The sequence below is a fragment of the Callospermophilus lateralis genome (assembly GCF_048772815.1).
Source record: "Callospermophilus lateralis isolate mCalLat2 chromosome 11 unlocalized genomic scaffold, mCalLat2.hap1 SUPER_11_unloc_3, whole genome shotgun sequence".
NCBI lineage: Eukaryota > Metazoa > Chordata > Mammalia > Rodentia > Sciuridae > Callospermophilus > Callospermophilus lateralis.
The window spans coordinates 3,460,295-3,604,473 of NW_027510155.1; the positions used below are offsets into that span (position 1 = coordinate 3,460,295).

General features: G+C 35.1%; 2 pseudogenes; one reads left to right on the forward strand and one right to left on the reverse strand.

The window, feature by feature from the left end:
- Positions 1-15,785: 15,785 nt before the first annotated feature.
- Positions 15,786-67,244, reverse strand: LOC143385826 (zinc finger protein 280D-like; annotated as a pseudogene).
- Positions 35,226-35,501, forward strand: LOC143385835 (ran guanine nucleotide release factor pseudogene; annotated as a pseudogene).
- Positions 67,245-144,179: the final 76,935 nt, after the last annotated feature.

The window sequence follows — 144,179 nt, forward strand, 5'->3', positions numbered from 1 at the left end:
AAAGTCAGTCACACTGAGGCCCTTAATTTTACACCTATAGTTGCCCCTATGTTAAAACATCTGGTCCACTCATGGGGAAATCTATGGTGCCACTGATAGGAGTCATAATTAAATGGAAGTTCAAAACCTGGAGAGATATTTTCTTATCTGGTTGTCTGATTGTTTCTTGGGGATAATCTAGGCTAAATGTGTGTCTAAAAGATGATGTTTCATTTTAACATCTGGTATCTAAATGAGTTTGAAGCATTGCACAATCTTGCAGTTAAAAGTTAGGGTTAGGTAATTGTTTAGTTTGATTTCAGATAATTCATACTTAGGATAGAAAATTAAAAGAACTCTACTTCCAAGTTGGCAAGTAACTCCCAATCATTCAGTTTTATTTTTTCATCAATTTTGAACTGGGTAGCCTGAAAAGATTTCACTAGGTGTACCAGTGCATTAATTTGGGCAAGGATAGTAAATTATGATTTGGTATCTGTTCCCCTTAGTGTGTAAGATTCAGGAAAAGAAAATGTTGGATTGGGACGTTGGTCTGGCTTATTAAAATAACATTGAGTAGCAACAGTCTTGGAAATTTTTAAAGCTTAATTTTAGATATACATGGTAGTGTGTAGTTCTCTTTTAAAATTTTTTCAGGTGATTTAATGTAACTTAGTACTACTTTAGAAACTTCAGAACAAAGAAAGTGGCTTAATGATCCTGAAGGGATCTCTTCTGATGGTAGCTTTATATTATTAAGTAAGATCCTATTTTCAGTTTTGTGTGAGCAAGTTTTTCTAGTGTAGGAAAATGTAAAGGTATGAAATTTTATAAATTGTATCTTAAACTTGTATCATAATTTTCAACATCCAAACCTGAAAATTGTGACTTATGGTTAAAATGCCTTAGGCATGAGGTTTGTGCTCAGAATTCCAGTTTTCCCAGACCTCAGCCAGGACTTAAGCTGATATGCAAATAGAAGAAGCCTGGAGCACTCAGTAGGAGACAGATCTGAGGCCCAAGAAGAAAAAATAGTAAAAGTGTCTTTTTATGGGAACTCAAACTAGATTAAACCAAAGAGTAATTACAGGCCGGTCAATTTTTTCTAGGACTTTTGCTTTTTTCTTAGATTCTGTATTTTTTTTGAGCTCATGATTTTGATCCTACAGACAAGTTAATGTTTTTCTGATAAGTTCTATTTTTGATCAACTATGGAGTTTTTAAACATTGCAATGAGATTTCACCTGAGAAAGCAACAAGGCTTTTACTATTGTGTTGTGTTACACTTGTGTTACGTGTTGTATGTCAGTATGTCTGTATGTGTGTATGTATGTTCATATATCATGCAGTGATATAACAATTGACAGATGAGGAGTGCTCATGAAAATTTTAAAAATGGATCCAAATATCTTTGATTCACGTGATTCAAATGGCTCAATTTAAATTAGGTAAACAGATGAAAGTAAAGATGTCTTTAAAATTAAGCTTATTATAAGTTTTTCTAGGTGTTCAAAAATAAAACCTAACAAAATGTTGATGTGTATAAAATAATCTGATTAAATTCAAAATTTACAAGTATTGTTTCAAAATGTGAACAGAAGGAGGTTAACAGATAAAAAGAAACTAGAAGGTTCTAGGTATGGATTTCATAGAGGGAAAATGTGTTTCTGGATAAGAGTCTATATGATTAAGTAATTAAAAGAGTTTAAGTAAATGATAAAAAGAAGGTCTGTGTAAGTTGCTTACAAATATAAGTTTTTGAGCAAATAATCTTAAAGAAATTAAACAGCTGGTTAAACAAGTGCTATTGTTTTAGAGAATTGTGCTATGTTATCTCTTTAAAAGCTAAACTTGGTTAATATAAAAACATCAATGTAATTGGTGCTATTAATGTGTTCACATCTTCCAGGTATACAAGTCTGATAGGTAGAAGCTTTAGAAAGAGCATTATATCAAGCTGTGTTCTAAAGTTGTATGGTAATTTTAGGCTTAAAAGAAAGACATGTTGGAGATATAATTAAATCATTTGTGTTCTATAACTGGGCTTCAATAAGATATGTACAGTTCTATGTTACCTTTTTACACTGAGATACAACAAGTGTATTTTTAAGTTAATGAGGGCTTAATCTATGTAAAGGTTTTATTGTAAAACACAACAGTACTTTGCTACTTTTCTACAAAAGATTAGAAGCTTTCAGCCTTTCTTTAATTCATGTTTTAGATGTGATATTATGTTATGTTTGCTCAAGTTCACAACAATTTATGTAGGCTTTGTAAAATGATGTCTAAAAAAGCAAAGATCAGTTTCAGAACTATAGTATTTAAGATCTATGAAGAGCCCCACCTTACTTGAGATAAGGCTCTATGCATGTGAAAGTGACTATGAAAAAAATAGGCTAGATTTCAGTACATTTAAAGTTGTGCCCAAAAGTTGTTTTTTGTCAAGATTACTAGGATCTCAAACAGGGAATATAATGTATAACTCTGCCAAACTTCAAGGTAGCTATTACATGAACTAAATATGTTTTTACCCTAGTTAATTTTGTTTTGTAGTTTGCTTTTAGATGGTCTAAAGATTACCTGTTTTGCAGAGGTACTGCTTTAAGAACTCACAACCTGGGTTAATGTAAGATAAGGAGTTATCACCTACAGGATAGAGAGATAGACATTAAAGCCCAGTGCTCTTAATATAAGGCTGTTAAAACTTATTTGCTGGATGTTTAAGATTAAGTTTTAAAATTAAAAATTTGGCTCTTGCCCTCTGAGTCAGTCTGAGTCAGGGGATAGGGGACTTTTCCAAAGAGCTTTGCAACTCTAGGCCACATAACCTCCTGATCAGGGAGATTAATGAGACCAGTGGAGTACAGAAAGCCAATCAGTGCATTTGCTGTGAAGAGGAGGGTCATCAGAAAAGGGAGACATGCCTGATGCTTCCGAGGGAAGCCACATGGTCAAGCAAGGCCTGGACCCATCCTAGCGCAAATGGCACTAGCAGATCTGAGAAGCTGCTGTAAAGTTCCCGAGGACTCCCAAGGAAACTCAGCTGACTGTTAACAATAGATAGAAACAAAAGTCAGTTTGACTTGCTTCATCTTAAACACTTAGCAAAGACAGTCAAAGCCAAAACACAGCTATTCCTGGGCATTTTAAATAAAATAATAGTTAAATGTAACTTCCATAAATAAGTAAACTGGAGGCTTCAAAAGAGATTCTCAGACAGGAATGCCTGATAACTATCAAAAGGAACTGCCAGAGTAGTTTTTAGTTCAAGGCCTTTGTTTGCTAGTATGGTTATCCAGCCCTAAGTTACAGAATTAAAGATTTCTCTATTAGACACAGAGGTCATACTAGTAAAAGGATTTTGCAAGTCAGATGACATTAAGTTATTAAACTGTATCTTAAGGAAAAGGACATCTGTAACCCTAAAAGTTAAATGTTGTGTTTACATCCCTGACAATTCTGGCAATGTGACAAATTTCCTTAAAGATTTACATGCTCAGATAGAAGCCATGTCCTCAGCAACTTTGTCATGGAAACAATATCTTGGCTCCTGGTACTTGGTACTTCCTGGTGGAAAACATTGTTAGTCTTTGTCTTTGCCATCATACTCATTGGCATATTCCTGTGCTATGGGATTTATTGCTGCATCAATCTGGTTCCAGTACTAATGAATTCTTGTTTCTCTTATAGACCACCCATAGACCACCCATCACTCAAATGGCCCTCCAGCCTATTACTTCTCAATCAGACTTCTATCATGGACCACTCGATAGCCCCGATTTTTAAAGGGGGACTCCAAACTGCTTGCCCCACACCGTCCCTTTTCAGCCTGAAGAAGCCAGAGAGATTTTCTTCGCCCCCCTTCCTTACAGCAGTAAGGAGTTCCCAAATTAGAGGGGGGAATGAAGCCAGATTTAAAGTTAGGTAGTCAGTGTAGTCAGGTAAATCGGGTCTAATATCGAGTGAAATCTAAAATGGAGGCCATGCTGGGAATGACTCAGGGAAAACGCAGGACGACTCATGGAATGTTAATGAAGTCCTGGAAAGGCCCTAGGCCAAAGTCCACCTCAAAGAAATGTTAATGGAGCCCAGGAAACAGCCCCAACAGACTTGGAGATAGCCCATCCCAAAAGGTGATAATTAAGCCCACCTGTGTCCCACCCCTCGGGCCTCCAACCTACATTCCATCACTGAAAGAACTATAAAAAGGGGAAAGAACAGCCCTTCCACGGATTCCACCTCTTGGGTCCCCTTCTTCCTCCGGGAGAAGTCTTTTCTGCTGTCCTTTAATAAACTTCTGATTTCTATTCTGACCTTGCCTCGGCGTGCTTCTTTGGTGTTATTCTTCAACATTGGGGAAGCAAGAACTCGTCACCGGTCAACAGCGGTTTCACTGATTTGCCAGCAAATGTGGAACTGGCATTTATTTCCAAGTGGGACAGGTGAGGACTCCCTGGGACAGGGAAAACTCACCCAGGGATTCTACCATAGTGTTTTTTAAAATGATGAATTGGCAAAAGAGGGGACGCTCATCATTTGGAGAGTTTTGTGCAACCCTGAATGTCCCTGTAGCCCAGTGATGGAAGGCCTTAGGGTTGCCTATGTCAGATGAGAAGGTACTCAAAAGTGGGGTACAGGAGGATGCCTCAAGGTGGGGGAACAGGAACCACTGAGCTTAACATTCTTGGGGCCCAAGAAAGGAGTCAAGAATGAATGCTGTAATCTGCTGGAGTCAGTGGTTCTGCCAACAACAGAGAAGTCACCGTAGCAACGGGTACCACTGGGTCACTCTGTACTTAGCCAGCCCCACCTGACGAGGTTGACAGTTGAAAACACTGTCAGGCATAGACCTAGGAAATGAATCTCTGAGTGCTCTGCGGGGTGGAGTGGGGGTTGGGGGGCTGATGGTCTGGAGAGAAGGGGACAGGATCCTCAGCTGAATAGGGCACACACTCTATAGCAGTGCAGGAAGGGAAAGAAAGCTAGAAAGAGTGGCCGAGGAAAATTGCCAATGAAGAAAAATCCACAGAAAGGCGGAAACAATGGCTTTAGACATTGTACCAAAGCTAGATGTTCATGCCCTTTGAATTTTTAACAGTGGTGATGCAGAGAGCTGGAAGCTGGTTAGAAAGGAACCAAAGAGGCCTCGAGGGAAGGCAGCCCCCTGGCCCAGGCACGCCTGCCCAGGAAGTAGCACCTGGGAGCTGCCGGAGAGGAGGACCCTGCTTCCCTTTGTTTTTAGCCATGTTTTTGACGTCATTTCCATAATGTGGCTGAGCCCTGGAAGAGCACATTCCCCCACTGCTTCTCAGAACTCAGGCCTGCCAGTCTGCTCTTTCAGGCATGTGGGGAGCCTGTGGCAACTCAAGCCAGTCTCTCTGTTCTTCCCAGGTCCCTCAGATAAAAGCCTGGTTAACAACTTCCACATCAGGTCAGTGCACCTGGAGTGACAGTGCACCTGGAGTGACAGTGCACCGGTAGGTGGGGTTGAGACAGCAGAAGTGTTCTTAGTGGGAGCATTTGGCTTGGAGCTCAGATGTGCTGACTTTGGTTCATATTCCTGTACAAGAAAACACACATACACACACACACACACACACACACACACACACACTTACAGACACACAGCAATAATGAAAATAAGAGAACTGAATATTCAAATCACAAAGTTAAAAAGGAGCAAATATAAATTTAAAGAAGTAAATATAAAAGCATGTGAGAAGAATAAAACAAAAATCATAAAACTAATAAGGAAATTCAGGAGCTGCTTCTTGGAAAGAAAAAGGAAAAAAAGAAGATAACCTAATCAAGAAGAAAAAGGTGTGTGTGGGTGCAGCAGATGACATAGATATTCAATATGGAAAACTAATAAGAAAATTTTTAGAATGAAAATTAAATTATTATAAAAGCTTATTTTGTTCAACTCGATGTAAATGAATTTGAAAACCTACTAAAATGCATGAATTTCTAGAAAAACATAAAGTCACAGAAATGATCTGAGATAAGAAAGGGAATCTAATTAGATCAATTATCATAAAAGAAATTAAGAGGGTTGTCAAAGACTGACTCAAACACAAAGCACTAAGCTCAAGTGGTTGTGTAGGTGAAATCTACCAGTTAATGTGTCAAGGCCAAGTTTATCATTGTCAATCAGTGAGGCCCAAGGAGCAGCTGCTGGGAGCCATCAGTCAAGGAAATATGACAATTTCCTTGCCAGCATACCCCCATGTTTCTTTAGTGGAAGGACTCATGGAAATAGGACATTTTGCAGCGACATTGCATGTAAGGTGACCTTGCTCAAGGACCAGGGCGTATCAGTGTTTAGGGTGTTCCCAGTTTAGCATAATAGGAGATTAGGGCGTTCCCCGTTTAGAATAGGGCATATCCTGCTGCCTGAGATCCTCTTGAGTTCTTAGGGTCAAACAGTATATTTGGAAGATAGAAGCCCATGAGGTGTGGATTTGGGCAGAGAACGTGGATTTCCCCAGAACGTGTTTGTAGACGGCTGGTGTGAGTTCGGGAATAAAGAATTGCTGTTTGAATCTACGAGCTGTGTGGAGGCTCGTGATTTGTGCCCAGCCAGAGACTGCGGCATCTGATGGCCCGTACGGGAAACGCCTGAAGTTTGGGGGTAAGTGAAATTGCTCGCCCCTGAGGGGAGGTGAGAGAATGAATGACCATTTCAAAAAACAATGTGTTCTTCTTTTGATTTATTTTGTTTTTCTTTCAAGCTGCTTATCCCTAGAAATTTCTCAGGCAAACTGGAAAAAATGGTTGACTGAAGGTTTGAAGTTTGTCGGCCCTGAGGAAGAGAAAATTGATACAAAGATTTTTTATTCCGTTTTTGTTTCATTCAGTTTTGGTTTTGTTTTGTGTTATCTTATTGGGTTGCATTATTTTTATAGTAGATTAAAACAAACTGAAAAGATGTTAAGTAAATTGTTAGAGGTTCAGAACATGGAGAAAGACATTTTAGATCAAGCAAAAGAGAAGGTCTCTCGAGATAGACAGAGGAAGAAAATTTAAAGGAAAAGGGATTATTAGGAAAAAGGCCACAACAGGAGGCTGTTACTAACTTCATTTTATCACAAGAGGGCGTAATTCAACCAACAGCCCCACCGATAGAGACAGCTGAGTGGCCCTCAAACCCCGTAGTTGATAAATGGGATCCTGAGACAGGACCTCAAAGTTTAGCATGCCCTGTACTTGAACAGGTAGGAGGGCAGCGAATTCACTGTGCTTTAGATTTTAAAACAGTGAAGCAGTTAAAGGAGGCTGTAACAACCTATGGTCCCCAAGCTCCCTTCACGGTAAGCATGGTCGAGTCCATTACTAACTTGGACATGACGCCAGCAGATTGGGCTAGCATGTGTAAATCTGTGCTAAATGGAGGACAATATTTGTCATGGAAGGTTGCCAATGAGGAATTTTGCGCAGAGACAGCTAGGCGAAATGCAGCAGCCAGTTACCCTCAAAGAAATCTAGAAATGTTGTTAGGGAAAGGACCTTATGAGGGTCAGTGGCAACAAACTGAATATGATCCTGCTATATATGCACAAATTGCTGCAGATGCAATTAGGGCAGGGAAGACTTTACAAGGACATGAAGATTTACAAGGTCAGCTATCTAAGGTAATACAGAGAGCTAATGAACCTTACGCTGACTTTGTAGATAGGCTAATTCAAACGGCTGCCAAATTTTTGGGGATACAGAACAAGCAATGCCATTAATAAAACAACTGGCTTATGACCAAGCAAATCGTTGCTGCAGAGAGGTTATTAGACCATGGAGACATGAAGATTTAAACATATATATTAAATTATGTAGAGATATTAATGAACAAGGGCAAATCTTGGCAGCTGCAGTACAACAGGCTTTAGATGCCAGGCCAAAAACATGTTATGATTGTGAACAAACAGGACATTTCTAAAGGAGTTGCCCCATAGGAGGAGGGTTTAACAAAACTAGGTATCAAAGAAATAGAATACTGGGTATTTGCCCACGATGCCATAGAGGGAGACATTGGGCTACTGAATGCCGTTCTCAAACTACCATAGAGGGTACTCCCTTATCAAAAAATGGACAAGGACCAGGTATTTACCCACAATATCATGGAGAAAGGCATCGACTCCATTGCCAAAAAACGGACAAGGGGGCCCAATGCTCCAGGGCCCACAACCACAAATATACAGGGCAGTGGAGGAACCCAACAACACCATCAGGGTAGTGCCCAGGACACATTGTCCATTAAATCCCTCATCAGACAAACCCGAGGGAGTGCAAGGTTGGACATCTGCGCCTCTGCCAGAGCACTACTAACTCCAGAGATGGAAGTTCAAAACATTCCCACAGGAATAAAAGGACCTCTTCCCCAAGGGACAGTAGGCTTATTATTGGGATGTAGTTCATCTACATTAAAAGGACTTATGATAAGTCCTGGGGTAATTGATCGCGATTATGTAGGTGAAATAAAAATTATAGCTAGTTCTCCAAGAGGTATATCAGTAATTTCACCTGGAGATAGAATAGCACAGTTGTTAATAATACCCAGCCTACATAATAAATTTCTTAGTCATAGTGTAAAAAGAGGTTCCAGGGGATTAGGCTCCACAGGTGTAGATTGGGCTATGCTGTCTTTAAATTTGTATTCTCGCCCAATGTTAAAACTAAATATTCAAGGACATGACTTTAATGGGCTACTGGACACAGGTGCTGACCTTAGCATCATATCTAGTCAAGAATGGCCAAAACATTGGCCATTACAACAAGGCACTCAAATGCTTTGATGCCTAGGAGTGGTGACTAATCCCCATAGAAGTGCAATGGTATTAGTTTGGAAGGATCCTGAGGGATGTGAAGGAACTATACAGCCATATGTATTGAATCATCTTCCTATAAATTTATGGGGACGAGATGTCCTAGATCAATTAGGTTTGACATTAACAAATAACATCAATCCTAATGTGCCCACTACTAGGGCTAGACAAGATTTTAGGAAAGGAAAAAGATTAGGAAAACAAGAACAAGATATAGCAGCACCAATTCAAATAAATCAAGGAACAGACAGACATGGGTTGGATTTTCAGAAAGGGCCACTGAGACAATAAAAATTACTTGGAAATCAGAAAGACCAGTGTGGGTTCCTCAGTGGCCCCTGACTAAAGAAAAGATACAAGTAGCCCATGATCTGGTCAAACAACAATTAGCGGAAGGACATATACAACCTTCCATATCTCCCCATAATACTCCCATTTTTGTCATCAAAAAGAAATCTGGTAAATGGAGATTATTGCAAGATTTAAGAGCCATTAATAATGAGATGGTTATTATGGGACCTGCTCAATCAGGGATTCCTCAATTGTCTGCTTTGCCAAAAAGCTGGTATGTTTTAGCCATAGATATTAAAGATTGTTTTTTTTCAATTCCAATTCATCCCGAGGATAGTCCACGTTTTGCGTTTACTATCCCTGCATTAAATCATGAAGGTCCTGATCAGAGATATGAATGGAAAGTACTCCCTCAAGGGATGGCTAACAGTCCAACTATGTGTCAAATATATGTTAACAAAGCAATCCAGCCACTTAGAAATCAAAATCCTGAACTACAAATATTTAACTATATGGATGATGTATTATTGGCACATAAAGATAAAAACATATTGCTGGAATGTTATGCCACACTTACAAACTTATTAAAAAATTATAATCTAGAGATAGCAATAGATAAAGTACAATTAAGTTTTCTAATTAATTATTTAGGAGTTCTATTATCCTCAACCATGGTCCGTCCACCAAAAATTCAAATATGAGTAGATCAACTCAAATCACTTAACGACTTTCAAAAGTTATTAGGAGACATAAATTGGATAAGGCCTTCTCTAGGCATACCAACAGGAGAGTTAGGACCTTTATTTGATATTCTAAAAGGTCCATCAGATCCAAACTCACCTCGCATGTTAACTCCTAAAGCAAGAAAGGCATTGAAAATTATTGAAACATATATGGAAAATATACATTTGGATAAAATTGATATAAGTTTGCCTTTATTATTTATTGTACTACCAACAAAAAATATTCCTACAGGAGTATTTTGGCAAGAAGGTCCATTATTGTGGATACATTTATCTTATTCTCCTAACACTATTCTTACTAGGTATCCTGAGGCTGTAGGACAATTAATACTCAAAGGAATAAAAACAGCGAAGGGAGTGTTTGGAATTTCTCCCAATAAAATTATTACTCCATATACTATGGATCAAATTGATGAGTTAGCTAATGAGTTAAATACTTGGGCAATAATCATGTGTAAATCTAATGTTTCATTTGATAATCACTTACCATCTAATCCTTTGTTGTCTTTTTGGTCTAAGCATCCTGTAGTTTTTCCAAAAATGACAAGAAAAACCCATATCATGAATGCTCAAATATATTCACTGATGGGTCAAATAATGGTACAGAAGCAGTAGTTACCCCTGATCAAATTTTTACATTTTTAGTACCCAAACAATCAGCTCAAAAGGTAGAGCTTAATGCAGTTTTACAAGCCTTTTTGATGTTTAAAGATTCTATATTTAATTTATTTTCTGATAGTCAGTATGTAGTTAATGCTATAGTATCTCTTGAAGATGCTGGTAGGATTTCCCCTTCTTCTACTGTTTTCTCTTTGTTTTCCACTATACAAAGTCTAATCTGGGAGAGAAAAGATCCATTCTTTATAGGACATATTAGGGCACATACAGGATTGCCTGGAGCCCTTAGTTTGGGCAATGATTTAGCAGATAATACTACACATGACATACATATTTTCTCTACACTAGAAGAAGCTACAAATTTTCATAAAAGATTCCATGTTAATGCTAATACTTTACAAAAGCATTTTAAAATAACTAAGGAACAAGCCAGACATATAATAAAACAATGTCAAAATTGCGTGATCTTTTTATCACAAGTTAATCTCGGAGTCAATCCTAGAGGACTGATACCTAACCATATTTGGCAGGTGGACGTCACACACTTGCCAGAATTTGGAAAATTAAAATATTTACATGTTACAGTTGATACCTCTTCCGGATTTTTGATGGGCTCCCTTCATGCCGGAGAAAAAACTAAAGATGTTATATCTCATTGCTTACAAAATTTTGCCACTGTGTGCATTCCTAAACAGTTAAAAACTGATAATGGTCCTGGTTATACTTCTACCTCATTTAAATAATTTTGCTCATCATTTGGTATTACTCATATAACAGGAATCCCATACAATCCACAGGGACAAAGCATAGTTGAAAGAGCTCATCAAACTATTAAAACATACTTATTAAAGCAAAAAGAGGGAATTGGAAAGGGGTATATATCCCCCAAAGATAAACTTAAAATAACACTTTTTACTCTAAACTTTTTAATTAATTTAACATTTGATCTGATATTCCATTTTGCTTTTGATTCCTAATGACACATACTTTTTTCCCTAAGCATATACTTAGATGATCAATACCTCACCATTATGTAAAAAGGAAATGCTCAAAGAGTTAAAAAACAAGCTAAATTTTTCATTTATTATACATTTAAAACAATTCTAAATTTTTATTAACAAACTAATTTTGCTACAATCTGAATTATCATTAGAAATCAACTTTTTGAAAATAACTTTTTAATAATCTTAACATGCTGGTATAGAGGAAGCGGAACAGAATTCAATTGATCTAGAAAGTACACACTATTTCAGCTAAATATTACTGTTTACCATCTGTAAATTAACATCTAGACAGTTCTTTGTAATTGTTAGCAGAGGTTTAAGAAAAAAAGCAGAACTCATAACTTAATGCTTCCTCTAATCACAGAACAAAAAACCACTAATCAAACATTTTAGCCAATAAGGAAAGCTTTCTGTACTAGAAAACCAGAAGTAGTTTAGCACACTGTATCTGAAAGTCACAGACAACTGTATCACCATCACCTGAGAGTTTATTTAGAAAAAGAAAATCTTAGGCTCTTCACAAACCTGCTGAATTAATCTCTGGCAGTGGGATCCAGGAAACTGCCTTAACAAGTTTTTCAGTGGTTCTTACATAAGTTAAAGTTTGAAAAGCAGTAGCCAACAAACTAGGTAAATGCCTACTCACATCAGTGAAGCCTGTATGTAAAGGAACAAAAATGTTCTGGCTAAATATAATCCCTAGAAAACAGCCTCAGAAGATTTCAAATATCATTTCTTCAAGCTAGGGTAACTATTATTTGGAGATTTATGAATTTAAGATATTATCACAAAAATACAGTTTTTAGAGAGATCAGGGGGTTGGGAAGCCCTGAAATTGTGTGCAAAAAAATATATATATAAATAATTGTTTCCTTAGAGGAATGAGTCCAAGACTGGGAGGCATGTTTACTGGGGATTGAACCCCAGCATGCTCTACCAGTGAAATATACCTCCAGCCCTTTTTATTTTTAGACTAGGTCTCTCATAAATTGATGAGCTGGCCTCCAACTTGGAATCCTCTAGCCTCAACCTCCTAAGTCACTGGGATTACAGGTATGTACCACCAGGTTCAGTTCAAAATAAGTTATTTTTTTAATGACATTTTAAAGTTTTTTCTCTTCAAATAAGTGTACTGTTTTTATTTATTCTTTGATAAGGAGAGAGAAAAATTATATTTTAGGGTCTTTTTGATGGCTTCCACATCTATCTATAACTTGAACCAAATATCTACAAATGTTCCTAATTAAATTTTTAGTTGTCTGAATTCAGTTATGATTTAGAGTTCCCTATCTTTGGGGAAAAAAAAGCATTTATACTGCCTCTTTGACTCATCTGTATTTACTACATAACTTCTACAACTGCAATTTTATGTAATGTAAGAATGAAAAAGTGAATCACAACTCACAAATAAAAAGGAGGAAAAAGCTACCTTTCTTCCCTATTTCCACAAAGTTGATAGAAATACAGAAACACACCTAAGAAAACAGAAAAGGCTAAGACTTTTATTCAATACAGTACAAATACAGTGTTAAGACATAGGTCTAAAAAACCTGCTACCCAACTGCATGACTATAATTACCAAAAGCTCATTGAATTGTTCTTCACAAATAGGTAAATTTTATTGGGTATAAATTATACCTCAAGGAAATTGAAGACAAAATCCCTCTTTGACCATATTTTCCTTAATAATCTTGATTCCATGTAAGAAACAACTTAACTTTCTGAGAAACACAAAAGGAATGACTTCCTTAACATCCAAAAATATTGATGGTATACCTACTATTTAAGACACTAAACTGTAGAATGATGATATAATAACTAGAATGGTAAGTTGCCTGCCCTAGAATTCATGGTTGAGTGAAAGAGAAGAAGATGGTTTGACACAGAATAAATGCTAATAAATAAATGTGGAATGAATATATATTCATAAATTAATGCAAGAAAAAAATCAACAGTGACACAGAACTCTGTGTACAGGAACAAATCATTACAACAGCTTTCTTTTTACTTGGAAATGTTTAACATCTTTCTTCAAAGCCTAAGAGAAATGTCATTTATAGAAAGTCTTCTCTACTTCTTATTTAAAGAATTTATTCTTACCTTCTCTGTGCTCTCATAGTCATCTGCTTATCACATTAACCTAGGTAAACATATTTCTCCTACTAATTAGCAAAAATTAACAGCAAGGACTTGACCCCCCAATACTACCTGCCTATCACACTTTCTAGAAAACTGTATGGTTTCATATGCCTCCCACAGCTCATGTGTGAGCAATGCAAGAAAGTTTAGAGATGACTCAATTAGGTTATGAGAGCCTTAACATAATCAGTGCATTGATCCTAGATAGGGATTAACTGGGTGGTAACTGTAGGCAGGTAGGGTGTGACTGGAGGCTCGTCTTTGGATATATATTTTGTGATCATGAGAGTGCTCTGCCTCTCCTTCCTGATGCCATGTTTCCAGTTACTTTCCTCCACCATTTGCTTCCACCATGATATTCTGCCTCATCTCAGGCCCAGGCCCATGGAGTCAACATCTACAGATGGAGACCACTAAAACTATGAGCTTCAAAATAAACTTTTCCTTCTCTAATTGTTCTTGTCAGGTCTTTTGACTAAAACACAAACTGTACCTTCCTAGTATGTAATAATCAGTATTTGTGAAAATGAATCTGGGTGATATAAATTCTATTAAAAAGAGATATTAGTAATGTCCATTAACTTAATTCTCTTACATGTAGAAGAAAAAGTTGTCTCATATATTTTTTTGAGGAATAACAGTAATATTATATAGTAGTTAATTTTCACTTTCTCAGGTGATTTCGATTACCACTTACAAGCTATTAGCAAAGTACAATAATTTAAATAACTGACCCCAATAATACTATTTTTAAAAAATAATTTATAATTATGAAGTTAATGCTCTGTTTCCTTCAAAGAGTCTGACTTTAAAGATGTTTCAACAGCTTCAAGATTTTTTAATCTCTTCTTTGAGATTACGTTTGGGGTCTCTTCTAATTATAAATAATGATTATCATTTATAGTTTATAAAGTAGTAAGTGATATGATAAATACAAAGACCACTTCTCAAGGAGATTCTACATACACAAACAAAATGAAAGGCAGATCAGATGAATGGTACACAATTCAAAATAATTGACCAGACATTTGAAAGATGAACTGGGAGGGAAGGACAGGGTGTCATGGGGACTAATAAAGAATAAGAAAAAAACTACTATATAAAATAAGTATGGGAAGAAAAATACTTTAGAAAAGATTAGCCAACTTATGAGGATCAGAGTCTCTCTTTATAGAAGACTGGGCAGGTATGAGACCAGAAAGAAAAAGACTATTTGAAAGGCTACAGAGTTGGTATGGTATAGGGTAAAAACTGAATGTACACATCTTTTGGAGAAATGAAGCTTCCCCTCATAAAAACTTCAAACCTAGATCAAGTATCTGCAGTAAGTAGAAATAAGGGTGTGCTACTCAGTGAGAAGGCAAAGGGAAATGACAGTATCAATGAAGGAAAAACAAAACAAAAAAAAAGAGAAAGGAGCTAACAATGAATAAGGAGCAAATGTGATGACAATGAAATGCAGGTTTGGGTGGTTTGGAAAAGGGTAAGAAGAATGTCTTGAGCCAACTGCAAATGGTTGGAGATATAATGGATTTGGAAGTTCTTCAGGACAGGAAGGAAACCTATGATAAATGGAAGAAGGAAGGCCAGATGAACCTTAGTTTAAGAAACACAAAATACTTTCCAATTTTATCCTTTAGAAATTAAGGGCAAAATAAAAGACAACCTTAGGTAGCTTTGTGTTTTGAACAGAATAAGAGATTAGCATTCTACCCAGAAGTATACTAGGGGAAAAGATTATGGGGCCTGGTTTAGAGCAATAGGAGTATCAGATACTGCAGTGGTTGGGAGGCAGTCTCAGGAAGCCATGATGCACAGTGAATCCAAAGAACTTCTTGAGATTCAGAAACTTGGAACAGTAAATTATTTCTAGCTGGAGCTAAACATTCACACAAAATGGTGACCTGAAAGAGATGGAACTTAAAAAGTTGGGATGGTAGTAATGTGAATCTGAGACAGATAATAATATTTGGATTTTGTTGTTGTTGTTGTTGTTGTTGTTGTTGTTGTTCTATTGAGATGCCACTGGGTCTAGGGTAAAAGCATCTACAAAATAATTAGAAACACAGATTTGGATCTTAGAAAAACAAAAGATTGAAATTCTAAGATTTCAAGTTGAAAGCTGAAAGTACAGGTGCTAAAATTACTAAGAAAGGGACTATAAACAGTTGGAGACAGGCAATGAAAGAGAGGTGTTACCTAAAAAGAAGAAAAATGGTATTAACCACTTAATAGAGACTAAAGAGAAACGTTTCAAAAGTGAGTGGCAACAAAGTTAAAAATAAAGTTAAGGAGTAAAGAATGAAAAAAGAGGAAAAGTGTGGTGATAAGTACATGACACAATAATCTTTAAAGGGGCAGTGTTAGTTGATAGGTAGGGATGATACTCAAAAGGATAAAGAAATGAGTCACAATTAAGCTGGCAACAAACATTTTGAAAAATGTTGATGGAAAAAGGCAGACAAGAAATAAAGAAAATATGCAGGCAGGACACAGCTCCCTCATCCTAAAATTAAAGAAACAAAACCTTGAAAGTGTTTATAAGCAGAAGACCAATAGTGAGATAGGGATGAAGATACAAGTTAACTGAATTAGGTTATGATGAATTGAAGGAGATAAAACATAGAACTGGCTATGGAGAAATGGGACAAGCTTAATTTCTTAGATTAATATCTGGATGAAGAAAAATATTTGGAGTTGAAAAGAGCTAGTTTTAGGAAAAATAAAAAAGATGACCTTCAATTGAGCAATTAATAAGTTGGTTTAACAACTGAAAGATGAAAATAAAATCTTTAGGGTACTGAAAAAGGATTAAACAAACACTGTAGGTAAAAATAAGGAGGTCTTTAAAAAGAAAAATAAAGAGATAGGTCTTAATCAAAGTTAAAGATTATAAAGTCAGAATGAATAAATAAACTCTTGTATTCTAGAATTGAGCATACATAAAGATGGAAAGGGGAAGAGGCTGAAATCTTAAACTGTCTTTTATGCTAGGTGAGCATGAATAAAAATGTAGAAGACAAAGAAAAGAACAGGATTTGAAACAGAGGACCACGATGACTACAAAGTTAGATGAATGCTGCTAGACTGGCAAAAAGAGTCAAAACTCTGAACATCATGGAGTAATAAGAATTCAGAAGGAATGAAGAGTATATAGGATGAGACTAAAAATGAAGAGGACCCAAAACTTAAAAGCTGATGTGAAGTGCTGGCACTAAAGAAGCCAAAACACCAGGAGGTAGGCCAATCATCAAGGCAGAAAAACTGAGAGAGAAGGGCTAAAGTTGCCATGAAAGGTAGGAGAATTCTGGAAAAACAGTATCTGATAATGATAAGAAAGTAAAACAGAGGTTATGTCATGATCTCCAAGAAACTCAGTTGTACATTAATTCAAATATTTATTTAAATGGAACAAACTCACTATGAATAAGCAGTATACCACATTTATAATGGAATAACTATTTTTAAAGATAAAAATCCACCCTGATAGAATAAAATATTCTCCTATTAAAGAAATACAAATGAAAATAATGTGGGTTCTGAAGGGGTTTCTTAGCATAGTGTAATGATAGGTACTCAAACAACATAAATTAAATGAATTAATGAAAAAGAATTCCAACAGTGGCATCATAACCAGAATAGTCTCTCCTTTTCACTGAACAAATGTATGTATAGATGGCCTGACAGATGAAGGACCATAGAAAGAAAACCAGATTCAATGAATTTCCTAACATCACTGAAAATCCTCCAATAATGTTAGCTATTAATTAAAAAGCTACAGCTACTAGTTGAATATAAGGTTAATAGTTTCAACTATCAATAAATTTAGGTACAGCTATTCCTCTATGAGCAGAAGCAGTAATCACTGGATTTCATCACAAAACTACAGCTTCTCTCAAAGTGACTAATTTGAAGAGGATATTCCTAATGAGGACATTTATTTGTATGCTAAATAAGCTTAAAACACTTAAAGTTTTATTTGACAATCACCATTTTTAAATACCTATAGGGAAAAATAAAAAACAGAATAATTATTTCCCCAACAAACCTATCCTAATTTTATTAGTTTAATTAACCATTCTTACAATTTAAGACCAGTAATTACTTGAGTTACTATGTTGGAAAATAACATCAGATAGTATCTTAGAAGTTCCTTACTGCTAGGTCCTTTTGGCTCTTTGAGGAGAAAAACTAGTTTCTAATAGGGATAACTTTGCTTCAAAACAAAAACTTCCTGTACTATAATTTTAGTTGTCAATTTACAGGTTTAACTCTTCTTACCTCATCATATGATTTACATTGGCTTTACTACAGCTAGTATTGTATCTGCAAAAGCTACAGTGGACATATGTAGGAAAATGGTTTGCAAAATCTTTTATTTCAGAACAGCACTCAATGCACTTGTGAATGCCCCAATGACACCTTATGGAGACACAAAGAAAATGGTATAAATATATTTTAAAACAAAAGTAATAAGTAAGAGCCATATTACTATTCTAATTAACTAAAGTATAATGTTTTTATACTTAAATTTAAATTGGTATTGTATATTAGGAATAAAACATCACCTTAAGGTGATTGAGGAATGCAGTATTAACTTTGATTTTTTAATTGCTATTAGCCAATATGCTTTGTTTCTTTTGCATATTAGAGATTTTTGGTTTGTATTTAGATTTACTTCCATTAGGCTTATTTCCATCAGGTTTATTTGCATTGTATTTGGTTGTATTAGGTTTACTTGTATTCGATTTTGTGGGATTTTTAGCAGTTATATTTTTAGTCCTTGGAGGTGAGAGCTGAAGGGTAGAAGTGCTTGCATTAATTGAAGGTGTAGGTGAAGATCCTGACAGAAGAGGTCCAACTGAAGAATGCAGAATATATTTACTTCAAAAAAATCACTATATTACTATTAAAATATCACTGTACAAAAACCATTTAAACATCAAGTATTTTGAAAGAGTACACATAAACTACAATTGTATTTAGTCTTATTTACTCCAAATGTTCAAAACAATTAAATAAAGTTAAATTTGATATTTATTCACTTAATGTAAAATCAGTTATGTGTAAACACAGTTATTAATGAGTAATTAGGAGTTAATAAAAATTGTATGACTATCAAAAGAGCACATTCCATAGCTATTTTTATGCTGTGACATAATTTTTAAAAAATTCATATATAGGTCTAAGTTTCACAAAGCTTGAAAAATAACTCTAGAAAGGCCTACTGATATCACCCTTTCATAACTACAAAACAAATAGATCTATAGTAAATGTGACCTCTCCTTTACGGGCTCATTATCCTGGATTTATACTTATTAAATGTTATAAGAAAGAGTTAAGTCAACTTTTTGCACTGTGTGAAGAATTTAATATTGAGACTTCTCTTAAAGGGAACTAACACAAAATTTATCATTTAGTGTTCAAAATAGAAAATATTCAATTATATCTGTTAGTTGACAATGGAAAGGTCAATTGCCTACCAACATTCTCATTGATCACTTGACTATACTCTCCTTATGCATGTAAGGAACAGACTATGATGAAGTCCTATGAAACATGTGCTTAGGTATTATACAAAATCACTAGGTCAGGAATCAAAAGAACTGAGGTTGAATCTCACATTATTCCTTCCAAGCCATGTAATCTTGAGTAAATAAGATATCCTCTTTAAACTTCTTCATATCTAAAATACAGGGCACTATTTGCCTTTTCTACTCACTGAATGATTGTATGGATTAAATAATACAATGTATGAAAAGTACACTGAAAGCCTCATTCTAAGATGTCGTTACAACATTTAGTATCATTATCATTATTATTATTATTATTATTAAGGGGAAAAATGAGAGAGGACTGCACTGCTTACATTAGTGTTCTGCATGTCTAGTTCCAGCATGAAATGAATGGTTTGCAGGGAAGAATGTTGGATAGCTTCTCTTGCTCTAAGTCTTCAGAGCATGGCTTTATATTATTTCATTTAATTCAAGTACCAGACATACCCACATTCAAATGTAAGTACCCAAAGCCAAATATAAATGTTTTGGGGGTTATTTCACTTTGGATTATCCATGCCTCTGTTTCCCTCCACTGAAGCAAATATTCAAGAGCTGACGGTATGTAAAGAAGTTAGAAAAAACAGATGTATGTAAGGCAAAAAGGGAAAAGCAAATTACAATCATCAGTATGCAGTCAGACATGTGTTTGCTCACTTAAAATACAATGCTGTCCAGTAGCAATACTTGCTTCTCTGAGAGTAGACTAAATGATAACAATTTCAACAAACATCTGAGAACCTATTGCTTTCAAGGCACTATGCCAGACACTGGGGATACAAAGATAAATAAAATAAGATTCCTGATATCAAGTCTTTTAGAGTTTAGCTGCTAAAACTGACATAGTTCAAAAATAGCCTATATAATATTGAAACAACCCTCTGACCCAAGGAACAGTTAAACTAGGTACACTTTTAATGAAGGAATGCCATTTCAACATAGTACCCGCCACTGAACTCAATGGTTAAAGCTTTCCTTTCTAAGCATAAAAACAATGAAATCTAAAATTAGTCAATAAAAATCTGAAGTCATTTTTAAAAAGTCATATTTAATAGATAAAACCAGGTTAGAGCTAGTTTTTATTATACAAAATGTTAAAATATAACATATTTGAACTCACTTTTGTTCCAGGAGGCAATCCTTCTAGTTGTTTAGGTTTTATAAATGTTCGATAATGCTGTGTCTTATGATCCATTTTCTCCTTGCATGTTAAAAATTGCAGTCTACATTTTGTACAATGATGTATTCCTTTTTTCTATTGAGAAACAGAAAAAAGAAAAAATAACTTTTATAACCACAAAATTCTGTGACCTGGAACTACTCTAACTTAATTTTAATGAAAGTTTATAATTTCTTATCATAGATAGTATTTTTTAAAACTTATATTACTATCAAATGTATTTGTTACTATATAGAGTCAAACATAAAAGTTCTATTAACAGGTTCAAATCGAAGTTACACCAAATGTATGAAAGCTTTTAATTATAAACTTAAATTATTTAAAAACATGATACTATGAAAATGAGCTAAACATGTTTTAATTTTAGAAAATGTCAAAATCATTTTAAAATTTTGCTATTTTCAATCATTTGACAAGTTGGTAAAGTAAATTATACCCTCTAAACTCAAGTAAATCTAACTAGATATTTCAAAGGTTAAGTTACAAAAATGGTTATATAAAGCAATGTTGTCCAATAAAACTTCCTGCAATAGCGAAATGCTCTAGAGCTTTGCTGTTCAACATGATAATTACTAGCCATATAATGGTTGCTGAGCACTTGAAATGTGGCAAATGAAAGTGAGGAGCTAAATATTTTAAATTTTATTTAATTAATTTACACAGGTAATTGTGGCCAGTGGCTACTACACTGGACAACATAGTTACGGAGGCATAAAATATAAATGATCATAACCTATGTTTCAGTTGAAAACTCCCTGAGTTCCTCCTAATATCCTAGTCCTATCACATTCTACAGATGGGAAATAGAACCCAAGAGAAATCTAAGTCCCTCTCCCATAGCTAGATTATAACAATGCTAGACTCCCTGATCCAGTGTTCTTCCTACTGTATAATATCAACTGAAACCTTTACACATTTATTCTCAATAATATAAAAAATATATTTCATATACATATGCTTATAGTATATAGAAATTTAGAATAACACATGCAAAATATCTTCTTCAAAGCTGTATCTCTGCCAGATACATCACTATTTCCCTTTAAATACAACCAACAACTCTTCATAAAATTTAAGGTAATACTTCTCTGAGGTAATATACAGAGAAGTATCTAGCAAAGTTACTAGCACACAGCAAACATTTCATTAAAAAAAAGCCAGAAATAGAAATAAAATATCACATATTCAGCTGGGTGTAATGCTCAATCCTGTATTCCCAGAATTTGGAAGGCTAAGGCAAGAGGATTTCAAGTTTGAGACCAGCCTCAGCTACTTAGCAAGACCCTGTCTCAAAAAATGAAAAGGGCTGGGGATATATCTCAGTGGTGAAGTATACTTGGGTTCAATTCCCAGTACCCTCCCCCCGCAAAAATCATATGTTCTCACTCATACATTCAAGATAAAAAAGTTGATCTCATGGGAAGTATATAAAGTGGTCACTAGAGGCTAGGAAGGGTGCAGGGATAGGGATGAGGGAGATCAGACACTGGAAAACAAAACACTTTGATAGGAAGAATAAGTTCTAGTGTCCAACAGCACGGCAGGGTGACTATGTTTATAATAATTTACATATTATTATAAAGAGCTAGAAGAGAGTTATGTGAATGTTCCCAACACAAATGATAAAAATGTTTGAGGGAAATGCTATTTACCTTAATTTGAACTTATACATTGTAAACATGTATTGAATTATAACTCTATTTCCAATAAATATGTACAATTGTTATATGTCAATTAAAATTTTAAAAAAATAGAAAATAGTTCTTCACAATGTCCAAAGCAATATGTAAGAACAACATGTTAGAATAATTTTAGCTGTATCTTAAGACTAGCAGTGTAGTGCACTATCTTATATCATAGATATAAGCAACTTAACAGAAATTCACTTATAAAGTATTCAAAGAGAGGAGGAAAAAAGAGAGAAAAACTTGGCCAAGAAACAGATACCAGAACAACAGTACAGAACAAAAGTTAACTAGAATTCATTTCCCAGAACTCTTTACTAGAATCACTTACTAGGTTACCTCATCCAGCTTCATGATTTTTAAATACCACCTACCCAAATGCTTATTTGGCAATATTACTTGACATCTTATATGCTTCTCAAGTCAACATGGACAAAACTAAACTCTAGGTTTCCTATATCTCTCTCCTACCATCCTAAATCTGTTCCTTGCTCAGTTTTCTCCATAGCTTAGAATATTAAAACTCTATTCTTATTAATGCTTAAGACAAAAAACTCAGTGTCCCCTCCTCCCCCACCTCTCTCTTTAACACATTAATAAAACCTGCCAACTTCACTTTCAAGACTACTGATAACATTCCTATTTGTCATTACCTCCAACCACTACTATCATACTGGGGCAAGTCACCCAGACTATGGTTTAAAAAACAAAAACAAACAAAAAAAAACTTCTATCTTCCTTTCATGTCTTTTTCTGCCCTGTGATCTATTCTCTCCATGGTTGTTGGTAATTCTTGAAATATGCTAGGTCTCTCACTTAAAACCTTCCAGGAACTTTCCAAAGTCCTGACTCTGGGTCCACACAAATTGGCCTGCATTCTATTGCTACAACCTTATCTCCTACAATTCATCCTTCTGTTAGTTAACTCTGCTCCAGCTTCAATGGCCTCCTTGCCAATCTTATTAGTAACTCTGGTTTATACTCACTTCATTGCCTACATAATGTTACCTCTCCCACATGGCTTACTCCTTAATTTCCTTTGAAGAGGCCCTTTAATGCCCATGCTGTATATAAAAGAGCAAACCCTCCTCCCCAGTTCTTGGCACTCCTTATTTTCCACATTTATTTCCTACCCACAATACTTATCACCAGCATATACAAACACACATTCACATAAATTTATTATCTTTCTCCATTACAGTACCAATTCCTAAATCACACTGCTATATAATACCTAAAACAGTTCCTGACATACAGTAAGGCATCCTAAATAAATATTTGTTGGATGACTAAATTGTGAAGCAGAAAGCAAGAGACTAATGCAGAAAAATACATGAGCGGCAGGTACAATTTAACTAGTTCAAATGACTGCTACTTCATTCAATGCACATTTATCCAAAATCCTGAGACAGAAAACATCAATCTATAATTCCCTGAGTTGGACTCAAGTCTTATACATCTCTGATGTTGTGTACATATGCATTTTAATGTGCTAAGGGTGATGAAGATACAGTATCAAAGTTTTTAATAACAACAATGTTCAATCAAAGATATAATGATCTATTCAGAGTATAGAAAAATAACTGTACTGAATTTTTTGAGAGTCTTGAGGGATTTAAGGGTAATTCTTACTATATGTAATTTCTACCTTTAGATCTAATGCCAATGTAAAATCAACTCTGTGACAGCAGTAAAAACTAGTGCTCTAAAGTCATGTTCTGTCTTTGCCTTTTATGAGACAATGCAACATTAGGCAAGTTACTTTCACTAAAACCCTGTTTCCTCATTTATAAAACATATATAGGTTGTGAGGATTAAGTACCCTGATACCATATGGTGATTACTATATGTTAACTGCTTATTGTTCTATCTAATAAGCTTTTTTAATATATCAGAAATTCTTAAATTATTTCATAAAAGTCATATAAACTGGGTTGTTTGCGCTAAAATTACTCAAGACATAACAATATAATCTTTTAAAGAAACAATTACAAGTGAGGTTTTCAACATAATAAAATGAGACACAGAATCAACAATTTTTATTACCTGATATTGTACTGTCATCTGTTAAAAGTTTATAATTCTACTCAGTGAAGGTTTCCCAGTCTTTCATAAATAAGTATACAAATTATAAATACATTGGAGGATGCCTGATGATCCTTCTTTCTTACTAATAGATTGCCCTATCTTTACTGCTGGCTATCTACTTCCCAGGCACACCCAAACAAAAATTTTAAAAGTTAGGAACCCATGGCAAGTCAAGATGGCTCCAGGCATGAAGGTTTGATTTTAAATAACATAGCCTAGGCTGGTGACACAACTTAGTAGCACATGCTCAGCATGTGCAAAGTCCTGCATTCAATGCCCTACACCACAAAAAATAAATAGAATACATTGTACACCCCACACACTGGCTCCACACATCTTATCATTATTTTCATGTCTATAACTCAATGTAGAGCTTAGTAAAGCATCTGGGGAAAGTTACATTAAAATGCCTCAAAATAAAATAGTTTATACCTTACTCTCCCTTTTAAAATTAAAGGCTAAAGATGAAATACAGAATATGAAGGACAATGTTTCCCAAACTCTTTATCAAGAAATGTTAATAGGTATGTTCAAATAAAGAGTTCAGTGGTCAAATAAGTTTGGGAAATGATACATACTATATCTTTTGCTTGGAGATTTACCATGTCCATTAGCATATTAAAAGCTCTGAGAAGTCCTGTTTTAAAAAACAGACAAAGAAAACTGTTTAATTTTTTAAATCCAGGCATTTACCAAATTGATTTACCAGTGACAATACTGGGAGAACCCCTATTAACACCTGTTGGAATACTGTTGGGGGACCATCAAATAAAAGATCTTTCCAGAACTTCTTAAAGATGAGTGGTATCCCAGTCACAACACCAGTGATCCCAAATTCATTTGGAAATGCTACTTTTATCGTCTTTCCCAATTAAAAATTACTACCTGATTTCATGATTATCTAAAAACTGCATCTCATAGCAAGGTGAGTACCAATGGTGAATAAATTGGTGTGGCAGTTTAATTTATAATACGTAAATGCTTAATGAGTTGGAAAAACTTGATTATATGATCAGGTGCAATAAATCCATTAGGTTCTGATTTTGACAAAAACACTGTTGTATCAACATTTTTAGCATAAACAGGGATAATTTAAGTGCTTCAGGAAAAAAAACACAATAAGCATAACATCAGAATTCCAAGCACTAATGCTGAGTTCCAAAAATTACACAGCAGAACTGGCAGAAGTAATCCAGGAAAGAAGTTAGGATCTAAACACAGTTCTCTGGCAGAATTCATACATCAATCCATCAACAGCTTCCTTTGCCTTGTAGCTGTAAAGGATGAACCTAGGTCAATGACAACACATTTTCTCATAATAACAGAGCTTTGGAAAGTGGAAATAAAGTTTGAAAAGGAATAGGAAAAGAAGGTTATGTATCCACAGTCTTTTTTTTTTTCTCAGTTCAAACTCCTTCTTGAAAACTCCTTCAAAATCATTTCCAGATCTACTCTTAGGACCTAACTATCTGCCACTTGCTTTTTTCACTCACCTTCTCTCTTGTTTTTTTCCCCTTCAATCATTGGTTGCCTATTTCTAATCATTTTTCACAATTTTATTTATGGTCTTTATTTATGGTCTACACCATCACTGGAAAGGAGGTAAGGAAAGAACTGGAAGTTTCACAAATAATTCAACATAAATTATAAATTTAATTGGGTTATTTGGAACAACTCTGCTTCATTTGCAGAATAAAACTAATCAGTGTTTCAAGACTTAACCTGTTTTTCATTAAGATAATATGAACAAACAGGAATTAGAAAATCTCACCTCATGTTTCATATAATGATGCATATAGGGTGTTGCGATTTTAATAACTTTCAGGCAAAAAGGACACAACAATTTCTTAGTGTTTTCATGGGATGTTCTAAAGTGAGTTTCCACATCAGAAAATGATGATGATCTATAATTGCAAACCTAGAAATAGAAAGAAGGTTTTGTTTGATTCAAAAATTTATAACTGATGTGGAATTACAAAGCAAATTATGGATTATTTGTTTAGAAGAACACTGTGTAGTACTACTCTTGCTGATTCCTATACACCCAAAAATTCCACTAACAGAAGCACCAAAAAAAAACCCAGAAATTATCTTTCAAAATTAAAGAATTCTTCTCAAAACATAACTAGGTGGTGTGCTTTTTAGCAGATCATTCATCAATCACTGCCTTGACTGAAATTTTCGAGTTTTGGCACCTCCTGTCCTATAAAGTGCTTTTTCTGCTACAAAAACAGCACTCTTCTTTAGACTGTAAATGGACCCCACACTATGGTGGTGACAATCAATCTTTTATTTTTTTGTCTTCCTATTCCTTCAAATTCTGGAAAAATACTGGTCACAAAACATTAGCTAGGGTTCTTTATAACTAACAGCATTTCAAATTTCCCTTGTATACACTTACATTCTTCCCTATATGGTAAGACATGTCCATCTGTATGTCTAGCTGGGCTCTTCTTTGACTACCACAGATGTAAGCAAGCAACAGTCTGTGGGCCAAATGCAGCTCACTGCCTACCCCTCATATAATGAATGAGTTATGCCTTCCACTAATAAATTATTTATAAGAGGGACTTTAATTTTGGTAACCAATTTACCTAAATGATTAAAGAATAAAACACTGATATATTTTATGACACATGAAAGTTTTATGGAATCAAATTTCAATGTCTATATATAAAATTTTATTGGAACATGCCCTTGTACTACTATGGCAGAGTTGCTTGTTTCCAACAATGACAGTAAACCATCAAAACCTGAAATATTTCCTGAAAAAAATGTATTGACCTCTGGGTTAATGGGCTTAAATCTTGTAGTTAAAACACAAACACACCACTTAAAAGAACACAATAAAAATGTGTATGTACCTGGCAGATATATGGCATTTCACCGGGTTTATGATTATCCTTCATATGTTGTAAAAGAACATGTTCTGTTTCAAATGATAATTCACAGATTTTACAAATGGCTAAAAGTGAGAGGGGGGAAAAGGTATTACATTTTAAGATATAAAAAATTATTTTACAAATTTATATAAATAGTGGTAGTAACAGCAGCAGCAGCAGAAGTGATCAATCATATAGTTTGTTAACTGGTTGCCAAGCACATTTCTAAACACTTCACCTAAATTAACTCACTTGATTCCTATAACAGCATATGAGGAAGGCATTTCTATTATCCTCATTTTTCAAGAGTTTATATCTCAATTCTTATAGCTATAACAAAAGAAGAATCTGGTATTTAAACTCAAGCTACTTAGCTTCAAAATCTGATTTTAACTACAACCGTAGTTACTTAAAGTTTAAATGAAGAACACTGATTTCACATTTGATATATAGGATTTGAGGCTTCTGAATCCCCAATATGTAATGCCCAGATTATGTCAAGGCAATTACTATAATGAATTACTTGCCAGAGGGACTTTAATTTTAGTAACGAATTTTATTACAAAATTTCCAAAAGTTAAAACTTAATTTTTCCATTTTGCCCCCAAATTCCAGAGTTTAATTCTTATTTTTCTTACAGAGTTACTCAGGTTTTCTCAGAGTTTCTATCTTCAAATTCAATAATATTCAACATTTAAATGAAACTGCAACTTACTAGAAAATTCATGGGGCGTATGTGTACTTTCAATGTGACACTGCAGCTGAAATGGTGTGGGAAACTGACGGTAGCAGTGCTGGCAGGTGGAGTGGTTTTCCCAGCTTTCACTGCTCTGCTTCTCAAGTTCCAAATGATGTTTCATGTGGTTCATAAACCTATAAATGATTGTCAACAGGTGCAAAAATTCAGATTTTAAAACAAAATCTCACCAATAAGTCTCTGAGTCTTAATCTTAAAAATACCAAGTATTACTCAAAATCCAAAATGTCTTAAAAGTCCTCTAGAAAAGAGTATATTTTAAATATTGCCTTTTCAGTGAATTTTTTCAATTTATTTCAAAATATCAAAATATCACTCATTTTCTAACTCAATCATTACTTCAGATTATTTTTAAAAATTTAAGGTAAAAGAGCAGGCTTGTTTTTTATACCTTAAATACTATTTTTAGTTTAAAATAAAACACTGAAAGAAAGGAAACCCTACCACCAAAAGCAGCTAGAGTCATGAGAGAAATCTTTTAAGACTGTGAACACATATAATAGATTCCAGCTGCTTAAAAGACAAATTACTGGTATTTTTACTTGTGTCTTGGTTTCTAAATGTATGTAATAGCAATTTTAATGCCTACAATTACAAGAACTTTTTTTTTAAATGATACTGGCTTACTGTTAGCACATACTGTTTATTTTAACTTGCAGACTGTGCCCTTTATAAGAAAGGTCCATTTTTCAGTTTTACATTCTGTTATCTCAGCTTCCCTAAAAGGCTCCTTATGAAAAGGAACTATGACTTTCAACAGCAGAGAGTGTAGTATAAATGAGAATACTTATTTTGAAGATATTACTGAAGCTTTTTGCTGATTTTGAAAATAAAAGTTACTCAATCAAAACAACAATTTTTGGACTGGTCAGCTATTTACAATTACTCATTTTGAAGCCCTATAAGAAATAATCTTGCAACTATTAACATTGATGATAACGTCATGAATCTGGATAACTATCATCAAGAAGGTTATAACATATGTCTCTTTTTTTACACCTCTACCACACTACTCTTTACAGCAAGTTATGATACACCTTAAAATATCTTTCTTCTTTGGTTTTAACACAAGCTCTACAACACCTACCAAAAAGTCCTAGTCTTGGTTAAGTATTTACATATGCAAAGCCAATATCTTTTAGCTCAAAATCATTAGCACTAAGTATATTTATATAAAGAATCCTTTAATCAGCTAGTTATTTTTCTCAATTATTAAATAAGCCCAATCTGGAGTTCATATTTTTCAAATGAACAGATGGAAATGGGAGAAACTAAAAGGGCAAATTTCTTGGAATCATGTTCACAGAATGAAATATACCTGTTTTCATTGATAAGTAAGGGGTAAAATACTAATATCACAGTATGATAATAACAGAACAGAGTAGAAATCTTGACCTGTACGTTTCTTACCATCCTTGAAAAATAATTTGCCTTCCCAGCTTTACTGGAAAAATTAAAAGCAATGTTATATAATACACTTAATTTTGGTTATGAGGTACTTTACTTTAAGGTTACATTTATCAGATAACCAATATATTTTAAATGCTTAATCACTGGATGTTATCAAACGGAGCATGCTGAAAATTTCTAAATATTCTGATAATATAGACCTATGTCTCCTGAAATAATTCCTGAAAAAAGGAATTTCCCATTTTCATGTTTGATATGAAATGGAAATGGCTAATCTTAAAAGCAAAAAAAAAACTTGTTGCTCAAATAATTTGTAATATGATATGTGTCATATTTAATTTTCACAAGGAGCTTAAATAAGTGAATCACACTTCCATGCTTATCATTGCATCTATTTTTTTTAAATATATGTATTTTTAGTTGTAGTTGGACACAATACATTTTATTTATTTATTTATTTATTTATTTATTTTTATGTGGTGCTGAGGACAGAACCCAGGGCCTCACAGGTGCTAGGCAAGCGCTCTACCACTGAGCCACAACCTCAGCCCTCATTGCATCTATTAACATGATTTCTGACATATTTTACTATTAAAATGGTAAAAATATGTAAATAGGTGGTAGAGTTCTATTATAGTACTGTTTCAGTGTTATATGTCAAAGCACAACTTCCCCTGTGTTAAAGAATGGGGACCACTAGCTCTTGATGGCAGTTAACAGTGTCACAAAGGAGGTAAAACAATGAGAAAATTCATATGATATAAGATATGGGAAAGAACTTGGAAAAAGTTCTACCATAAAGCAACCATTAATGATTATTATAGGAGTATATCAGAGAAGACAAGAAAACAAATAAATGCTGGGCCCAGACATGAAAGTACGTGCTTAAAAATGCTACAGGTGATAGTTATAAAGAGTAAATGGAATATACACATATACATGTATGTTTGTATACACAAACACACACATATCTTGTCTAAGTACACTGATATCTGCAACTTACTTTGAAATTAATTTAAAAGTCAGATAGTCTGAAGGAAGAAAAATATTATAAAGCAAGTACAGTAAAATATTAAGAATAAAAGTTGTAAGTGTAGAAGTGTCCAATAAGACTTAAATTTTTGATGAGTATTTGAAAATTTTTATAATGAAATGGTAGAAAGTAACCTTATATACTATAAATGTCATGCCATATAATCAATGAAAAATACCATTCAATATATCTTGTTATTTTGTTCTTGTTACTCACTTACATAAGATATCTTTATAGTATGTCATGTAACGCAAAAATTTCAAAGTAAGTTTCTAAAATTTAAAACATTTATGTACACCTCTTCAAAATTTCATTGAGAATGAAATCTCTAATTGTTAAAGGTGTCAAATTATAAAATCAAAGCAGACACATCTCCTAGAAATGGTATATCTTTAAAACACATTTTTTTTGGCTGGGCTTAGTGGCACATGCCTATCATCCCAGGGGCTTGGGAGGCTGAAGCAGGAGGATCTCGAGTTCAGAGCCAGGCTCAGCAAAAGTGAAGTGTTAAGCAACACAGTGAGACACTATCTCTAAATAAAATACAAAATAGGGCTGGGGATGTGGCTCAGTGGTTGAGTGTCCCTGAATTCAATCCCTAGTAACCCCATCCCCCAAAATAGATCACTTTTCCCACTAGGTAAATGTTCTTAATATGAATTGAAAGCTTTGAGCATTAAGATTAGCATAAAGAAGTTCAAAACTGGACACTTTTGAAGTGCTTTCTCTTATAACTGAAGAAAAATAAAATGTAAACTACCTAAAAGGTTCACTGCTAAAACAAAATGAACTTATTTTTTTTCTTTTAAGTTAAAATAAACTTTGTACATCTTAAGAAATGTGAAAGAAATACAAATAAGTAGATCCTGGTGTCAAATTCTAAAATACAAGAAATGACAAAAGCTTTTCAACAATGAACAAACAAACAAAAAGTCTGCCTTTGCCTAAAGTAGAAAGTATTAGAATTCTTTATCTAGAATAGCATAGTAAAATGTAACCTAAAGATACAACATTTATATTTGTAGCATTTCAATTTTCAAATAGAAATAAAAATAAATATTTACATACCTAATATTATTTTTTAGAATTTTCAAGCAACTGAAGCATTTAAAGGTTGTGTGAGTCTTCTGTTTTTCCTGGACATCTCCTTCATGTTTTCCATAATAAAAGTCATTAACTAACATGATCAATTTTCCTTTCTCTGAATCAATAGTCTTATTTGTATTTGCTGTATTTGAAAATTCTGTTTTAGCCAGTCCCAAAAATTTATTTATCATTTCTGGACAACAATACTGAAAGAGAAAAAAATTATAAGCCTTATTTAAAAAAAAAAAAAGCAAAAATTATTCTGTGGTTACAAGTAAGGTCAGGCTATGTAAAACTCTGCTTGGTAAGACATCTGGAAAAATAGTCACCAAAAATTTGTGGTGCACATACATATTCAAAAACACTCAAATGACAAACACTTATTGTCTTAATAAACAAAAAAAATTCAAAAAGAAATGAAAACCCTTAAAGAGAACTTGGCTATAGATGTAATAAGCATTCCTTTGCAATTTATCTGTTCAGGTGTAACTATTTAATAATAATTTGTTGCTCGGTCCAAAATTATTCATTTCACATCTATTTTGAGAGTACAGAAAGAAATATTTCATATGCCTTGATGTATATTTTTAATTAACAAGTAACACAAAAAAAAATTTGTAAAACCTTAATGGAACTAGACTTTGACCCAACTAACCTGCTATTTCTTAGACTCAAGGTACTAGAAAAGGTATGGAATGCAAAGGTATATAAGACTAATCTTCCTTCTTAAAAAAAAAAAAGAAAGAAAAGAAAAAAAAATCCACTTTTTTACATTAGGTATAAAAGAAAAGTGTTTTTACACCTTAAAACCTAGAATGCTAAATATCTGAAGAGGAAACTTACCTCTTCAGGAGTAAAAATCACAATGTCACATAAAATGATTTTAATATGGAATTTGTTCATATGTGAGCTTTTCTTTTTCTTTTTCAACAAGATAGAACAAATTCTATCTTTTATTTATTTATTGCACATAACATTCAGTTGTATAGTTTTTACTTAAAGGGCAAGCTCAGGAAGATGTGCATTATAATATTTGTTAAAATGCTAATTCCTGGGCCTCACTTCAGAACAACAAAGCTACAATGTCCAGAGATAGGGCCTAGAAGTTTATATATTATCTAATTTTTTTTGATAGTTGTAGATGGACAGCATGCCTTTATTTTATGTTTATTTTTATGTGGTGCTAAGGATCGAACCAAGTGCCTCATACATGCTACGCAAGAGATCTGCCACTGAGCTAGAGCCCCAGCCCTAGAAGTTATATTTTTTAACAAGTGGTAATTCTTTTACAACTTAAGTGTTTTCTATATGTGTTATGTGTTAAACTGGCATCAACATAAGAAAATTTTAAACTCTTAATACACCTATTTCATTTCTAAGATAACAACATCCACTTCTACCACATGTAAAATGTTAGACAACTGGTGGAACACTCTGTATTACAAGGGACAGTGGGCCTTTCTGGTCCAAGACAGACTTATAACATTTCTTTCAAGATTGCATTTTACTTATTTTGTTTTACTTATCAATTTATAAATCTGAAAAGAAAAAACATACACACACACACACACACACAAAATCTAAAATAGATACAAAGAAAAAAAACACTAAGTAAAATGAGCCACAAATAACTGGTATAACTAACCTATGTTAAGGAGTTGAGGTTTCACCCATATGAAAAATTAGGACAAATAGATTAGTTCTCTAATACAACATGAATCTCTGTAGTTTTCCATTCAGAATAAATTATAATTGAAATAGAAATACAACATAAAAAGGGAGGTAAGAAAGATTTTGCTATTTATGTTCCTATATTCTTCTTGCAATATCACATAATATCTGAGAGCTCAAACTTAGGAAATTCAGACTATTTCTAAGGAGTTTTACAAGACTAAGTTCCTTCTTTTAAAAAAATGCTACTTTCTACTTTAAGGATAAATGAAGAAAAACATGGTAAGGAATAAAACAACTAGCATTATTGGAAAAATTACTCAAAATGTGTATCCTCTTACTACTACTAATATATATCACTGGCACCATTTTGACAAACAAAACTCTTCACTTATTTGAAGGATTCCTTGGAGGAAGATCTCAAACAATGAGAAGTTATAATGCACAAAAATAAATAATAGAGAAAAGTCTTCCTAATAAGAAATGCAGATTATTTTGTGTCCCAAACACAAGATCTGGCTTTTAGTAGAAGTTATTCTGAGTCATATTTAGCACCTGATTATTTTCTGAAATCTACAAAATAGTTTATGAGAGAGTATGTTGCAAGGTTTATATTCTCCAGAAATGTCTAATATGAAATTAAAGTTGACCTAGAGTAATAAATTACTATATATATATTTATATGTATATACATATAAAACATATAATCAATTACTTGCTGTTCTTTTTTTTTCTTTTACAGAAAAGACAGGATCAGATTTTTAAAAATTAACATACAAATCTTGTTCACAGTAACTTTAAAAAATTGTTTTTAAATTGTAGTTGGAAACTATACCTTTATTTTATTTATTTTTATGTGGTGCTGAGGATCGAACCCAGCGCTTCACACGTGATATATGAGTGCTGTACAGTGAGCCACAACCCCAGCCCTCACAGTAACTTTTTTTAAGCAATATTTAAGATCCCTATGAAAAACAGCTGAATAATAAACTGCTGACAACCAAACGTGGACAATGGCTATAGTGAATGAGGGAGAAGGGAAGGAGCAAAATAGCCTACAGGAGAGAAAAAAAAAGACAGGCAAGAAAGAAACTTAAGAAATGAGCACTAACGACTGTGAACTATGGTCCAAAACCAACTGGTTATCTTTTGTTCAGCTCCCGAACCCTTTTAGTTCTCACCCTTTACTACAACCTTTCACACAGCCTTTATTTTCCTGGGCTGGCTAGTCTACAAATATTAAATGCCTTTAATGCTATTCTCATCTTTACATTTCCCAATACATAGGTCATCTTCCATCGCTTTGTTAGTGCCCTAAAAATTTAGGTAGAATTTTCAGAGCAAAGGATATGGAATGCAATTTTTAAATATTAAAATAGGACTTCTCATACAAACATCCTACATAAGTCAACATTTCCCCACTTATAGGAATTCATCCAAAAGCCACCAACAACCAAATTCCACAAACCCGATTTTCACTGAAACTTAGATCCAGAGAAAATCCAGAGACCACAATATACAAAAGCACTACCCAAAGCATCCAAGAAATAAAGCATGTAGTCAGAAGGACATCAAAGACAAAAGAATCCAAAAGATTTTAGAAAGTGTCAGTAAAGGGAGTTGGGAATATAGCTCAGTGCTACTGCACTTGCCTAGCATATGCAAAGCCCTAAGTTTGATCCACAGCACCATAAAAGAAAACAAACAAACAAACAAACAAAAAAGCACCACCACCAGCAACAACAACAGAAAAACAGAAATATGACAATTTAAATATATATCCTGAAAGAGGTGACATGATAGGCATATCCTGAAGTGCAAGGATAGATAGATAGATGATAGATAGATAGATAGATAGATAGATAGATAGATAGATAGATAGATAGATTGATAGATAGGCAGGCACGCAAACGCAGATATAGAAGCTGGTCAAGAGCATGGCAGAAGAAGTAACCCAGACCTACTTTGGAAAAGGAAAGCTGAAAAGGCAGTGCTATAGAAAGAAGCAGACACACACACTGCATTTGCAGGAAGTCTTCTGCCAAGCAAAGAATTATATAACCCAACTAACAGGCTGTGAGACTATACTAGAAATCTAGGCTCTCATCTAAACAAAAATACTTTCAGATAAAAGGAGGCTAATAACAGGAATATATACAATTCTAGCAAAACATCAGGAAAATGTTATTCTGGAGCAGATGTAAGAAGAGACAGCAAAGCTGAGGAGATGTGTCCCCATATGGGTTGCTTTTAAATCTCTCTAGAGCCTATACTCTAGTCCCAGGCCCATGGAGCCCACAAGAAACTATCCACTGTTTGAGGGTACCTTCTTCTCCATTCTACCCCCTGAGGCCATTGATGTAAGTGACCTCTGAACAGTCTCACACAACCAAGAAGTTTTCTGCCATTCAGTGACCAACCAAAGCCTGTTGGGGCAACATTTGGAGCTCCAGGCCCAGGTTTGGGGTAAAGCAGCCACACAATTAACGAAGAATATAACACTGCACCAGGTCTTTCTGTGGCTGCCCTAGCACAAGACTGGTCTCTTGCTCAACTTCAATTAGGACCCTCACCAACAACAGGTCATCTCTTAGACCTGGAAATCTGTCATCTCTACCATGAAGACTGGATGAATTTAAACAATTGTTGACCAGTCTGACACTTCATGATCCTAACATCTCTGGTCCCAGTAAGAATGCTAAAGCACTGCATGATGTTGCTGAAAACTTAAAGACTGGGTTCTGAGAAGGGGAAAAAAAGAGGCTGAATACCTAGGTTTCCTCTTCCTCTTCCCTGTGCACGAACACAAAACATGCCCTTTCTACAGAAATAAACTTGCTTTAGAATCCCACCTCACCCCCAGAGAGAGATTAAGAAGTAGTACATCAAGGGAAAAAGGAGAGGGAAAAATGAATAACAGAGAGGTAAGATAAATTAGAGACAAGGATAGTAGTAAACAGATACTGCAAAATAAAAGAAGGGAAAGAGAGGCCAGTAATGAGAAAAGCAAGGTTTAAAAAAAGAGAGATTAAGATTAGAGAGAAAATGACAGATATAGCATGCAAAGGAAAATTCATTTTGGACATACAACTTATGGAATAAATATTTTAAAATATAATTCAGGAAAACTGTGCTAAAACAAAGGAAGACACAAATATAAAGGCAAAAGAATACAATGTACACTAGAGAAGACTAACTCAAACTTTCTATAGTAAGTTATGTCACTATAAAATTATTAATCTTAAAAATATTAGTCTAATATAGATAGATAGATAGATAGATAGATAGATAGATAGATAGATAGATAGATAGACTGGGATGTAGCTCAGAGGTAAAGTGCCCCTAAATCCCCAGTATCAAAAAAAAAGAAAAAGAAAAAGAAACTTATTACTTTCTAGATGAGACCCTCTGCAATTTAGTGAGACCTTGTTGCAAAAAAAAAAAAAAAAAAAAAAGAACTGGAATGTAGTTCAGTGGTAAAGAGCCCCTGAGATCGATTCCCAGTACCGAAACACAAAGTAACAAAAAACAAACAACAACAAACACTGAACACTAGAATCAAAAACAAAACACTTTTTTGAACATTTTAAAATGTTAAGGATACATTCATGATACAGTTATGAAAGCTAGATTCTTCTGTATCACAAATATCTGCTAAGTAATGAAAGATATGGATTGAGATGTGATTATATATCTAGGACAGAATAAGTGAAGATAAGGATATGTAAAAAGTTTTATCAGTGGATACTAAACTACAGTTAGATAGGAATACAAGTTCTGGTATGCTATTATTATATAGTAGGGTGTCTATAGATAACAATAATGCACTGTACACTTTAAAAAGCCAGAAAAAGGGAGTGGGGATTATGAATCAGTGATAGAGTGCTCACCTGGTGCGGGTGAGGCACTGGGTTCAATCCTCAGCACCAGATAAAAATAAATGAATAAAAATAAAGACATTGTGTCCACCTACAGCTAAATTTTTTTCTAAAAAAAAAGCCAGAAAATTTAAAAATTTCACCATAAAGAATTGATAAGTGTTTGCAGCGTAAAACATTAAACAATGGACACATATGAAAACATCATACCCCATTAATACGTAAAATTTTATGCTTTATGTACCAGTCAAAATTAATGTAAATAAAGACTAAAATTATAATGAATACTCTGGAAAAGTTTATATGACAAGCAAATAATTTACTTATTATTTTTAGTGTACCTCACTATCTATAGTATATCTTACTATATCATACAAGTATTTTCAAATTTCTACCTAATAGTAAAGAAAACAACCTACAGACATTTTTGCTAAAGAAAAAAAAAAGTATTCATCAGCACTTGGGCTTTACTATAAGAGGTATGGTTAAAATACCAATTAACTAATGATACAATGAGAAAAATGTCTAACTTTAAGAAATTCCTAAAGAATAAATGAAATAATGTATTTATTTAAAGCTTAGTTTTATGTTTGACACATGGAATCAAATAAATTATTATAGGATATTTTAATATTTTTCCATTGGGAAAAAACATTAACTGTGATATAATGAACTTTGATTTATCAAAAACTTCTATTTAAGTTTTTTTTAAATTATTGATCTAAAAATTACATTATTTTATGGAAATTATATTAAATTTTAACTGAAATATAAAAACATAAAAGCTAAAAAGTAAAAAAAGTCCCCAGTTTTCTATTTTTTAATTTTTATGATCAACACATTATATTTATACATTTTTGAAACAATGTGATTTTTTCATTTTTATGATGCAATTGTGTGAACACAATCAAAATCCTCTTCTAATATGAGATATAGAATGCATTACTGTTAATTATACTCACCCTATTATGCCATAGAACATAAGAATTTGCTGTGCCTATCAAACTATAACACTGTACCTGGTGACCAACCAATTTCTATTCTCTTCCCCCTCTACTTGTCCCCATCTCTGATGACATCTAGTCTATTTGATTTCTATGAGATCAACTTTTTAAAACTGCCCACTGAGTGAGATCATGTAGTATTTGTCTTTCTGTGCCTGAAAGTCTCCAGTTTTAAACATTTCCTTCCTAGATTTGTGACTATGCTTTGAGACTTCATTATTATAAACACATATATTATTCAATTGCATTCAATTTAGTTATATAGTATTTCTTACACATTGTCCCATTTTATCTATCATAGAGATACCCTCCTTTCATAAAATGTTACAGTGTTCCATTACATAAATCTTTTAATATTTTGGTTATTTCCAGTACAAGTAATCACAAATAATGCTATAACATGTAAAAGTCACAGTTGGAAGAAGGTTGTCAATCTCTCCAGGCCCAGAAGTGTGTATGTTTTGCATGTTGAACTGATTCTATTTTGTATACAGACTGTATGCAAAGTAGAGGGGAAATAAGAACATTCATGTCTACTTCTATATGTGGAAAGAAAATCAGGAAGGATATAAAACTGGCAACCAGGTCATAAGAGTCTGAGGTAAAGATTCTTCCCATACACACCTTCCTATTTTTAATTTTTAATAATGTGACTTTGTTACCTAGTAAAAATAAATAAATAAATAAATAAATAAATAAATAAATAAATGTGGCTAAGAGAATATAGTAGCAAGAGATCTTCCAAAAATGGTAGATTAGAGGCATTATACACTTGCCTGCATCTCCTTGAAACCAAATTAAAATAACTGTAACATAGTTGCTCACTGAGATGAATGACTATGAGAAAATACCAGGTTTCAACTGTGGATAGAGACTTGGAGAAGCCCAAATAAAATGGACTGTGGAAGACAGAATGAAACAAAATGCACCAGTGCCAATCCCAGGGAAGTATGCCCCAGAGGTAGAGAAGAAACAGAGTCCCAACAAACATGACTGGCACAGGATCCAGCCTCCTGCAGAAATATAGGCTAAGCAAACAACAGTACAGTTTGCGTGTTGAATTGGCTCTGTAGAAGACCCCTGTACTTCTTTGCATATTCTCAGTTTTATAATTTGGGGCCATCTTAGAAAAGGTCCTATTGTCTGAGGTTACTTACTGCTTTAGCAATCAGCATATGCAATAACAGAAGGTGCTTCTCATTAAACCTGGCAGTTTGCCAGACGCAGCTCTCAGAGTCCGGGGAATGAGCAGTCACATGTAGCCAGGACTGGAAACACCAGAAAAATGGACTGTGGATTATGCAGAACTCACCAACATCCCTTCCACCACAGATCTTTGAGACTCTATATCCTCTCTCCATCCTTGGGGGGCCATACAGGAACACTCCACAGAGCTAGTATTAGCTCTACCCTCCAAGTGCTAAGCTCTGAAGAGAAGATTTGGGGAGTTCCACATTCTGACATGCCATGATGTCAGCATCAGCTCTGCTCTAGAAGTGCATAACACAAATAGCTCCAGAGAGAATTTGTTTCTAGGGAACTCTGTGTTCCACACTAGCTCATTCTGATGTACAAAGCAGCTGAGAGGTATTCCAACTGAATCAAGCCACAAATTACTACCATCAGTCAACTGACTAGTACCATAAAAGAAAGGAGTAAGCCCCAGTCTTTTCTCTGTCCAAGCAGCACACAGACTAAAGACAAAGAAATTCTCTGATCAGCACAGTCAAAAAGTTTCTATCCTTCCTGCTCTCTTGGGCACCTGAGGGAAAAGAAAATTTTCATTTTTTTTATTCATAGTTTTACTTTTTTTTTAAACTCAAGGGTACTTTCAAAACTGCATTACATCCTCAGCCCTTTTCATTTTTTTCAGACAGGTTCTCTTCAATACTGGCTTTGAACCTGTGATCCTCCTGCCTCAACTTCCTGAATAACTAGGATTACAGGCATATACCACCACACCTGGCTTAAGTTTTTGTTGTTGTTGTTATTTTTATGTGCTGTTTTGTGGTTATTTCCCTATTCCCTCTTATTTTTTTGATATTGGGGACTGAATTCGGGGACACTCGATCCCTTGGCCACATTCCCAGCCCTTGTTTGTGTTTTATTTAGAGACAAGGTCTTACTGAGTTACTTAGTGCCTTGCTAAATTGCTGAAGCTGGCTTTGAACTCTTGGTCCTCCTACCTCTGCCTCCCAAGTCACTGGTATTACAGGCATGTGCCACCATGCCTGTATTTTTCTCCTCTTTTTAATATGAAATATTTTTCTTCTCTTCCCTTCTCCCTTTTCTATTTTACTTTTCTCCAACTATATTTTATCCCTTTGATTAATTCTATTTTTATTATTTAACTGTTTGTTATTTAATATTATTTTTCTTCTTTCTTTTCATTTGTTGTGGTATTACTGTTTTTAGTTTTTGGATTTTACTTTATTTATCTATCTCATTTTTCTTTCTTCTTTGTTCCTCTTCTTTTTTTTTTGCAGTGATTGAGATTGAGTCTGATTGTGTTGAACACATCAGCTGGGTGCTCTGCCACTGAGCTACACTCCCAACCCAACTGAGGGGAATTATGCCTTGCTTGGGCCACACTTAAACCTTGGCAGATACTTCAACTTAGAGAATAGGAGGAATAAAAGCCCACAGACTATAACCTGTCCCCAGGCAAGCATGGCAAGGTAGGTGAATCTGAAGTCCCTCTTGGGAACCCTCACTACTATAACAAGAACAGAAGAAATAGCATAACTGTTATAGGCACCATACTTATGGTGCCTATATATGGGGCCTCAATATCTGTCATTCCCATACCCTATCAGACAGCATATTGCTGATAGGGTTGGAGGTGAGTGTGACAGTGGAGGGAGCTGTAACTGGCTATTGTTTCTCCCCATGAAACAACTAGAGATGCCCTGAATGTCTAAACAAAAGATAAAGGCTCCAGGACATCACCACAATTGGAACAGCCAGTAGCAGAACTGCTTCCAAGTTAACAGCCAAGTTAACAAAGCCCAGGGAAACCCCCAACAAGTACCTGATAGGGGCTTCGATTCCCACTATAGGAGTAATCACAGAGGGTACACTCTATATCTATTGCTGTCTATAGCAAAATTGCCTGAAATACCAGACAGACTACCCTCTTGCAAGTCGTATAAAGAAAATAAATCACTTAGGCTCTGACATATATTGTGTAAAAATCTTTAACCACAGCCAAAGAAGCCACAGGAAAGTACACAAGGAAGTACAAATTGAATTAAATTCAATACTAAATAGAAACCCAGTGACCCAGGGCTCACCAAGAAATAGTGGAAAAGAGTGAAAGATATCCATCCCAGTGGATGAGCAAATCTCAACATACAAACACAAGAAATATGAAAGCACAAGGCAGTAGAATAGCTCCTGAGGTTTATAAATCTCTAATAAATCTCTAATCCAAAGATATAAAAGTAGATGAACTACTTGACAGAGAAATTAAAAGAATATTTTTTTAAAAAAAAACAGTTCAATGAATTCCAAGAGGATATAAGAGCTGAATGAATTAAGGAAACCAATGCAGGATATGAATGAGAAATCTGATAGACAGGGATTTTGAAACCGAACCAACCAGAATTCTTGCAAATGAAAAGCTCAATAAGTCAGATTTTTAAAAACTCACTTGAAAGCCCCACCAAAACATTAGATAGACCAAAAGAAAGAATAACAAGACTTAAAGAAAAAGTTGAGGAGTTACCAGATTCAGAAACTAATTTTAAAAAGTCAGTAAAAATGAACATAATATACAAGATCTCTAGGATACCATTAAAGAACCAAACACAGGTATGATCAGAAAAGATGAGGGAGAAGAGCTACAGATTGAAGGCATAGAAAGTCTATTCAGCAAAATGTCAGAAGATAGCTTCCCAAATACTGGAAAAGACATGGATATCCAGGTCAAAGAGAAATAAAGAGCCCCAAGTAGCCAAGCGCCATGGTGCTTGCCTGTAATCCCAGCAACTTGGGAGGCTGAGATAGGAGGATCATGAGTTCAAAGCCAGACTCAGCAACTGCCAAGGCACTAAGCAACTCAGTGAGACCCTATCTCTAATAAAATACAAAATTGGGCTGGGGGTGTGGCTCAGTGGTTGAGTGACTCTGAGTTCAATCCCTCGTATCAAAAAAAAAAAAAAAAACAAAATAAAACAAAAAAACCCAAGTAGACATAACAAAAAGAAAAAAGAAAAGAAATAAAAAAGCTTACCCACAACATATTATATTTAAACTCCCAAAAGTACCTAAAAAAATATTTATAAAGCTGCAAAAAAGAAGGGTCAAGTCATATTTTAAGACAAAGACATCAGAGTAACAGTGGATTTCTCAGAAGAAACTCAAAAAGGCCAGAAGGGCAAGGAATGATGTATTTCAAGGCCTAAAAAAAATAAATGTCAAACTCAATTACCATACCTAGCAAAGTTTCCCAAATCAAAGGAAAAATAAAGAACTTTCATGATAAGCATACATTAAAGGAATTCCTGACCACTAAATCAGCATTATAGAATATACATAAGGGAATTCTACACAGAAGTGAGGAAGAAAGACTAACACAAAAATAATGACACAGGAAAAAATAAATTTCATTAGACGAGATTAGAACAGCTAATAAGAAAAAAAAAAAGGAGAGAACCAAACAGTATTAATAAAATCATCAAATCTCTAAGATGAATAAAAGAGCAAGACACAACATAGAACATTCAAAACAACTAGGAAAAAAACTTCAGCCTGGGCTGGGGATGTGGCTCAAGCGGTAGTGTGCTCGCCTAGCATGCGTGCGGTCCGGGTTCGATCCTCAGCACCACATATAAAGATGTTGTGTCTGCCAAAAACTAAAAAATAAATATTAAAAAATCTCTCTCTCTCTCTCTCTCTCTCTCTCTCTCTCTCTCTCTCTCCTCTCTCTATAAAAAAAAAAAACTTCAGCCAGGCATGGTGGCACATGCCTGTAATCCCAGCACCTGGGCAGCCTGAGGCAGGAGGGTTGTGTGTTCAAAGTCAGGTTTAGCAACTTACCAAGACCCTAAGCAACTCAGTGAGACTCTGTCTCTAATAAAATACAAAACAGGGCTTGGGATATGACTCAGTGGTTGAGTGCCCCTGAGTTCAATCTGCCGCAGCCTGGCTGGCTGGGCAAAATAACCGGGGGGATGACGAATAACTTGTGTACGTTGATGCAGCAGGAATGGGAGCCATTTATTGTAGGACAACCGAGGTATTTATACATTTTACACAGCTTATCTAATTAGCATAAAATAGATACAGCAGTCAACCAATAAGGAATCTCCACACTTCATGGCTTGCTTTTGTTACTTCACAAACCACTCCCTCTGGCATTTGGCCAGGCGCTTTCCAGACTTGTTTACAGACTCTAACATTTCTCTGGCAAAATAACAGGTGCCAATCTGACTTGTTTACAGACCTCAACATTTCCCCCTTTTGTTTAATTTAGATAAGAACCATAGTGATTTTTACAGAAACACCATAAATAACCTGCTAGAAACAGAAAGGGAGGATACAAAATGTTACAATACCAAGCTAATTGATGGCTCCATGCAAGAAGCCCTTGGAAAAATTATACCAGCAATGACACCATTAGCAAAGATACCGAGTTACAATTTGTTGTAGATTACAGTTTGTTATCTCAGTCCAGGTAAAGCAGTGTCTCAATAGATTAACTCACAGTCCAGGTAAATCACAGTCTAGGTAAGTTCTGCAGGCAGCTAGCTTAAGTTGTAGCAGCAGAAACAGCAACAGCTCCGAAGTCTCCTCAGGTTCTCAGCCGAAGTTTTGTCTGGTTCTCAGCAACACTGAAAATTCTTTCACCTTTGTTTCCATGGGCACTTGAACGAAGGCAGGAACTCCGGATGGCTAAAGAAAATCCTGTAGCATTTCACTAAGAAAACAACCTTTTGAACAATTTAGTACATTATTTCAAGGTTTTTTACATTTGAAATAAGCCTTAATAGTACTCATTACTCATCAGCTTCCAGGTGTGGGAGAACCATTGTAGTTACTGGCCTTGGAAATGATCAAACTTCAGGGACACCAGTGTCTTCTGCCAGCTGTAGCATCTCAGGCAGCCCCAGATGGCCCTGGGGAGAGACCCAGACTCAAACTGCTTCCGGGCACAGGGAGCAAAAGCCTGCAAGACTGTGCCTCCAGGTCAGGTCTAGATTTGGGCTGGCAGTGGCGATCCGCTCCCCTGGGCAGGGGGGCAGGGAAGAGCCGGCAACTGTCGCTTGGAAAATTCTTGCTGTGCCATGATCGGCTTGGGCAGGTGGTAGTCGCCTTGTCGATTCACGCACCCTCCGGTAACGAAAAGTATTTAGTAATAGCCTTTTGCTGCAACTTGTTTCCTGATAATCCTTCTTCTTCTGAACTTTCTTTTTCTTTCTGACTAGAGTTTCTGGGCTTTTATCAACACATGCCCTAACTATTCTTGGTTCCACTGGGGTGCCTTTTTCTCATATCAATTTACTTCTCACCCCTTCCATATTTTCATCACAAAGACAATACAACATTTCAAGACAAAACAAGACACAAACATACTGCATCAATCTTCTCCATTTTCTTGAAATGGCCATTTTTCCTCTCGCCCTATCTGCCTAGGGACAAGCAGATTGCTCCCGTCCTATCTATGGACGGGCAGCTTTTTTCGTCACTTACCCCCGAGTGTCCCGGGGCTCCCCGTAATGGGCCACCATCTGCCGCAAGCCGGCTGCAGCAGAATATCCGGGGGGTGACGAATAACTTGTGTACATTGATAACTTGTGTACGTTGATGCAGCAGGAATGGGAGTCATTTATTGTAGGACAACCGAGGTATTTATACATTTTACACAGCTTATCTAATTAGCATAACATAGATACAGCAGTCAACCAATAAGGAATCTCCACACTTCATGGCTTGCTTTTGTTACTTCACAAACCACTCCCTCTGGCATTTGGCCAGGCGCCATCCAGACTTGTTTACAGACTCTAACATTTCTCTGGCAAAATAACAGGTGCCAATCTGACTTGTTTACAGACCTTAGCATCAATCTTTGGAACAAATAAAATAATTTTAAAAATTACAGAATAACAAGAAAAAAAGTGCACACGCACCTTTGAATAAGAATTCTCAACATGAGTGGTCTTAATTCTTCAATTAAAAGGTGCAGATTAGCTCATTAGATTAAAAAAGAAGACCAAATAATATACATCCTAAAAAACTCACTGGCAAAAACATACACAAACTGAAAGTGAAAGGATGGAAAATGATACTGTAAGCAAACCAAATCCAAAAGCAAGCAGCAATAGCTATACTCATAGATGACAAAACAGAAAAAACAAAGGATGTCATTACATATTGATAAAGGAAATAATTCATCAAGACACATTAACAATTACAAACATATATGCACCAAACATAAGAGCACCAATTTTATAAAACACCACAGGACACAAAGGGAGAGATGACCCTAATAATGAGTAACTGCAGTAGCCACTTTCACCATACAGACCAAATAAAATCAACCAAAAAAACATCAGGGGTGAATTATACCATAGTTCAAATAACTTAACAGACATATACATCTAAGGGCTGCAAAACGTGTATTCTTTTCATCAGTGCATGAAACTTTTTACAAAATAGATCATATTTCTGACCATAAAGCAAGAGTTAACTAATTCAGAAAAACTGAAATGATTACTTGTATCTTATTGTATCATGATGGAATGAAACCAGAAATTTGTAACAAGAAAAACTGCAGTAATTATATCAAAACATTGAGGCTAAAAATACACTGGTGAACAAACAGTAGGTTATGGAAAAAATCAGGAAGGAAATTTAAAAATTCCAAGAATCAAATAAAAATGAAAACATAATATAGTATAACCTGTGGGATACAGTGAAAACAGTACATTGGGGGAAGTTTATAGATATGAATGGCTATATTGAGGGAGGTAGGGGGAGCAGATCCCAAATAATAACCTAAGATAAATCTCAAGGTCTTTGAAAAACAAGAATAAACTAAGGGGCCAGGTGCAGAGGCTCACACCTATAACCCCAGTGGCTTGGGAGGCTGAGGCAGGAGCATCACAAGTTCAAAGCCAGCCTCAGCAACAGTGAGACCCTGTCTCTAAAGATAATACAAAACAGGGCTAGGGATGCGGCTCAGTGGTTGAGTGCCCATGAGTTCAATCCCTGGTACCAAAAAAAGAAAAGAAAAAATCAATAAAACAAAGAGCTGTTTCTTTGAAAAGAAAAATGAAATTGAAAAACTTTTACCAAATTTAACCAAAAGAAAGAGAAAACCCAAATTAACAAAAATAGAGATGAAAAAGGTATACTACAAAAGACAACATTCATAAGATCCTTCAGGAAAATCTGGGAAAACTACATACCAAAAAAAATGGAATATCTAGAAGAAATGGAGGAGATTCTGGACACATATTTTAAAAATCCAAATAGATCAGTAATGAGCAATGTGACTGAAGCAGGAGAAAAGTCTCCAAACAAGGAAAAGCCCATGCCTAGACAGATTCAATGCTGAAATTTACCAGATTTTAAAGAACAGCAATGCTTCTTAAGCTATTTAGAAAAAAAAAGGAAAAAAAATGTTTCCAAACTCAGCTTACCAAGCTAGAATTACCCTGCAACCAAGACCTGATAATGACACAACAAAAAAGAGAAAACTATAGACTGATATCCTTGATAAACATAAATGCAAATAAATGCAAAATCCTCAATAAAATACAAATTCAATGGCACATTAAAAAGCTTGTCCACAAGTTGGCTTCATGAAAGGGATGCAAGGATGGTTTAACACACACAATTGAATAAATGTAATATAGCACATTAATACAAAAATAAATAGAGGATAAAAAACATGATCTCAAAAAACCTTTGATAAAATTCAGTAAAGCTTCATGATAAAATGCTCTGAATAAACTATATATAACACAATCATACTTTAACATAAAAAAGGATATATATAACACACCCATAGCCAACATCATACTGAATACAGAAAAATTGAAAGTGTCCCTTCTAAACTCAGCAACAAGGACCTGGAGTTGTGGCTCAGCAGTAGAACGCTCACGTAGTGCATGCGGGGCACTGGGTTTGATCCTCAGCACCACGTAAAAATGAATAAATAAAATAGAGGTATTGTGTTCAGCTACAACTAAAAAATAAACACTAAAATAAATAAATAAATAAACTCAGCAATAAGACAAGTATATCTGTTCTCACCAATCTTTTTTTTAATTGAATATGACAGTGGAATGCATTACAATTTTTTTATAAATATGACAGTGGAATGCATTACAATTCATATTACACATATAGAGTACACTTTTTCATACCTCTGGTTATATATAAAGTGTATTGACACCAATTGGTGCCTTCATACATGTTCCACCACACTTATTCAATATAGTAGTACTTAAAAACTTAGCCAGGCCAATCAGGCAACAGAAAGAAATAAAAGGGATAAAGATAGGATAGGAGGAAGTCAATGTATCCCTTGATTACAGACACAATTCTATACTCAGAAAATCCTAGACTACACCAAAATACTCTTAGAACTGACAAATTCAGCAGAGTTGTAAGATTTTACAAAATGCACACAAAAAAATTAGTAGCTTTTCTAGACACCAATAACAAACTCACTGAGAAAGAAATCAAAAAGCAATCCTATTCACAGTAGTCTCAGAAAACAAAAACTAAAATACCTAGGAATAAATAAAACCAGAACTGTGAAAGACTTCTATAATAAAAATGACCCCAAAGAGGTATAAACATAAAGAACTTGAGGGAAAAAGAAAAAACTAATGGAACATGGGAAGGCTTCCCATGTTCATATTAGGAGAATATAATTTAAATGGCTATACCACCAAAAGTGATCTACATGTACCATGCAATCCCTATGAAAATATCAATGACATTATTCATAGAACTTGAAAAAAATCCTAAAATTTGTATGGAATCATAAAAGACCTAGAATAGTCAAAGCAATCCTCAGCAGAATGCACAATGTAGGAGCCATCACAATATCTGACTTAAAAATACACTACACAGCTATAGTAACAAAGATATCTACTGACGTAAAAACAAACATGAAGGCTATGAATAGAATAGAAAAACAAGAATAAAGCCACAAATCTAGAGCGAACAGATTCTTGACAAAGGTGTCAAAAATATATCAGAAAAAAGAAACCTTTTCAAACTGGATAGAAAACTGGAAATTCACTTATAAAAGACTGAAAATACCAGACCTTATCTTACATCCTGAACAAAAATAAAGTCAAGATGGATGGATCAAAGATTTTAATGTAAGACCTGAAACTCTGAAACTACTAGAAGAAAACATTGGGGAAAAATTTCAAGATACTGATACAAGCAATCGTTGATTGCCTGAATAGGACTTCAATAACTCAGGGAACAAAAGCAAGAACTGACAAATGGGATGATATCAAACTAAAATGCTTTTGCAGTGCAAGCGAACAACAGAATGAAAAGACAGCCTATAGAATGGGAGAAAACCTTGCCAACTACTCATCTAACAAATTATTAATATCCAGGACATATAAAGAACTCAAAAAACTTAACAACAAAAGAACAAGTAAAGTAATCTAAATTTTAGAATGGGCAAATTATCTACACAGACACTTCTCTAAAGAAATACAAATGGCCATAAATACATGAAAAAATATTCAATATCTTCATCCATCAGGGAACTACAAATCAAAACTACATTGAGATTCTATCTTACCCCAGAATGCTATTATCAAAAAAAATCCAAAAATGCTTGCAAAGACATGGGAAAAAAAAAACCTCTTACACTCTTGTGGGAATATAACAGTACATACAGACACTATTAAAATGGGTATGAAGGTTCCTCAAAATATTTTTAAAAAATTAAAAATGGAACTATCATATGATTCAAGTTTATCAATTCTGGGTATATTATTATGATCCAAAGGAAATTAAGTCAGAATACAAGAGATACCTACATATCCATTTTTACTACAGTACTATTCACAATAGCCAAGCTATGGAATTAGACTAGTTGCTGATCGACATTTGAGTGGGATAAAGAAAATACAGTATATATTTTTCAGCCATAAAAATGAATGAAATCACGTCATGTGCAGAAAAAAAGATGAAATTGGAGGACACCATATTAAGCAAAATAATTAAGAGACAGAACAAGCATTATAGTTTTTTCTCATATGTGGAAACTTAAAAAATAGCTAAGATGCAGCACAGTGGTAGAGCCTAGCATGCACAAAGCCCTGGGTCCAGTCAATTCTCCAGTGCTGCCCAAAATACATAAAGATAACCTGGAAATAGGAAAGACATTCTTAAGGAAAAGAAAAGGGACAAAAGGTAGGGGTCGGAAAGGAAGGACAAGAGAGGGTAGGAGAGTGGATGGATATGATCAAAGCACAATATATATACACGCATTGAAACATCACAGTGAAACTTCTTAATTTGTACAATAAGGACATATTAATAATTATAAATTTAAAAATTAAAAAAAATTTCAGAAGAATAACTACAAGGTTAAAGTCTGATCAGTTGCGGGGAGGACTGAATGTAGTCTTTTTTTTTGTCCTCTCCACCTATGATGCAAAACATAAAAAACATCAGGTGTCTCACCAAAACATTATAAAGAAGAGGAAATTGAAAATACTCACAGGGGAATCATTTCATATAGAACCTAAGCACTAAATTGAAGTGATTAGAGGCTACACTACACTACTACTAGAGCTGGAAGTGGTATAGATCAAATATAGTCTGTACATTAATAAAGAGCCTGTATTTAAAAATTTAAAAGGATCCCTTGCTTTTTTCTTTCTTTCTTTTTTGTAAAATGCGACAAAAAGTTGTGTACTGTTGAAAGAGTGAGCAAGAACTTTTCCTTACTTCTTTGCCACAGAACCCTTCTTTTTCTTATATAATCTAAAAAATTCCTTAAAATCTGAATTTCAGAGTCTCCTACAATAATAAAAAACTCAAACTAGTTCAAGAGAATTATATAAACTATGCTCTGAACTGTGTGTTAAAACAATTATTTCATATGAAACACTTCACCATTTGAAGTTTATGTCTATTAAAAATTAAAATGTAAAAACTCAGATTTTCATATGTAATGTGACATGTACATGTTGGCGATTATGAAAATAAGGTAACAAAATATCTAAGTTATTAAAAAATTAAACAAATGTTTTCTAAATTTGAAAAACAATGTGACCAATAAAATATTGATTTTTTAAAATAAAATAAGAATAAGCATCCATTATAAATATATGAACTTAATTTCTTAAATCTGATGATTAAGGAATGCCAGTCTTACATAATTACTATGAAAGCAGATTTTTATCTAAGCTAAATAGAAATTCCATTATGAGAAGATTTCTGATCTAAATATTGAGATAGACCATAGTGACTGTAAATCTCAAAAAATTCCTTTTTGAGAGGGGGAGTCTCACTATGTTGCCCAAATGGCCTTGAACTTGTAATCCTCTATCCTCATCTTCCAAAGTAGTTGCAAATATAATCATGTGCCACCATGCCTGGCTTCAACCTTTATAAAAATTAAATTCTGAAAGTTTTACCTTCATGTGATTTTTCAAAGGATCCAAAAGATTGAAATGAATATTGCACTTGGAACAAGCTCTTGGAAAAGGTGTTCCATTTTTAGATTGATTTGATGAGGTATTTGCACCTAAAATAAATTCAGAACATTTATGATTCAAAACTCATCACTTTTGAACATTAAATAATCACTGATAGTTTCAAAATTTATAATAATTTCTAAAATTTATGTATAAATACTATAGTAATTTTTATAGTATAGAATGTAAGATCTCATATTTACCTTTTGATGGCATAGCCTGGGAAGATGTCAGTGAAGGAGATTTAACTGAAGGGAATTCAGCTGGAGAATTTGTTCCAGAAACACCCTCACAGGGCTTAGGCTTTTTTGGATTAACACTGTTTACTTCAGAAGCAGAAGGACGTTTTGATAAAAATGAACTTTCATTCACACCTACAATGATTTAAACAGTGGAAAAAATATTTTAGAACACCTAGAATACTACTCATAACTAAGTACAAATACTTTGGAGTTAATTTACAGATAATATAATTAATTATCATATCACACAAATAACAAGAAAAATTAAGTGATCCAAACTCAGGGCATATACAGAAATAGTATAAACATTTATTATAAACTCCAAGAATTAAGATAATTTGTAAAATAACCTTTCTATGCAAGAAATTCTAAATGTGGCTTCAAACAGAAATATATAAACTGCTATTATAAAAGAAGCCAGACAAAAAATTTTAAAGCAGAAAACACTGAAACAAGTTCCCAGAAATAAATTACTTTTGGATACTTAAATGTGATAGAATTTGTTAAAAAAAAGAAAGAAAATCTGACAATAACTTTTATTTGTTCCAAAAATTGATACCCTCATATGCTTTTTTATTTAGCAATTTAAAATGTCTACTGCAATGTTAGCTCTTTTCTCACCTAACAAACTTAAGAGTGGTCTACTGACAGCTTTAGGTGATTTTAACCACTTATTGCCATGTACAAAGTGGAAACAAATAAGTTTGAATAATAGTTTACTCATTCATATGAAAGGGCACATAATACAGGGAGTTAGTATAAGGATTTTCATACTATGTTCCCCAGAATTTAATGGGGTCATTTTAGGGAATATATTGGGCCATGTCTGACAAAAAAACACTTTTCCATTTTATTTATTAGATATTAACATAAAAATTTGTTTGTACAGGGATTTCATTAAAAAAAAAACCTCTTCCATTTAAAAACCATTACCTTAAGGATAAAGAATTTAGATCTATTTAGAGCATTACTAAGAAAAATGGGGATATTTAGACTATAACCAAGCCAGGCAAAGTCCTTTTAGAAAATAATACACAATGGGCTTTGTAAAAATGGATTTTAAAACTGTACATCATATTTTAATAATGCCAACTATACACTAAAAGTAGAAGCAGTGAATAAACTACAAACATTCTAGGCTTTTAAGTCAGACAAGATAAGTTCAAATCCAGACTACGTCAGTCTCTAGCTATGCACTCTTAAGCTTATTTAATTAATTTCTCTGAGTTTAAGCTTCCTTTTTTGTAAAATAAGTTATAATGCCTTATTTTACAGAGCTATTTAAGAAAAAGATAATATACTTAAAATATCCCAAGAAAATATTTGGTACATAAAAAGCACTCAGTAGAAAGTGAAAGGTACTATCATTACTAACTAAATATTTTCCATCTTTATTTTAGAGGGGAAAAATTATTCCAACAGATATAATAGTAAAAACAAATATGCCATAAAAATAAAAAGTATTATAGTAGTTAGCTTCTCTGTTCCATCGTTTGAGATAACATAAAAATCATCTCCCACTAATGAAGCACTCTATTACAAACTGCAGGTCCATAAGAAAGATTCCATGAGATCCCTTTAGCATTCTTCTGAGACGTTTAGGTTACCCGAAAAACCACTAGGTGCTAGCATTTCAAATGAATCAGTTGATTTTACAACAGGCTAAATAGTAGAAATAGATTGCTTTAATGGAAGAATTTAACAGAAAAAATCTCAATGTTAAAAAAAGTCACTTGCATTTGATTGAACTTCTGATTCTTTAGCTTACCTTCGTTCTATTAGGCTGTGCTATTCCCTACTTTTAAGAAATTCTATCTCTGCCAGTATAAATCCTATACTCACTCAAGATCAAACTCAAATTCAATCTTCTCTGAACCCTCATAATTTCTACAGTGTGTTACTGAACATCATAGTTCATATAATTATTCATATTTATCATACATAACTGCTGTAATGTCATTTAAACCTTATAAATGCATTTTTAAATTTACTTATCTTATTTGGCCATCAGAAAAGCCCTGAATAGAATGGCAATCATCAAGAATACAGGCAACAATAAATGTTGATGAGGATGTGGGGAAAAAGGTATACTCATATATTTTTGGTGGGACTGAAAATTGGTACAACCACGATGGAAAGCAGTATGGAGATTCTTCAGAAAACTTGAAAGGGAACCACCATTTGACCCAGTTATCCCACTCCTCAGTTTATACCCAAAGGACTTAAAATCTGCATATTAGAGTAATGCAGCCATGTCAATGTTTATAGAAGCTCAATTCACAATAGCTAAAATATGGAACTAATCTAGGTGTTCTTCAATAGATGAATGGGTAAAGAAAATGTGAGATATATATATATATATATATATATATATATATATATATATATATATATATATATATATATCATGCTAAGAGAAATAAGCCAACCCCGAAAAATCAAAGGCCAAATGCTTTCTCCAATACCTGGATGCTAATTCACAATAAGATGGGAGGCACTAGAGAAGAATAGCATTACCTTAAATTAGGTAGAGGGAAGTGAAGGGAGGGGAGAGGAGGGAAGGTGATGTGGGAATAGGAAGGATCATAGAATGAAACAGACATTATTACTTTATGTATATGTGATTGCATGAGCTATATGTTTCTATAACATTTACACTAAGAAAAATGAGAAATTATATCCCACTATGTATATCAAAGTGCATAAATGCATTCTCCTGTCATGTATAGCTAATTAAAACAAATTTTAAAATAAAAAAAAGCCTGGAATAAACTATATTAAAAATTAAAATAAAGGGCTGGGGTTGTGGCTCAGTGGTAGACTGCTCACCTAGCATGCGTGAGGCATTGGGTTCAATCCTCAGCACTACATAAAAATAAAATAGATACTGTGTGTACACCTACAACTAAAAAAATAAATATTTTTTTAAAAAAAATTTAAGTGAAATCTCCAAATGGCTGATTCAGGTATGGTGAATGAATGCATAATATAAGAATAATAAGTACCTCTACTTTGAATAATATCAGAAAACAAAAGTGGAAAGAGGTTAACTGACTAAAAATTCTCCAGATTAGAGGTTCAAACTTACTTCTTTCAAATTACCTTATTTACTGCTCAGACTAAAGTTTCATTCTTTATATCAGAAAACCTGGCTAGAGAATAGGTGTCATAATCCTTACTTTTAAGAAGTTTCAAGAACTCATATCTTCTATGAATAAAAGTCCATGCGTTTTGTAAAACCAGATTTAGCACAAATACATTCCCATTTCTCTTTGGGTCTTACCTACTTTATTAACTAGAAGTTTACTAGGTATGTACTGACACCAAGAGAAGTGAGTATCAAATATTGCTGAAAAGAAAAACAGTGGTGTACATCTAAAATCATAATGACTCATGAGGCTGAGGTAAGAGGATTGAAAGTTTGAGGGCAACTCAACAACAGCTAGTCTCAAGTAAAAATATTTTTTATAAAGTTCAAGCTTAGTGGTAGAATGCTTGCTTAGCACATGTAATGCCCTAGATTCAAATCCTCTATACCACACACACAAAAAAGGAAAAACATTAAGCATTATTACTATGGAAAAAGAATGGACAGAAGTTGAGTTTGGTAGATTCTTCACACTGATCTGTTTAGTAAACAACCTAAAAACTCCAAAAAAAAATCATATACATCTCTACCTCATCAAATATTTGAAACACATAAAAATTGCCAGTATATAAAGATTAAGTACTTTGATTACAGAAAATTTTCAATAAGACAAAATTCATACTATACAAATGCATTTTGATTAATGAAGAATTTTGTTGTACCCTCAATGAATTTAAAATCTTCTTCAATAGGTAAATTTCATTACTTCTTCAAATAGCATTTATTGAGTACTTACTATGTACAAATCATTTATTTAATGTGGTTACTTTACACTAACACTTTAAAATCATGTTTTACTATCATATTGAGACCATTTATTGAACTAGAGTGACACTAACCTAATGAAGAAATCAATAATAACAAACACTTTTTCCCCTAACTGGTCATAGAAACTAATTTTTAAAATAGAATATTTAGGGCATATGAGGACCTCTCTAATTCATATAAATTACTTTAAGGTGTTAAGTTTGGCTCCAAGTGAGAATGAGTTCAAAGAAGTTTAGCCAAGATTTTATATAAAGTTACCCAAAAAGGCATTCAAAAACTATTAGCACAACTCCATGTTACAATATATGAAAGACTTCACAAGAGGATATGAGCTTCAAAATAGAAAGTTAATTCCATAAGCAAATTCATCAAGTTTTTCTTTTATAACTTTTTGGAAAAAGTACTAATACCAACCTACTATAGAAAGTGTTGGTCCCCCTTGGTAATGTGATAATCCTGTCTCCTGGGTCAAGTCAAATAGTAATTCTGAAGAATTATTAGATACAACTTGTGATGAGCTCATTATGTAATCCTGGTAAAATATTTCAGAGAAAGAATATTACATTTATTCATTATAGTTATAATTATTTTTCATAAAATTTATAAATGCAAATTAATTATATGCCAATATTCTAAGAATAACCTTTGATGCCTCAATTATTAATAAGCTTAAAAACACAAAGATGATTTCTAATTTGCCAAAATTATAATTTACTAAAACTTTGAAAGCAAGCTAATAGAGCTGGTCTATTCCTGACTAGCCAATTAATTTGAAGGAAAAATTATAGTCCAACATTTTCAAGATAAAAGAAAAGTAAATCCACTTTACATTAATAACAGTGATACACTCTGAGAGGGATTCTAAAAATGCTGTATCACCATCAAAAAGCAAATAATAGAACTTGGCAAAATCTTGGACTAAACAAGGAGACAAGTATAAAACATATTAACAAGGTTATAAAAATTAAAAGTTCTTGTGCCTCTAAAAAATTCTGCATCCTGGTGTCTGAGGTGTGGCTCAGCGGTAAAGCACTTGCCTTCCACATGTGAGGCACTGGGTTCGAGCCTCAGCACCACATAAAAGTAAATAAATAAAATAAAGATACTGCATCCATGTACAACTAAAAAATATTTTTTTTAAATCCTGCTTTCAAAATATCAATACAAACAAACAGAAATATTAAGGATGAATATATCAGACAATATGAATTTTGGAACCATGTTTCTTGGAGAATGTTATAGATCAGAAAAGACTGGTCCCCTCACTCTTCCTATCATCCCACAGAAAGCTGTGGTAGGCCAACCTCTCCTTTTATAAGGCAAATATAAAAGCAACCTGGCCAGTAGGCTGAATAAGTAAGAATGCCAACCAGACAGGGAATAGAATAGAAGTTATTTACAGAAGTGATCTGGGTCAGCAGCCCTGCTCCTAGAGACCAGAGCCTCCAAGGAAATTTCAGCCCTTCCATGAGGAGAAAGGGTGGTTCAAACTAGTAGGAAGATCTCAAGAAAAGAGAAGTGAAAAGTATGAGATGAACTATGCTGTGGTCAAATATACAGTAATAGATACATTTATATGAAAATATACACATATATTTATTATAAATAATTATGAAAATTGTGGTCAATAAATTTAGGAATATTCAAATAGCATTGTATATTAAGAATACTGACACATACACAAAACACATACCACAATATTATGCTCCAATGCCATTTTCATAAAAAACAATCATTGTTGAGAGTAAGCCAGACCACTCTACATGTTGTAATATATAGCAAGCAAGTTTTAAGATTAACAATGCTTAAAAATCAAACTGGAAAAAAAGACAGCTACTTTTAGAAAAAAAAAATGGGCAAAGGACATAAACTGAGATAATTCAAACTAAAATGCAATGGCCAATATATTCAAAATACCTTTTTTTCCAACATACTAGTCAAAGAAATGCAAATAATAGTGTTTACTGTATTGGCACTCTTCAATACTGCAAAATATATAATTAGCGGCTACTCTTAAGAGTATCAAGATCAAAAAAAGAATTAATAACTGCAGAAAACATAAGACTAAGAATAAACTACAAGGTGAGATCATGAATAGGATCCTGGAAAGAAAAGGAACATTAATGGAAAAACTGGTGAAATTCTAATAAGGTCTGAGGTTTAGTTCATATTAATTGCCTGTGGAAAAAAGTTAACATTGGGGGAAAATGGGTAAGAGAAATATAGGAACTGTTTGAATTATTTTTTTCTTGTAAGACTAATGATAGAACTGTTATTATATCAATAACTGTCTTATTGATATGTGGTTCCCTTAAGCAGTGGGAGGGAGGGGAAGAAAGGGAGCAAGGGAGTAGGAATGATGTGGAATGAGTTAGATATCATTACCCTAAGTATATGTATGAAGACATGAATGGTGTGAAAATACTTTGTGCACAATCAGTGACTTGAAAAATTGTGCTCTATATGTGTAATATAAAATCAACTGCATTCTGCCATTGTGTATAACAAATTAGAATAAATAAATAATTTAATTAAAAAGACTAATGATAGTTTGAATTAAGTTAAAGTTTAAAAATGATGACTGGGGATGTGGCTCAAGCGGTAGCGCGCTCGCCTGGCATGCATGGGGCGCTAGGTTCGATCCCCAACACGACATAAAAATAAAAAATAAAAATATTATATTCACCTAAAAACTAAAAATATAAATATTTTTTTTAAAAAATGATGAAACATTCACTACTGGCAAAGTAGAGATTATATTTTGGTATAATCTGCATAAAAATGTTAGCAGTAGTTACAAAAGCCTTTAAAATAAGGTTCACATGATTAAATTATTCTACATTCAAGGATTCATGATAAGGAAATGAAAGTGTAATGGAAAATTATTTATAATAGCAGAAACATTAAAACCTATATATCCAATAATAGAGGAGTGGTAAAATAAATTGATGGATAATCATGCAGTTATTAACATCAAGATTTTGAGAAATAAGCAATGATATGATCCAAGTAGAATGTTCAGTAAAAAGTGAAATACATATTGACATATACAACATGATGCGGATATATTCTTCTCTCTTTTCTAAACTTTCCTCACAAAATACATATTATTTTATAACAAAATTTGAAGTATTTTGTTTATAAATTGAGGGATGATCAAGTTTAAGAATTTTGATTTGTTCTAACTTTGTTACTAACTTTCCAATTGACACAGGACTGTTAAGAAGTTATAGAAATAAGTTATTACTGTAACACAAATAACATCTAGAATTTAGTACCAAAAAGGCAGATATGGATATTTGAGCCTTAAAATGTAGTTTAAAAAATCAATAATGCCATACTGAACTATAACTAAGCAAAATTTTACTTCAATTTAAATATTTTTTTCTAAATATATGCACTTTAAGAATTGAAAATTTCATTTTCTAAAATAGTTCTTTTAACATAAGTATAATAAAGTTAATGCTGTTAAACACTTTTCTAGAAGAAAACTCTGGTTAATTATCACAATTTCAGAGAGCAGGCAATCCACTAATCAACAATAACTAATTAAAATAATTCTCCAATTGAGAATTTTTGATGTATTATAAAAACAGTCCAGAAAAATGTCATATACAATAATAAGAGTAGAACAAGCACTTTACTGGCATTCAGAAGATTTGCATTTTTATTTAACTATGTAACCTTGGGCAATTCACTTCTGAACTTCAAGTTATTCATCTTCCGACAAATAACGGCCACAATTATGTTTATATGTAATTGCTCGTCATAGTAAATATATCAAGTAGTCATCACAAAAGAACTAATAAAGCCCTTCCTGGTTGAGGAAGGTTCCCAATACAGCACCATTTGTTTTGGATGGAGCCGAAATTAGAATCCTGGTCTGACCCTTAAGCAGTATCATACTAACTTTATAAGTAATAATATATTCCATCCCTGCCTACCTGAAAGAGATGATGAAATACAAAGACAGTTCATGGAAAAAGTAAACATACACACATATAAAACATGACATAAAATAGGAAACTATTAATCAATTTATTAAAACCAATGGCTTCCAAAATACAGGGAGAAAATTCCTTAAATAGGACTCTCAATTCATTCTAGAATACACCTCTATCATTCTTAACTTTACGGAGATCTCTGGGAGTTCTTAAAAATCTATTATTTCCAGGCCCCACCCAGACCAACTGGCAAAACTGTTATTGGTGTATTTGTTTTTTTTTTTTAAAGAACCCAAGAATTGGGAACCACCAATTGAAGTACTTTGACTTTAAAACTAGGCCTACAAAAACACAACAGTCCAAGTCAAAAAAATCTCTAGTTTTTAACTTTGTAACATCAAAGATACCACCTGGCTTTGTTATTTTTTCCCCCAAGTTATGTTTGAAATATTTTTACTTATAAACTTCATTAAATAATTGAGTTTTTGCTTTCTCTTTTTCCCCCTAAATGCCAAACAGCTATGACAATCATGAGAACACCATTAAGTTAATTTGATTCTAACTAACAGCAAATAATTTTTACATTCTGGGTAGCCTTCCACCTCACTTCAAGAAATAGTAGGATGCTGTCAAGATCAGAGTGGCAGATGTTAAGTTTTCCAAAATTCTAATTTTTACTTGAAAGCTCAAATTATACCATAATCAAGAAATACTACTCTCAGTCATTTTCCTTGAGATGGCAGGTACACTGTGTTCAATTTTGAGGAAGTGATTGCCAACTACCCAAAATTAAAGAACCATGCCTGGCAGATATATACTAAAGTGGTCACCACATTCCAACCTCCTGTTAATTATATCCTGTGTGATTCCCTCCCTTTTTGTTGGACCTCTGACTTGCTTCTAACCAGTAGAATACAGCAAAAGTAGGGATAAACATGATTTTCTATTTGTAATTACATTACTTCAGACTCTAATGACATTTTGCTAAGGATTCTCTCTTAATACCTTTGAGAAAGCAAGTAGCCAACCTGGGAAGACCCATCTGACAAAGAATGAACCAAAAAACAGTCAGATACTGAGACTCAGTTTGACAACCTGTAAGGAAATGAATGCTACAAACAACCATGTGAACTTGAAGCAGATACTTCCCCCACAAAGCTTCAGATAAGACTGCAACTTCAGGAACCACATACTGAAAGCGGCCTTGTGAGACCCTAAAGCAGAGGAGCCAGCTAAACCATCATCTGACCCACAGTAATAATACATAAGACTGTGAGATAATGCATGTGTTGTTTTAAGTACATACATGTGTGATAATGTTGATACAAAAAAATAAATAAATAATACACCATGGTTTATCAGTCATTGTTTCAAGTAAAAATGGTATTCTATTTTTTGTTGTAATTAATCTTGGAATTTTATTCCTTTACAATTGCCAAAAAATAAAGATAAACAATAAAAACAGCACAATAAGGAAGTCTCGAGTCATACAATGTACACAAATGGGCATATATTTTTCAAATTAAATCCATTATTATATTTCTTATAAAGAATTATTTATTAGTTCTTAGGGATTACCTGAAAAATGTAGTCCTGGTCAAAAGGAAAGAAAAGATCAGATGGGAGAATTTCTGAAGTATGAAAGATACAATATACTTAGTTGTATAAGTACAAGATTACAGTCCCTGAACAAAGGACTGCAATCTTGTGCAAAGGACCTATAGTTTCCTCTACCAAAAGTTATCCTTTACCAGTAAAACCATCAACAGCTGCTTTAGGATAGGGTAGGAACCACTCAAAATTGATTAGGCACATTGTAGGAAAAATTTGAGCCCAGGTTTGTGTATCTATACACAGAATGGGTTTGATTATCTATGTTTGGTGTAATAATTCCCTTTCTGCATTTTTGGAATGCTATTCCTAAGTATAGGATGCTCTATCTCCAAATCACTTGAAATGGAGGACTTGTGTAAAGATATGATAAGGGACCAGCAAGAACAACAGAAACGTAGGAGCACAATACCATCTATTATGTGTAAAACTGGATACCCAGGGAATAGAGTGAAATGTCAAAGAAATTTCCTGGTACACACGGAAGACAACCAAAAACCAAAAAAACAGCCTTCTTCTATCCATGTGTTATCCAGTAAAACACTATGCCTGTAGCCATTAAATTACCAGGTAAGGGTTCCATATACCATGCCATAAATAAGGAAATAAAATTTAGACTAAAAAGAATATAAGACAATATGAAAAAGATAACTCTTTTGATTCTGAGCTTAAGGAATGAGAATTTCCTAAGATATAAGTAAAACAAACTCAAACTTTCAAATTTCCATACCCCAATTCCATTTATAGTCTAGGTAAGGCATGACCAATATTGAAAGGTAATTAAAATGAAGCAGAAAAATAACTGTTGGTTTCGAAATCCAAAAGGTCATGACCTGGAAACTCACCTGGATCCCTACCCCTTAGACCATCTGGTGCCATCTACCGATTTCATGAAACTTTCAATGAAGGGCTCTGAAAAGGACTTGGCACACCGCTTGAACTGTTAGGCTTAGAAAAGAGCTAATTCTTCTGTAAGAATCTACAGTCTTTTAACAAAAGGATTATATATAATTTGCGATTAGTAATATCTAGGGAAAAAACATTCCAGTATGATGGATTAAGCAGATGTCTTACACATAATCTCCGCCTTATGGGAGAAAACAGGGGAGGCTCATAATGGTCACCTTTTTCAGGTTTAATGTGACGAGAAAAAAACCTATATGCCCTACATAGGGATCACTTACATTATAAAGCTATTATTAAATATTTAGTTCAAGAATAAATTTGGGAAATGTCTATTTAGATAAGATGTTCTATTTTTTAAAAACAGATAGTGTAGCTCATAATTCAATCACACAAGCACCAAACTTCAGACACAGAAGTACTTTATGTATACTATTTCATCATGCAAAATATTTTGAAAGACAAATATTAATGGGTAGAGTTTAAAAATTAATAACATTAATGTTTCATACTTAAACTGGTGTTAATAGATCTTAGTAGTTTCATCAAGGAAATGAGTATAACTGGAATTTTTTTATTGTGAATATTCGGTAGGTGACTAATATGAATACTACTGGTACAGTTTGGTGCCACTGCTTTGATTCCCACTTAAGGCATAAGTAGCTTACTCACACCATTGCTTCAACATCATCAATGCAAATGTCAACATAGTAGAAAAGGCAAAATTAGTATCTTCAACTACGATGACAATGTCATTGATTTCCAAACCCAGAGAGAGTTTTAGGGAACCCCAGAGGACTTCACAGACTATCCATTGAGAACTGTTAGAACTAGGCAATGCTTCCAATTTTTAGAAAGCAAAAATTCATATACAATGTATAGTTATGTGTGTGTACCCACACATAAAAACTGGTTTAGCCTACAATGAAATCTCCGATCCTCGCCAGCTGTGTGATCTTGAGTGAATCATTTAATCTCTATAAGCCTAAGTTTCCTCAACTATAAAATGGGGATAATAACAGCACATACTTCCTAGGGATGCTTAAGAATTAAATAAGATTAATTTATGCATAGCACTTAGCATAAATCCTTGTGTATATTAATAGCTCAATAGATGATAACTATTACTATTAACTATTACTTTTTATTAAGATTTTAAAACTAAACCAAGAAGGTATGTTTTTAGAATAAAAAGCTATGATGGTCTCTCAATAATTTTCCCTATTAAGAACACCTGACCCAGTTTGTGATCTTAAATATTTTGCCATTATGCAATATTCATTATTAATATTTTAACTCAAATTTTGATACATAGTTTTCAACATTATATCTATTCAACTTAAGCATATTACCTGACTTCTTAATAGGCTGGGGATGTAGTGCCTGCAATTATTACTTTGGGTACTATTTAAGCTATTATAAAAATGGTGACATTTTCTTATGATTTTGCTCCTACTGGATAACTACCTGTGACAGTCCAGAATTTTAACTGAGTACTGCTGATGCTGATTAATAATATCAAACATAACCCTGGGCTATGTAGTTTCAAAAATACTTACAGGTTTAGAAAAAGGCTGAACAATAACAGAGCTATCTGAAGATCTAGATTCAGGATGAAAATTTACTGGCGAGGCAGCCACTGGATTTGATGTTGGGTTCGTATAGTGTTGACTTGTAGGCTTGAATGAAGCAGTAATACCTGTATTTTAAAATTACACAATGTATTGAAAATGTTTCTATTAATTTTCTCAAAATACTTTATTTTAAAATTAAAATAGTACAATAATGCTGTACCTTGACTGAGTATGCCATTCTTTATTCCCCTTGAATATGAGCTGGGGTTAACTCTGTTCAAAATATCTAAAAAAATTATATTAATTTTAAAATATGTACTAAGAAAATGGAAATCACAATTTGAAAACAAACAGGTTACTAGAAAGAATATATAAATTATCACTAATTTAAGAATACAGTTAATTTTAAACACATACATCTTTAGCTTCCAAAGAAACAAAAGAAACAAGATTATTAGCCTTAACTATTTTCAAGAGTAAGCACAACTGTTCTCATTAAAACTCAAGATCCAAAAGCCAGAAGAAAAAAGATGACATATCTGATTATACACAAATCAAAACTGTCTGCAAGACAAAGAAATAGTACACACATTCAACAGCAGTCCAACACACAAAAAGAGTCTACATATTTGAAGTGTTCTAAAATGTATTTATATACAATCTATATCTTTCTTTGAATGGTGACAAGGTTGTACAGAAACTTGAGACTCATTCACACTTTTAAGCATTGCCATAGTAAGTTAAGAAAACAGTAATATGCAGGGCACATTACATTCTTTGATAAATTCTCCTGGTTTAAAACAAATGTATAAATAAAATCAGAAAGGATCTATTTTCTCCTTCTACTTGAAATCTATGTTATTTCTCTATACTTCAGACATCTCAGAGTGGATATCTTAGCAAGTATTGATATCTTTACTCTAACAATATAACAATGTCCAGCCCCATTACTGTATATGAAAGCTAGTAATCCATAGAGGCTATTCTGCCAAAAAGTTAAAAGGATTTAAGTGTGCTAACTGCTACATCATCAAAGTACAGTGGCTATAGGTGATGTCCCTCTTTTTCATAAATATAAGTTGCTAAAAAATGAATATGGTCAGAATCTACAACCCATCAAGGACTTAAGTCAGAGACTCTGAATCATTCACTGCCTATATACAGTTTTAGCCATGTATGAATGACAATGCAATGAGGCCTAGATGTGAGAATTTCCATCTGATACTAATATACACTTAGTATATTCCAAAATTTTAATCTAAGCATTCCAAATCCTTCCTTATCTAACTGCTAAATGAGAAAAGACAGAAATAAACAGATAAACAGTTCACTCGGATAAACAGTTTCACTAGAAATTATTTCCAATCTCAGAAGACCTCCAATGCAACAAGCCAATCTAAGCCTACTTCTTTCTCACACATCTGATATTTAACCTTTGGCTTCCTTCTAGTCTCCAATCACATCCCCATTTTGATTCTCAAGTTCTTACTGGCCTCCCCCTCATCTCTCATCCCTAACTCCTTACAGTAGAATAAGTACACTGAGTCCCATAAGACATTCACAAGTTTTCCATTAATAATAATATCTTATAAAATTCGGCTTTAGTAAAAGTAAATGCTTACTGGAAATTGCTGGTTTTGAACTTGATATCTCTCCAACAAAGATGGGCTCATCATCATCATCATCCTCAACTTCTTTTACTTTCTTCTGCCATGATTCCAGTTCTTCTTCTTCACATTCCATAAAGAGTTCTGCCATTTTTAAATTATCTAATTTTCAAAAGGAGAGAAGTAACCTTATTTTCAAAAATAAAAATAAAAACATTTTGCAGGGTGAGTACCAGGGATTGAACTAGTGGGCACTAGACCACTGAGCCATATCCCAACCCTATTTTATATTTTATTTAGAGACAGGGTCTCACTAAGTTGCTTAACACCTCGATTTTGCTGAGATTGGCTTTAAACTTGTGATCCTCCTGTCTCGGCCTCCCAAGCTGCTGAGATTGCTGGGATTACAGGCTTGCACCACCATGCCTGGCAGTAAAAACATTTTTGTAATACCTGATATTGAAGATCTACTTTAACAATTCTAATAGCAATTTCTGAGTTGATATCCGTAGTCAGCACCCTGTAATAACAGTAAGAAATTCAAATCTCACTAGCATTATAACTAGTACAATTAAGATAGAATAAAAGATAGATAGGAAGACAGAAAATGAAAGATATTAGTTATTTACCATAGATAGAAAACTTAGAGATAATAAAATCCAAAGTGAGTTTCAATAGTACACCTAGATAAACATATTCTATCTAATCATTATTTTTCTAAAGAGATAATAACCACGGGTAGACTAAGACTAAGAAATAACAGGTAGGAAACAAACTAGAATTACTACCAAATTCAGGAACGTTAGGCACAGAGCAAAGCAGAGATAGGTGCTAAATTAAAATACAGGAAATGAGGGAGGCTTATACCAGCCAGGTTATATTACATTTTCTCACCTGAAGAAACCGATCAAAGAAATACATACAGTAAATACTACTTCTCAGAAATTATGACCAAATATACTGAGCTCCTAAGAAGCACTTAGATATAGGTGGAACACCAATAGCACAAGGATTTTAGGAAAACCTCCTATCCACAAAAGAAATAAAAATTTCCAGGGTTCTGGCAATATCTTTAATACATCATTTTTAAAAGGTAATTTTTTATTATACTAAAATAATATCATTTCTACTTTTAACTCAAAATTCAAGCAATATTCTACCATAAAACTGAAAGATACCAACTGAAATTATGCTCTGGAGACGGCATACAAAGCAAATATTTCAACAAATTAGATGCCATTCTTTTATGAATATATAGAAAAGTATGTCACAAACCATTCCCTGGTCTAATATTTAAATGTTTAGTAATCTACCTATCAAAGGCCTTCCTATTTTTTCAAATGTCATCGACATCACAAACTGACCCCTTTCTTTTATAATTGTACTATTTTACTAGTTAGATAAGAGTTCTTTAAGTTTTTCAACTCAGATCATTAAAAATACTAAAATCTATATCACTTCTGCACAGAGTACCTTACCTTTATAGTCTATATCATTTCAGTCTACAACATAAAAAGGACATGGACTTGAAATCAAATTGAATGGTTCAAATCTTCACTGCCTTGTAATTGTATGACTGAAGAAATTACTTGAAGCTATTTATGATATCTACCTAAGTTTTATATACATTCAAGAAAATGGAAAACACCATGTAAAACATCCATTTTCAACTAGAAACTCAACCAATTTATTGCCTGTTTGCACTAATCCTTGGTTCAATTATAACTTCCTCAATAAACCATTACATTTTTATTTTCCTTTGAATTTTGAACTACATTGACAGTCAATATCATTCAATTCAAATGTTAAAACACATGATCTCAAACTACTCTCTTTCTTCATGTCTTAATTTTACATAGCCACAGTCAAATTTAATTCACTGAGAATACATTTCCCCCAGAACATTAGATAATCAACATACCCACAGCATGAGATAACGTATAGATCAGGTGAAGTAAGAGAGTACCTAATTTTAAAAAATTAGAAAAGATCCACTGTGAACTGATAAAAAAATACTATTTATTTCCAGCTGATATATGTAATAGGTTAAATTGTGTTTTCTCAAAAGCCATATGCTAAATTCCTAACCCTCACTACCTCAGACTTTGGCTATATTTATAGATAGACCTTTAGAAATAATTATGTTAAAATAAGGTCACTAGGGGCTGGGTGATAGCTCAGTGGTAGAGCACATGCCTTGCATGCATGAGGCACTAGGTTTGAGCCTGAGCACCACATAGAAATAAGTAAATAAATAAATAAATAATATTTTTAAAAAAGGTCATGTGGGTGGCAATAAAATCCATATAACTGGTGTCTTTTAACAGAAGTGAAAATTGGGATGCAGGCATATGCACAGAGAGAGGACCATGTGAAAACCTAATGAGAACATGGCTATCTACAAGCCCAAGAGAAAAGCCTGACCCTCCCCTTGTGGCCCTCTGAAGAAACCAACCCTACCATCAAGTTATTCTTGGATTTTAGCCTCAAAAATTATGAGAAAACAAACTTCCATCCTATAAACCACCTAGTCTGTGGTACTTTGTTGTGGCAGCCCTAGAGAACTGATAAGAGTATGCAAAGATCTTCCTTGTTCTTTCTCACAGGACTCTGCCATTGTTAAAATATACAGAATACACTGCAGAGAAAAACGTTAAGGTCACATAGCACTTTTTTAATGTTTTCTAGAAATATTTTTTGTCTATGCATAGAAGAAACACATGAATATACTAAATTGATATTTATCTCTGTTAACAAAAAGAATAAAGTTCACTTCTACTTTACTTTTTTATATGAACATTTGCTACTCCAACAATTTTAGGTTTTTAAGAAAAAGTCCTCCACCTTCTCTTGAAGCAGTTAAACAAAAGCCATACACACTGTCATCTGTTGTGGCCACAACACTTACCTTTTGGTTGAAAAGGGTTTTCGCCCATCAAGTTGCAGAGCTAATTTTCTGTAAATTGTCACCTAAGTACTGATACATGAGATCAGTCAATTTTATGAATCACTTTAAGGAAGACTAAATATTAAAACATGGGACTTGGGATTAAGAAATTATTGGGGAGAATTTTGATCTTAAAACTCACCATGTGACTCCAAACAAGGCAGCAAGTTATATCTGTTTTCCCTCCTGTAAAATAAAGATATATTATCATTAGGGTGGGGTAATTAAACTACAATAAACTCTTTTTTCCTATAAAAAGCTCAATTTTTAAGTTGGATATGTTTGATATATACATAACTCATATAACTGATTCATCCCTAAATAAACCCAATTAAATAAATAAAGTGGTGGTTGAAGTAAGCACTTAATAATTGAATAAATACAATTAATTACTAAGTAAAAACAATTTTTAAACAATATTCTTTCATAAAAACTAGTAATCAATCACCTCATGATGTATTGTTTTAGTAAATCTGACTTTTCAAATGCCAATTGGCATTCATCTTTATTACCTACTTTTCACGTTTCAGAAATGTAATAATTTCTGTAAGAAAACAAAAGTTAAAATAAATTCTAGTTTATTATTCTTTTTTTTAGCAACTGAAAAGGAACAAAAACTTGGTTGGATACATTTCATCATAGACTGATACATTCAAAATATAACTACTGAGATCCACCCACACTGGCCTCTGCCGCACAGGGCCCAGGCGCGCAGGGCCTAGGTGCACAGCCCTTTCCCAGTGGGGCAGACACTCGCCATAGCCTAGCCTCTGGTGCAGGACCACCCCGTCTGACCAGTCGACTACTGAGGAGCCCAGATCCAGCCCAGACTGCCACTCCAGCACACTGGGTTCATGCTCTGAGTAGGTCGGGTTCATCTCTCCCCCAGCGGGGCAGACACCTCCAGAGCTTAGCCTTTGGCGCAAGACCACCTCTTCCTACCAGCAGACTACCACAGGAGGTCAAGCCCAGTGGCCCAGATCCACCCACACCAGCTTCTGCAGGGCCCAGATCCAGAATGCAGTAGCATCCATTGAGCGTCTGAAAGCCCAACATCAAGGTGAGGTACAGACAATCTGCACAGGTACCACAAGAATATAGGGAAGAAACTGTAATGTCTCAGATCCACACTGCAAGAAAGGAAGACATATAGACAACATGAAAAAACAAGAGAGGAAAGTGCCCCAAACAAGACAGAACACTATAATAACAGAACTTATGAGCAGCGAAGTTGATGAAATGTCAGAGAAGGAGTTCAGAAGGTTCATAATCAAAATGATTTGTGAATTAAAGAATGACCTAAATGAGCAAATACAAGCACAAATTGATCACTCCAACAAAGAAATAGGAGAGCAAATACAGGTAGCAAAAGATGACTTCAAAATAGAGATAGAGACTCTGAAAAAAAAAACAACAGTCAGAAATCCTTCAAATGAAGGATAGCTTAAATCAAATAAAAAACTCAATAGAAAGCATAACCAACAGACTAGATCACTTGGAAGAAAGAATGTCAGATAATGAAGACAAAGTATACAATCTGGAAAATGAAGTTGACCACACAGTGAAGAAAGTTAGAAACCATGAACAGAACATCCAAGAATTATGGGACAGCATCAAAAGAACAAATCTAAGAGGTATTGAGATAGAGAAAGGCACAGAGTTTCAAGCCAAAGGAATGCACAATCTCTTGAATGAGATAATATCAGAAAATTTCCCAAGCATGAAGAACAAATTGGAAAACCAAATACAAGAGGCTTACAGGACACCAAATGTACAAAATTACAACAGATGTACACCAAGGCACATTATAATGAAAATGCCTAACATACAAAAATAATAAGGATAGAATCTTAAAAGCCACAAGAGAGAGGAATCAGATCACATATAGGAAGAGACCGATTCATTATCTCAGCAGATTTTTCAACCCAGACCTTCCAATCCAGGAGATCGTGGAACAACAAATACCAAACTCTGAAAGAAAATGGATGCCAACCAAGAATCTTATATCAGCAAAACTAAGCTTTAGATTTAATGATGAAATAAAAACCTTCCATGATAAAAAAAGTTAAAAGAATTTACAAGTAGAAAGCCTACACTACAGAGCATCTTCAGCAAAATAGTCAAAGAAGAGGAAATGAAAAATAAAGATGAAAATCAGCAGAGGGAGGGATTACACTAAAGGAAAATCTCATCAAAGAGAAACCAAGTCATGTTAAATATCAGAAATAAACAAAAATGGCTGGGAATACAAATCATGTCTCAATAATAATGTTAATGGCCTAAACTCACCAATCAAAAGAAATAGACTAGCAGATTGGACCAAAAAAAAAAAGACCCAACAATATGCTGCCTCCAAGAGACTTATAGAAAAAGACATTCACAGACTGAGGTTATGGGTTGGGAAAAATCATACCACTCACATGGACTGCAGAAGCAAGCAGGGGTTTCTATCATTATTTCAAATAAAGTAGACTTCAAACTAAAGTCAATCAAAAAGGATAAAGAAGGACACTACATTCTGCTCAAGGGAACCATACACCAACAAGACTTAACAATTATAAATATATATGCCCCGAACAATGGAATGGCTATGTTCATCAAACAAACTTTTCTCAAGTTCAAGAGTCAAATAGACCACAACACAATAATTTTGGGTGACCTTAGCACACCCTTTTAATCACTAGATAGATCTTCCAAACAAAAGCCTAACAAAGAAACTATAGAACTCAATAATATAATCAAAAACTTAGACTTAACTTAGTTAAGAATATTCCAACCTTCAACGAGAGAATATACTTTCTTCTCAGCAGCACATGGATTCTTCTCTAAAATAGACCATATACTATGCCACAAAGCAACTCTTATCAAATATAAAAAGTAGAGATACTACCCTGCATTCTATCAGATCATAATGGAATAAAATTAGAAATCAATGATAAAATAAGAAATAAAATACACTCTAACACCTGGAGACTAAATAATATGCTACTGAATGAGCAATGGGTTACAGAAGACATCAAGGAGGAGATTAAAAAGTTTTTAGAGGTACCCAGATAGAATATATCAAAATTTCTGGGACACTATGAAAGCAGTTCTAAGAGGAAAGTTCACTGCATGGAGTTCATTCCTTAAAAGAAGAAAAAGTCAACAAATAAATTACTTTCCACTACATATCAAAACCCTAGAAAAAGAACAAAAATCAACACCAAAAGCAGCAGACAACAGGAAATAATTAGAATCAGAGCTGAAATCAATGAAATTGAAACAAAAGAAACAATTGAAAAACTGACAGAACAAAAAGATTGTTCTTTGAAAAAACAAATAAAATTGACAGACCCTTAGCCATGCTAATAAAGAAAAGGAGAGAGAAAACTCAAATCACTAACATACATGATGAAAAAGAAAATATCACAATAGACACTACGGAAATACAGAAGATAATTAGAAATTATTTTGAAAACTTATACTCCAATAAAATAGAAAATATCGAAGACATCGACAAATTTCTAGAGTCATATAATTTGCCCAAATTTAAGTAGGATGATATACACAATTTAAACAGATCAATTTCAAGTGACGAAATAGCAGACGCCCTCAAAAGTCTACCAACAGAGAAAAGTCCAGGACTGGATGGATTCACAGCCGAGTTCTACAAGACCTTTAAAGAAGAACTAATACCAATAGTCTCCAATTTATTTCAGGAAATAGAAATTGCTGATGATATGATTCTATACCTGGAACACTCTAACTAGTTTTCTAGTTTTCCACCAGAAAACTCCTAGAACTAGTAAATGAATTCAGCAAAATAGCAAGGTATAAAATCAACACCCATAAATCAAAGGCATTTCTGTATATCAGTGAGAAATCCTCAGAAAGGGAAATGAGGACAACTACCCCCTTCTCGATAGCCTCAAAACTAAATAAATAAATACATAAATAAAATACTTGGCAATCAACTTAATGAAAATGATGAAAGAACTATATAATGAAAATTACAGAACTCTAAAGAAAGAAATCAAAGAAGATCTTAGAAGATGGAAATATCTACCTTGCTCTTGGATAGGCAGAATTAATGTTATCAAAATGACCATACTTCCAAAAGCAATAAACAGATTTAATGCAATTCTGATCAAAATCCCAATGGCATTCCTCATAGAAATAGAAAAAGCAATCATGAAATTCATCTGGAAAAATTAGAGACCCAGAATAGCTAAAGCAATTCTTAGCAGGAAGAGAGAAGCAGGTGGCATCACTGTACCAGACCTTAAACTATACTACAAAGTAATTGTAACAAAAACAGCATAGTATTGGCAACAAAACAGACTGGTATTCCAATGGTACAGAATAGAAGACACAAAGACTAACCTCCAAAACTACAATTACCTTATATTAGACAAAAGTGCCAAGAACATCATTGGAGAAAAGATAGTCTTTTCAACAAATGGTGCTGGGAAAACTGGAAATCCATATGCAACAAAATGAAATTAAACCCCTATCTCTCACCATGCACAAAACTCAACTCAAAATGGATCAAGGATTTAGGAATACAACCAGAGACCCTATATCTAACAGAAGAAAAAGTAGACTCTAATCTCCATCATGTGGGATTAGGCCTCACCTTCCTTAATAGGACTCCTATGACATAAGAATTAAAATCAAGAATCAATAAATGGGATGGAATCAAACTAAAAAGTTTCTTCTCAGCAAAAGAAACAATCTGTGAGGTGAATGGAGAGCCTACATCTTAGAAGCAAATCTTTAACCTTTACACATAAGATAGAGCACTAATCTCTATTATATAAAGAACTCAAAAAACTAAGCACCAAAAATACAAATAAACCAATCAATAAATGGGCCAAGGTCCTGAAGGGACACTTCTCAGAAGATGATGTACGATCAATCAACAAATACATGAAAAAATGTTCATCATCACTAGCAATTAGAGAAATGCAAATCAAAACCACTCTAAGATTTCATCTCACTCCAGTCAGAATGGCACTTATTATGCATAAAAACAACAATAAGTGTTGGCGAGGATGCAGGGGGAAAAGGTACACTCATACATTGCTGGTGGGACTGCAAATTGGTGCAGCCAATATGGAAAGCAGTATGGAGATTTCTTGGAAAATTGGGAATGGAACCACCATTTGACCCAGCTATCCCTCTCCTTGGTCTATATCCAAACAACTTAAAAATAGCATACTAGAGGGACACAGCCACATCAATGTTTATTCACAATAGCTGAACTGTAGAACCAACCTAGATGCCCTTCAATAGATGAATGAATTAAAAAAATGTGGCACATATACACAATGGAATATTACTCAGCAATAAAAGAGAATAAAATCATGGCATTTGTAGGTAAATGCATGAAGTTATAGAAGACAATGCTAAGTGAAGTTAGCCAATCCCAAAAAGCCAAATGCCTAGTGTTTTCTTTGATATATGGAGGCTGATTCATAGTGGGATGGAAAGAGGGAGTATGGGAGGAATAGATGAACTCTAGATATGACAGAAGGGTTGGAGAGGGGAGGGGGCATGGGGCAATTAACGATGGTTGAATGTGATGAACATTATTATCCAAAGTACAGGTATAAAGACACAAATTGGTGTGAATTACTATATATACAACCAGAGATATGAAAAATTGTGTTCTATATATGTAATAAGAATTGTAATGCATTCTGCTGTCATATATAAATTAAACACACACACATGCATGCACACACACACACACACACACACACACACACTCATGGCCTTCTGTAAACAAGGTGTTATGCTAAATTCTAAAGGGAAAAAGATGAATAAGTCTCAGTCACAGTCTTCAGAAATTTATGACTGAATGTCTGTCATTCATTGGACTTAAAAAATTCTGTTACAAAAAAAAAATATCATAAAAACCACAATTAAACTGCTTTATTTGAACCAAGAATTTGTTATCTGTGGGGGGCCGGAGATAGAGTTCAGTGGCAGTGTTTGCCAAACAAGTACAATGTTCTGGGTTATATATCCTAACACACACAAAAAATAATTTGTTATCTGTGTTTTCATGTATACAGAACAACATTAATTTTATAGAAATTAATTTCCCCTTACATTCCTATAAATATCCCAGTTGCCCAATAATCGTATTCATCCAGCAGGATGACTTTTAACCCAAATCAAACATGATATGACCCTTAACCATACTCTGTTCCCTCAATCTATTTTCACATAACAGCAGGTCCTGAGTTGATCTTGCCATACATGTATGTAGGGAATCCTACAACTGCTGAGAAGCTCAAAGGTAGATGCCGAAATGATCCCTGGAGCAAATGTAGGCAGCTAGGTAGGACCTGTGAGGTCTAAAGTCATCTTCCATGGCCAAGAACCCAGTCAGGAAGAAGGGATGAGACTGAATCAGCCTCTCTCTTCTCAATGCAGGGAAGATGGACACAATCAGGTCTGTGTGGATTGCTGAACCCGGGCTCCTAGGGTATATAGACCTTTAAGTCCTGTGAAAATGTCACAGGAAGGTGGGGCAGCCTCTATCTCATGGGACCCTTGGAAACAACTGTTAGGACAAAGTGGTTGCCAAGGCAGTGACCTCATTCACTTCCCCGAAGGAAGTGACCTCACGTCACTTCCTTGGTGATGGAACTCTCTGAACATGGGATCCAGGAGGCGAGGCATCCAGAGGCAGTTCCACTCCCAGTGGGCTCACTTGATTATCTGTACCAAGGCCAGAGTCATTGTTTGTTGGTACCTAGTGATGTGTGGATAGCCAAATGCCTTGAATGGTCTCAACAGGGCCTTTCCTGAGAAAGAAGTGTTGGCTCATTGCTGGCTCCTGACAACTACACAGAGATGGCCAAGGAGACCAGAGCTGAGACAGGACAGGCCACTGCTGAGGAACATATTTTCACCCACCAGTCAGAGGACAGAGTGGATAGATGCAGACCAAATACAGGGGTGGTTTGTGTGTCTCAGTGGGTGTGTGTTTCAATTTGTCATTTTGTCTCATGTTCTGAGAACATGAAGGAAAAACGTGGTTTTTTTTTTTCATGGTTGTTGGTTTGAAATGGATTGTTAACAAGGGAGCCTTTCTATGTCAGTGGATCCCACTGGGTTTGTGGTTAAAGAGAGAAGAGAGAAGAATGCAGCGATGAATGTGTCCTGTCTAGTGATAATCTTTGCAGGACTCCTCATGTCCAATGTATGAGTGGACTGCTGCTTGCCTTGCAGATGGGAAACACCTACCAAGATCCTAAGTTCCTGTATTCTTCCTGAATTTTGGCCACTCTCTGAAGGGGTTCGTGGTTTTGTGTCCAAGATGTGTACCACATTCACGCTCTGTGACATGGCCATGGACTGATTGCTGAAGGGCATGCCAAGCATCTCAGAAAACTCAAAAATTAGCATGACTGGTAAGGATCTCTCTGGAGAATCCCTGCTTGGATAGATAGTAACCCAAGTTGCATGATTAGGAGCTGTCAGTGCCACAGTGTTCAATTAAAGACAAGTTTTTCTCCAGGCTTCTTTCTTTCCTATTGTTCTGTTCCCCTTAATGTCAGGGAGGTGTTTGCCTTAGGGCACTCCTTTGGGACTCCTCAAGAAAACAGTTTCAAATGGAAATGAAGAGGCCTAATCTGTGCCTTTTCAAAAAGTGCTTTGTAAAAGCTGTGTCTGAATCAGACTCTTGGCCCTGTGTGTGCCTGTGAATTACATTCTCAGCACCCCAGGAAAATCAAAAAAAAAATCCCATGTGTCCATCCCAAACTAAAAGGATGAAAAAGAAGTGTACTATTGGATGAAGTCTCTTGCCTTCCTTTGGTCAGGCTCCTGACCCCTATGAAGTCAGAACAGGGATTCTCTGGGTCAAATAAGTTGTTGCAAGCCCTCCAGTAACTAGCACACAGGTGTTTGGGTTTTTTCATGAGTCCAGTACACATAAAGAATCTACCCCTGGCATTCAGAAGGCCTCTAATTTGACAAGCAGAGCAGTATTAACTACAGGCCCATTTTATCTATCCTGTTTCTCAGGAAGGGTGTCCAGGCCACCATGACATTTGGAATATGATGGGCATGAGAGCCTACTTTGCACACCATCTAAGACTGCTCACCCTATAGAAACCCCCAGCCAGAATGTTATGATGAGTGTCTGTATGAAAGAAGATGAGGGCCATGTGGGAGTGTTTTTGTTAGAATAGTGGTCTTTTGTGTGGTGGTTGGAAAAGATGACTGGGTCCACCTCAGCTTGAAGTCTGGTGTGATGCCATTAGAGACTGAGTCCTGTAACTGATCTCAGAGAACTATTGCCATGAATTGTGTTGGGATTTTAGAAGGCCAGGCATTAGAGAAGCCTTTGGAAAGTGAGATCTAGGCTGAGCATGGCTTTCTCTACAGCACTGAGAATCTCAGCCAGTATTTCACATGATTTTGCTGTGAAAGCCTTTTCAGCTATAGTTGAGAACCAAAACTCACAGGAACCCCATATTTTAGACCCCAGTGGGCCTGCATTCCTGTGACCTTTCTCCACTCCTTGGGAACCTTGTCTGCATGCGATCTCCAGAGCTTTTACTGACAGGAGATTCCTCAACACTTAATGGATCATGAATAAATCAAAACCCAAAGTGTCAACTTCTTCATTCTTGAAATATGGCTAGGCCAATACCATGAAGTTTTTGAGAATCGCATGACCAAAAATCCCTAGAGAACCTTTAGAAATCCTGTTGCTCATCATGACTGAACCAGCGAGTGCCATTTTTGACTGAGTGGAATTCATGACCATGGTGAAGAACAGAGATGCCAGTGAGTAGCAGCCAGCAAGGAACTGGGCCTGGAGCAATGGAGTGCAGGTGTGTGATCCAACATCTGTGGTTGTCCCCTGTGGTTCTGTCATTGGTTTCCAAATGACATGTGACTGACAAGGTATAGCCAGGAGCCCCGAAAATATAAAGGCATTTTGTTGTGGGGAGAGGATTTGGTGCAATGATCAGAAACAAGTTGCTATGCTCAAGTTGGAAAGATATATGGGGTAGCAGCCTAGTTTGTGTTTTTGCCTACAGACCCTGACTCACCCCACTGGCAGAGCTCCGTCCAGCACTGTGTCATGGTTGACCTCTTTGTATTTCAAAAACAAACACCAATTTTTCATGGAAGCTGTAAGAAATGCCATTAAAACTGGGCAGTGAGCCAAAGGCTTCACAATGCACCCAGAGAGACATTCATACCCCAACGGCCACAGTTACCTGCATAGAGAGGATTCATCTCTGCTGCCTCCTGTTCCTATTGGAAAATATGAACCCATGTCCTCCTGTTCACATAGACTAAGACCAAGCTTTCATCATCTCACTACAAAGGAAGCTAAAACACAAAGCTATATTTCTAGTGCACGAATGACAGAAGCAGATAGTCAAGAAGTCATTAGGCCAGCAAAGTTCCATGTTTGTGGAAGGTTTACCCTGTCCTCTACTTTTGGGATCTCTTCTGCCACACCCAAGTTTGTGAGCTCCTCAGAATTTTCAATTCCACATACGTATTCACAGATTTTTTTCCTCTTCTCCTCTCATTGTGTCTTCTTTGCGGTGATAGTAATGTCCAGGCATTGTGGTGGATGACCGTCGAAGATTTTTATGTGCCACGTGTTCCCATATGTATTAGACTCATTTTCCATTTTGCCATTTGAAATATTGAATTTCTGACACTAACCCATAACATTCTAGGCTTTGACTACTTATCCTAACATCCATAAAAATAATCCTAAAAGAATAGAAGTAGAGGCATTTGATCGGAGGCATGGTGTATACTTGGACTTGCCTTTTGCTTAATCAGAGATACATATTATAAAACCTTTGACACATTTTTCTCATTTACTTCTCCAAGAATTTTTAAAATCAATAAATATGTAACTTCCTGACTCCCTGTCTCTGTCGACTGGGTCACGATGTATATTTTTATATACATATATATAATCCTACTGCCATCACAGGTATATTTTTGAGAGAACTCTCACTTTGGTAAATACGAATTTTATGAAGAGATCACTGCCCCCCAAAACACTGAGGTAACTGAAAATTAAAGCTGTGGTGAGCTTTCTACTTCAACAAGTTTAGATGTGAAACAATGTAGAGGAAAATGAATATTTTGGGTACATATGTGAAGGATATGTATCCCCTTATGAATTTCGATTGGCATACATACTATTTCATTTTAATGTATTAAATATATATATATATATATATATATATATATATATATATATATATATATATATATAGTATAAATTTGCAAACATGAACTATATGTGTCATATACTTATACTACTTTGATTCTTTCATGTCCATCTGTGTGGATTTATAATCAACTTTTCAGGAGATATTTTTTAGAAATATTCATTTTCTTGACATACATATTCATTTCGGAATACTCAAAATGAACTTCAGTGAATATTGAGTTCTAACCCTAATATTTCTACAGTAAGTGACCCAGTTTAACATCAATGAAAGTATATTCATTTGGGACATGATGTGTATTTTGAGTTAATTTTTTATTCAAAATTGTTATATTCCTATTTCATCAGTATATATACATCATAGGATGTATCATTTCATCCACAATTCACAAATTGATATGCATATGATTCCCTTTCATTCACTCCCTGTATCAGATCCCATGTATTTCTCCATGTTTCTTTACTTGCTTTTTCATGAGATTTCTTTTATATCACATAACTTTTGAATTCCTTCATCATTTTTGAAGCAAAACTCAAACACAGTTTGTTATAATTAGTAACCCTAATATTAACACTACATGTATAACTACTTGGATTGAATGTTTGTATGTGAATACCAGATTTCATGTATTATTTAAAATATCAATTCTATCCATTATTTAAAATAGTAACCTGTTATATTTTTTATTCACCATATGGTCTATTCATGCATCATCTCTATATACATAAACCCAGGGTACACCTATTTTTATCCCCAAACTCTAAATGATAGGGTTTCAATACATGCTCCCAGAAAGGGTGGAAGAAATATGCATGTCACCTGCTCCACATATTCCTTTCATCACATCATGTTCTGGACACAAAATGCAAAACTCACACTTATCTTATTCTTCTCCCAAAGCCTCATTTTAAAGAGAGCATGGATTCCTAAAATCATCTATGTCTGCATTGCCTATTGTTTTCAAATTTCAATCCTATGGTGAGTATACACTTGATTCTTTCAAGGATAGTGTGTTCAACTATCCCCCTGTTGAAATTATCCCTGATCTTATCACTCATTTTGTACTTTGCCTGATCTCCTAACATCCTTATTGATATCTATTTCCCCAAGTGCCTTGTTGTGACTGACTCTTCATGTGTGCTGGCATTCCCATTTACACTTTAATAGAAATTCATTGGATTGCAAAAAGGGCCTTTGGTCCAAATCCTAAACTCACTATTCTTCCTTACCCTACACTGGAATCCTGCCTACACTCTCTATTTCACTGAAAGTTCTCTTTTACATTCAGTAGTCCCAGGTACAAGATCTTAGGCCATTGTCTATGGATTTAGAGGACTCATTTCTGCAGAACATAATTCAAAACTATGTATCCAAATCAAGGGCCCAACAAACTTGTGTACTTCAGATCTTACCTAGTTTTCAATTTTCATACTTACATTTCACCTTACATTCATATAAATATCCCAGATGACCAAAACCCATATTCATCCAGCAGAATGACTTTTAACGCAAATCGAACATGATATGACCCTTAATCATACTCTGTTCCCTCAATCTATTTTCACATAACAGCAGGTCCTGAGTTGATCTTGCCATACAGGTATGTAGGGAATCCTACAGCTGCTGAGAAGCTCAAAGGTAGATGCAGAAATGATCCCTGGAGCAAATGTAGGCAGCTAGGTAGGACCTGTGAGGTCTAAAGTCATCTTCCATGGCCAAGAATTCAGTCAGAAAGAAGGGATGAGGCTGAATCAGCCTCTCTCTTCTTAATGCAGGGAACGTGGACACAATCAGGTCTGTGTGGATTGCTGAACCCGGGCTCCTAAGGTATATAGACCTTTATGTCTTGTGAAAATGTCACAGGAAGGTGGGGCAGCCTCCATCTCATGGGACCCTTGGAAACAACTGTTAGGACAAAGTGGTTGCCAAGGCAGTGACCTCATTCACTTCCCCGAAGGAAGTGACCTCACCTCACTTCCGTGGTGATGGAACTCTCTGAACATGGGATCCAGGAGGCGAGGCATCCAGAGGCAGTTCCACTCCCAGTGGGCTCACTTGATTATCTGTACCAAGGCCAGAGTCATTGTTTGTTGGTACCTAGTGTTGTGTGGATAGCCAAATGCCTTGAATGGTCTCAACAGGGCCTTTCCTGAGAAAGAAGTGTTGGCTCATTGCTGGCTCCTGACAACTACACAGAGATGGCCAAGGAGACCAGAGCTGAGACAGGACAGGCCACTGCTGAGGAACATATTTTCACCCACCAGTCAGAGGACAGAGTGGATAGATGCAGACCAAATACATGGGTGGTTTGTGTTTCTCAGTGGGTGTGTGTTTCAATTTGTCATTTTGTCTCATGTTCTGAGAACATGAAGGAAAAACGTGTTTTTTTTTCTTTTTGTTGTTGTTGTTGTTGGTGGTGGTTTGAAATGGACTGTTAACTAGTGAGCCTTTTTATGTCAGTGGATCCCTCTGGGTTTGTGGTTAAAGAGAGAAGAGAGAAGAATGCAGCCATGAATGTGTTCTGTCTAGTGGAAATCTTTGCAGGACTCCTCATGGCCAATTTATGAATGGACTGCTGTTTGTCTTGAAGATGGGCAACACCCACAAAGATCCTAAGTTCCTGTATTCTTCCTGAATTTTGGCCACTCTCTGAAGGGGTTCTTGGTTTTGTGTCCAAGATGTGTACCACATTCAAGCTCTGTGACATGACCATGGACTATATTGCTGAAGGCCATGACAACCATCTCAGAAAATCAAAAATTATCATGACTGGTTGATAGACCCAACCTGATCTTTTATTAAAATTGGGAGCCATCTTGCCACAAAGCCATGAAAAGATAATTTCGGCTTTACAATAAATTACTGCAAATTCTGAACCTGCTTGGAATGCCTGCCCGTGCCTTGAACTCACCCATGACTGGCTCTCTGACCAGATAGCAGCCCTCTCTGAAACTTAGTGACACCTCATAAATATTGGCCTTCCCTGGCCAGACAACGACCCTCTCTGAGGCTTTAATGGTCTTCATAAATTCTGATGTTGGGGCCAGCAAAAAATGTAAACTACCATTAGTGTGATGCTTGTCAGAGTTCTGTTATCTGTAAACCCCTTTGTGTAACTTTCTGGGTTATAAAGCTGTGCTGTAGGAAAGGTGGGTTTGCTGTCTTTTTCCGCCATTTTGGGAGGGAGAAGCAGCCTAGCCGGTCGAAATAATAAGCTTGCTTTAATTTGATTTTAATTGGAGTCAGTGGTCTTTTCTTGCATCCTGGTCTAACACTGGTAAGGATCTCTCTGGAGAATCCCTGCTTGGATAGATAGTAACCCAAGTTGCATGATTAGGAGCTGTCAGTGCCACAGTGTTCAATTAAAGACAAGTTTTTCTCCAGGCTTCTTTCTTCCCTATTGTTCTGTTCCCCTGAATATCAGGGAGGTGTTTGCCTTAGGGCACTCCTTTGGGACTCCTCAAGAAAACAGTTTCAAATGGAAATGAAGAGGCCTAATCTGTGCCTTTTCAAAAAGTGCTTTGTAAAAGCTGTGTCTGAATCAGACTCTTGGCCCTGTGTGTGGCTGTGAATTACATTCTCACCCAAGGAAAATCAAGAAAAATCCCATGTGTCTATCCCAATCGAAAAGGATGAAAAAGAAGTGTACTATTGGATGAAGTCTCTTGCCTTCCTTTGGTCAGGCTCCTGACCCATATGAAGTCAGAATAGGGATCCTCTGGGTCAAATGAGTTGTTTCAAGCCCTCCAGTAACTAGCACACAGGTGTTTGGGTTTTTTCATGAGTCCAGTACACATAAAGAATCTACCCCTGGCAGGCAGGAGGCCTCTAATTTGGCAAGCAGAACAGTATTAACGACAGGCCCATTTTATTATCCTGTTTCTCAGGAAGGGTGTCCAGGCCACCATGCCATTTGGCATATGATGGGCATGAGAGCTTACTTTGCACACCATCTAAGACTGCTCACCCTATAGAAACCCCCAGCCAGAATGTTATGATGAGTGTCTGTATGAAAGAAGTTGAGGGCCATGTGGGAGTGTTTTTGTTAGAATAGGGGTCTTTTGTGTGGTGGTTGGAAAAGATGACTGGGTCCACCTCAGCTTGAACTCTGGTGTGATGCCATTAGAGACTGAGTTCTGGAACTGATCTCAGAGAACTATTGCCATGAATTGTGTTGGGATTTTAGAAGGCCAGGCATTAGAGGAGCCTTTGGAAACTTGGATCTAGGACGAGGGTGTCTTTCTCCACAGCACTGGGAATCTCACCCTGGATTTCACATGATTTTCCTGTTAAAGCCTTCTCAGCTATAGTTGAGAGCCAAAACTCACAGGAACCTTATATATTAGACCCCAATGGGCCTGGATTCCTGTGACCTTTTGCCACTCTTTGGGAACCTTGCCTGCATGCGATCTCCAGAGCTTTTACTGAAAGGAGATTCCCCAACACTTAATGGCTCCTGAATGAATCAAAACCCACAGTGTCAACTTCTTCATTCTTGAAATATGGCTAGGCCAATACCATGAAGTTTTTAAGAATCCCATGACCAGAAATCCCTGGAAAACTTTAGATCTCCTGATGCGCATCATGACTGAACCAGCGAGTGCCATTTTTGACTGAGTGGAATTCATGACCATGGTGAAGAACAGAGATGCCAGTGAGTAGGAGCCAGCAGGGAACTCGGCCTGCAGCAATGGAGTGAGGGGTGTGATCCAACATCTGTGGTGGGCACCTGTGGTTCTGTCATTGGCTTCCAAATGACATGTGACTGACAAGGAGCAGCCAGGAGACCCGAAAATGTAAAGGCATGTGGTTTTGGGGAGAGGATTTGGTGCGATGCTCACAAACAAGTTGCTTCGATCAAGTGGGAAAGATATATGGGGTAGCAGCCCAGTTTGTGTTTTTGCCTTCAGACCCTGACCCCCCCCCCATGTGGCAGATCTCCCTCTAGCACTGTGTTCTGGTTGACCTTTTTTATTTCAAAAACAAACACCAATTTTCCATGGAAGCTGTAAGAAATGCCATTAAAACTGGGCGGTGAGCCAAAGGCTTCACAATGCACCCAGAGAGACATTCATACCTCAAAGGACACAGTTACCTGCATAGAGAGGATTCAGCTCTGCTGCCTCCTGTTCCTATTGGAAAATATGAACTCATGTTCTCCTGTTCACATAGACTCAGACCAAGCTTTCATGATCTCACTACAAAGGAAGCTAAAACTCAAAGCTATATTTCCAGTGGACGAATGTCAGAGGCAGATAGTCAAGAAGTTATTACGCCAGCAAAGTTCCATGTTTGTGAAATGTTTACCCTGTCCTCTAGTTTTGGGATCTCTTCTGCCACACCCAAGTTTGTGAGCTCCTCAGAATTTCCAATTCCAGATATGTATTCACAGATTTTTTCCTCTTCTCCTCTCATTGTGTCTGCTTTGGGGTGATAGTAATGACCAGGCATTGTGGTGGATGACCTTCGAAGATTTTTATGTGCCACGTATTCCCATATGTATTAGACTCATTTTCCATTTTGCCATTTGAAATATTGAATCTCTGACACTAACCCATAACCTTCTAGGCTCTGACTACTTACTTATCTTAACATCGATAAAAATAATCCTAAAGGAATAGAAGTAGAGGCATTTGATAGGACGCATGGTGTATACTTGGACTTGCCTTTTGCTTAATCAGAGATGCATATTATAAAACCTGTGACACATTTTTCTCATTATACTTCTCCATGAATTTTCAAAATTAACAAATATGTAACTTCCTGACTTCCTGTCTCTGTCGCCTGGGTCACAATGTATGTTTATATATATATAATCCTACTGCCATCACAGGTATATTTTTGAGAGCACTCTCACTTTGGTAAATACGAATTTTATGAAGAGATCACTGCCCCCCAATACACTGAGGTAACTGAAATTTCAAGCTGTGGTGAGCTTTATACTTCAACAAGTTTAGACATGAAACAATGTAGAGGAAACTGAATATTTTGGGTACATATGTGAAGGATATATAACCCCTTATGAATTTCAATTGGCATACATACTATTACATTTTAATGTTTAAATATAAATAAATTATATATATATATATATATATATATATATATATATATATATATATATATATATATATATGTATATATATATAAATATAGTATGAATTTGCAAACATGAACTATATGTGTCATATACTTATACTACCTTGATTCTTTCATGTCCTTCTGTGTGGATTTATAATCAACTTTTCAGGAGATATTTTTCAGAAATATTCATTTTCTTGACATACGTATTCATTTTGGAATACTCAAAATGAACTCCAGTGAATATTGAGTACTAATCCTAATGTTTCTACAGTAAGTGACCTAGGCTAAGATCAATGAAAGTATATTCATATGGGACATGATGTGTATTTTGAATTAAATTTTTATTCAAAATTGTTATATTCTTATTTCTTCAGTATATATACATCAGAGGATGTATCATTTCATCAAAAATTTACAAATTGATATGCATATGATTCACTTTAATTCACTCCCTGTATCAGATTCCATGTATTTCTCCATGTTGCTCTTCTTGCTTTTTCATGAGATTTCTTTTATATCACATAACTTTTGAATTCCATCATCATTTTCAAAGCAAAATTCAAACACAGTTTGTTATAATTAGTAACTCTAATATTACCACTACATGTATAACTACATGGATTGAATGTTTATATGTGAATACCAGACTTTATGTATTTTTTAAAATATCAATTCAATCCATTATTTAAAATAGTAACCTGTCATATTTTTATTCACCATATGGTCTATTCATGCATCATCTCTATATACATAAAGCCAGGGTACACCTATTTTTATCCCTAAACTCTAAATGATAGGGTTTCAAAACATGCTCCCAGAAATGGTGGAAGAAATACGCATGTCACCTGCTCCATATATTCCTTTCATCACATCATGTTCTGGAACAAAATGCAAAACTCACACTTATCTAATTCTTCTCCCAAAGCCTCATTTTAAAGAGAGCATGGATTCCTAAAATCATCTATGTCTGCATTGCCTATTGTTTTCAAATTTCAATCCTATGGTGAGTATACACTTGATTCTTTCAAGGATAGTGTGTTCAACTATCCCCCTGTTGAAATTATCCCTGATCTGATCACTCATTTTGTACTTTGCCTGATCTCCTAACATCCTTATTGATATCTATTTCCCCATGTGCCTTGTTGTGACTGACTCTTCATGTGTGCTGACATTCCCATTTACACTTCTTCTCTGCATGGTCAGACAGATTTGCAGGGAATTGTTGGGCGGTGTGCTAGGTAGGACTTTTTGGTGCAGGTGGACGTGGGGCAGCTGTTTTCCTGTGGACAGTGGCTGCTTCATCCACAAAAGCAGCCTGTTGTCCCCCACCAGAGCTGTCCAGAGTGATGACCTTTTAATTTTATTATCAGGACCATGAGGCTTCTAGCTGGGATCACACCTCCCTAAGATTTGTAAGGAAACTCTGTGAATAGAAATCCACATAGTGGTGGAAAGATCTCAGACCAGCCATTCCTTGGGAGGTGGAAGTTAAAGGTTAGTTTCACTCAGTTGGCAGAAAAGTTTTGAGGGAAAAGTTCATTTTCATAATGTTTCTTTTGGTTGGAGATAGGATAAATGGGCAAAGATGAATGTGCTTTTGTATATTGGGCTAATTGGGTTAGACTGATGAACGTAGTTACATATCCAGGGCACAATATGAGCTACTTCTGTATGTACAGATTCTTTTACTTCCCACTATAATCTCAGAGGGTAGACATCATCACTCCCCAGTTCTTACATATGGGGAACTGAGATGTGGATAGATTGAGGAACCGCCCAGATCACCCAGATGGTAAATGGCAGAGCTAAGATTTGAACTGCAGTCTTCTGACACAGTCTCTGGTTGTGGCCAGTATACTGCATTACCTGGACATGCAGAGAGGGTCTAGATAGTATGGCTGGATATGTTCCTGAGCTCTATGGCATTCTGTGAAGAAGTGTCCCTTTGGGTGTAAGTCATCAATTGCATTTCGTCATTTCCAGTAGCCTCCTGGAGGGAAGGGTTCTATTCTGTGTCCTGGCACCCTGCTTGATGCCTGCCATTTAGGACCTGTATCCATTTGCAGATCTCCATGTCAGCAACCTGGGTCAGAGTGGAACAGGAAGGCAGAGGGCTACAAGTGGTCTCCATGACTCTTGTCAGCTCTTATCAGGATGAACAGAGGTAATGTCTTGGATCATTGTTTAGGGTTCAATGAAATCAAAGCTAAAAGATGATCTTAAAAAAGAAAAGCACTCATTTCTGATGTGTTTGGTTGCTCTCCCTCTTTATCATTAATGTTTTCCTTTATCTGGAACCATGTACAGGCAGCCAACCTCCCCTGCTCCTCTGTAAAAGTTAAGCCAGCAAGGTGTTTGGTTATCATTGAAAAATAAATTAATTGAGAACTACTATTATCATCTTAAAGCTTAATTCTTTCCCTTTGTACTTTCTGGATGCTTATAGGATGCTTATTCTTCTCCAATCTGCTGGGCTTCTGCAGGAGTTCCAGATTTTTCTCCCCACTGTGAGAGTTTTGTGCACTGAGTGCAAAGCTTCAGTTACCAAGTGCTTAGATTAGCTGTGGTTTGTCCACCCAGGGTTCCTGTGTTGGAAGCTTGCTCCTGAGTTTGGTGATATGGGGGATAGTGGAACCTTGAAGAGGTGGAGCTAGTGGTAGGTCACTGAGGACATTGCCCTCAGAAAGGGAGACCTGAAGATGCTGCCCTCAGAAGAGACTCTGGTTAGTTCTTGCATCTTGATAGTCATTATGAAAGAGTAAGACTTCTCCACAGTCTCTGGCTTACTAGGTCATCATGTGATCTCTCCTTTTTGCTTGTATTCCTGCAACAATGCGATCTGCCATGATGTTATGTAGCCAAAGAAGGAACCCTCATCAGAGGCTGAATTAATAAGAACATCTGATTTTGATTTTTTCAGCTTCCCAAACTGTAATATATAAACCTCTTTTCTTTATAAAGTACATAGCCCACAACCTCAAATATATGGGTCACTGGAGGAACCCAGAAACACCATGGAGGAACCCAGCAACACCATCAGGGTAGTGCCCAGGACACATTATCCATCAGATCTCTCATCAGACGAACCAGAGGGAGCACAGGGTTGGACATCTGCACCTCCACCAGCACAGTACTAACACCAGAGATGGGAGTTCAAATCATTCCCACAGGAGTAAAAGGAACTCTTCCCCAAGGAACAGTAGGCTTATTATTGGGACATAGTTCTTCTACTACAAAAGGACTTATGATAAGTCCTGGGGTAATTGACCCCGATTATGAAGGTGAAATAAAAATTATAGCTAGTTCTCCAAAGGGTGTATCAGTAATTTCACCAGGAGACAGAATAGCACAGTTATTAATAATACCCAGCCTACATGATAAATTTTCCAGTAATACAATAGAAAGAGGTTCCAGGGGATTAGGCTCCACAGTTGTAGATTGATCTCTGCTGTCTTTAAATTTAGATTCTTGCCCAATGCTAAAACTAAATATTCAAGGATATGAATTTAATGGGCTATGGGTCACATGCAGACCTTAGCATCATATCTCATCAAGAATGGTCAAAACATTGACCATTACAACAAGCCAGTCAAACACTTTGAGGCCTAGGAGTGGCAACTAATCCCCATAGAAATGCAATGGTGTTAGATTAGAAGGATCCTGAAAGATGTGAAGGAACTATACAGCCATATTTATTGGATCATCTTCCTATAAATTTAAGGGGACGAGATGTCCTAGATCAATTAGGCTTGCAATTAACAAATAATAGCAATCCAAATGTGCTCACTATTATGGCTAGACAAGATTTAAGGAAAGAAAAAAAGATTAGGAGAACAAGAACAAGGTATAGCAGCACCAATTCAAATAGATCAAGGAATTAATAGACATGGATTGGGTTTTCAGAAGGGGTCACTGAGACAATAAAAATTACTTGGAAGTCAGAAAGACCAGTATGGGTTTCTCAGTGGCCCCTGAGTAAAGAAAAGATACAAGCAGCCCATGACCTGGTCAAACAACAATTAACGGAGGGACAAATACAACCTTCCATATCTCCCTATAATACTCCCATTTTTGTCATTAAAAAGAAATCTGGTAAATGGAGATTATTGCAAGATTTAAGAGCCATTAATAATGAGATGCTTATTATGGGACCTGCTCAATCAGGGATTCCGCAATAGTCTGCTTTGCCAAAAACCTGGTATGTTTTAGCTATAGATATTAAAGATTGTTTTTTTTTTTCAATTCTAATTCATCCTGAGGATAGTCCACGTTTTGCATTTACTATCCCTGCACTAAATCATGAAGTTCCTGATCAGAGATATGAATGGAAAGTACTCCCTCAAGGAATGGCTAACAGCCCAACTATGTGTCAAATTTTTGTTAACAAGCAATCCAGCCACTTAGAAATCAAAATCCTGAACTACAAATATTTCACTATGTGGATGATTTATTATTAGCAAATAAACTTAAAAACACGTTGCTAGAATATTATGCCACACTTACAAATTTAGTAAAAAATTATAATCTAGAGATAGCAATAGATAAAGTACAATTAAATTTTCCAATTAATTATTTAGGAGTTCTATTATCTTCAACCATGGTGCATTCACCAAAAATTCAAATACAAGTAGATCAACTCAAATCACTGAACGACTTTCAAAAATTATTAGAAGACATAAATTGAATAAGACCTTATCTAAGCATACCAACAGGAGAGTTGGGACCTTTATTTGCTATCCTAAAAGGTCCATCAGATCCAAATTCACCCTGCATGTTAACGCCTGAAGCAAGAAAGGCATTAAAAATCATTGAAACATATATGGAAAATATGCATTTGGATAGAATTGATATAAGTTTGCCTTTATTATGTATTGTAACACCAACAAAAAAAATTCCTACAGGAGTATTTTGGCAAGAAGGTCCATTATTGTGGATACATTTATCTTATTCTCCTAACACTATTCTTATTAGGTATCCTGAGGCTGTAGGACAATTAATACTCAAAGGAATAAAAAGCAGCAAAGGGAGTGTTTGGAATTTCTCCCAATAAAATTATTACTCCATATACTATGGATCAAATTGTTGAGTTAGCTAATGAGTGAAATACTTGGGCAATAATCATTTGTAAATCTAATATTTCATTTGATAACCACTTACCATCTAATCCTTTATTGTCTTTTTGGTCTTCGCATCCTATAGTTTTTCCAAAAATGACAAGAAAAACACCTATAATGAATGCTCCAAATATATTCACTGATGGGTCAAAAAATGTACAGCAGTAGTAGTTACCCCTGATCAAACTTTTACATTTTCAATACCCAAACAATCAGCTCAAAAGGTAGAGCTTAATGCAGTATTATAAGATTCTGTGATGTTTAAAGATTCTGTATTTAATTTATTTTCTGATAGTCAGTATATAGTTAATGCTATAGTATCCCTTGAAGATGTTGGTAGGATTTCCCCTTCCTCTACTGTTTTCTCTTTGTTTTTCACTATACAAAGTCTAATCTGGGACAGAAAAGATCTATTCTTTATAGGACATATCAGGGCACATACAGGATTGCACATACATAGTCTTCGTTTTCTCCCAAATTTAATTTACCCAGTTATACCTCAGTGTTGTAGCAGTGCTGTGTACCTGACATAGTGCTTTGATCATATCATACCATTGTAGTGACCTGGAAGAGATTTAAGAGTCCTTTCTCTTTTTGAGTTTGAATCATAGCTTTGATGTGGTCTTTCTTGTTTTATGTTCTTGTTCCTAATGTAAAAGTGTTTAACGCTTTTTGGTTGTTTGGGTAGTAGGGGGATAAGGTTTTAACTGGTTATTCTTGAATTGCTTTTACAATAAACCAATTTTATAATCTTTAAATCCATCAACTTTATATATATATATATATATATATATATATATATATATATATATATATATATATATATATATATATTTTAAATTAGGGCTTCTTAACTCTACTTATGATTGATGGAACACATTGATTTGGAATTTCAGATCTTCCAAAGCATTATTTGTTGTAATATTATTTTTTAAATATAGTGCCTTTTAAAAATAACATAAGGAAGTGACTGTAATACAAATAATGTTGATGTTTTAAGTTCTACTCATTTTAGGTTGATGCATTCTATATAGAACATGGCAGAAAGATGAAAAGCAACAGTAATTGTGTATTCAGAATTCATACCAATCAGTGGTGAAACAGTGCAAAAGCAGGAGGCAATATCCATTGATTGATTTCATAGCTTTTGTATATCTGAGAAATGAGTGCTCAGATAAATTTTATCTTTTCAAGCATGTTTTGGTAAGAATTGTGGGTGTGCCTATCTTAACATTTTCTGTATTTTAAAATAAAGTATTCTCCACGTTTTAAATGTTTTATATTAGAGACTTCTCTAATGCACACTTGTCAGATATATATATATATATATTGTACCAATATTGTACCTTTTGTTTTTAGATGTTAAGCACATGCTCATGTTAGGTACTTACAAAAATTTTTACATTATGTTTTCTTATGTAATTTTTTTTGGTTTGTTTATGGGACCCAAATATATTCTTTCCTTAAAAAAATCATGCTAAAATAAGTAGAGCACATCTAAATTTACATTTAAATACAAACGGAATTCTAATTAGTGACCTGAAAACATATGGACCTGTCCTTAAAAAAGCCCCCTTTCCAAAATTAGTTATCTCCCTGCCTAAATTGTGCTTAGCAATGTTTTTTAAACTTCAATATTCTGAGTTAATTTGCATATTAGATTACTTAAGAATTACAATAACATTTTATTTATTGACATAAAATTGCTTGAACGACTAGTGGGTTTTTGTGTTTTTTTGCCATCCTAGATATGTTACTGTAGTTTAATAAATATTAGCCAAATTGGAGTGGAAGTTAACTTATATATGAGTGTTGTTTTAAGAATGTTGCTTTACATTTCATGCAAAACTATTGATGATTTTGCCATTTTTAAGTAGAAAGCTTAGGACTTCACTACAGCAATTTAAAGTTACCTCAGTATAAAATACAAATAGGCTTATCTGTTATTTCTTGTTTACTCAGTATGGTATTGCTAAATTCAGTGATGTTTTGAAGTTTAAAAATTATTATTCCTAATCTATGTAAATGCACCTGAACCGGTATTTAAAATAACCCCCATGGGAACACACTTTAAGAAATACCATATTCCATGGAGTGTGGTGGTGCACCCATGTAATCCCAGCTACTGTGAGCCTGACTCACAGGTCATGTCAAGGTCAAAAGGGTAGAATTTAAACCCTGCTGAAGCAGGGTTTTGAATTTGAGGCCAGCCTCAGCAACTTAATGAGACTTGGTTTTAAAATAAACAGTTAAGAAAGGGTCTACAGGGGTAGCTCAGTGGTGGAACAACCATGGATTCAATCCCCAGTATTGTAAAAAACACAAACACATTCCATAAACATTTGTCTTCATATTTTTCTAAATATGCAACTGTTGTAACCGCAGGGCAGGCATGTTTAGAACAGTATTTTCTGCTAGATGAACAAGAAATTTCTGAGTTGTGAAGCTTTCTAAGCTGCTTGTTTTAAGAATGTAGAGCTTGGGTCTGGGATTGTGGCTCAGTGAGCAGAGCGCTTGCCTAGCATGCATGAGGCACTGAGTTCAATCCCCAGCACCATATAATAATACACAAATGAAATAAATGTATTGTGTCCATCTATAATTAAAAAAAAGAAAGAATGTAGACCTCTTCATGAGTCTTGCTGGATAGGCCTCCTGCTTTTTGTGCCATGGTTCAGTGGTTCTGAAGCTTATCTGTGCATTAGAATCACAGTGAGACCTTAAAAAAAATCTAGGTACATTTCAATAGATCCTGATTTACAGAGTATAAGGTAAGGACTGAGAATTGTTAGTTTTTAAACTGTTACCCAGGTGGTTTTAATGTGCATCCATGGGTAAAAACTATCATCAGCCTTGGAGGAGAATGTTAGCAAACAGACTCAATGTCTCTTGAGTTTTAACACTCAGCTCACTTCTCCCCAGACCCCAGCGGCAGACATAGGCGAAGCTTCCAGGCTCTGAGACCTACACCTTGGCCCAAGGTTATCTCCAAGAGATGGCAGTACAGGGAATTTCATCTAAACTTATTTGTGTTTTCTTTAATAGCAGGTAATTTATGGAGGTACTGAGCTATATACTTGCTGTCAGAATCATGTTTTATTCTCCCCAAAACCCTACAAAGTAGTTAGAATTATAATTTTATAAGGAGAAAACAAAAGGGCAGAATGAACAAGGAAAGAAATATGTCCAAGCTTACACAACTAGTAGATGGTAGAATTTAAACCAAAGCAAGTCTGACTACAGCATTTACATGATTCACCTTCACACCAAGGGAACCCAATAAGAATATTCTTGATATAAGACAGGGAGCAGAAATGAAGGTTGGACTTTAGGGAGTAGTGGGGTCTGGGGAATACAGAGACTCATTGATACTCAGCTCTGGCCAGTTGTTACCAGGCCTGGATGTGATCCCCAGTATAGATGAGACATCTCATTTCCTAGGAAACAGTATAAAGAGTTTGAAATTTTAAGCATGAATATTTTACAACTTTAAAACAAGCCATTCAACCTTTATTACAGACTACATTCTCTTCATTATTTTTCATTCTTGCTAAAGAAAGCTCTAGCCAAGACAGAGGTGCTGAATGATAGCACAAATAATACATTAAGCTTTGTACTTTCTCGGTGAGGGATTGATATTTCCCATAGACAGGGTCTATGCTGACCTATACTTGCTCTTTATCTTTCTTTCTCTGGAATTGCTATAGACAAGTGTTCTGGGAAGTCAAAGCCGAGCTATGAATACTGAAAAACTATTATGTTCTGAAGGTTATGATGTCAAGGTCAAGGCCCAGTTTCCTTGCCATCTCTATGGTCAGCAAGGATGAGAATATTATAATGTCATAGACAGGTGTTAAGATATAAACCTTTAGTCAGGCTAGTGATGCAAAACTGTAATCCCAGCTACTTGGGTGGCTGAGAGAGGAGGATCACAAATTCGAGGTCACCTGGGAAACTTAGTGAGAGACACTGTCCCAAATAAAATAAGTTTCGGGGTATACTTGGTGGTAGAGCATTTGCCTCACACGTGTGATGTCCTGGGTTTTAACTCAAGTACCAAGAATGTTGTAGATATAGAAACAGACACACACACATGCACATTCACACACACACACACACACACACACACACACACACACACACATACACACTCACACACACAAAGCAAAAAAAAAAAGAAAAAAGATACAACTCTCTAATCAATTTACTGCAGAGCATAGATTTTGCTCTATTTTCTTGTATCATTTTCTAAGTTGTGTATATTAATTAGGCATGCCTGAGAAGCATGATTAATGTTTCTCTAGCATGTATTCATTCAGTAAGCATGTAGGCTGAGAAGCATTTTAGAACTTGGAGAAATATAGCATTTGTAATTTCATGGGGCATTGCTTAAAATCTGATTTGATCAGATGTGGACCTTTTCTTTTTTCCCCTGGGTACTGGGAATTGAACCTAGCTAGTGGTACTATATGCAAGGAAAGTGTTCTACCACTGAACTACATTCCTAGCCATTTTTTTGAGACAGTGTCTCCTGAAGTAGATTTTGAGCCTTTTTATAAAAAGAATTTCAGACTAAAGAGTGTCAAAAGCAAATTTTAAGACATTCATTTCTTTTTCATTATAATGCATTAGGTATTTTTAACAACCAGTGCAGTATGTTGCAACAAATACATCATAAGTGGCTATATAACTACAGGATCTGAATGTTGGCACTTTGATGTTGAAGAGGACAAAAGCTTATTTCCATAACCGCTATAGCAATGGTCCAGATTCCTTTAGTTTGGGTTATTCATCCGAACATAATAGTAGCTGTCTTCTTGTTAGCAGAACCAAACATTATTCTTTCAGGGGATATATGGGGTCATAACTGGTACCCTACAAAAACAGATGCAATGTAATTAGTTATTCTTAAGGAGGAACTTCAGAGAAACACATTTCAGTTGAAAATTCTAAAGTCATTAAAAATTGCAGTTTTTAACTTGAAGGAAAAATGCATATTTGAAGAATATGAATGGCTTATTTCAGAACTTGAGCCATTTGAAAATAGTGTGGATTATGCTTAGAAGAAAATTTCAGAATGTTCTGGATTATTTTTAGTAATGAAAAAACAATGATTTAAAGTGGTTCTGGATTTTTAAGTATTTATAGATTAATGTTATAACTAATAATTCTGTACAAATCTGCACCTTTAAATACAAATAGTTTCTCAAATTAAAACCTTGCTTTGGCTGTATTTTCTAATATTCACAACCTGTTTTATTGGATCATCCACCTATGCCAGGATGCCTTTAGAATTTATGACTGAGAATGATATATTTAATTTGTAATTAAATGTTTCAATTTGCAGTTTCTTAGAATACTACCTCTTGCAATTATTTTTTTGACATTTTAGACTGTTACTTCACTTCAGTAGCTGTTTATTGAATATTTTATACAGTGCCAAATTACCATGGGAGCATTTGAATATTAAATGATAAATAAGCATTTTATCTAATATGTTCTATCAGTGAACTAATTAAGAGAAAAATGTCTGGGTTAAGGAATTAGGAGAAATATTCATGGAGAAACTGGTCTTTGACTTAGGGATTCAGGGATGGGTTGAATGGTATATAGACAAGTGGATGCATTTGTTAATCAGTGTTTAACTTGAATAAAATAGATATTTGAAGAATATGAATGGCTTATTTCATAACTTGAGCCACTTGAAAATATTGTTGGATTATGTTTCAAAGAAAATTTCAGAATATTCTGTAACACTGATGATGACGATTGAAGGGAGAAGTGATTAGAGTGACTGTAGGAAAGTAATTTAAAGATAATATTAAATTAGGTAATAGATAATGTTTGAAAAGGCAAATTAAGTACTGTAGAAATTGTGCATAGCAATTGTATTTATCTTTAAAATGAGTATTACTCAGTAATTGTCAACTGGTTCTGGGTGATTCCATTGATAAAGCATATTTCTAATGGACGTGTTTGCTCTGGTCCAAGATGATAGACAACACTTAACTGCCTCAGAAACATGCCTCTGCAGGTGAAGTGGCGTGATCACCACTATTCCGTTAAAGAAGGTCATCTTGTTTGCATTTGGCAGACATTACACCCTGGCGTGGATAGAAAAACAAAAGTTCAGTTGTTGTAATCACCTTAAATTATTACTGGATGTGTTATTTTAAATTTGGGAGGCTAGACTTATAAGAGGAGGGTAGAGAACAGAGGAGATTCATGATTGCAGACTTTATATTTCAACTAGTTGGTTTCCGTATATATAGAATGAAGTATCTTTCTATACTTAAAGAAGATAAGGCTGGTTATGAACTATTGTCACATTAATAGTGCATTAAAAATTGTTGGAAAGATCAATTCAGAAAGAAACCTTAGAGAAAGAAAATATTTGCATACTGTAAATTTAGCGTGCCTGTGTTAAGCATTTGATTTTATTATCTAGTATTGTGCTAGATTCTGTAGACAAATCAGAGAAATAGATTTAATGTTGGTCTTGAATTTTATCAATAACCTAGCATTCCTGACTACATTTTCAGGGAGACAACTTCACCATAATGTGGAGGCAGTGAGTTAGCACAGGTAAATGCTATGTTCCAGGCACAGTCAAATTTAGGGGTAATTAAAAAAAATAAAGAAGTAAACTATGAAAATAAAAACAAAAAAAAAAAGAAAACATAACAACAGAAATAGGAAGTTTCTCTGCAGATTTCCAGAAGACATTTCTCTGTAGATTCCCAGAAGACATTTTATACTAACAGTTCTATGAGATTTTAGATAATTCCACATGTGTATAGCTCTACCTAAAACTGAATTTTAAGCATAATGAGGGGAGGGGCTTTATTTCCTTTGTGTGTGTGTGTGTGTGTGTGTGTGTGTGTGTGTGTGTGTGTGTGTGTATGTTGTGCTCAGGATTGAACCCAGGCCTCTATACATGTGAAGCAAGCACTCTACCAAGTGAGCTATGTCCCCAGCCACTTTGTTTCCTTTTATTTATTTCTTTTCTTTTTATTTCTCTTTTTCTTCCTTCTACAGTCTTCTCTTATTTCCCATTTTAAGACTGATGACTTGATGAAGTCTTTATGTCTCCTGCTCTCCAAACATAGGGATGCCTAAGAAATGTTTTATGAATGATGAAAGTATACATTTAGAATTATGTAAAGCCAAATAGAATTTACATGGCATTTCATTATTATGTTCTTTATGTTGAATACAATGACTAATATTTTCTTTTTAAAAGCCCTTTTATTACTAGTTTTAAGTTTTTATTTTCATTAATATGAATCACAAACAGAATATAAGGCCCTGATTTGACAATAATTGATGATTGTCCCTTTAACTTATTTTTATATTCTAAAAAAGCCATATGCACTTGATTATGTAATACTGCAATTTGAAGATAGTTATCTTTGCACAACAGATCAAATTAGTTTGTTCTTTCACTGTGTTTCATTATCCATGCTGAACCTATTTAGAGAAAATTTTATTTATATGGAAAACTTTCAGAGTCAACATGAGTGAAAAACTATTGAGTTGTTTCATTAAAAATGTAATTATTTACTTAATCATTAATAACTTAAATATATCTTAGTGGATACGATTTATGATAAAAATTGACATGCTCACTCATGTTTATAGCACATAATGAAACATAATTTACTTATTCATTCGGTATTTGACAGATGTTTATGTTGTTTCCAATTCTTATCTATTATGAATTAAGGCTTCTATGAATGTTCCAACATGAATCTTTGCTTTGACGTATATTTCTAGTTTTCTTAGGTGAATTCCAAAGAGTGAAATGGATGGGTCATACAGTAACTATATATTAAACTTTTTAAGAAGCAGTTTCTTTAAAGAGGTCATGCTTACTATTTTACCTTCTCAGAAACAATGTGTGTGAGTTCTATTTGTTCCATATCCTTGCCAATGCTTGCTATATCAGTGTTTATAATTTTAGTTCATGGTATTTATTTAGTGGTGTCTTATTCTAATTTTCATTTGCACTTTTGATAACCAATCATCTGAAGCATCCTTTCATATACTAATTTCTATCTTGTTCTTACATTTATAAATTGGGTAGCTTTCTTTTTCTAGTATTGACTTTTAGTATTTTAAATATATTGTACATAAGGAAATGTGTGTGTGTCTATGTATGTATATATGTGTGTGTGTGTGCATGTGTGTGCATGTGCATATATATGTATATATGAATGATACTGATGATACTGTAATGCAATCTGTGGCCCAAAGAGTTGTTTTTCATGACAAAAGTTTTCAATTATGATAAAAGCTGTTGCACATGTTTGTCCTAAAAATATTTGCCTATCCCAAGATCATGTTATATTTTTCTACTTTTTCTTATTCTCTAAGTTCTATATTTCCACCTTATTTATTGAGGTCTGTGATAACACTGTGATTTTTAGTAAGGAATGAAGCAGGAGTTGAGGAGTATTTTATTTTCCACATATGAATATACACAGCTCTGACAATGTGTATTAAAGTGACATTTTCAAGCCCAGGAATCATCTAGTTTGCACTTGACAGATATTCTGTTCTATAGATTTCTCTATTCTATGCGCTTGCTACGTTGTTTTGATTATAGTACCTCTTCAATAATTCTTGAAATCATGTTTTCTAACTTCCTAATTTTGTAAATATTGTTTTCACCATTCTAGAGCTTCTGTTTCTCCAATAAAATTTAGAAATGCTTGTCAGTTAAAAAAAATACCTACAAATATTTTTATTGAGTTTGTGGTGAATCTATAGGTCAATTTTGGGAAGATTGAGGGCTGGGGTTGTAGCTCAGGGATAGAGCGCTTGCCTAGCATGTGTGAGGCCCTGGGTTCAATCCTCAACACCACATAAAAATAAATAAATAAAATAAAGTTATTGTGTGCAACTAAAAAATAAATATTTTAAAAATCTTTTGGGAAAATTGATATCTTACTCTTAAAAATAGGTCTCTTATCTGTGAACATTGGTTGTCTCTCCATTCATTTGTATATTTTCTATATCTTTTAGGTGTGTTTTATAATTTTCAATGTAGAGATCTTTCACTTCTCTCTTTAAATTATTTGCAATAGCTTGATTTTGCTTAATTTAAACTGTAACATTATTTTAAGCTTTTTAAAATTTATTTAGTTGTAGATGAACACACAGTATCTTTATTTATTTTTATGTGATGCTGAGGATTCAACCCAGTGCCTCAGTTATAGAAGGCAAGCACTTTACCACTGAGCTACATCCTCACCCCCTATTTTAAGCTTTATATTAATGATATTTAGAAGAAGCTGTACCTTATACTCATTTTTCACTACTGTGTTTAAATGTTTTGAATGTGGGTCAGGATTTCCTCTTCTGCTGGGCTTGGGCTTTGGTTTGCTATTGAGTGAGGATCCGGAGATCCCTTTGTATTTTTCAGTCCAGCCGCCAGCCTGGGAGAGTTCAGCATGCTCTGCAGTTCTGTTGTCAGTTTATTATGTAGTGTGTTAGTTCCTCAGCTGGCTTCTGCACCTTAGCAGTTATCTTTATGCCCAAATACTCCTGAGTCTGACATTCTGAGGGCTACTGCATGGTACCTGTGAAGAACTGAAGGACTTCAGAAGGATTCCTCTCCGCTCATCTGCCCCATCCCCTGCTTTAAGTAGGTGCCTGCCTTGCAGTGGAGAAGGCTCTGTAGGTCTTTCTCAATTTGGCTGCTCTGCCTGCAACACACTTCAGCACTTGGTGAAGGCTTGTGGAACTCAACCTGTAACTAGTACTCCTTGGGATTCCAATTTTAGATGAAGCCTATAAAAGTCCCTTAATCATGTAGCTGATTACCCTGAGCCTGAGATATAGCAGGTTCTTATTCCTCTTGTTGTGTCTCCAGGTATGAGAGCAGCTATAGCTCTATGTGTACTTAGTCAGGGCGCATCACTTTCTAGAATGCATTCAATTCAAGTGTCTTTGCATCATTTAGCTCTCTGAAAAATCTGTGAATGTACTGAAATATGGAAATGTAATGTAAAGTTTTAAAAAATATTCACTTAAGATGACAGAGAAGAAACTAATTTTCTTAATACATTTGTCCCTGTCTTGGTAAAAGTATTTGGTGTATTGCTTGTAATATGTGAGCTTTTTGGTAATATATTTGTAATATGTGAACTGAAGAAATTTAGATAGCATTCTTAGGTGGATTTTTTTTTTTTTTTGTACTGGGGACTTAAACCTGAATGTTCAGTAGAACTACATCCCAGCACTTCTTATTTTTTATTTTGAAACTGTGTCTCGCTAAGTTGCCTAGGGCCTCACTGAGTTGCTGAGACTGTCTTTGAACTTTCTATCCTCCTTGCTGAGCCTCCTTAATTGCTGGGATTATAGGTGTGCAACACTGTGTCCACCCTTACGTGGACTTTCTCACCCCATCCAACTCCATTTTCTTTGTTCTCTTTTGTGAGCAGCATTTCCTAAAAATATGCTGCAAAATGTATGTAGAACTTCCCAAATTTAAGAGATTTGAAAGCATAATGCCAGTTGCATTGTAGAAAACAATTTGTTTAATGCTTGGCATGTGAAAAAGTGGAAGATATTACATAGTTTGATGAGTCAGTAAATCTAGTTACATGACTGTTCAAATTATGAATTTCAAAGAAGTGCTAGTAGGTAGAGTGTGTTGTTTAAGAAACTCACATTTTAACATTGTACAGGGAACAAATAGCTCTCCAGAAGATAGATGATTACTATGATAATTATGATTAATTTTGGGGGTGGTGCCAGGAATTGAACCCAGGTTCACTCAACCACTGAGCCACAGCTTCAGCCCATTTTATGTGTGTTTATTTTTTAAAATTTATTTATTTATTTTAATTAGGTATATATGACAGCAGAATGCATTTTGATTCATTGTACACAATTGCAGTTACACTTTACATTTCTATGATTGTACACGATATAGTGTCACACCTTATGTGCAGTCATACATATACCTAAGATAATGATATCCATCTCTTTCCACTATCTTTCCTGCCACCACAAATTCTTGCTCCCCTCCCTCCCCTTTGCCCAAAGTTTCTCCATTTTCCCCATACCTCCCCCATCCCCATAATGGATCAGCATCCACGTATCAGAGAGAACATTCGGCCTTTGGTTTTTTGGGATTGGCTTACTTCGCTTAGCATGATATTCTGCAACTTCATCCATTTACCTGAAAATGCTATAATTTTATTCTCTTAATGCTGTGTAATATTCCATTGTATATATATATATATATATATATATATATATATATATATATATACCACAGTTTCTTTATCCATTCGACTATCGAAGGGCATCTAGGTTGCTTCCACAGTTTAGCTTTTGTGAATTGAGCTGCTATGAACATTGATGTGGCTGCATTACTGTAGTATGCTGATTTTAAGTTTTTTGGGTATAGACCAAAGAGTGGTTTGTGAATCAACTTAACAGAAGAGGTGAAAGACTTCTACAACTAAAACTACAGAACAATAAGGAAGAAAATTGAAGACCTTAGAAGATGGAAAGATCTCCCATGCTTTTGGATAGGCAACATTAATATTATCAAAATGTCTATACTATCCAAAGTGCTTTACAGATTCAATGTGATTCCAATTAAAATCCTGAGGTCATTCCTTATAGAAATAGAAAGAGCAATCATGAAATTTATTGGAAAAATAAGAGACCCAGAATAGCTAAAGCAAGAAGGTTAGTAATAATAGCTGCTTCAGAAAGATGGAGAGGATTACATGGAGGTCTTTGTAGTTGGCACTTGACACAGTACAAAGACACAGCCAGGGGCCCAAAAAAGTGATAGCTGGTATTTCTGCTCCTGCCACTACCATCACTATCTACATCTACAGCCATGTTTCTTAATCCTAACACTGAAAAGAACAAACCTACAAGGCAAATCCACTGCTCCTCTGTTAATACCAAATCAATCTAAGGGACTCTTACTTTTGGATAATTTCTTAATATCAAAACAATCATAATTCAGACCTCTGGTGGAAAATTTTACAAAATTTACAGAATATCCTCAATTTATGGAGGGGGTCACGTGTTGACAAACCCAATGTAAATTTGAAAATATCCTTGAAATTTACTATCCACTTTGCATCTAAGTTTTATACCTGAAAAATTTACATACCTACGCTACTGGTTCTTTAAAACTGACTTCTAAAATTGCCGACCCTTTTCCTGAAAACCCACAACTATAACACAGGTCAATACCCTCTGGCTCCTTCTAACTTCATATATCCCTTCCTCACCTGTTCTCATGATCAAAGATTGTCTTTATTTTCTTCATTCAATATGCTGCCTGTTTCTTAGTCTATATTTTTGTTTCCCTTCCTTCTTAATTCTAATCATTCTCTATTCCTAAAAAGAATTAATGTATGATAATTGAAATGGTTATCTTTGGGATAATTTATATACAAAACATCAAAGCCATTAAGATTCTCTGGAAACATCCCAGGTGGTAGGGATTCAGTATTTGAAACATAAAGCATTTCAAACCTGTAGAGAAAGAATGCCAGGTGTTGGAAAAATAAGCAATCCAATTTGTAGATCTGACTAAAATAGAACAAAAGATAAAACTGATTTTTAAAAGCTCAAACTCTGGCCAGTGTGGTGGTGCATGCCTATAAGTTTAGCAACACGAAAGGCTGAGGCAGTAGGATCCCAAGTTTGAGGCCAGCCTAAGCAACTTAGTGAGACTGTAAGCAACTTAACAAGACCCTGTCTCAAAACAAAAAAAATTTAAAAGAGCTGGGGATGTGCTCATTATTAAAGTGCCCCTGGATTCAATTCCCAGTACCAAAAAAAAAAACACTTTAGCTCTCTGGGTTCAATTCCAACTCTGCCAAATACTAGTTAACTTTACTCCTCTGAGACACTTGCAAATTAAAATGGCTTCTATCCCTATCAACTTGCTGTAAGAATTAAATAAATTAATACATGTAAAGTAACTGGCATATCCAGGATCAATATATGTGTTTTCTGTTACTAATTCATTTGTATTTTCTTTTTATCATTAAAAACACTTGTTGGAGGCTGTTTTCATTATTTTTCTTTTTTTCTTTTTTTTAAACACTTAAAAATTTATTAGGAGCCTATGAAGTATTTATTTAAAAATTTATTTACTTACATATACAAGGGTACCATCTCATCTACCACCTTATAATACTAACTACTTAGTTTGGCATAGATTAGTGATATTTTATTTTGTTTATTTATTGGTGCATTATAATTTAACATAATAGTGGAATATATTATGCCATATTTATACATGCACATAACACAATTTAGCCATTATTTTCATTAATGACACAATCTCTGAAGTAATACTTTCAAGGAGAATCATGATCTTGTACAATATTCACACAGCAAGTCATCATCAATAGCATTAATCTCCAACTAAGAGGAACAGGTATTGAGCATGCATCAATATGTAAATTATGTTTTATCTATTTTAAAGACATTCATAATTTATTATTCATAATTTGCTTTCTAAAAACTATACTAAGAACCTATAGAAGGTCATTGCTTATTCATTCGGGAAATACATAGCTCATGTCTGAACATAGCCACAAAGATACAACAGATTTGCTTAACTGCTTCAAAAAGGCAAATATCTCCTAGCATCAATAGTTTCTTGTCTAAATAGGACCTGCAAAATTTTAAGTTCACAAGCAGCAACCATTTGGGGATGCAAATGAAATGGTCCCTAGGCTGAGTATGATCATTAATCTGGTTCAGGGCAATTATCTTCAGAGTCTGAAACCTGTAAATGCACATAATATGTAATAGAATATGGTAAACTGAAGCCTAATCTGAACAAGACTCAATCTTTGGGAGTGTGGACTGGAGGCCCTAAGCACCTCTGAAAATAGACTCCAGGCAACAGTAATAGTACTCTATTCAGGGAGAAAGAAGAACATTGCATCTGGTCACTGGGCTGATGTTGACAGGAATTACATGCTTGCTTGAAGAAGAATGAAGGTAAGATGGGTGTGAACAAGGGGTTAATAGCTAATAGGATATTATTATTAGTATTATTAGTATTATCTTTTCCCAATGCAGACTGATTAAGGTTTGAGGCCCTGATCTGCTCTTAAAAGCTAGAATAAAACATTGGATGAGTGTAGAATCTAATTTTAGAGACCAGATGGACACTATGGAGACAGATTGGTGGCCTACAGCTCAGTGGTGAAATTGGGACCTCTTCCCATCCCAGGATACCTGATGTTCCAGGATGGCAAAACTAATTTCAGATCCTTGCCTGCTAGATGAGGCTTCTCTTACCTTCTGCATGGGAGTAAGCTGTTCAAACAAGAGCTTACAGGACCTGAAAACTGCTCATGAGCTGTTCCCTCCATGTCCGCTGAAAAATCATATATTCTGATCAAAAAGATTATGGAATAAATTGATTACAAAATATATATGCAATAATATATCCTCAGATATATTAGAAGTGAGTGTCTACAGATATATCAGGACTAATGCATATGTCCTGAAGTATCTGAACCATTTTACCCCTTGTCATAGATCAAAAGAAGCAATACTCTGATTGTTTAAGGCAGTCATTGTGTATTCATTCTTTCTATGCCAAGCTCTGTCTGGGAACTGGTAAGTTATGATGGAAAGTCCAGTTACGTGCCCTCAAGGAGCATGCAAAAGATGTATAAATTCTGGAGCACAGTGGTACACATTTGTAAGCCTAGCAGCTCGGGAGGCTGAGGCAGGAGGATTATGAGTTCAAAGCCAGCCTCAGAAACTCAGCAAGGTCCTCAGCAACTCAGCAAGATCCTGTCATAAAATAATGAAAAAAGGGGCTAGGGATGTACTCAGGTGTTAAACACCCCTGGGTTCAATCACTGGTATAAAAAAATAAATAAATCACTAAATGGAGGATGTAAGATTAGGTGGTGGTAAACATTTGGAAAAAAATAAATAAAGCAAGTTAATGGGGAAGAATGAGGATCTGACAGCTGGAGAAGCCTTCTCTAAAGAATTATCACTTGAGAAGAGACATTGAAGGGAATTACAGGAATAGTGGACAAAGGTACCAGCAACTGGAGTGAAGGAAGGAAGGGCATTTGCAGACACCAAGTGTGGAAGGCATGACTCAAGGGAGGAGGAGAGAATTGGTAAAAGCAACTAACAGTTAGACAAGGACAACTGACAGAGGGCTGAAGGGGTCATGGTAAGGACTTGGCATTTTATTCTCAGTGTGATGAGAAGCCATTGAAGGGCTGTAAGCAGAGGAGTTAGTCAAAAGATTATTCCCACTAATGAATAGAGACTGACCATGGAGGAGACCAACTGGGTTTCAATTGAAATAAGACAAGTAGAGATGATGCTGTGTGTGGCTAAAATGATAAGTGGTCTGCATGTGTTTTGAAGTTATTGTTGGAAGGATTTGCAGGTAGACTCATGTAGACTTGTAAGGGAAAGAGAAAAAGCAAGGTTGCCTCCTAAATTTTTGGTCTGAGCAACTTAGTGAAAACTGGAGCCATTTACTGGGAAGGACAGGGGATGGCAGAGTTGGAGGGAAAAACATCAACAGATCTAATCTTGCCAAAGCAGTACCTGAATCAGCAGGGAAAACTCAATACACTCAAAAATAATATCAATTAATAAGCACTTATCCAAGGAATGTCTTTTCTATTTCTAAAAATTATTTTTTAAAACACCAACTAATGAACAGATGCATAGCTATTTCATTTGTTTTGTTTCTTATCTCATTAAAATACCCTTCTGTTCTACATACCAAATTAAGGGAAGTCATCAAAACATATTACTAGTAAATAGCATTAATAGTAATAGTAAGTAGCAATTCATTTCTTATTTTCTACATGTAAATTGAGAATGAGATGTGATCATGCTTGGTTTAAAATTCTTATTCCGAAGTGACATAAATAAATGAAAACCTCCTGATACCAAAAGTCCATGCTTGAGGGTATATGAATTCAGAAATGAAAAACATTGTGTATATTTTTATGAAATTACTAATATTAAAGAGAATATTAAAACTTATTTTCATCAAGAAATTGTTTCATCACTATAAAGTTGCAAATCTAAACTAAATAGAATAGTTCAAATAAGTTGACATGGTCCTTTTATTAGTGGCCAAAAACAAAGAATTTTGAATTTTCAACAGAGACACAGTCAGTAAGGAAGGGTAGAGTGGATTCACACACAATCGCTAAACAGGCAAATGAAAACACATAAATGGGGGCTGAGATCATGGCTCAGTGGTAAAGCGCTAGCCTAGTATGAGTGGGACCTGGTTCCATCCTCAGCACCACATTAAAATAAAGGCATTGTGTTGTGTCCATCTACAGCTAAAAAATAAATAAATAAAAATTTTTAAAAAAGAAAACACATAAATTAATGGCCAAGAAATAACTACCCATATTGAATATCAGATGATACCCCATTACTGTGAAAAATTTTATGATTTTTATCTATCATTTTTTTAAAAAAATTAGACTGAGGATTTATCTCAGTAGTACAGTGCTTACAGTGCTGGGATCTATCCCCAGCACCCCCAAAATAATTAAATAAATAAATAAATAAGCAAGCCCCAGCCTTATTAGATGAATAGAAAAAGCAAGAAAAGCAGCTACAGAAAAATTAAGTAATTAATAAAATAAAATTAATAGTAAGTTGACTATTCCAACTTACTCTAACATAATTAGTCATAGTAAAGATTACAATGTGCTCATTTCTTTACCAGCTATACAAACTATCTCAATTAATCCTCAATAATCCTGTGAAGGTGGAAGTAATTTTAGCTCCTTTTTAGCAATGAAGAAACTGAGTCTCACAGAGGTTAAGTAACTCCTCCAATGTGAAATAACCAGGAAATGAGTCAAATAGCCTGTATTCGATGCCTGCCTGAGGCAGCAGAGAAATTTTTAAAATTTCTTCTGTAAGACTAACAAGACTGGTTGAACTGACTTTCTCATTAAAAAAAAAATTACAGAATTTGAGTAACCTTGTGTTTCTCAAACAGAATGTTGCTTATAGAAGAAAATTCTCCAGAAATCCTTTCCTCTCATCTTAATTACAGCATGTAAGTTAAGAAGATTACTTTAAAAAACACAATGCCATTGAGCATCTACTTCTACTTAACAAGTTCCAGCCATTACCAGGGGCTGGCTAAAGTTTTCCTGGTTAACATACTACTCACTAGTTTCACCAGGAAAGGTGTCCCCTCCCCACCTCAATGATCTTATGTCTTTTGAGGAATTTAGATCTTAAAAAGTCACAATTTTAATCAGAAATTACCATATTAAGAAATTCTGGGGGGAGGGGATTCTCCATGTTACTTTTTTATTATATTATTCTAATTTGTTATAACAGCAGAATGCATTGCGATTCATATTATACATATAGAGCACAAATTTCCATAGCTCTGGTTGTACACAAAGTCACACCATTCATGTTTTCATACATGTACTTAGGGTAATAATGTCCATCTTATTTCACGTCTTTCCTACCCCCATACCTCCTCCCCTCCTCCCCCCATTTACTCTATCAAAAGTTTGTCTAATCCTTCCATGCTCCCCCCCCAATCCCATTATGAATCAACATCCTTATGTCACAGAAAACATTACACATTGGTTTTGGGGGATTGGCTAACTTCACTTAGCATTAGATTCTCCAACTCCATCTATTTACCTGCAAATGCCATGAATTAATTCTCTTTTAATGCATAATAGTATTTCATTGTGTGAATTAAGAAATTTTTACAGAGAAATATAGGAGCATACAAAGAGTTTACTATATAGGTAGGATAAACCTCAAACCATGAAAAGAGTCTTTAAAAGTCTTAAAAATAATGTATGAGTTAATTAAAAATAATATAAAACTCTTTTTTCAAACAGACCAATGAAGTCAATGATACAAATTAATCATAATTAGCCAAGCATAGTTTTATATGCCTGTAATCCCAGCAGCTCAGGAGGCTAAGGCAGGAGGATCACAAGTTCAATCAACTCAGCAAACTGGGTTTCAAAATAAAACATACACAATGCCATTTTTGTTACTAAAGCTGTATAGTATAGAGTAAGGTCTGGGATTGTAATACCTCCTGCTGCACTCTTCTTGCTTTAGCTATTCTGGGTCTCTTATTTTTCCAATAAATTTCATGATTGCTCTTTCTATTTCTATAAGGAATGACCTCAGGATTTTAATTGGAATCACATTGAATCTGTAAAGCACCTTGGGTAGTACAGACATTTTGATAATATTAATGTTGCCTATCCAAGAGCATGGGAGATCTTTCCATCTTCTAAGGTCTTCAATTTCCTTCCTTATTGTTCTGTAGTTTTAGTTGTAGAAGTCTTTCACCTCTTCTGTTAAGTTGATTCACAAACCACTCTTTGGTCTATACCCAAAAAACTTAAAATCAGCATACTACAGTAATGCAGCCACATCAATGTTCATAGCAGCTCAATTCACAAAAGCTAAACTGTGGAAGCAACCTAGATGCCCTTCGATAGTCGAATGGATAAAGAAACTGTGGTATATATATACACATGGAATATTACACAGCATTAAGAGAATAAAATTATAGCATTTTCAGGTAAATGGATGAAGTTGCAGAATATCATGCTAAGCGAAGTAAGCCAATCCCAAAAAACCAAAGGCCGAATGTTCTCTCTGATACATGGATGCTGATCCATTATGGGGATGGGGGAGGTATGGGGAAAATGGAGAAACTTTGGGCAAAGGGGAGGGAGGGGAGCGAGAATGTGTGGTGGCAGGAAAGATAGTGGAAAGAGATGGATATCATTATCTTAGGTATATGTATGACTGCACATAAGGTGTGACACTACATCGTGTTCAACCATAGAAATGTAAAGTGTAACTGCAATTGTGTACAATGAATCAAAATGCATTCTGCTGTCATATATACCTAATTAAAATAAATAAAAAAAATTTAAGAAATAAACACACATAAAATGGGCTGAAGCTGAGGCTCAGTGGTTGAGTGAACCTGGGTTCAATTCCTGGCACCACCCCCAAAATTAATCATAATTATCATAGTAATCATCTATCTTCTGGAGAGCTATTTGTTTCCTGTACAATGTTTAAATGTGAGTTCCTTAAACAACACACTCTACCTACTAGCACTTCTTTGAAATTCATAATTTGAACAGTCATGTAACTAGATTTACTGACTAATCAAACTATGTAATATCTTCCACTTTTTCACATGCCAAGCATTAAACAAATTGTTTTCTACAATGCAACTGGCATTATGCTTTCAAATCTCTTAAATTTGGGAAGTTCTACATACATTTTGCAGCACATTTTTAGGAAATGCTGCTCACAAAAGAGAACAAAGAAAATGGGGTTGGATGTGGTGTGAAAATCCACCTAAGGCTGGACACAGTGTTGCACACTATAATCCCAGCAATTCAGGAGGCTCAGGCAGGAGGATAGAAAGTTCAAAGACAGTCTCAGCAACTCAGTGAGGCCCTAGGCAACTTAGCCAGACACAGTTCCAAAATAAAAAATAAGAAGTGCTGGGATGTAGCTCTACTGAACATTCAGGTTTAAGTCCCCAGTACAAAAAAATCCACCTAAGAATGCTATCTAAATTTCTTCAGTTCACATATTACAAATATATTAACAATAAGCTCACATATTACAAGCAATACACCAAATAATTTTACCAAGACAGGGACAAATGTATTAAGAAAATTAGTTTCTTCTCTGTGCATCTTAAGTGAATATTTTTTAAAACTTTACTTTACACTTCCATATTTCAGTACATTCGCAGATTTTTCAGAGAGCTAAATGATGCAAAGACACTTGAATTGAATGCAGTCTAGAAAGTGATGCACCCTGACTAAGTACACATAGAGCTATAGCTGCTCCAATACCTGGAGACACAAAAAGAGGAATAAGAACCTGCTATAGCTCAGGCTCAGGGTAATCAGCTACATGATTAAGGGACTTTTATAGGCTTCATCTAAAATTGGAATCCCAAGGAGTACTAGCCACAGGTTGAGTTCCACAAGCCTTCACAAAGTGCTGAAGTGTGTTGCAGGAAGAGTAGCCAAATTGAGAAAGACCTACAGAGCCTTCTTCACTGCAAGGCAGGCACCTACTTAAAGCAGGGGATGGGACAGATGAGCAGAGAGGAACCCTTCTGAAGTCCTTCAGTTCTTCACAGGTACCATGCAGTAGCCCTCAGAATGTCAGACTCAGGAATAGTTGGACATAAAGAGAACTTCTAAGGTGCAGAAGCCAGCTGAGGGACTAACACACTACATAATAAACTGACAGCAGGACTGCAGAGCATGCTGAACTCTCCCAGGCTGGTGGCTGGACTGCAAAATACAAAGGGATCTCCTGATCCTCACTCAGTAGCACACCAAAGCCCAAGCCCAGCAGAAGAGGAAATCCTGACCCACATTCAAAACATTTAAACATAGTAGTGAAAAATGAGTATAAGGTACAGCTTCTTCTAAATATCATTAATAAAAAGCTTAAAATAGGGGGTGAGGATGTAGCTCAGTGGTAAAGTGCTTGGCTCCTATAACTGAGGCACTGGGTTGAATCCTCAGCATCACATAAAAATAAATAAAGATACTGTGTGTTCATCTACAATTAAATAAATTTAAAAAAGCTTAAAATAATGTTATAGTTTAAATTAAGCAAAATCAAGCTATTGCAAATAATCTAAAGAGAGAAGTGAAAGTTCTCTACATTGAAAATTATAAAACACAGCTAAAAGACATAGAAAATATCCAAATGAATGAAGAGACAGCCAATGTTCACAGATAAGAGACCTATTTTTGAGAATAAGATATCAATTTTCCCCAAAAATTTTTGAAATATTTATTTTTTAGTTGCACACAATACCTTTATTTTATTTATTTATTTTTATGTGGTGCCGAGGATCGAACCCAGGGCCTCACACATGCCAGGCAAGCGCTCTATCTCTGAGCTACAACCCCAGCCCTCAATCTTCCCAAAATTGACCTATAGATTCACCACAAATTCAATAAAAATATTTGTAGGTTATTTTTTTTAATTGACAAGCATTTCTAAATTTTATTGGAAAAACAGAAGCTCTAGAATGGTCAAAAAAATATTTACAAAATTAGGAAGTTAGAAAACATGATTTCAAGAATTATTGCAGAGGTACTATAATCAAAACAACGTAGCAAGCGCATGGAATAGACAAATCTATAGAACAGAATATCTGTCAAATGCAAACTAGATGATTCCTGTGCTTGAAAATGTCACTTTAATACACGTTGCCAGAGCTGTGTATATTCATATGTGGAAAATAAAATACGCCTCAACTCCTGCTTCATTCCTTACTAAAAATCATAGTGTTATCACAGACCTAAATAAATAAGGTGGAAATATAGAACTTAGAGAATAAGAAAAAGTAGAAAAATATAACATGATCTTGGGATAGGCAAATATTTTTAGGACAAATATGTACAACAGCTTTTATCATAATTGAAAACTTTTGTCATGAAAAACAACCCTTTGGGCCACAGATTGCATTACAGTACCATCAGTATCATTCATATATACATATATATGTGCATGCACACACACACATGCACACATACACACACACACATATATACATACACATACACATACACATTTCCTTATGTACAATATATTTAAAACACTAAAAGTCAATACTAGGAAAAAGAAAGCTACCCAATTTATAAATGTAAGAACAAGATAGAAATTAGTATATGAAAGGATGCTTCAGATGATTGGTTATCAAAAGTGCAAATGAAAATTAGAATAAGACACCACTAAATAAATACCACGAACTAAAATTATAATAACTGACATAACAAGCATTGGCAAGGATATGGAACAAATAGAACTCACACACATTGTTGCTGAGAAGGTAAAATAGTAAGCATGAACTCTTTAAAGAAACTGCTTCTTAAAAAGTTTAATATATAGTTACTGTATGACCCATCCATTTCACTCTTTGGAATTCACCTAAGAAAACAAGAAACATACATCAAAGCAAAGATTCATGTTGGAACATTCAAAGAAGCTTTAATTCATAATAGATAAAAATTGAAACAACATAAACATCTGTCAAATAGCGAATGAATAATTAAATTATGTTTCATTATGTGCTATAAACATAAGTGAGCATGTCAATTTTTATCATAAATCCTATCCACTAAGATATATTTAAGTTATTAATGATTAAGTAAATATTTACATATCTACTTGAGATCCAAAAAGAAAAACTATTTTTAAAATAAATTTTATACAAATACAAATAACTCAGTAAGTGACAAATATGAATAGATAAATTATATCAGAAAGGAGACTATAAACTACCATTAGGTGGGCAAGCACACAATATAAGTTAATAGCTGAGTTTTAGATAAATTTAAGGAACAGATCATTAGATTCTAAGGTGTTTAAATATACTCTGGACTACAGAATTTTAACATGAAAGTCTTGGTGTTTTATTTTATTAATTTGGAAAAACATGACTATCAAAAACTCAATGGCATAAAAGTTGTACAAATGAATGGAAGTGGAAAAAATCTAATTAGAACATCTGTAAAGAGAATCTATAAAACAAGAAAAACACATTCTAGAGATATAAATCCAGAATGTAAAGAGATCCCTCTCAGAGAATTCATGTATAATCAACAGTTTAATGAGGAATACAAATAAAGGAGCACCTTGATGAGTACTTCTAATTAAAATAGCACTAAATGTGGAAAAAAATGAACAAGACTCCTGCAAAACAGGAGGCAGAACTATTTTTAGATGGCATAACACTTAATTTTTCAATTAAAATTTTGCATCTGAGGCATACCAGGTATTGATATTTATATATTAAATAGAAAATAGAAATATTTAAGAAAATAAAAAAGATAAATTATATATATATATATATATATATGAAAGATTAAAAGTTCTTTATTATGAATCTTGTAATTGTTCCCTTTGAAAACCTGACATATTATAAAAAAAAAAATTCCTCAGTATCTTAAAATTTCAATGAGAATATGAAAAGAGATGAATTTGGAAAATGTAACTGTATTTATGCTAGGAATTGTGAGTCAATGAATTTCTGTTGTCATTTTCTGAAATCTGTAATAAACAATAAATAAATGGGAGTGAACCCAATCCAAATCTAGTTATTTCTAGAATAGTGTAGGGTCATTGCCAACCATGAGTGCACATGGATGTCCCTGAGATTGATGCCTAGCAGCTATAAATTAAAACAAAAAAAAAGTAAAAAGAAAAAATTGCCTTTATTTACAAATATGACCATGCTATTGATTGGTCTATAGGCATTAATTTGCTGATCTCATGCTATATTCAATTTTCTGCTGATGTAGCAAATCACTTTAAGGGTACTTTTCATACCTCTCTTGCTCCTTTGTAAGCATATCTCAACTTGTGTAACACAACATTTTTCAAGTGACTCTATGTAGAATTTTCAAAAATTTAGATTTCTAAACGACATTAATTTAAAAATTTCTCCTCTTTTATTTCTGTTTTTGAATTCAGTTATTCCATATGACCAATTTGTATACTTGAATAGTACAAAATATCCTAGAATAAGCTAACTTGTGTCTACAAAAAATATTGTCTTTGAAATATTTATTCTTCATGGGGCTTTTTGTGCACATATGAACAAAATTTATAAATCAGTTTATATAACAAATAACCAAGAAATATTCAAGAGGTATTTTAGTTAATTTCTATCTTTATGAATTTATTATTAACTACCTTGGTCTAATGTGGATTCTGTGCCACATGCATGTAATGAATAAATAAAATAGTGACTGGGTATAATGGTTTAGGACTAAAATCCAAGTAATGAGAAAATAAATTGGGAGTGTGACAAAATCAAAGCCATCCTCAGCACCTCAGTGTGGACAAGGAAGGTAGTCTTGCTGAGGTGGAGTGAACAGGAGAAGGGCAGGACTTATTGAAGTTGCCTGGTAACAGGCACAGAGCATTCACTGCTATGCTTCAAATACATGGTGAAGCTCAGGTGAAACATCAAAATACTGAGCAGCAGACACCCATATTACCATATTTTACACAAGAGGAGAAGAAAAGAGCTACACATTTTCTACAACTCTTTACTATAGAGTACCAGTCACCAAGTGTCCCATTGCAAACTATTTGTCTAAGTCTCTTCACAGTGTGCAGACTCTGCCCATCCAATAAGCTCACCTGAAGAAGGTCAGTGCTGTGTGAGTGGAAGATGAAGCAATATTTTGAAGTTTCAAAATATTATCTAACTTATCTTTCAAAATTAAAATGGACATCAATTTATCAACACTTTATTTATATTAAATTTATAGAAAAATTGAAAAACACATGTGGTTTTCTTTGGAGAAAATAACCTACTTCTAACCTGTTTTACTACATTAATGCTGCTGCTACTGTTTTAAAGTTTTAAGTTGGTCAGCTTCAGACCTGATAATTAGTGGTGAAGGTGACACATTGAGTTCAAATTTCACAGCTTTTCCCAGAAAATACAAACACACTATGTGGGTATTGAGAGACTCCCTGTCTCCTCCTTATTTTTCTTTCATTTTCTTTTTTAATTAGAATTCATTAGTTGCTTTATTATAATAGCACAAATTGGTCTTATAATCTGAGAACTTGACTCTGTAGCTTGATAGCTCTTGAACCTTAACCTTCAGCTACTCAACTGCCCTTTCCAAAGAAACAAAGATACTTTTCTGACATACTGATTTTTGCTGTTGTTGTTTGTAGAATCAGAGCAGATAAATTTTAAGTAACTCTAATTTCTATCCTTCAAAAATCAATTCATCTTTCTGGGCTTGAGATACTGCACAAGCAACACCTGGCCTGGCTGTAGATCTCACAAGAAACCCCATGTAACACCTTGTTGGGCTTCTGTGACTGCAGTCAGTTCCTCAAATGAGACCAAGCCCCACACTGATGGGATAGGAGCTTGCCACCCCAGTTTTTTTTGGATCTGTCGCCATGATGGTGTATTCCTTCAGAGTGACAGAAACAACTCCTGGAATACCCTCAGTGTGCAGTGGACTGCTGACCTTGCTCTTTTCTCTTGTACTGTCCAGGAAGCTGGAATGACTGATTTCTCCTCCTCCAGCAGGTCTGAGAGGCATTCCAAGCTCTCAGAAGCTGTTGCTGCACATAGGCAGAAGATTCTCCATCTTCTTTTATTCTGTGAGGGTGAAGTGTTAAAAGTTCTAATGAATGTCAAAATGTGAATTTTTTGGAGCATTTAATGTTTTCAACATTTTTTTGTGATTTTTATTGTTCTTATTTCAGGCAATTTAAATACAAAAGATTTTTAGAGACATATTTCTATGCTCATGACTTATCATTGATTCTTTATAAGGAATGTTCTTGCTGCTGACCTGAGAAAATTCTCACCATCAGTGATGGACAGCTCTCAGCTGGATCTTTTTTGTTGATTTTGATCTTAGAGGTGTGATGTATAATACATGTCAGTGCTGTGAGCTAAAGAGGTGTGGGAATGAGATCACACACTAATATCACTGATGACAACAAAGTGCAACAAAAAATGCTGACATGCTGATCCATTATCGAGATGCATCAGTCCTGAGCCTTGATGTTACCAGAGAAAACTGCAAAAGATATTACCAGACAAAACTTCAAAAGAAAGTACTAGCATGGTATCCTCTGTAGGCTGCTTGGAGACATGAAATCAAAAAGTGCTATGCCACAGCTATAAAATACTCCTAACACATTAGATCTCATGATCCTGCAACAATAAACCAAGGTGGTGACTCTCATGTGAGCTGCTACTAAGGCCTACATTGTTATTGTGTTCTGTAGACACCTAGGAAACATCATTAACATTTGGGGGATCAGATCTACAACTTGGGGATATGGTCTAGTGATATTTGTAGAGATCATTTCATGGATTTGATGCCATGTTTAGGAAGTGTATTCTTTAAAAAAAAAAAGGTGGTACAGGAGTGATTACACACACCTAGAATAAAAAGTGGTTTTATTGTCAGGAGTCTGACAGGCTGCTCTGTGAGAGCAGAGGGAGCAGCAGCAACTTCCTCTTTAATATTACTTTTTATAGGCTATAATCATGGTTGTGCATTAAGGGCAGGTGTAGTTCTGATTGGCATAGTGAGCATCCTCTGATTCTGTGGAAAGCAAGTTTGTATGTTAGGAATAGAAACAGTTGTTTTTGTTGTTGATGATGTTTTCTCTTTCAAAAGGAAGAATGGAGAAATTGGCACATCCTTTATCTTCTCAAGGAGAGACAAAGAAATGAGCATGGACCCATCTCAGAGGTGGGTAAATTGTCTCATCTCTCAAAGAACACACAAAGACCAGCAATTTACCAGACTGCTATGTTTAATCTCTGGCTAGTTTCTATTTCTTGAGAATAAAAACAGAATTTATACACTGGGAGTGGGGGAAAGAAAGATGGCTGTAATTATGCTAACAATTGCCATATATTTTTTCTTGACCACTGTTTTTAAATCTTATAATATTTCTGAAATATCTTGTCATTACTTTTTCTGGAAGCGAATTTTTCTTGATTTTATATTAGCACAATATTTACAAAAACAATTTGTACATTATTTATGGTTTGAAAAAAATTTTGTCTTCTGACATTTCTCAATAAAAATATTTTTAAATAGGACAGTCAACTTATGAATCTAGAAGACTGAAATCTACTTTATAGGTATTGGTTATAATTATTTAAATGAAATTACATAACTAGCAAAATCACCATTGTTTAATGTAACAGAATTTAAAAATTTATATTTTTGAAATATCATTAAAACTGTGAAAAGCCAACCTAGGGAAACATGAGTTGCTGCAAATTCAATTTGACTAGAGAGTAGTTAATTGCAAAATGATTCAAAATACAACTAACAAAAATGAAACAACAAGCTCTAGAAACAGAAAAAAATAAAACAATGATTCTTTTGTATACATTGTTAATTTGGGTTTCTCACAAACCATTATGTCCAACATTTAAAAATTAGGACAGTAACTGGATGATCTTATCATATGCAATTAATACTAGAGCTGATTTAAAAATGAATACTGTTTCAGAGCTGCCTTTGTAATCTCCAATTCTTTCCTTTTATATTTCATCTTCTTATAAGTTATTCCAATTGCATTGTAAGTGCATATGCCTATAAAAAACACATTATTGATGTGCTACAAATAAGTCTTAAAAAATAAGAAACTGAAAACTTCCAGTGATATATAAAGCAATATTAACTAAAATGCACAGAATCTTTTTTTAAAGTTAAAATTAGAAGCTGAGATGGTAGCCCTGGGTCCAATCCCCAGCATGAAAATATGGGAAATAATAAATTGTGCAGTGCTACTAGCTTGAAACTTGGCTTAAAACTTTCTAAAGTCAGTAACAGGGACTTGAAATCTAGAGACTAGTATCCATATTATTTTCTATAGTTTACCAGTTCAAGCTTAGTTTTTCATTCAGAGTTTTCAAAAAATAATGGTGAGATCTTTGTCTTCATAGGATTTTGATTTTCATAAAATTTGTATGAGGTTAGATGTTTGTGTTCTTTGTTCAAATTAAGTTTTACTCATTTTTTAAAAGCAAAACCTTAAAAATTACATTATGCTTCAAAAAAACTCCAATAAGCAAGCTTTATTTTAAGTGTCCTTAAAGTTTTCAAGTATGTAAGTAGATTAGAAACCTCAAAGATATTCCACTGAAGTATAATTATGTTTAAATTAATAAACTTTTTTTAGATACTAAAATCATTATTAAAGGAAGTTAAACAAAGGAGTTTGTTTTAAAAAATAAAAGGAAGATTCAGAGTCTGGGAATACCAAAGTAGGGGTGCAGGATTAGGCAGTAATTTCAGACAGAAAATAGATGCAAGGACACAAACAGTCTAATTGGTTAAAAAGTCAGGTTCTCGGGTTACAGGTTGTGTTTGTCTTCTTCGGTCTCCCTGCTGTTATTGGCTGGAACTTTCTGTTAGTTATAGGAGCATTCTTCTAGCTAGAATTTCAGTCTTCAAAAAAGTAAAATAGATTAAAAATGGTGGTTTATTTCAAAGTAGCCCTGAGGGAAGGAGAGCCAGGGAAGGAACATCTGTGCACAAAAGAAGTGGAACAATGCTAAGCTCTTGTGGAAATGTAAACAACCCAGGATGCTTTTCTTAAGAGAGTAAGAGCCTGTGGAGCTTCTGGTCAAATGGCATAAAGGCTCATGAGTATGCAAAGTAGCATCTAATTAGAAAAGTACAGGATGTGTGCACCTGACTTTATCTGCAGCTAAACCTTGCAGATTCCTTTTGAGACGACAAGACTCAGCAACAGCTCTTTTGCTGGTGAAGCATCATGTGAGAGAAGTCACCACCGTTTTTCTGAGGTTGTCGTCACTCCTCCTGGTTTGCCCAAGGTTAAATGTTTGTTTACTCTCTTAAGGGCTTACAGGGAAACTGGCCCTCCACAAGTGCAGGTTCTACACTCTCATGTTCAACTAAACTTAGCTGCAACATATTACAAAACATTCCATCAGTACTAAATAAACGTACATTTTTCCTTGTCATTACTGCTTAACCTGTTACATGTTGTTTATATTGTTATGGGTATTTTATGTAATCTACAGATATCTTAATGTATGCAGAAGGGTATGCAAAGATTACATGCAACTACTATGCCATTTCCCATGAACAACTTAAGCATCCCTAGGATTTTGATGTCTATGGGGGTCCTGGAATCCATTCAAGTAAGAAGTTAAAAGCCAGATTTCTGGTGATGCTGACCCTTTGCAAAAGGTTAGGTGAACTCTGGTTCCAGTGACACCTCCTAACTCTGGCCCTTGTATTATAGCTGGCTATGGGAGAATAATACCAGCTAGTAAGTTTAAACTGTTTCAGAGATTTAATTTTCATTAAATGAATCATTCTAGTTAACAAGTTGGATATTAAGAGTATTAAAATAATCCCCATTTGGTAAATTATAGTAATGTAATTTCATTCTACAATTAAATTCAAATTATTATAAATAAATTTTTTTAAAGAAAAGACTGAAAAATAAACTGCATGGACATGTCACTAGATATCACAGAGAATTGTAAAAACAAAACAAAACAACAATCAAACACTTCCAGAATAGGCCAAAATTCAGAAACAGCTGGGTTGAGGCTGATTTAACTTCCTTGGGAAGAACAATTTTGTCACAAGTGGAGGAGGAGAAGAGCTACACAATTAGGCTAATTACATAATTACACAAGAAGGCCAAAGGATAAAGTGGTAGAGATTGATACAGAAGGAGATAAAAGAAAGAGGTGAGGGCTACACAGGACATGATATGAGGTGATGCAGAGTGAAACAGGAGATGAAGGTGAAAGATGGTGGAGGGCAACAGAAAAGGAGATGAGGAGCACTGCATTGGACATGTGAGTATATGACAGATTACTGCACTGGAGGCCATGAGAGAAGGCAGAGGAGGGTTTGGGAGGAGGTGGTTTAGTGGAGTAATACACAGGGTCTGTGAGAGGACATAGTGGAGGGCTAACTAGGAAGACACAGAGGAGGTAGAGGAGAGATTCTCAGGACCCTTGAGTAGAGGTGGTGTAGGCAGAATTACTAGACCAAAGAGAAAGTGGTGGGAGAATACACAGGTGATGACAAGAGCTACAGAGGAAGAGACGGTGGGGAAGGTCTTTCTAGGGGCCATGAGAGGAGTTTGTGTGGCTAATCAGGGGTAGGTAGAAGAGATGGTCTAGGGTTACATGGGAGATGACAGGATCCATGAAGAGTTATGCAGGAAGATTTGAGAGCAGGTGGTAAAGAGCTTAACTGGAGCCATGAGAAAAGGAAGTGTTGTTTATGCCATACATGTGAGGAGGTGGTGGTATACTCCACAGTAGAGCATGAGAAGAGTTGGTGGAGTTTACACTGACAGAAATGATAAAAGGTGGTATAGGGCAACACAGATGAGAAGAAATAGTGAAGGGATGAAAGGAGAAGATGAGAGAAATTGATGGAGGTCTGCACAAGAGATGAGAGGAGTTGGTAGAGAGTTACACAGAGTGGGTAAAGAGAAGGTTGTGGATGTATACAAATCAGGAAGAGAGAGGCAGTGGTGGAGGATTACACTGTAGTCTGCAAGATATTGTGTTATAGGGTTACATAGAGTGCTGGTTGAGTAGAGTTATACAGGAGATGAGAGAAGTTAGTATAGAAAGACACAGAAGTTGAAACATGAATGGCTACCGAGAATAGCAAGAGAAGTGATGTTGGAGTGCTACTGTTGAACCCACAATGCAATGAAAAGACCACTATGGGAGACCAACCTTACACGTGACTGAGTCACACTCCCTGAGTGCTGAGGCTTTCAGTCCCAGAAAAGTGGCAGAGCTGTTCCCCACCCTTCTTGGGTTTGAGGGTAAGTGTTTTGTGCATGGGCGTGTCCTGCTACAGCCCCATTGGTGAAGCTATGCTCACCTGTTCCCTTGTAATATAACCCATTGCCCTGTTTAGGATAGAATCTTCCATGGAACTGCCTTGTGTGTGTGCCCTTCTCTTATTGTGACCTTGAGTGTGCCCCAGGTGCCAGTCAATCTTCTGATAGTGGGCATCATGAAGATACACTCAGCCCCCTGAAACCTGATCCCTTGCCTCATTTGAATAGCTTCTCCTCAATTAATGGGGTCAGTGCATGCTCTTGCTCTCTCTCTCTCTTCCTGTGGACCCTTAAGTCAGAGGAGCCACTACAGCAACTCCAAACAAAAAGGTACTTTTGTCTCTTGTGTGTTTATTTTGTGCAGTTCAGTTAGCCAGGTTTTCTTGGAGTGACCCCTGAGCCTTTTAGTCGCGAGAACAGAAACCTGGCAGACCACTGATGCCAATATTAAACCAAATTAAAGCAAGCTCATATTGTGTACACAAGAGAGTTGATCAACTACTGCCTCTCCTGAAAAGCTGGGCCAGAGGACAGCAGTTGATCTGAGTGCAGGGCAGTTTTTATAGCACAAAAAATTACAAAGGTAATTGTTTTGGGAACTTACACCTAACAGGGTTTTGGTAAGCAAAATTCAAAGGCAGATAGCAGGTTAATAATTTACATAACAAATTATAATCAGGCCAAATAGAAATATTAGTATTTTATAGTAAAACAGAAATGAACTTTTCATGAATTTATGATGAGATGGCTCCTTATGTCAAGACAGAATTAGGGTGTGTTCCTCAGCTACAAAAAATAATAATAATAAAAACAAGAGGAGATGGTCAAGGGTACTCATGGGCTCTTGAGCAGAGGTGATGGAAGAGTGTGCAGCAGAAGATAAGAGGAGGTTGTGGAAGGCTAAACAGAAATCTGTCAGAGGAGGTGGTGGAGGGCTAAGTGGAGACATGAAAAAGCAATGTGGAGGGCTATTCAGCTAGAGATGAATGTTTCTGGTGAAGTGTCCACAGGAGAAGATGAGTAGAGAAAATTGAGGGATACACAGGGTTGGTAAAAAGAGGGAGTGGAGGGTATGCCACAGGCCAAATGGATGTGATATATGGATACACAGGAAGCTGTGAGAGAAGGGGTGTAGGTTTAGAGAGCAATTCATAAGTTGTGGTAGTCAAAGTTAATATACTATAGAGGATAGTGTCTCAGGAATGCTGAATTCTAAAGTCTTTTCTTGATCCTAATCCTTACCTATGTTGTATATTCCTAATCACAAGACACTAACCCTATTTTCTATCCTCTAACTCTTACCTCACCCTAGAAACACAAACCAAGTACTTACTTTTCTTTAACATCTACCCTGTAAAACCTTCATAGGTATTCAGTAACTAATATCTGATCACAAACAGACCACACATTTGCTCATGGCCAAACTCTAACATTATTTACCACCCTAATTTTAACACTCACCATATAAATTTGGTGACCTGATCTTAAATTTGAAAAGGGGTTGGGATTCAGTGTGTCTGACATTGACAAGGGGTTGGGCTTCAGTATCAATGACATTTGAGGTCAGGCCTCTAACTTTGATCCAGGGATGGCTAGTGATAAGAGGAGCTTGACTCCAATAAATTCTTTTGAACCAGGTTGGAAGGAGCTATCGCCTGCTTTGTCTGAGTGTGAACTTGACCTGAAACAATTAAACTATTTTTTCAGAGCAACTGTCAATATTGTATCTGAATATCATACCCTTGTACTGAGCCATTTCTACTCCCTGTTTATCATATTAAAATAAGCTGAGAACACTGAAGTGTGTGCCCTGGGCCACATGCTCATGAGCAGCATGGCTGGAGTCATGAACACAACCCCAGACCCAATCCCAGCTCCCTCACTATCTACACTGTCTCCAAGACAAGAAATGAGGGATCTCAGTACTTGACAGGGAAGTGTTCTCTGGGCAGATCATGCTTCTGGGGATGGGACACTGTCCCAGAAGGGGCTGAAGAGAGATCAATCAGGGAGAGGAGGGGTGCCACAGTCTGGCTGGGCACAATTCAGGAGCCACTTGTCAAAAGAAACTAACTTTATTTTTAGAACCACTCACTGCCAAACAAAACAGCTCCTCAGGAAAAACCCTCAGAGCCCAACTGCCACCACCGGCTTCCCACAAGCCACTCCCCCAACCACCAGCCTCTCCACCTCCCACAATCCTCCTGCTCTTGAGGCCGATTGGCTGGGTCATGTGGGCGGAGCCAAAAAAGTCCCCCAGTGAGCAGCTCCGTGGCCTGAAAGGGCAGGGAAACAGCCCAATAAGCATCACCGCAGAGGAGCCAATCAGCTAGATATTGCTAGGGCCGCTGTGAGCCAATCATCAGCTGGTAGTCTGAAACGGCAGGGAAACAGCTCAATGAGCATCTCCAGTGAGTATCACCACAGAAGAGCCAATCAGCTAGATGTTGCTGGGGCCGCTGTGAGCCAATCATCAGCTGGCAGTCTGAAAGTTTGCTGGGGCCCCTTTGGCTGTGGCTCTCAACAGAGGGGTTCACCCAGCTGAACCTAATCCTCAAACTTAGCCTGGACCCATACCCATTTCATCAAGTATTCTGGACTAGGATGGGTCTGAGGCCTGTCTGCACACTTCTCAGGCAATGGAGTCTTGGTTCTTACTGAAGAACACTTGCTCATTTCAAACTCACTGTGCAGCCTCCTGGCGTTATTGCTGTTTACCAGTGATAAGTCCTTGCTTCCCCAATGCTGAAGTATAACACCAGGGAAGCATGCTGAGGCAAGTGTAAAGTGGAAAGTAGAAGCTTTATTAAAGGACAGCAGAAAAGACTTCTCCCCAGAGGAAGAAGGGGACCCAAAAGGCAGAATCTGTGTAAGGGGGAGGTCTTCCTGTTTTTATAGCTAAGGCTAAGTTTTTCTTTCAGCTTTCCACACTCTTGTACTTTGTTTTCTTGCAATGATAGAATGAAGGTGGGAAGACCCAGGAGGCGGGGGAATAGGTGGGCTGAAGGAGTAACCTGGGCAGGAAGGGCCTGGGGAACTTTTAGGTTTAGCATCTCCATGTTTGCTGGGAGCTGCTTCATTAACATTTCCTTAGGACGGGCTTAGGGCCTTTGGGACATTAACATTTAAATTTCCCCAAGTGCTCCTCTGGTTTCCTGGACTGCATTCTCAATATGGCCTCCATTTTATTTATCTTACTTTATATTAGACCTGCTTTAATTAACTACACTAATAACCTATCTGTTAATCTGGTTTCACTGGGAACTACAAATGGCCTTTTTCAAAGAGCCCAGGTGTGTACTTGCTCACCCCAGTCTCCAAATATAACTTCTTATTTTCCCAGAGTGGCTGTTGTCCACTATTACTATTTGATTAATAATCCATGCAGGCCAGACTAGGAGTTGGCCTTTCCAGGCCAGAAAAAGTGGCGAGAGGTTGTTGGCATCACTCAGCATTGCCATTCTCACAAAAAGAGAGGAGATGGAATCTGGCTCTTCCAACTGGAAAAATGGGAAAACACAGTGCTATTTATGCAAGAAGCCTTGTACCTGAAGACCTAGAAGCTGTACAGAGCACTAAATGAAACCAGAATTGTCACAAGACTCTGCACATGGGTGTTTTACAATGTCCAGAGAATCTCAGGACCTGTGGAGACTTACCTATGTAGCTGGAAGTTAGTGTCCACTCTCTTTCCTTATTTCTCTCATTTCTGCTGCTATAATTAATGACAGCAAAAAAGAAAATCTCAGTTTTTTCTTCCCTGTTTCTTACATGACGTTCTACTCCTTTTACCCTTCATTGTCTATATGGGATCCTGACTTTATTCAACAAGGTTAGTCCACATCATGTGCTCATATGGGACCCGGAGCTTTAGCATCTGAAACAACTAGTACCAAGGTCTCCACACTTGCCTGTTTCTAATTTTAGAAGCACTGAATTATCTTCTAATTTTTTCATCCTGATTCCAAATTGAAATTCTCTTCACATATTTTATGTGTGGCCTCTTGAACACAATTTGATGTTTCTTCTGCAACCAAAAGTGGTTGACTTCTCAACCTGAGAAAAAATTTTAAATGTTATTTGCATCCCATTAATGTCTGTTCTGTCTGATGTTGTTTCTTTTTGTTGTTCTTTACTCATTTCTCCTTCCTTCTCTCTTCCACTTTCTTTATTTATCTTTTTCAGCATGAAGAAATGCAGTGTGAAAAAAGAAAATTGATTTCTCTTCTGTTTTCTCCATGACTTACAATTCCTCACAAACCCTCTTTTTCTCTATGTCCCAGCTGTTCTCCCAGAGGCTAGGCCCTAACACTTTCACTCAAGTCAAACCTCAGTGTTGGCCTCTGAAATCACATGTACCTCAGGTTACCTCACCTACTTCACTTGGCTTGAAAGGTCTGAATTATCTTTTAACTTTCTCACTCCTGATTCCACATAAAAATAAACTTAATATTTGACTGTGTCACATGAACACATTTTTAAAATTATTTTTTATTTGTATATGGACAAAATACCTTTATTCCATTTACTTATTTTTATGTAGTGCTGAGTATTTAACCAAGTGACTCACATGCTGGGCATGCACTCTACTATTGAGTTACAACCTCAGCCCTTTTGAACACCTTTTTATGTTTCTCTGACACCAAATATAGTTACCTTCTCAGCTAGAAAAACAATTTGTTAGGTTACTAGCATCTCATAAACAGATTTATTTAGCCTGATTTTGCTTCCTGGTTGTCATTCATTCATGTTAATTTTAGTTTTGGGACTCCAACCCAGGCATCTCTTATTACAGGGAAAGGCTCCACCAGTGAGCTCCCTGCATTGCCCTGGAATATGAGCAGTTCACATCAGGAAAGACTCCATTTCCCCCAAACCACCAGTATCAGGAAAGATAGTCTGAGGCACACAGAATATATTTAGCTGGCCTCAAGAGATAGCCCAGGCTTTCTAGAGTACCTGTGAGTCATTTATTTTATGGGTAACTCAAAGTATATTCTGGCCAATGGCTAGAGATGCTGAGGCTAGGTAATGTGAAGAAGGCATGATCCCAGTGATCCAGGGGCAGCCTCATGAGACACTGTCTCATAAATGGCTCATACTAGCCTGGGATGGTAAAGTTCAGTTAGCCTCAGCTTTGTGTACATGACACTGTGTATGGCACGGAGCACGTAAGCCTTGGTTCTGGTGGCTGTGAAAAAGATATGCTCTGCTCTTGGTGTGAGAATTGAGAGAAACATTGCTTAATAACCACAGAAAATAGCATTGGAACAGTGAGAATCAGCAATTGTGCACAGGAAGTTCCATGAGATGTTGCTTACTATAGCCCACGTGAAGTTGAGACAAAATTGAATAAACAGGATGAGCTTGGTGCTTTGGGAATTGTGAAAGCTGCCAGTGAACCCTCTTTTTGTCTATCAGGAGAAGTAACTAAAGTTAATAAAGCTCTGATACAATCACCAGGACTTGTGAAAAAACTTGTCATGAAGATGGTATCATATTAGTATGATCCATCCACAGAGCAGGTATCACATCATTCTTAGGTGCTATAATAACGATGTTATATTGCTATTAAAGAACACAAGGCAGCTACTCTATTGGGGTTTTTGTTTGTTTTTTTGTTGGTTTTTTGTACTGGAGATTAAACTCAGGGACATTTGAACACTGAGACACATCCCCAGCCCTATTTTGTATTTTAAGTAGAGACAGGGTCTCACTAACTTGCTTAGATTTTGCCATTACTGAGGATGGCTTTGAACTTGCAATTCTCCTGTCTCAGTCACTTGAAATGCTGGTATGATAGGCATGAACAATAGCACCCAATTACTTTTTCAGTTTTTGATGCTGCAGCATAAATGTCATATCATTATTGAAGGCCATGATGTAGCTATTAGATCATATTTAATTCAATCACATGGATATTACATTCATGTAACAGCCACAGATAATTTGTTAAATTTGCTTTCAATGCTATATTATACATGTCATTTTGCTATAAAAACTACAATGCAGCTATTTTAATTGTTTTGGATGCTATAGCATAGATATTATATTAGAATTGAAAACCACAGGGAAGCTCATTTATTAATTTTACATGCTATACTATGGATATCATAATAGTTTTTAATCCAGTTATTATATTAGCTTAAGATGAAATAGCATGAATATTAAATCAGTTTTCAAAGCCACAAGGCAAATATTATGATTCAATTAGAAGGATATTCTATTAATATTAAAGGTCACAGGACCACAATAATACTACTTATTATACTATTAGATGCTATATTATGGATGTCATTTTAGTATCAGATTTGTCAGAGAAGCTGATATATTAGTTTTAGAGGTTAAGCTATGAACATGATATTAGTATAAATGACGACCAGGCAGCAAATATATTATCAAGACAAAACCATATGGTTTTGGGTTTGGGCTGTACCTCAGTTTTAAAGTCCTTGCCTTGCATGTGTGAAGCACTGGGTTTGATCCTCAACACCATATAAAAATAAATAAAGACATTTTGTGTCCATCTACAACAACAACAACAACAAAACATAAAAAATATGGTATTAATATTACAGGCCACAGGGCTGCTATTTTAGTAATAATGGGTGCTATAATGAGAATATCACAACAGTACAACAGCACAAGAGAACATTTTTTGGTACCTGAAATTAAACCCAGGGGCACCTATTCCAAGTACTATTCATTTTTTTCTTTTTTTAGATAGGGTCAATATAATATGCTCAAGGTCTCACTAAATTGCTTTGGCTGGATTTAAACTTCTGATCCTATAGCCACAACCTCCAAAGCTGATGAAATTATGGGCATGTGCCTCTATGCCTGGCTAGAGGGCTAATTTAATATCTGTAGCAGATTCTATAATATGGATATAATATCAGCACTAAAGGCAGCAGGGAAGTTACTATGCTTATTTATGTGCTATATTGTGGATATTATATACTATTAAAAGGCCACATAGCAACTATTATTTCCATTTCAGAGGAAATAGTGTTAATATTATATTAGTACAAAAGGTCATAGGGCAGCTAGTATGTTAGCATTTGATTCTATTTGTGGATATGGCATTCATATGAGAGGTCAAAGAAGAGCTATAATATTACATTAATAGGGCCACATATGGTTGTAATATTAATAATGATGTCACAGGTCAGCTTCAAACAATACTTTATAATAAAGATTAGCTGGGCCTTGTCATGCATGCCTGTCAACCCAGTGACTCAAGAGGCTGAGGCAGGAAGATTGCAATTTCAAGACCAGCATCAGAAACTTAGTGATGCCCTAAGCAACTTGCTAAGAACCTGTATAAAAATAAAATAAAATAAATAGAAAAAAAGGGCTGGAAATATGGCTTGGTGATTAAGTGCTTTGGGTTTTAATCCCTGCTACCAAAAAAAAAGTATTAAAGGCACAGTTTGTATCTCTAACTCTCTCTCTCTCTCTCTCTATATATATATATATATATATATATATATATATATATATATATATATATATATATATATATATATGTATATGTATGTATATTTGGGGGGGAGTACCAGGGATTAAATCCAGCAATGCTTAACCACTGAGCCACATTCCCAGCCTCTCCATTTTTAAAATATTTATTAGTTGTCAATAGATTTTTTACTTTTTTTGTTTATTATATGTGATGCTGAGGATCAAACCCAGGGCCTCACATATGTTAAGCAGGTGATTTACCACTGACCAAAACCCCCAGTCCCCTGAAACCATTTTTTGTGTTTTATTTTGAGACCAGTTTTCACTGAGTTGCTTAAGACATCACTAAATTTCTGAGTCTGGCTTTAAACTTGTGGTCCTCCTGCCATACCCTCTCAAGCTCAGATGACAATCATATGTCACCATGCCTGCAGCAAAATTATATTAGTTCTATATGCTATACTATGTATACCTTATTTCTATTAAATTATTAAATAGTCTAAGATGGTATATTTTGGATAACATAGTACTATTAAATACCACAGGGCATCTATTTTTATTAACTTTAGATACTCTAGTATGGATTTTATAATGTTGCCAAATCCTACAGGGAAGCTATTATATCAGTTTTTTATAGTAGAATATAAATATTACATTAGTATTGATAACTTCAGGCAGATGTCATATTAGCATGAGATGCCTTAACAGATATTATTTTAGTGAAATAATTAAATAAAGGATATAAAACAGCAAATAAGTTAGTTTTAGATGCTATATTGTGAAAAATTTTAACATTAAATGTCAGAAAAGATATTTTATTAATTTTAAATGTTGGACTGTTGATAATGTCATAGTATTAAAACTTCAGAGCAGCTATAGTATTATAGTTGTATTTGCTATAGTATGGATATTACACAATATCAAAGGTAAAAAACCAGCTATTTTATTAGTTTTAGTTGCTGTGGTATGGATATTACATTATTATAAAAAACCATAGAAGAGCCACAATATTACATTAAGCAGCGAGAGCATGCATATAATATTAATCATAAATACCACAGAGCAGTTATAACATTATTTCAAGATTCAACACTATGCATACTATATTAGTATTAAAGGCCAAAGTTAAGTTATTATATTAGTTTTATGCATTGTGTTATGGATATCATATTAGAAGAAAATTCCACATGGCAGCTATGATAACAGAATTAGATGCTATATTATGGGTAATTTATTAACATGAAATGCCACAAGGAAGCTATTTTATCTGTTTCAGATGCCATAACATGGTATCAAATTAGTATTAATGGCCACAAGACAGCTATTATATTAGTATTAAAGTCCACAGGGAAGAGAGCATATCCAGTTTAAATGATAGATTATGCATATCTTATTTGAAATAAAAGGCCACAAGGCACCTATCTTATCAGCTTTAGATGCTATAATAAGGTAATTAAACTACTACTGATGGCTGCAGAAACACAATTATATCATTATTAAAGATAACAGTAAAGCAAGATGTGGTGGCACATGCCTGCAATCCCAGCAACTTGGGAGGCTAAGGCAAAAGCATTGTGGTTTCAAAGCCAGCCTCAGCAAAAATGAGGTGCTAAGAAACACAGTGAGACTCTGTCTCTAAATAAAAATACAAAATAGGGCTGGGAATGTGGCTCATTGGTTGAGCTTCTCTGAGTTAAATTCTCAGTACCAAAATAATAATTTTAAAAAAGAGAACAGTGTAGATAGTATATCCATTTTAGGTGATATGATACGGATATCTTATTTTCAATCAAGTTCACAGGGCATATATGTTTCAGATGCTACACTCTTGATATTATACTAGTATTATAGGCATCAGCACAAAGATTATGTTTGTTTCAGATGGTCTGCTATATATTTTATTTAGTTTAAAGGATACAGTATGGATACTGTTAATTTAGATGCTACAGAATGATGTTATATTTGTATAAAATGTCACAAGAATCTATTATCAGTTTAAGATAATATAATATAAATATTATATTAGTATCCAAGGGCACATGGAAGCTATTGCATTATCTTTAAATACTATAGAATAAATATTGTTTAAGCATTAAAGTCCCCAGGTCAATGATTTTGTTGTTTTTCAAATATGCATATCATGTTAGTATTAGAGTCAACATGGCAGTCAACATATTAATTTTAATAGCATAACATGAATATTTTATTAGTTTAATGGCCAAAACATGGCATTTTATTAGCTTAATGTGGTATAATATAAATATCATCTTAATATGAGAAAGTAAGAGCACACATTTATCAGTACTAGATGCTATTGTATGGATATAAAATGAATATTAAAATGGACCCAGAAGTTAGTATACTGGTTTCACAGGTTGTAGAAAGTATGTTACGTTAATATTAAAAACCATGGAATATATACTTCGTTAGATTTATAGCCCATAATATGTTATGAATATCATATTAGTATGAAAAGCTACAGTGGTGCTATTATATTAGCTCAGCATGCTGGAATATGGGCTTCACAATAGATTTGAAGTCCAGAGCACAGTGACTGTATTTATTTTAGATACTATTATTTGGATATCATATTAGTATTAAAGTTCTCTGAATGCTTTGATTTCTGTATTTGATGTTAAAATATGTAAATCCCACTAGTAGTAAAGGCCACACAACAGCTATTTTATCAGTTTACCATGATATAGTATGAATATAGCAGTAACAAAGGCCTCCAGACAGTTATCATATTTGTTTTAGAAGCCACAGTATACATATTGCATTAATACTGAACTATTCAGAGAAATTATTACATGAGTTTTAGATGCATACTATGGATATGGTACAGGGAATCTATTATATTAATTTTACTTGGTATATTTTGACTACTACTTTAGCATTAAGGGTAAAGGCCACACATTTTTAAATCATTTTTCTGCACTTTATAGTATTCCCAATCATCATGGCCTTTTAACAGCATTTGCTTAGAACAGAGGTGATGACAGAAGCTGGGAATAATCCAAAGATTCTCTGGATGGCAATTTGGGAGTAGAACAATGTGGACAGAGATGAAAAAAAGAAATTTCATGTGATCTACTCAGTTAGAGGCATGACTGCTTCCTTTTCTTCCTAACTGCTGCCCAGAGTCTCAGGCAAGATCATTCACATGAAGGCATTCCTTCTAATTTAACCACGAGTTTCTAAATACTCAAAGGAGCAAATTGGAAAACCTAAAAATGACAACTTGGAAACCATAATATTCTTTAAAGAAGCTATGTGAAATATATATATATTTTTTTTTCTTGTAGTTTGTTCCTAAAAGATTGAATGTTATTAAGAGAAACTAAGTTAATAACAAAATAATAGTGGATTGTTTATGTTGATGTGGATAATTTGTAAAGTTTCCATATCTCAGAGTTAATGTAAAATGTGTCATTTAAGGTGAAGATAGAATGCCAGGTACTAATGAGGAGAATATCTCCAAGGAATAAGAGTGGTCTGCCATGTGCTTTTTGTAAGTGACCATGTTAGGAAAAAAATTCTCAATGATATGAAGATGCTGGTACAGCTTTTCTGTTACACAATTTCTTACACAACCTCATGCATTGCATATGTAAACAGAAATAAAATTTGAAGAAAAAAATCTTTATTAAAATTATTACTTTTTAAATAAAACCTGGAGTTCAACCAGTTATCTGTCTCCTGATGCAGCAGATGCATTAATTATCTCCACTGGTGTTCATCAGAAAAACACTTCTGAGCAGATCCTGCCAGATTTGGTTCATCCCATGCCATTCACTCTGTGTGGAGCCTCAGGCTAATTTGAGGCTCATCACAGATCATGAAGCCTTGGGCTTCTGTTCCTTAGTTTTATAATGCATGTGTCATAATCTTCATCTTCCTTTCTCATCAGATAGGGATGTACAAGGCCAGTTCTGCAGTAATGGTCAAGAGTAATGGTCAAGTGTTTTTTTTTTTTTTTTTTTTTTTTTTTTTTTTTTGTCATCTGTGCAACCAGGGGGTGACATAGGCTAGGAGTGCCTTTCTGCACAGCAACCAGAACATTCTCTGTGGCAGCTCAGTCCAGCCAGTCCCTGAGCAGTCTTTCTTGCTGTTACTCATCACCCAGCCCAGTATGCTCAAGTGCACTGAATTCCATGTCCTTACATTGTGCACTTTCTGATGTGAGTTCTGTCAGGCAGACAGCTGGGCTCCTCTTCCAGCTCCTTTCCTCCTCTCTGTCCCTGCTGCTCTTCACTGTCCAGCTTGCACAGCCTGCAGGCAGCTTGATCCATGGCTTGGCCTCCCTTAGTGGAGCTCTCATGGACCTCTTCTTTCTCTTCCCTCATGCCTCAGTCAGGACGTTCTCTCCATCTCTGCTCCACTTGACTCCCCGTGTAAGGAAAGGGGTTGGAGCAGAGACTTGATGGGTTAAGGTCGCAGGGAAGGAGGTGGCCTCAGCAGGCTGAGGACTCCTAATCCAAACTATTAATTTTAGAGGAACAATATATTGACTCTATTAACATTAAGGGCTGCAGGCTGGGCAGCTGTTGTACTAGGTTCCATGCTACAGAGGGTAGCGCGTTGGTAGCAAAGACAACAGGGTGGTGGTTGCATCAGTGTTTGACGCTCTAATATGGATACAATATCAGTGTTGAAAGACCACGGTTCTTACTGTAGCTTCACAGGCCCCAGTTTTCATATTGTATTAATGTTAAAAGACTTATGAAAACCATTATATTAGTTTTGGATGCTAAATTATGGATATATGTTAATATTAAAGGCCATGGGGCACCTATTATATTATCTTTAGATGCTAAAGCATGGATGTTTTGTTAATACTAAAGGCCATAGCACACCTATTATATTTAGAGGATAAAGCATAGATATTGTGTTAATTTTAGAGGCTCCAGGACATCTATTACATTCATTTTAGAGAGTATAATATAGATATCTATAATAATATCACAGGATACTTACTGCAGTTCTATGAATAATTTGTTAAAATTAGAGGCTGCATACGGAAAATACATTAACATTATTACACCGCCATATCCCTTTACCCTTCTCAGATCCAGTCAGACAGCAAGCACTCTGGCGGCCACTGGGCACAGTACACCAGGCAGTGCATGCACACCCGATCCTGGCGATCCTGACAAATGAGCAAAATTCAATCATGTATCTTAGAATATTAAAGGCCATGATTTTAGAAATTCAAAATGAAGTGATATCCATAATCTATGAGTTTTTCAAAAAAATGGGGAACTGAAAAAGTTTTTGAGAACTATACTGAGTTAAATGAATGTACATAGAAACTGAAACTTCTTCAAAAATTAACTCATCTTTGCTGGGGCAATGGCTCACAGTTGTAATCCCAGTGGCTCAGGATGTTGAGACAGGAGGATCCTGAGTTCAAATCCAGCCTCAGCAAAAATGAGGTGGTAAGCAACTCAGTGAGACCTTGTTTCTAAATAAAATACAAAACAGAGGTAGACATATGGCTCCATGGCTTAGTTCCCCTGAGTCCAACCTCAAAAATTTAATTCCAACTAGATAATAATTAAAATTTGAGAGAACTATTAAAAATCTAGAAGGGAACAGAAGAAACTCTATGTAATCTTAGTGATGAGGGGGAATGTTCGGGTTCTGGGAAACTCTCTAAAGTTGAGCTACATCCCCAACCCTTGGTGATAAGCTTTAACTCAAAAGGCCAAAAACAAATTGACAGAAAAAAATTTATAACATATACTTATAAAATTAATTTTTTACCAAATGTGCTGTTGTATGTATGTGTATAATTATTTTTTTTTTTACCAAATGTGCTATTGTATGCCTATGACCACAATTGCTTAAGAGGCTAAGGCAGGAGGATTGTATATTTAAAGCCAGCTTTACTGAGAACGTTTTTAAAAATTAAATAAATGACTAAATAAATTAAAAATCTGGTCATTTGGCTCAGTGTTTAATCAGCACTGGGTTCAATACACAGTATCAGAAAAAAAAGAGTGAATATCTGAAGGGATACATGACCAAAGAAAATATAAAGATGGCACATAGTTATACAAAATGGTGCTCAGCATTAGATATCATTAGAGAATCACAAATTAAGACAGAAGTGAAGTACCATTAGGTTGTAGTGGACAGATGATGCAAAGCATCAAAGATAACAAGAAACAGTTTTCTTTGGTTACAGCCATGTTCTGAGGAAACAGCTTTTGTAGTAATCAATTAATCATCTAAATCCTGAGTTTAGTTAGTTTCATAACAATTTACCCAACATGTAAGAGAAAGGGCTCAGGAGTTCACAGTCTGCAGAAGTTCACATAAAAGCAGCTTTTTCTTTTACTGGTATGTGCATGTTAACACTTCAGGTAAAAACCTGAGAAGGGGAGAGCTTCTTCCCTTTCTTTCCTCCCCCTACCAGCTGCTACCATTGAGTGCAATTGGTAACTTCTATTAACTTAGAAATGTAGACATCTCTGTGAAGCTTCAGCTCAAGGCCAAAGGCCTTGTTAAAGAGTTTTTTTTTTTTAAATCACATTTTGTATTTGCAAACACACATTTTAAAACTAATATACTGGATAAAGGTTTATGAAAAACTAGCAAGGGGTGTTCAGCACTTGGTGTGCTGAGTTTTTTCAGGTCAGTGGCCAAGTAATAGAGCAACACTAAGTAAAAAGTTTACATACACTGAAATCTTATGTACAGACTCTTTTGCTGATAGTTCAAAAATCAATAATAATGAAGATTTCTGGAGAAGCTTACTTAAGATTTTCTCTGGAGAAGGGGAAGTCACTACAATAGCACAGCTATTAGAAATGCTGAACTCAAAGAAGTGACCACAAAACAACAGATAATATGATGTGGGACATAAACATCTTTGGCATTGCTGGAAGTAGATTTGGAACAGCCAAATAAATCAATTCTATTCAATGGCCCAACAGTGTACTTATAAATTATATGAATTTTTACATGTGCTCTGAGAAAGCATGACTAACTAAAACCAACATGTAATTATGCACAGCAATTCTATGATGTTGATCAGATTAAAAATCTGAATGTCCTTCCACAGCTGATTTTAAAATCAACACAGAATGGAATGGGATGTATCACCAACTGACATAGAGACACAAATGTATCCTTCCTGGTGTGCTGCTAAGCAAAAGAAGCCAGGCTAAAGAGAAAACATGCTGTATGACCCACTATTTATGACATTCTAGGGCAGACAAACTACAATCTGATGAGGAAATTCACTGAATGAAGCGCAGGAGGGTCCCCAGTGAAAGAACCTCTGTCCTCTATGAGTTAGATGCACCACCCCTTGTGCATGATTGTGTTCAGAAACTCATTAACTCCCTGAACCACTTCTTGAACAGACTTTTGTGGATACTTAATAATGTCAGCAATATGAATTATTACCGCAGTCTCCACCTTCTTTCCCAAAAGGAAGATTTCCTAGAACCCACCAAGAGTTCTTATTACAGTAAAAGACCTTCCAATCATCCAGGAGATAAGGCAGGATTTAGGAGCTCTGTGCAAGAAACAAAGGTCAAAAAATAAATGTTAAAAAAGATGCTCTTACTACTCCTATCACTCAGAATATGTGTGGATTTGGTGAGATATGCACCAGAAAAGGGTAGAAGGGACCATATACTCATAGTTTTGCTATGTTACAACCTGTCATCTGCAGCAATAATGAATTCATTGCTCATACTGAAACAATGAATTAATTATATGGCAGAAGCTAGGGCCCAGGATTCTTCTAGATGGTGTGAGAAGTTACAGATTAGATGGAGTAAAAGGGGGCTAGGGTTGTAGCTCAATGATTGAGAGCTTGCCTCTCACATGTAAGGGACTATGTTTGATTCTCAGCACCACATAAAAATGAAGGTATTGTGTCAGTCTAGACCTATAAAGTGGTGTGTTTGTAGGGGGGTTGAATGAAGAGTGATCTATGGCATGTGAATCAGAATTCACTGACTACAGATGAGAATAAATTCATATTTAGCTTAGTACAAATATATTTTTCCACATAAATATAGCTATAATAAGGGAGTGTGTGTAGATTAGAACAGAAATACATATTTCTTTGCATTTTCAGTTGTGAGAGTCAAAATGCAATAGGAACATTCTGCTGTCAGATAAAATATTTTAATATCCCCTCTAATAAAAGGAGAAAAGTACTTTGAAAAAGTGACTGTTACTAGGACAGAGATAGCAAATATGAGTCAGGTAATGATCAAGTATAATAAAGTAAGAATTTTGAAACTAGAAACCCCTTGTGAAGAAAAATTTTAGTCAATTGAGGCAGACACAGCAATTATGTAAGTGATGCTCACTTTCTTCTCCTTAAATGTGGGCTCTGCATTATTACTTCCTCTAGAACACAATGTGGACACACAGAGAACAGTAATTTCACAGTGAGGACCCTGAAAGGCATGCTCACAGCCAGCTGAATAGGTCAGTACTAATGAGAAAATTCATTTGGAGAACATGAGATGTCAGAGCTGTTCTCACCTCTGTGACCTGCTTTAACAAGTATTATAGCCCCAGTCTAAATATGAGAAGAACAAGGAAAACACAGTGGAAAAAAATCTAAAAAATACCTTGAGAGGTCCTTCTTGACAGAGGAGCTCTCAAACACAGAGGAATCTATATAGACATGATGCTGTGTGGGATCCTTGGTGGGTTCATAGGAAAAGAAGATGCAGAACTTAGAAGCCAAATAAAATGAAACTTCAGTTAACTGTAGCATAGCAGGATTTGATCTTCATGAAAAATTATCTAAGATGTTAACACATTTAACATAGTCATATAAAGTGAAAATCCCAGCTGAGGCTACAGGGCAATTTTTGCACTATTTGTAAGCACAAAATGAGGGATTAAGAACTCAACAAGTTCAGGGCAGCTGTTTATTCATTCATGGACTCGGGCAACATAGAAGCTCATTTTCTAATTGTGATGATAAACCCAGCCTAGTTTCATCTTAACATTGGAGGCCTTTTAATTACAAAGTCATAAAAAGTTAATTTTGGTTTTACTATAAATTACTTTGATTTTAAACTTGTTTGGAATTCCTGCCTGAGCTGTGAACTCACCCATGCCTGTGTCCTGCTGACCAGATAACAACCCTCTCTGAAAACTCAGTGGCACCACAAAAATTCTGATGTTGGGATCTGAATTTTCTTCCTACATTAAACATTATACCATGTAGATCATTAACCTACTAACTGCCTTTGTATTATGCTTGTCAAAATTCTGTTATCTGTAACTTCTCAAGACAAGCCCCTTTGCAATTTTTTGTGCTATAAAAACCTCTTTTCTGGATAGCTGGGGTGGCAATCTGCTGGGGTCTTGCCCCAGTGGGTTCCAAGGTGTTCTGAAAGATGAGTGGTGTTGGTGCAAAGAATGAGACAAAGAGTCGTTCTTTTGAAGCAATCTCCAGAGAGAAAGCTCTAATGTGTCTTTCTCTGGGTCATCTTTTATTGCAATATTTCTCATCATTATGGATTCAGAATGTGTTGTTGATTTTATAATTTCCAAATTTTGCCAAGATGTGACATTTCCTTAACAATCATTAGGGATAGAGAAAAATGTGACATCAATTTACATTTTTGAAGGATTTGACATTTCTTATCAATTATTATGGGTACAAAATCATTAATAAAATGTGTCACTAATTTGCATTTTTCAGATTTTCCCAAGATGTAATGTTTTGTTATTAACACATGCCAAACTATGTAATGAGACTCAAAGTCTGCTAATCTATCATTAACTTTTAAGTTCAAAGTACACCTGTACTCTATTTCTAATCTAAGATTCCCATCTAAAGAAGTTCTTATAATCTTATAATTAAAATATCCTAAAGTCTATAAACTATTCTTAAAAAATCTTAAGGACCCATACAGCTAAAAACTTAAGAATTCTAAACTTAAGACCCTAAATAAGGGGCTGGGGATGTGGCTCAATGGGCTGTGGATGTGACTCAAGCGGTAGTGCGCTTGCCTGGCATGCGTGCAGCCCAGGTTCGATCCTCAGCACCAGATACAAACAAAGATGTTGTGTCCATCAAAAACTAAAAATAAATAAATAAATAAATATTTTTTTAAAAACTAAATAAAATAATATTTCTAAAGTTATTCTAAAAATGTATCTTATAAAGCTAATTTAATTAATTCCTAGATTTATTCTCATAAAACTGGTTGAGCTGCTTTCTTAAAGAGTTTTGTTTTGTTTTGTTTTAGTCAAGGTACACTAGTTCTTATGTTATTATAATCTCTCTCACTTAAAGGCCAGTTCTGAGCATCAATTCACTTACCATCAATATTAACTATGCTCATCATAAGTCCCTATGTGAGTAAAAGAAGATTTAAAGAAAAGGGAGGAATGTATATTTATTTGTCTTAATTCTCCTAAGTGTAAAAGAGAACTTTCCCTTAATCAATTAAAACAACATATGGTGAGCTTTGTGCAATAAGCATAAAAATTAGGCTTTCTAAGAGGCTGAAGATATGGTCTTGGGTTCTTAGTTGATATAGTCAATGTGGTTCCTAAAGTTCTCATGACCTTTTGGAGAATGATTGTTGTTCATTATGAGTTTTGTCCTCAATATTCTGAGATAGTAGGGCAGCCTTCTATGTGTCCTTGATATGCTGAGAAGTAGTAGAACAACCTTCAAAGAATGAGCTACCTGTTGTGTTCTAGCCCTCTGAAATTTGATTTGGTTTAGCATACTCATGCTTCCTACCAGGAATATGAGCATAAAAATGAAAAGTCCCAAGTACATAAAAAAGGGTCTTGTGGTTTAGATTTCCCGCCACTGCTGATTTGCCAGCACTTATCCTCACTGTGACCTTGTCAAGATAGTGGGAGGGGGAGCACATTCACCACAGATCTGTTTAGGAGAGACAGACACTAATCAGCTCTCTTTGTGTACATAAATACAAACTTGTTTTTAACTTGATTTAAAATTCGAGTTGGTGGTTTTTCTTTGCATTGGGGTTCAATATTTTGTGGCTCCAGAAAGACCAAGACCATCAAAATTCTGAAGATGGACCTTCACCCTGGGACTCCAGGACTGGAGTGCCACCCCAAGGGGTGTGAAAGTTTTGCCATTTCAAAAACTTGGGATGTACCTTCAGTTTCTCTGAATGCTGTAGTGAATTGCCACAATAAAACAGCAGGCATTCAGTGTAGAAGAACTGCATAGGTAAGCAGTGCCCTTATAACATCTGGTATTGGGTTAAGAGAAATCTCTACTGTGGACAGTGAGGTGCCTTGTGAGGCATATACACACTCTTTTCCATGGCAGTAGTATTGGTTAGTAAAGAATTTTTTGTTGGGGGGACAGAGAGGTGTCTGGAGAGACACAATGTACTCCTGTCTTTGACAGTAGTAAAGTGTCACACTTTGGTATTTTTTTTTTTTGTGGTGACAGAGAGGTGTCTGATGAGTCACATACACACTCCTGTCTGGAGGATTAGCAAGACATTGCACTCCATTCCCTGTTTTTTTTTTCCTCTGGTTCTTGGTCTCCTGTGTATTATTTTGTGTTCTTCATGTTTTTTTCTGCCTTTTTGTGGTGTATTATCTCTAGTAAAAATATAAGATATTTGAACAACAGAAGGAATAACAAGACAAGTAAGTCTTATGCTTCTTTGAGCTGTGTTTTAAGAAACTTTGACAAACTTTGCCCCCCTTTGTTAAGCAGGAGTAGAGAAAAAACATTTTCTTTTCTTCCCCTACCAGACACGATTCTCACTGAAACAAAAATGTAGTTATTCCAGTGATGTACAGAAAAACAAAGAGAATTATTCTAATACTAAGATTTGAGAAAAAAATTATTTATATTATTTATAAAACACTAGAAATCCTTCAAGTGGGTGCCTGGAAGCCAAGACAGTGTATTCAGGCAAGTGTGATGTCTGGGTGTGTTTCTGGTATCATAAGTTCTGTATTTTTATTTTTCTGCTTTGAGAGCAAACACATAGCCAAATATTTCCAATAACCCATCATGAACAAGTTTAGGAAGTATTTCCCAGCAATTATCTGCAACCTAATAATAGTCAAAGGACAGATATAATAGTGAAAATAAAGTCAACATTTAGAATTGGAGACAAAAATAATCTTTAGTGATAAAAATCTATTAATTTGATACTTTAGAAATAATAACAAACTGTCATAAGGGGGAAAATTTGTGACTATGTAGTCGAGGGAGAACTAAAGAGTGTACACACACTTCTGCCCCTTACAATGCTTTATTCACTCAAATTTCTCAATATAATTTCACTCTATAAGTTCTTAATCAAGAAAACATCAATTCTTATTGCTAGGCACTGCAATAGAAATAATAAATTCATAGAAAACGATTCTAGATTAATTCTAAGAACTACAAAACAAACTTAATCATTACAGGCTAATGACAGACATTCCCTCTGCATGATAAGTTCAAAAGTCTCAAGCCTTAGTCTTTATGTACAGCAGATGCACACTCACTCAAACACAGTGATCAGGTCCAGAACCAAGGCAGGTTTTTCCTGCCATAGAGTGGATGACAGTTTGAGGAGATGGTCATAGGGAGAAGTTGAGGCTCTCACCAAGGTCCAGATGAGGCTGTAGAGTTTGAGAGTGTGAAGATCACATAGAGAATCTGTAGAATGATGACAAGTGATGGGATGTCAGTCCAGGTCTTCTTCAGGTACTCCAGCTTGAGTGCATCCTTGTTTCAGTTGGCTGAATCCCTTTTCATTAGCTCTATTTTATACTAAATTTTGGGGACTATTGACCTCTCATGAATATTTCTTTTCTGTTTCTACTGTTTTTGTTTAGCTCCCTGCTCCATGTAGCCCATATATCAGTCAACTTCACTGGGTTTCCAGTTTTTTTACAAGATGTATTGACAACTTTCCAAGAGACTGAAAAGCCATCTTTATTTGTATACTTTTAAACAAATGAAAAAAGATGAAAAGTCACCACTCCAAAGAAAGCTTTGTGATAGTCTTATTATAGGAACTGGCCCAGGTAATGAAGCTTTGAAGAATCAACCTCAATTTTTTAACATTAGAATCAAACAGAACTTGGAACTCTCATAACCAGGCACACACATTCCAGAGAGTGTGCATTATTCATCTCATTTAAAGGAAGAGGCAAAAGATAAAAATGTGTTTTCATTATGTATTCAAACCTTCCAGGGTTTTAGGCAAAAAAAAAAAATATCCAGAGCACATTTACCTGTAGGCTCAGCCTTCACACCATGCCCTATGACTATTAATCAGAAGGCATTTATGGGTTAAAGGAAACTGTTCAGTGAAGAACAATCTAGACAAGTCCTTATCTGGGATCACAGCTGGAAAGTTTTATGATCTTCCCCTTCTCTCTGTGTGTGGGGGGGAGGGCAGTAATTTAGGGGCACCTGCAATGGCAGAATTAGGTTATATCAGGGCATGGGTGGTAGGGTGGATATTTAAATATTGGTTTCTAGTTATTCTACTGAAATAATTATCCAAAGACCTTATTCTGTAATACAATTTATGGAGGCATATGCATATATTCATCTATTTCTAATCTGTGTATAAAAATTTTTAGTGGGAGTATCATTTTTGGAAACAGCCAGTGTTAATTGTTGTCCTACATGTAAGACAATTTCTTTGCTGAGCTCCTTGTAGACCATAAAAAAGCTACTTGTTAATTCTGTCTTCTGGGGAAAGAGCAAGTGAACCAGAAAACCTACAATGATATTTGTAGTCTGAGGTTAGTTGAGCCTTCTGGAGAATTGTCTCCCCAGTAGAAAAAAAACTGGAGATGGCCAGAATAGGCAAAACAAATACCCAAGATGGGGAGTCTACTAAACTCTGAGAATTTTATCACTTGAATGATCTACATGCCCATTCCAAAAGAATTATAGACTGTATTATTCTCCCTGACAACATAACAGATATAAATCTTCAGATTACATACGTGGAGAAATAACAGAGAAATCATTTTCACATCATTGTCAGTGTTTATTGGACACTGAATAGTTCTTTTCTGTTGCTACTGTTTTTGTTTTAACTACCTGCCCCAGGTAGCCCATGAACCAGGGAATTCCACTGGCCTTCTAGTCCTTTTATGAGACTTATATATGAACATCCTTACCAAGAAAGTTTTGACACAAAGAGAAGTAAAAGTTACACAAACAAAGGAGGTAAATGTAGTCTATATTGTTTATGACTGTGCCATACCAGAAAACAATTCTCTTTACTCCCATCCAGTAAGAAGCTATATCCTTGAAGGCGTACAGAATATTCTAGTAAGAATTTTTTTTTCAGCAGGTAAGCCTTTCAATGCTGTTGGAATATGATTTGATCCAATTGTACATTCATTCAGCCAAGGGGCAGGGACAGTATATGTGTATCCTAATGGGCTGCATAAGTGTCACAGGAATATCATAAGACAATGAATATATGGAGTTACACTGATATTTATTTGTCCTAATTCTTGAATTTTTATATCAATGTACTTGCTGGATTGATTTCCTTTGAGGCCCACTCTTTGAGATGTAGATTGTGATCTTCTGTCTCCATGTTTGCATGACATTTTCCTGGGATTCTTTGTGTCCTTAGAATGTAAGTTGCTCTAAACATTAAAGCCTCAAATTCAATTGATTATACCTGTTGGCATCATTTGCATGTTTAGTGGACCTATTAAAATTATGAATAATCTGAAAAGAATATCCTCATCTAAGAGTGCTAACTCAGTCTTTAATAAAGAGCTATTTTGAGAATAGCTTGGTTATTTTTCAGCCAGTGCCCATGTAATATTATTCTTTGCAGCTCATTGTTCTATTCTTCAATGGATGTTTAGGTGTCACTGTTATCACTAAATTGTGTCTAGCTTCTAGTATTAATTTGGCCAAACCTGTCATTTACTTGTACAGCTGTAGGCTTTCCATCCATTTTTTTTATTGAGCTTGTTTGATATTAGTTTCTCTAATAATGAATCAGTAATCACTACTTATTTTTCTTTATTCTTTTATCTTATACGTTTTACTTACTTCTGTCTAATTAGTGGCAATCAGTTTTATTCACTTTTTTCTAATTAGTGGCAATCTATTACAGAATAGTCACTTTGTGATTAGTTAAGCATTGTTTCAAAGTGTTCTTGAGTATCTCACATTCAAGATATTTTTATAATGCTAGAACTTCCTCATTCAGTTCACAGACACAACAGGAGTGAGAGATTTTTACCCAGGGAGAGAAACCTTTTGTCCACTCCCACTATTTGTTAATGTTTTCTCATATTGAGCTTTTATGTTTACAGGTTATTTCTTTTCAGTTTGAAGAGAAAGAGTAAGTCTTAATTTCCAACTTGAAAAATTACTTAAATAACGTGTTAATAATTTTAGTGGCTATTATATATTGAGGAACTCTTGAAAGATATCTTTTAAGTTCCCACGATTGGCTTCTGAGGCAAATATAATTAGTTTTCCTTTCAAATCTCAGAACTGCAGATTAGAGCTGATGACTTACCCAAGGGCACTACTGATGAGCTTGGATTCCAACCCAGGTCTACACATCATGCTCTCTTCTGCATCAGCCTAATTCGTCTTTTCACTTTATGTGCTGAACTTTTTTTATGCTCTTGATAATTTTTTCCTCATATTGTTTTTCTTTTTTTTTATGTAGAAGACTGGCTTTCAATTTGAAACAAATTTTCAGTTTTGACTAAACATGGAAAGTCATTTTTTTTTACTACTGCCCAAATGGTTTGCAGGAAAAACTCAGATGGCTTCATATGTGTTTTGAACCACCAGAGGTTCCTTTAAAAAATCTGAAACATTTGGTCAAAATTTCATTGAAACATTTATATTCTTGTTATGTAGGTTATATTTAGATCAACCTCAATTTGTGTGGCAGTATCAGTTATTGCTGTAATTCAAAACTAGAATCAAAAATATATATTTTTTTGATAAGTAATGGCAAGAAGCCATGATAACACTTAGGATTTCTGGCCTGATCAATCCATAGGATAAATCTTTTCCTTTTGTGTGTGTGTGGGGGGGGGACGAGACAAAAGTTTGTATATATGTGTGTGGAGGTTGATAGTTGTGTCTACAGTTTATTTTGGACATGTGAAATTTGAGATATATATTGCTTAGTGAAAAGAAACCAATGTATAGAGAGTTGTATTTATTGGACCTAAAGTAAGGAAAGATATCTAGGTTAAATTTGGCATGTTAATAAAATTTAAAACTTTTTACAAACCTTTAAAACATGCGAGGCAATAGGACCAGCTCAGGGACTTCCATTGCATCAGGCATGCTCTTATCTTGGAGTCACAGTGTTGATTTTGGTTATATTTAGTAAATATACTTTTTATGGAGTATATAGGGAGTTGTAAAACTGAACAAAAGAAGAGGACTCAGCAGCTGTAAGGGTTGCTCTGTTGTTCAGAGAGCAAGTAAACAGTGAAATGCTTTGCAAAAACATCAAGTGCCTAATATTTGGAAATTTTGAACATGTTAGGTTACATGACACAGGAGAATTAAAAGTTGAAGAAGCAGTGATTAAATGACAAAGATGGAAAGAAGGGAAGAATGGAAAAAGGGAGTCTTCTAGCTAGTGCAGCAAGATTTAGTATATCTATGGTATATCAGGCACACATTCAAATGCTGGCATATCTTTGTCTTAACATCTTGTTCTCAGGCTTTAGCCATGAGAGTGACATTTCAGTGTATGTTATGTATAGATAAAGAGAGAGAGGTCTAATATTCTCAAGTTTCCTCTTTTTCCTCTGGGAAGAGAAAGGCTTAGCATATCTTATGTAGAGCATGAAGGAGAGGTAGTAACTGGATCCTCATACCCACCTTATAGCTGTTCTCATTTACATGCTTGGGCTCTTACAACATTATTGTACTAAGATTATGATTTTCATTAAAACTCTGAGGTAACAAAAGAATCTTTTATTCTTTTTAATATCCTGGTTATTTTATATTGGAATAACTGTTTAAATCTGTAAGTCTTTTCTAGTTTTTGTTTGTTTGCCCCACCCACCTCTCATGGTACTGGAGATTGAACCCAGGAAATTCTACATCTGCATCACTGATTTTTTTTTTTTTAATTTTGAGACAGAGTCTTAATAAGTTGCTGAGGCTGGTCTCAATTTTGTGATTCTTTGCCTCCTGAGTCACTGGGTTTAGAAATATGTTACACCACACCTGGCCTAGATAGTTTTCTAATTTTACCTATCCCACAAGCCTAGGTTTTGACACTCTAAAATATCTTTCTTTTTTATAACTATATTCAGCCTCCTAATATGTATAGCAGATATAAAGTACTGGTGCAGCTAAATAAATAAAAAGATATGAAGGAAAGTCAGGCACTGTCTGTAAACTTTATCAGAATAAAAAAAAAAAAAACTAAAAGAGTAACCAACCTCAAGAAAAAAAGCTTTTAAAGCATAAAAATATCATGCATGAGCAAATGATATTTAGAATAATGAGAATAAGTTGTATTCAGAATATTGACTAGGTAATCATGGATATTATTTTTCTGAGAATATAAAAATACATGTTTATTTCCTTGATTTACTGAATTCAAATAGTTATTTTCCATCTTTTCATATCAAAGATGA